The following is a 118248-nucleotide window of genomic DNA, read 5'->3' as shown; positions in this document are numbered from 1 at the left end:
AATTCGCTTAGGCTAAAGGTTTGCTGCGGCAATGGGTATTTTATTTAAATGATCGACTTTATATCTTCAGTAATGTTTGTAACAATCAACAAGACAAACAATGAAAATTATATAGAATATTGTGTTTTTAATTAAACATTTTTGACTCTAACAACACTGTAAATAAAGTGACCGGAGAGTAACTGCAACCAAATGACTGATAGTTTGACTGAGAATTGCGGCTGCAACTGTGACTGGACTGATATGTGTGAATCGACCGGAACGTAAAACTGTATGTCGTCACGTCATTTGAATGAAACAGACGCAGACAGAGGTTTTGGTGCGAATCCGAATCATGCTCTGTGATCCGAGCCCTGGATCCGAATAGCCTTATTAGCACAGACAATATAAAGTGCTCTTAGCCGCACGATTTTTATTTCAGCTGCAGTTTTTTAATACGGACAAAATGAGAGTTTAAAAATTATAAATAAAAAAAAAATATTATTTTAGGCTTGAAACTAAAAAAAATATATAGTTAATTTTTTAATTAAACTGTCATAACCTAACCTAACTAACCAAACTTGCTGATAATGACAAAATTGAATGAAGGTTTACTAATAGAAAAAATAATTCTGTTCATAAAATAAAACTATAAATGCCTCAAATTAAATTTTATATTTTTTAATTATAAAATTAAACTGTGATAACCTAACCAAACTAACCAAACTTGCTGATAATGAAAAAATTGAATGAAGGTTTACTCGAAAAAAAGTTCTTTTCATAAAATAAAACTATAAATAGCTCAAATTCAATTTTATAAGGTTTTAATTATAAAATTTAACTGTTATAACCTAACAAAACTAACCAAACTTGCTGATAATGCAAAAATCTTAGACAAAAAGTTAGTGCCCCCAATGGGTTTCGAACCTGGTACCATAAGTTTCGAAACCCGGCACGCTATCCACTAGACCACCGAGGCCGATAGCTTCACCCCATTTCATTGCGCTAATGGTGTTCCCTCAGCCAATAGAATGCTCTCATATGTTCTTATTAAAATAACTGGAGCTGAAATAAAAATTGTGCCTCTTAGCCTCTGTCCTCTGTCTTCATCTTCCCTTCAACTAGCACTCGACGTTCTGTACCCACGAGCACCTCAGCTTCCACAAGCACAAAGGCCTTGGAACAGTTCCTGGGATAACAGCTATTTGTGTAATAGCTTCACTGTATATCTTTATTGGACCTGTTTAGATAGTTGTTTCTTTCAACAGTTACAGTTGCGAACTGTGCATTGTGATTTTGTAAAGGTGTTTATTCTTACTAGCGTCTAGACTGCCAGTGCAACTCCGAGGAACGAGGATCAGAGGCGCTAAAATTGTTATCTCTATCACTGTTGCTGTCAAAACTTATCATTTGTAGGTTAAATTTAAATTAAATAAAATTAAACTGTCATAACCTAACCAAACTTGCTGATAATGAAAAACTCGGATAAAGGTTTACTAATCGAAAAAATAGTTCTGTTCTAAAAATAAAATTATAAAATAAATGTTATTGTTAGGTCGTCGGCTACTCATCACTAAAATAAATTAATCACAATTTACTAAAAAATGTGGTGTATTTCAAGTTTACATCAAAACTCATCTTCAGCCTCTAGACACAACATATTAACTAATTTATATTATATTTATTGCATATTTATTATAATTGATTCATGGCCATCAGTATTATTTTAGTTAGTATAAATTCTCTTGTTACTGTATATTTAAATGTTATATTGTCATTCTTATTTATATTCTTATTTATATTTTATATTCTTTTATTTATAGTTTGAGTGAAACTGTCACCATTGAAGACGGACATTTTTCCCTAGTTGTGTTTATTATTAATTGTAATACCATGTTAACATTCCTGTTATTTGATTAATGCTACAAAGTAATTGGCATGTGCTGTTTTGTAGCATTGAAAATAAAATAAATAAATAAATAAATATCAAGTAAATAAACTATCATTATGTTATGTTGTGTCTAGAGGCTGAAGATGAGTTTTGATGTAAACTTGAAATATACCACATTTTTTAGTAAATTGTGATTAATTTATTTTAGTGATGAGTAGCCGACAACCTAACAATAACATTAATAATGCCATCACGAAGAAAAAAATATACCGGAATGTGTAAAATAAATGTCTCAAATTCAATTTTATAATTTTTAAATTATAAAATTAAACTGTCATAACCTAACCAAACCAACCAGACTTGCTGATATGAAAACAAATTGTTGACAAAAAGTTAGTGCAATCAGTGGGATTCGAAGTAGTTAAAGGCGGCCGTGTTCAAACCCGGCACCTTCCGATTATCAGCCCGACACTCTATCCACTACACCACCAAGGCTCATGACTCAATTAATTCCGTATCGTTGCGGTAATGGTTGACGTTGACGTCACGCCATCGGCACGGAGCGGTGGTTTTCCGATCTGATCCTCGTTCCTCGGACTCGGAGTTGCACTGGCAGTCTAGACGTTCATTCTTTATCTTTACTGTTTGTTTACTTTTTTTGACTTGAGCTGCTTGAAAAGAAAAGGTGTTTTATGATTATGAAAATTTAAGTGTTGAAGTGTGCTGAAGCTGATTATTTGTGATTAGTTATTGACAATTAAATATTTTGCGTGCATGAATTATTTAAGTTATGAAGTTTTAAATGTTCACTTAACCTATATTTTTCGGATTCCTCAAGAAATAGTGATTGTTAGGTTAGGTTAGGTGTTTGTGTGTGAATTTGTTAGATTGCAGTTTTGGTAGTGGTAGTGGTAGGTCTTAGTTAGCCTCTAAGGTAAACTTAGGCCTACTCTTATAAATAGATAAGTTATTAATTTAACTTTTTAAAAGCAATAACTAATACCTTAACTCCACTGAAAGGCCCAACTAACAATCAAAATAAACCTAAGGTAAATCTAACAAATTCACACACAAACACAACTCAACCTAACCTATTAACAATCACGAGAGGGAGAAGAACCGATTCAAGGGAGAAGAATGGATGAAGAAATGAGATTAAAGATAGAATAAAATAAAGTGTAAAATATTTGTAAATTATTTTCAGCAATTTTTTTGTTAACTGCTAACTTAATAAGTGAACGTATAGGTAAATATATCTGCTATATACTTACATTATATTTGCACAATACTTAACTTGCGTGAACCTGGCAATAACTCCAGCAATAAGTAGTGAGCTCATTTTCAAGATGAGCTCGTTCGCATGGCCCAATCACGTCCTGGTTGAAGTTCGTTCGCTACGCTCACTCACCTTAAGGTTGGAGCGCGAGCACTACTTATTGCTGACTTAACACCCCCTAACTTACCCACCAAGTACATGATATTGATACTGTCGTGTCCGTAAAAGTGTCCTCTATCTGGTGACTTTCTCGGTAATAACCTACGCGGCCGTATTTTTCTTTAAAATGGCCAGCAATAGATTTTATCGACTTATTGCTGACTTTACCCCCCCTAACTTACCCCCCAGGTACATGATATTGATACTGTCTTGTCCGTTAATGTGTCCTCTATCAGCTGACACTCTCGGTACAGTAATAACCTACGCGGCCGTATTTTTCCGCTAAACGGCCAGCAATAGATTTTATCGACTTATTGCTGACTTTACCCCCCCTAACTTACCCCCCAGGTACATGATATTGATACTGTCGTGTCCGTTAATGTGTCCTCTATCAGCTGACACTCTCGGTAATAACCTATGCGGCCGTATTTTTCCGCTTAACGTCCAGCAAAAGATTTGATCAACTTACTGACTTTACCCCCCCCCCCCTAACTTACCCCCCAGGTACATGATATTGATACTGTCGTGTCCGTTAATGTGTCCTCTATCAGCTGATATTCTCGGTAATAACCTACGCGGCCGTATTTTTCCTCAAAACGGCCAGCAATAGATTTTATCGGGCGCGCGAATTACTTATTGCTGGAGTTATTGCCAGGTTCACACCAATCAATACTTAACAGAATAGAAGTGGGGATAACTTCGGCACCCTATGAATAGTGTTGTCATCATTTTAAGAACTGAACTTTGGGTACAGTTTCTTAACTGGGCTATGCTAATATCGATTCAAACTATCGATTTAATCAAATTGCGATTTAATTAAAAAATCCTGTAAAAATGTTTATCTTATTGACCACTATGTTTGTGCAAAATATGAATAAACACTCTTAAACCATTTAAAAATGGCAGCTTTCAAAAATATTTAATAAAAATTCCATGAAAACTGTTTTATATATGTTTTTATATTTTACAAAATATTTGCAAGACATTTGTAAAATTTTGTAAATGTTACAACCAAGGGCATGAAGTTGTTTGTATGATGAAGAAATATGATAATTTGCAGGTTGTAAACACATAACAAAAACAGCTCAACTCATAGTAGTGTAGTGAAAAATATGTTTAAACTTATGCAGCACATTAAAATTTATTCAAAATCATTATCTAAAAGAAATTAATAGAAATTTTTTTTAATACCACGTTTTTAAACGCTCTAAAAATTGAAAAAAAATGTATAAATATGTGGAGGGAGAGAATTGCTTGTAACATTTAAAACAAAAAACGTGGGGCGCATGCAATAGCTAATTTAAGGTTTTCTTCGCATATTGAATTATTTGCTAGTAGCAAGATGAGAGAGTTGGGGACCTTTTTGGAGCTAAGTTCATTGGAAAATATCGTCGTCGTTCTCATGATGAAATGCTGCAGTTACTTACTGTCATTAGAAGACAACGTCAAGGAAGAATATAGCCTATATTTAAAGTTAATATTTGATACATCCTTAATCGGTGCAAAAATGTTAAACAGTAGCCAATAACGTAATCAGCAAACAGCTCTTGGGACACACAGAGAAGTTCCAGAAGTAGTACCAACCCCATGAATCCAGACACAATAAAGTGTGTGATTATCTGAGAGACTAATGTGACATAAGAATAAGAATAGTATATTGCATGATTCTGTCTGAACTGACTTTGAAATGTGTTCTGCGCGTGTGCCAAACCAAGATGCATGCTGCATGCAGCGCCAACATACCGAACGATCGGTTCTTAGTGGTGCTGCAAGCTGCAAAATGCCGGTAGCTCTGTGCCAGTCGCATGTGTGTAAGCTTGACGTGATTAACACAGGTTGATTTTCAAGCTGCATGCTAGTAGCAAGAAAAATGCTAGACACACAGTGTGAGATGCATGTGTGTGTAACCCGTTTAACTTATATTAAACAAGTTCAAATAGGACATTGTGTTACTGTAAATGCATGTGTATGTATGTATGTATGACTAAGGGAGTATGTTTTATCTATGGTCCAACTGAAACATTTAGGCCTACCAGTACAACCTTTTATTTATTTACCGTCTTGTGAGTTAACAGTATAGGCCCTAAGTGTAGATATATTATTATAAGTGTTATTATTTACGGGTACAGTTTCTTAACTGGGCTATGTTAATATCGATTGAAACTATCGATTCGATTAGTAAACCTTCATGCGATTTTTTCACAATCAGCAAGTTTGGTTGGTTAGGTTAGGTTATGATAGTTTAATTTTATAATACTTGGATATATTTAAAAATATCGATTATTAATCAACTAGTGTACATGTTGCTCGAAATCGAGCAATTGCAAAGAAGTACAGGAGTTATTTACAAACAAATTACTTGGTTTAACACTTATAACAGTCATAATTTCCAATGATTTTAAAAGAGCAAAATAGCCAACTAAAAGATTATCAACCAACGGAAATAATTACAATTTACATAACAGTCCTTTTCCATTTTAAAGGGTGAATTTTTAACAATCAAACTACCCATGGACGTGAAAAGGTAAGCTTACAATTTAAGGTCAACGTAAAAAGGCTGTCAGCTTTTATTAAGTACCGTACCTAAGTTATTTAGCCAATTTGTAGACAATAAGGTGTATGCTACTCTACAGGACAGAGTTAGGCAAAAACTGGCAGAAATCTGAAATGCTGTTATTTATCATAGGCTTAGTCATATACCAAATCCTTAAAATAAAAATTTAATAACTAACTTATATCATTAAACACAAACCAACATCCAAAACTATACACATTTTTAATACAACTTTTCGATAATTTACACATTGACTGTTTACAACATATCTTTTTCTTCTCACTATTAATTTTTGCTTTGCAACGGGAACGATTTGTTTCATAATTATTGAAATAGATTTATAATAATCTATCATACAGTTTAAGATTAAATAAACCTACCACATAGTTCTTTTATTTTTTCTATCAGCTGTCTAAAATTGTGAAATAGGCATTTGACAGTTCTGGTTGTTTACATTTAAATGTCAAAGCAAATGTAAACATTGTGAATTTTCTCATGCTACCATGGAGACCAAATATTAATATTTAATTTCTGACAACAGCTGGAGTTTCAAAACAGTTTCTGTTTCCCATGTTAATCTTATGGAGAAATACGAAACTTTAAAGGACCCCAGGGCCTCACTCTCTAATTGTTTCCCTAAAAAGAAAGTTTCCTGCACAACTTCACGTTACGCTCTTTCCAATGACACCAAAAACATGTCAATCGGTTCAGTAGTTTCGGAGGAGTAATTGTCACAAAATTCCTGCTTGCGTATTAAATAAGTATAGATAGATATTTTCAATTTGATAGTTTCAATTGATATTAGCATAGGGTAGCCCAGTTAAGAAACTGTAGGCCTACCCCTGAACTACAACATAAGTTAGTTGGGTCGTAAGGCCCTTTTTCTGGTAAATTTGGGTACACTTCCATATCTGTTGGCACAAACAACCGAATGAAAATATCAATTGATTATTCGATATGTTAACCTAACTAACCAAATGATATGTCGAATTAAACAATCGAACTATCAATATTACTCATTCGGTTGTTTGTGCCAACAGATATGGAAGTGTACCCATAAATTTAATAAAAGGAATTATGCCCAATAGCTAGAGATGTAAAATACCCATGTAAATACAGATTTGGGTATTTCTGAACTTTATAACTTAGACTTTTCTTTTAAACGTTTCTAAACCATTCCTAACTTACGATACGATCTTAATAAACAGGAAAATACCTTGAATTTATTAAGGCGCGGAATTCACTGCAAATTGCGAAAATATACGGACCGGTGACTACTTACTCTTGGGCACCTATTTGTGTTGCCAGCTGATTAGAAATATAAGGATTTAATAAGCAATATATCGAACAGCATCGAAATCGATATTTAATCCGATACCTCACAGGTTATATGTTGAATGACATCTACGGTACAGTAAGTTATTACACTCAAAAACCTGGTCGCTTAAGGTGAATTAAGGCAAAACGTCGCGCCGTGCCGTGCCGCATCTGGTGTGCGCCTGGCCTTAATAAAACGCAGATTGAACACTCTAATTTAGGCATGTGGGGAAGGTAGGTCGGGGTTTATGAGTATTCGTGGCTCCATTAAGTGTTTTGAAGTAAGGATAGATTAGGAAGGTAAAGTTGTAGGTTATAGCGGACTACTATAACCCACATGCATCTGGTTTGCGCCTGGCCTTAATAAAACGCAGATTGAACACTCTAATTTAGGCATGTGGGGAAGGTAGGTCGGGGTTTATGAGTATTCGTGGCTCCATTAAGTGTTTTGAAGTAAGGATAGATTAGGAAGGTAAAGTTGTAGGTTATAGCACATAAAACGGACTACTATAACCCAGAATGCCAACCGCATGGTAAAAAGCATTAAGCGTTTTGAGAGAGCTTTGCCTGTCAATCCGTAGGCAGCGCCACCAGCGTTGCCATGCACTCAGCATAGCAACGCTGGTGGCGCTGCCTACGGATTGACAGGCAAAGCTCTCTCAAAACGCATAATGCTTTTTACCATGCGGTTGGCATTCTGGGTTATAGTAGTACGTTTTCTGTGGTTATAGGTAATCTAATCGGGTTGTTTATTTGTCTTGCACCATATTGTTTTTTATCTTTTGGAATAGTTGGTGAAACGGGGAAACAAATTTAAAAATGCTTGCAAATCATTGTAAATCATTTCAGATCTTATAGCCGAGCAATGTGATGAACAACAGCTGATCATCTTTAGCAGAAGCTACTTGATGTTTGGAAGAATGTCAGAGATGACTGACTGAGATGAGACACTGACTGAAATTCAGTCACGCAAAAACCACCCACTCGGCTCAGGGAGGTTGGGTTTTTGAACTTATAAAATGGATTGCAATGTATTGTATTAATGTATTAATAAATTAGTATTTGTCGTTCTATTTAAATAATCTAAAATGTGTTCACATTGATTAAATAGATGTTTTACATTAAAAGCTAATTAACTTGTCTAATAAATGTTTTAATATTCAATCTTAACAATGCTGGGTCTCCCGGTAATAATTATTTATAATAATAGGAATAGGTCTATTCATATGTTGTCTCAATTTAAAATTAAGTACAATTTTAAATGACAACTGCAATAAAGGGCATGTGGGCAAACCCATTTTATACATTAATCGACCTCAAGCCAGAAGTATTCTCACCAGTCTTCTCCAGTTAATTCAAATATCGTACCCATCGTATGTTATGGGTAAGATGGATTGCAGGGATCTTGTACATATAGCCTACATAAGGATGATTCTGGTGGCTTGAACAGTTTAGACATGGCTGATCAGTTGATGCAAATTATCCCTGGTGCTGAAATTGTTTTAATAAACTTTGTTTTCCTAGTGTAAAATGTCTGGTGCTCCAACCCGATCCCCACCTGCAGATCTGCTGACTTCCTCACACACAGTTCCTGAATTCCTCACGACTGATGATGATGACTCAAACCTTTGCCTTGATGATTTGCAACAGTATGTTAACAAAACCATCACCAAAATTAAACCAATGCTACAAACAGGTCCTAAGTAAGTCGTTTGGCTATTCCAATAGGCAGGAACTTATTATTCCCTTATTCAGCGGTTCCCAACCTATGAGTCGCGCAAGGGTCCTCATAATACCACAAAATTCTTTTGTGGTGGGTCGTGAGAAGCAATCAAAGATTCAAAAAGTTTTTCATCGGACTCACGGTAATTTTTACAACCCAAACCAACGGACATAAACATATTTTTAGGTAAAAAAACTGCCGCAGACTCCTGCTCTGCTGAAATAAAAATAATATAACAATAAATCCATAGGCATATCTCATGACATGTTACACTTCAACTTTAAACTAAAACGAGTATAAAACATTTATCTGGATGATTGCTACACGTTTCAAAGGGTGCATGGTGAGATGCACTATTAAAATGGATGTTCAAAACGAGAAAGAAAGTATGAATTCAGCAAGCTGGTATCGAAAAATCAATATGGGTTTATAACGTCGTGTATGTGTGAGGGTGCATCCCTAACTTGGGGTATTTGCAAAATAAATAACTACATTAATAGGCTATGTGGAAAAATATCAAGCTCATAAGATGTCAATATTCACATAAGTACCTCCTTTGACTAGTCAATGGTACCTCCTTGTAAGTAGAGAAGTTCAGTCCTCAATAAGTTTATGAAATAATATTATTTTGGGCTAAATAATGTGTCTTCAATTAACACCTCTTCAACATTTTTAATTAACTAGAGAACCTGTTGCTCGAATTCGAGCTATTGTAAAGTATTACAGGCGTTATTTCAAAACGAATAACAGTCATAACTTCCGATTATGACTCAAAAGAGTCAACTCAAAGATGTGCTCCACTCTAGTTATCAAAACTGCAAAATGAACTTACTCTGAAAACGAACACTATTGTGTGTATAATGTGTTTACTAATGAACAGCTGTAATTTATACAAATATCTGTTAAAGTAAACAAAATCTTTTCATCATAAGAAATACATTGCGATTTTGATGGCCTGTGGGGCAAAGCCCGAGGACTTTTATTACAGAAATTGGTGAAAGGGGGCGTCTACACAAAAAATACTTAATTTTGACACATCGTTGGTAAAAATCCGTCCATTATTTACGAAGGAGTAGTGTTTCATAGAAAACGCCTTAACGTATTATAAGGATTGTATGTTTATCAGAGGACCTTTCACATGCTAACAATTACAGTAAAATGATGATTTTTATATTATTATTATTTCGTGTTTGGGTCACAAAAAAATCGAAGATTTAGGCTGGTTGCCAGATCAAAAAGTTTGGGAACCGCTGCCTAATTATTTCACTTTGTAAGTTATATGTATAGGTAGCACATATTTAAGCCAGAAAACCTTAATCAGGTTATCTACACAAATCTGTCACAAATACATTTAACTGAACAAAATACAACTACTTAAAAAACTGTTTTTAAGTGATTTTATCAACTTTTATTTCAGAGTAAAAATTTAAATATATCTATGATTTGTGGAATACCTGAGTAATGACTGATCAACTACAATGCTTTGGAATAGTTTGGTTTAAATGATTAAGGTATAATATTCGTGATTTATTATTTGGTTTATAATTATGTTTGCATTATAATAGAAACTAAACGTTTAATGACTGATTACTTTTACAGTTGTGGACTGGCAGCTCTTGCCATGGTTGCAACACTAATACCAATTAAACAACCTATTTCAATAAACAATATTTTTCATGAAGCTGAACTAAGAGGCTTTACTTGTAAGGGGGAAATGTTTTCTGTATCAAATATGAAAATATTAGCCGAGACATTTTTGGCTCCTTGGTTTTGTGTTGAAGAATTTTCAGATGGGATGGAAGCTAAAAAATTGTCCATCATTGAAAAGCTGTATGCAGGAGCATTGATGATGGTTCCGTATCCTTTTAATTACAATGCAAGTTTAACTTAAAAAGTCTATTTTCAAAGGAATTCATGTGAACAAAAAAAAAAATCAAAAAGCGTCTGTTCAAGAGGTGCACGTGTGAGCATTTTATCTAATTGTCTTGTTTTCAGTTTCTTCAATGTCAGATTTACCTCTATACAATAAGGGGCAGTGTTTTGTAGAAAAACATGTTTTTCCAAATTGATATTTGGGCATGACGGGTGACCATGACTAATGACCCCTTGATTGCAAGAGATCACGTGGAAGTTCCACCTATTGGACAGGGGCCACCAAATGTTAATTTATCTGCATACTGTTAATATTAAGTACCTGAAATCCGGCACTAAGTTCAGACTTTGAGTTAAGCTAAAAACCAACTTAAAGTAAGCACAAGACCAAGAGTTCTCAAAGTAGTTACTATCACATTAGCAAGGGATGGTAAATGCTACCTCATTCTCATATGGTTACAATGATTAACTTTTCAATATTTGTACTATAGCGAATTTCCCTATAGGGAAGTAGCTATTGCCGTAGGTGGCACGTTAAGACCTAGGCCCGGTACCGATTTACATTTTCATTTTGATGTCTCTAGAGGCCAAAAACACCATTCGTTCAAATTTTTATATATGAATATATATATATGTCCGTGAACGCAATAACTTGAGTAATTTTTGCCCGATTTTGATGAAATTTGGTTTAAAGGTGTAAGGCAGGATAAACTTGAATGAGTTCGCGAACCAGCATGATCGGACCATGAGAACGGGGGATTTTATGGGGTAAACAATGGGTTTTCACCTTCAAAACATAAAATTTCCCAATTTCTCTCTAGACATTTTTCAAGAGCTTAAAAAAACAAAAAACCTAGTATATCAGAGTTTTTTTGTACGGTATTGGTAACGGAGAAAATTAAAGAAATTTTAAATTTAAAATTCTCATGTTATTTTTATGGAGAATATTCAAAAATTTTGTAGTTTGCTTGTTTATGGATATATTTTGATCCAACTTGTCAAATCTATTTATTTTATACTTTAAGCTATTAATATTTTACTAAAAAACACACTTTATTAGTTTCCTTGTAGCAGCAAACCTAGGTACTCGTGAAACCAAATGTTTTTTAAATAGATTTAATTTTAAATCAATTTAGACAAATGGAAATTCGCTTAGTCGGCAGGTTTGTTGCGGCGGGGGTATTTGGTTACATTTTTAATTATTTGTATTAATATATATAACAGGTTGAAAAACTTCACCCATTAGGCCTATATGGAGAAATTATTTTGTATAACATTACAAAATATGAATTCAATTGTTTCCAAAATGGCTGCCATTCTTAATATGGCGGCAAACTTAAAAAAGTCTAAAAGATCACCTAGTATTTTTATGATTGTTTTAGAATGTAAATGAAATTTAAAAACGTTTTTATTATTCACATTTTTTGATAAAATAAAAGGATTACCTTATCCAACCACAGTTGCTGGCATGACAACTAGTTTCGTTCCTTAGATATTCATCAGGTCATTGTATGCAACCACATCATCAATGTATAAATACTTTTAATGCATTAATCAGTTTTATTTAGTTAGTGACGTTGCTGGCCAGCCTTTACAGTTTTAATTAATAATTGTAACTTACGTCAATCAATCCAGTTGTGTATTGGAGGGACGTACGTTTCGACCTTTAGGCCATCTTCAGCCCCGCTGTTACACTAAGTTGTTCCATCCTTAGTTGCATTGTTGGTGTAGCAACCCGTCAAATATTTACAATGAAGCAGGGCACTTAGACAAGTCAGTGCCGCCGCAGTCCCAAGCCCGTTCAGCCGTGCGTACGGTAATAGTTTCATTAATATGTGTTCATATTCGTCAATGACATTTTGTGTTTTTTATGTTCTTCATTGTAAATATTTGACGCGGTTGCTACACCAACAATGCAACTAAGGATGGAACAACTTAGTGTAACAGCGGGGCTGAAGATGGCCTAAACGTCGAAACATACGTCCCTCCAATACACAACTGGATTGATTGACGTAAGTTACAATTATTAATTAAAACATCAATCCCAACAAATCAATCATGATTTTTACAGTTTTAACCAGTTTTTACTATTGTGATTTTGACAGTGTTTTAAAGAATCTTTTGACATACCACAATGTATTAATACATTGATGATGTGGTTGCATACAATGACCTGACAAAGTTCTAAGGAACGAAACTAGCTGTCATACCAGCAACTGTGGTTGGATAAGGTAATCATTTCATTTGATCAATAATTTATTCCAACCAAGGGCCACTATGAATAACAAACCACATTTTTTCTCTCAAGCTACTTCTTTACATGTGTTCTTTAGCTTGTTACACCTTGGAAAAGTGGCTTGCTGTGTACATTCTGCATTGTGTAGCTCCTAAACTAGTAAGTATCTATAGAAGTAATGCAAAGAATAAATAAGTATTAAAATTGCATCTAAATTCTAAAAAGCTAATTAAAATACTGAGTGTCAAATTGTTGAGTTAGCCACCATGTTGGAAAACGGTGGCCATTCGTAAAACATTGGAAATAATAGACTATGTTGTTAATGTATTCTAAGATGTAATTGCAATTTTAAGACATATTTATTATTTGCATTTCCTCTCCTAACTTGCCGGTTTAAAAGCTACAGAATGCAGAATGTACACAGCAAGCAACTTTTCCCAGGTGTAACACGCTGTAACTTCTTAACAAGTAACCTTAGAGGAAAAATGCCAAGAAACATCTTTTTTAATTTTTTGAATTTAAATTGATGATTTTTTTGGGCTCTGGGGACGTAAAAACAAAAAAGTAAATCAGTCCAGGTTCCAGGGTCTATTAGACCTATGGTAAAAGCTTATTCCTATATGGGTAGTTCGCAAAAATGCAATTAACAAGGATAGAAACTTTTGTGAAGTGTTCGTCAATGTGTTTTAACCTTACCTTTGAAGAGTTTGTATATGAGTGGGCTTAACATAGCCATAGAGTACATTTATGGAACAGAGCATGTGGTGTATTATGAACGTTTGCAGTGTGCTTCGAGTGTCTTTAGGGATTGCGGTGTTGCGAAATTGTGGGGCACGGCCTTGAAATAGAGAAGGCTATGCTATGATGCGTAAAAGAATTCTGATCAACAATTTTGATGAAGTTAAGGGAGTTTGATCCTGAAGGTATCTAACAATTTAATCACTTATATTAACTTTATTCCTATAAATTAATGATGTGTAACATAGAATTAGGTTGGAATTTTTCCTTAACTAGTTTAGTTATGATGCTGACAAAAACCATTCGCCGTGTTGTATGAACGGTCACAAGGCACACTGGGCTGTGGTGTGTGGTGTGATGGAAAGGTCGGATGGCCAAGTGCATGTGGCTGCTAGACACGGCAAGAGTCGCTACCTCGGAGTTTGGTCACTGGACAGTCTAGCCAAAAGTAACGCCAACCTAACTGAATTAGATCCAAGTAGGCGCAAAGATAATTGCCAGTATATCCTACCATCAGGTGGTGTGAGAGCTGGTCTTTCCAACAGATACATTTTGATAACAAAAAAATGATTTTACAACTCAGAACACTACGAAATATTTGCTTTAGAACTAAGGGTTTCTTAAAAAAAAATCTTTCTACTAAACTCCATTTTACAGTTTTGTCATTGACTTTTGTGCCAACTCGTCAGTCATAAAATTAAATCAAACCTACAGCTACAGTGGGATACGTTGAATTTGACCAAAATCATAACTGCTACAGCTTCTAGCTTAATTTAAAATTCATAAAATAAAACTATTTTGCAAATAAATGCCATACTGTTAAGAAATTGTCTTGGTAGTTGTTACATTAATAAACAATGATAAGAAAACTAGGATGCAAGTCCCACATACAGGCTTTTTGCCACATGGAGCCTGGTTTCCAGTGTAGCAATCTTTAATTGACACTAATACTCTTATTGTAAAGTATTTTTTATAGTTTGGTATATCACTCTGTTATTGCTTAGTAATGTCATTGAAAAGACTGTTATGTATGTAATGGTTTGTATATGTTATTCTACTAATCAATAAATAGTTTTAAATATTTTGTTTTTTCTTTCTTCAATTCATATTTGATTGTTACATAGCAGTAAGTAAGATACAGTACAACCCCGCTAATCCGTCGGAGCCATGGGCAGAACAGTGAAGAGGTCGGATTATCTAAGGAGCAGCTTGAAGTTCAGGAGCAAATTTTAGTTCAGGATTTTACTGCCATCTCTGAAGACAATAGCGATGTTTACGTGACCGCAACAGACACTCAATATTTTGACGCAATCACGGAAGACGATGGCAATGTTGCCATGATCGCGGAAACCGCTTAATATATGCTACAATCCAGGGAGATGATGTTTACGTTAAGCACATACGATATGTAAGGAGTTTGCCGCTATCGCTGATAACAACGATTAAGTTTCTATGATCGCGGGAGACGATGCTGATATTCTCATTACCGAAGAAGATATAACATTTTTGTTAACGATCGTAGAAAACGATGATGTTTCCGTGGCGGCGGGGGATAAAAGGATTTGTTATGCTACTGCGGGGAATGTGATGATGTCCACAGAACTAAGGGAAATTGTTACAATATTACCGGGGTAACATAGTTAGTGCGATAACCGAGAGGCAATGGCCTAAGGTTAAGCGAGGAGTAGGACTTAGCGAAGGTGGGATTAGCGGGGTTTTACGGTACTGTATCATCCTGACTGGCTATGAAAAGTCTAGCAGCTGACACTAACTTTTTAAGTTTGTTTCAGAGCAATATCTATATATTAATTTGAAACTGTTTTTCTTTGTCACAGCTATTTTGAGAGAACGGCTGGGCGTAAAAACTCGGTAGAGGTGTCTAAAGAAAGGTCTTGGTCTGTAGATGAGCCATCAAAAGAGAAACATGGTGAATTCTCTTAGGGCTCTGCCCCGGTGGCCTTTAAATTCCCATCCCATGTTATTCTTATGGAGGAAAACGGGGGTTTTGTCACAGCTAATTTGAGAGAACGGCTGGGCGTAGAAACTTGGTAGGGGTCTCTAAAGAAAGGTCTTGGTCTGTAGATGAGCCATCAAAAGAGGAAAGAGGTAAATTCCCTTGGGGCTCTGCCCCAGAAACCTTTAAAGTAGCCTCTTCAGATTTGTTTACATTACGACCATATGCTATTCTACACTACTTTCTACACTACTTTTTAATGCAACTGCTGTTAATATTTAAATTGTGATTTATTGAATTTGTCAAAATGAAGTACAGTATTTGCAATGGATTTTTCTGATTTTAAAATTGATTTTCTTCTGCATCGTGTCATGTTTTGCAATATAATGTTCTATTACCAAATCAGTGGAAAATCCTAATATCACAGTAACTTTTAAAATTATTTCTTATGGAGTTAACTTATATCTATTGTATGGGTTGTTGGTTTCTGCCTTTTTTACCACTTCTTGGAGATTGTACGTAGGTGATATTCTTTGGCATATTGCATCTGTAGACGAAACTTGGGTTGGTGTAATTATTACAATAGAAAAGATCGAGAAATACTGGACAATTTGAGATAGGCTAAAAATAAAACTGTATTAACACTGTGCTACATTTCTTGAGCAATCATTGAAATAACCGATTTGCAAACAAAGGAAACGTAGAAAAAGTCATAGAACACAACAAAGTAGAAGAAATAGAAAAACAGTTTTTTTATTACACTAAAAAAATAAGATCAGCTTTTTGAAAAAAGATAAGATATTTACAAAAGATTTTGATTATATTATGCAGATTATGTAGACTGTTATGTAGATTGTGAGTATTTCTATAATCTTTGAGTCGCCTGTAATGCTTCGCAATTGCTCGAATTCGAGCAACAGGTACACTAGTAATTAATTTAACAGACAGCTGGTTTTCTTTATACTAACTTTCACTGTCATTTTTACGTTACAAGCTGTTAACAAAATGTTGGTCGTTTGTAAATTCTGTATGATCGTACTAAGTTTTTTAATGTAGTTTTTCCTGCATTTGCGTTCTCAGGAAATGTGTAATTTTGAACCATACGGGGAGTCTCGCAGTCTAAAGTGTACCAATAGCTAACTTTTTATTATGAGAAGGACAGTTAACTTCTTATGGGTCCCTTTATTTTTAAGGATTTTTTTATGGTTTTGAAGTTTTTAAACATGACAGTCATTTTCCAATATGGTCGACAACTTAAACATTTTGTATGGAACACCCCATATTTTATGATCGTTTAAGAATGTAAATGCAATTTAAAAACGTTTTTGTTCTTGAAATTTTTTCTCTAATACAAATTACATCTAAGAAAAAAAGGCATACGGTGTACAAATGCATCCTGTAGCTCCTAAGCAAGCAAGTTTTAAAGAGAAAATGCAAAGAAAAAGTCATAAAATTGAATCTAGATTCTAAAAATACTTATAAAATACATAGTGTTTTAATTTTAAAGTTAGCTGCCATTTTTGAAACAATGAAATCCAATCTTAAGTGTATTTTACTTATTCATTCTTTGCATTATTATCTTACTACTTTTGTTTAACATTTACTCTACACTAACATGTTACAAATGAAACAAATTCCGAACCCGCTGTTCTAAATCATAAATAGTTTCACCAAATACTTATTTCCCGTGCGATGTACCATTGACTATTGGATACAGAAGAAGACATCCCATCTATATGGATCAGCTGTCGCCAATCTTTTACTAAAAAGGAATGTAGTTGTGTGAGCCAGTCACAGATTGCGCTAGTGTCTAAAATTCTATTTTTTACCTTATTTTTTTGTTACTGACATAGTTGCTGGGTTGCAACAGTTGCTATAGCTCATAATAAGTCATTCCATCAGTTTGACTTGGTAAAAACCATTGTGTAATAGGCAGAAATCAGTAATTTTGATCAGCGCAATCTGTAGGTGGCTCACATCAACTAAGACAAATTGTTGTATTAATAGTCAAAGGTAGTACATAGTTCCCACAAAGTTTTTATTTTTGCTGTGCCGCAATGAGCAAAAAGACACTTTATTAAAAGAGAACATGTTGATGCGTAAAACAAATTTTATTGATTATTAAAAGACAATTTATAATAAACTACACATTTTGGATTAGGCCTATAAACATTTTTTGGTATGTGAACTAAACAATAATTTTTTTTAACAACATTGATGTAATTATGTCATTTTTTAAATCAGTTGATAAACAATTAATTGTTACAACAATACACATGACAGCTCAAAGAGACAAAATCAATAAACAATGTCATTTCCAGTCTGAAAAAAAACTATGTTTAGAAAATGTTTGTTAAAAAACTGAAAAGTTTATAATATTTTATGTGTAAGAATTATTTTAATCTAGTTAGGCTACAGTTCATTTACTTTAGATAATACAGTAGATAAGTCAAGAAGTAAACTTAGTCTACATTTTAACCGTGGAATACTTAGGATAGCAGTAAGCTTACCTTAGAAGTGCAGGTTCTGGTTGGAGGTAAGAACAGACAGAAAACACTCAAAAACACTATATTTTGTCCCTGACAAATGGGTCAAGTGTAGACACTCTCTCCCTCTACACTTGGACAAAATACCAAGTCTGTTCAAGAAGTATTCGACCTTGTTCAGGAAAAGCATGATTTATTGATATATTTGTTTTAAAAAGGAACCTTGAAAATAGTCCTATCGGGACTTCATACACTTTTTCCAGCATTCCTGCCACTTTTGGAAACTAGCCTGGACCTATTCCTCCTTAATGGACTTCAGACGAGCTGTCACATTTTACATGACCTAATTTCTGCTCTGAAATAGGGTCTCTTTAAGCGACATCTTCATGGTAGGGAACAGCCAGAAGTCACTTGGTGCCGTAAGTGGTGAGCAGGGGGCCTGGCGTAGCACAAGAATGATGTTTTCCCAAGAAGCCTTGAACAAGATCGGAAGAATACGCTGGTGCATTGTCCTAATGAAGCCACCAAGAGTTCGTGGCCCACAAATTGGGAAGCTTGCGATGCACTACATTGCGCATGCGGCGTAGAACATTTAAGTAGTACTCTTTATTAATGTTTTGTCCCTCAGGTGTGTACTCATGATAAAATACTCCATTACAGAAGAAAAAAACAGCATGACTACGATTTTGCTTCAAATTTGGCGGGCTTTTTTGCCACGGCGACGTTGAGTGTTTCCATTGAGAAGACTGCGCCTTGGTTTTGGGATCATCCCCATACACTCACGTCTTATTATAAGTTAACCTTCTTGTTTGCGGTGCTGAAGATAACTGTTTTGAGAAAGTTTGGGCCATTCTGAATGCTTTTCAAACAGAACCGTGCTTTGTATGTTAGCATGTCTCGATCAACTTCAAGCAGCAATTCCTTTTTTTTCATCAGTCATGTTCTTTGGGACAAATTTTGCAGCAAACACGACTAACACTTCGTACACAGTTCCATGTCTGGCGGCCGACAACGAACTGACACCATGTTAAGGTCAAGTGACCAGTCACGTGACATGCTTTACAGTTGCCTTGATCTACGCGCCAAAGTGCAGCTCAATGCGGTTGTTGGATTACAAGATAAAAAATAAGGTCGGATACTCTTTAAACAGACCTTGAAATGTGTGTTTTTCGTGCCTCCTGTATGATCTAAGACCTATCTGTACTTCTAAAGTAATTTAGTTGCTATCCTCTTTATTCCACAATTAAAATCCTGGCCTAGAGCCTTTCCTTGAACAAAGTTAGAACAAAGTTAGTCTTCATTTTCTTTTGTTCAGTTTTAATTTGGACTTAGCAAAATAGAGGGCAAAGTAAAATGTTGATAAATCACCTGTTCTCCCCCTTAAAGTAAAAAAATAAACACACTTACACAAGATCTTTAATAAATGACATTGATTTACAAAAGCTTACACTTGCCATCACCTAGAGGAGGCTGCCTCTACTGCATGAGCCGCAGCCAACAGAGCGTCTATGTTGGACGGTGGAACCAGTAAGTCTTTGTTGCGTTCCAGGGCTTTGTCCAGGTCTGACTGAATATGAACTGTTCTCACATCAAAACTATGCAGACTCAACGAATCAAGCCACGTAAGCATACTGCTGTGGTTAAGGAAATAAATACCACTTATTGTAAATTGGATAATTTCAATCAAATTAAAACTTGCAATAAATAGTAGGGATGGTCAAGTCTCGAAATTTCGGGAAATTTTCGGGAAATTTTAAATCTCGTTACACGAGACGAGATTTCTTTTTGGCCGAGATTTTTATCGAGACGAGAATAAAAAAATACCCCCGCCGCAGCAAACCTGCCGACTAAGCGAATTTCCATTTGTCTGAATTGATTTTCAGTTAAATATATTTTAATAACATTAGGTTTAACGAGTACCTAGGTTTGCTGCTACAAGGAAACTAATAAAGTGTGTTTTTGAGTAAAATATTGATAGCTTAGTACAAAATAAATAAATTTGCCAAGTTTGATCAAAATATATTCATAAACAAGCAAACTACAACATTTGACAATATTCTCCATAAGAATAACATGGGAATTTTAAATTTACAATTTTTTTAATTTTCTCCGTTACTAATAATCGAACAAAAATACTTTTATATACTAAATTATTTGTTTTTTTAAGCTCTTTAAAAAGGTCTAAAGAGAAATTGGGAAATTTTGTGTTTTGAGGGTCAAAAGTGAGAAAAACCAATTTTTACCCCATAAAACCCCCCGTAAAGCCCCGTTCCCATGGTCCGATCGTGCTGGTTCGCGAACTCATTCAAGTTTATCCCGCTTTACACCTTTAAACCAAATTTCATCAAAATCGGACAAAAATTACTCTAGTTATCGCGTTCACGGACGTATATATATATAAGTCTATATATATATATATATATATATATACATATATAAAAATTTGAACGAATAGTGTTTTTGTCCTCTGGGGACATCAAAATGAAAAAGTAAATCGGTCCCGGGTCAAGGTCTTACCGTGCCACCTACGGTAATAGCTACTTCCCTATAGGGAAATTCGCTAAAAAAAAAAAATTAAAAACTCCTGCAGAAAGTTAATGCAATGCAATACAGGAGCGTGTTGTAGTTGCGTTTCCTTTGCGAAGGCGTTCTTATTTAATTAATTCTTTAAATGTAAATATTACTTTAATTATTTTAATAATATTACTTTAATAACATTTGAGAAGTTTTGTTAAGTGTAAGCAGTGTGAGGAATGTTTTATTACTGTACTATAAAAAGTCAAAACAAGTAACTATTTTATAAAAATTAATATTGCTTTTATTTTATGATTTATTTTATTTTAGGATAAGTTGAACTCTATCCTAACTGATATCACTATGTTTCCTAATCGTAGGCATTTTTAATAAGTTAGGCGTGATTAATAAAAAAATGTTATGCTGATGTTTTTTAATAAAAGATTGTAAATATTCTTGCCTATTATCATTATTTTTGTATTTAAACAGTCATCTAACAATGTTACAAAATCAGGTAAAAATTGTGAACGTGCATTTCCCGTTGTGTATGAGAAGGGAAATCCCGTCTCGATCTCGTCTCAAAATTTTATGAGAAATAAAAAATCTCGTCTCGAACTAAAAATCCAATCTCGTCCATAAATAGTAACAGATAAAAGAGTTGTTTGGTTATATGCATAATCTTAAAGTCAATTAAAAAATCCAGATCACATTTAACACTATGAGCGACATACGGAAGTACAGTACAACAAGATGTGTTTTTAAAAAGTTATTGAGATGTACCACCACAACAGCAAAAATAATTTTGTACAAAAAAACTCAAGAGATTTCTTGTACTAATCTTAAATAATGGAGAGACTTGTGACACGTGGAGCAATTGCTCGATGGGGCACTAGGCAGGACACCCTCCTCCACTTTCCAAAAGTTAATTTGGAAATAGGAAGGAGGCGGTTCTCCTATTTTGGCCCAACAATTTACTTTATTTTTACTTTCTCCCCCTATACATAGTATATGGAGAAAGTATTGTTTTCGTCAAAATTTTCGAGTTTGAGTTTTGAGTGGATATATTCGTTTTGGGTCCCCCTGGACCTAAAAAAGTGGTTTTCGAAGTGATGTCTGTGTGTGTGTGTGTGTGTGTGTGTGTCTGTGTGTCTGGATGTGTACAGAGCTAGAGACCACACCTGTGGTCCGATTTCGATGAAATTTGGTATGTAGGTTCTAATCCATGGTATCTCCAGGCGTTTTTTTCATTTTTTTGAAATTTTGATTTTTAATGGGAATTTCCCCATAAAAACCCATAAAAAACCGGAAAAAACAGATTTTCTCGAAAACGGCCCGAACGATTTTGATAAAAATTTAGTATGTTGTAGCCCTTTAAATTCTAAATAAAATAGTACAAACCCCATATCTGTAAAAATTACGGTTCAAAAGTTATGGTCAAATATTTTATTTTCCCATAAAACCCCCATAAAATAACAAAAAATAGGATTTTAGAAAAACATCCGGTTTTGATTTAACATAGTATGTTATACTCCTTACAGTTTTGATAGTTTTTTTATTTTTTTGGATATTTTTATTTTTAATGGGGATTTTCCCATAAAAACCCCATAAAATAACGAAAAAATATGATTTTCCCAAAAATGGCCCGAACGATTTTGATAAAAATTTAGTATGTTATAGTCCTTTATATTCTGAACAAAATGGTACAAATCACATTTATGTTAAAATTACGGTTCAAAAGTTATTGTAAATTATGTCATTTTACCATAAAACCCCCTTAAAATAACAGAAAAATCGGATTTCCTCAAAAATGGCCCGAACGATTTTGAAAAAAAATTTAGCATGTTATAATCCTTTAAATTCTGAACAAATTTTACAAATCTCATTTGCGTATACAGTTATTTACTCTCACCACTAACACATGATAAAGGTTTTTGACAATTTCATGATGTTTCATAAGTTTTTGACAAACTTATGGGAGAAAGTATGTGTCAGAATGCTGATACCGTTTATTTTAGTGTGTGTTGATTCCCATGCTACTCTCAAGGACTGAGAGCTTGCATAGTATGTAGTATTTTACACTTATACTAATATTGTAATTTTGTACACTAAAGCATAGCCTAATAAATCAACCATAAAAATGTGTAAAAGGATACGATTTTTCATTTTTTTCAGTTGTCACAATAGTTGGCATGATGAATTTGTCTTTGAACTCATCAATTTTAGGATTCCATTTGCTCCAGTCAATGGGTTCATGAACTCCATCACTTCCATATCTCTGGTTGTATCTGTCATAGTGTACCTAAAAGCTCAACTGAGATTATCAAACAGCCTAAATTATAACAGTATGTTAATGTTACATCACATCTCATCAACAACAACTATTGTCCATACACACAACGGCTCTGCTGTAAGTATTAATAATAAATAGGAGAACCTGTACATTTTTGCATAACAATTAATACCCTGCCGCAGCAAACCTAAGCATGTAATTATTTTAGTCCTAAGGAACTAAGGGAATTTCCATTTACCTAGTTGGATTTTTACTAAAATATTCCCTTAAAGATTGTCAGATTTACTTTCTATTGAAATATCATTAATGTTAATGAGTGCTTAGGTTTGGTGCTACAGGACAGGTAATAAGGGGAGTTATTGAAATGTTGATGTATAGTATGAAGCAAAAAAAATATCCCTAAACAAACTACAATTTCATTAATCCTCCATACATCTTGGAATTTTCTTCACAACCAGGCATACAACGCTTAAATATACAAAATAGGTTTGGAAAGTAAGTTCCATTTTGAAATAAAAGAATAATGAGTACAGATACAGGAAAGAAATTTATTTTTAAAAAATCTATAACTCTTACACTATTTTTGACATGGCTACTGTGATTTTTGAGGCATTGTCAGAGCGTGGTACAAGTTTGAGTATACTCTCCTCGTAGAATGTTGCTGCCCAATTCCAGGGTGAATTAGTAGTATCTCTTAGTAGTTAACCATGAGATGACACGTTTTTTTCAGCTCTTCAGTTAAACCGCTGACCGCCAAGAAATTACTTCAGATTGCGAAACAAATTAAATTTGCTCGGAGCGAGGTCAGGGCTGTACGGAGGATGGTCAAAAATGTCCCAGCCAAAGCCCTGAAGAAGGTGTCTTCGTCACATTTGCTGTGTGTGGTCAAGCATTGTCGTGAATGAAAACCACTCTTTTAGTTTGGCCTCTCATCAAAAAATCAATAAGCAAAATGCCTTTTCTGTCCTTATTTTAGTCTTCTCATTGACTACATTAACCAGTTCATCATTTTCCACAGATGGACGTCCACTTAGTTTTTCATCATGCACTGTATCTCGTTCTTTTTTTAACTGCCGAACCCATTTCTCACCATAGAATCCCTTATTACATTGTCTCCATAAATCTCACAGATTTGTCAGTGACTGTTAATTATTGCTTTAAGTTTTTAAGCATTAAGAAAACAAATCACAGATCAAATTTTACAATCAGTAGGATTCTAAATTACCACAGCTGTTACGAACAAGTGCTACGAGGTGTACGACAACAATAGCAAGTTCAAAATGGCGTAATTTCCTTCCGGTTGACAAAGAGTAACTATTGGACGTGTGCTAAACTGCGATTGCAGCGCTACCGCGGAGAGTAGGGGAAACGGAACTTACTTTCCGAACGTACCTTACTTAATTAGTTTTAAAAGCTCTACAAAATAGTTTGGGAAGAAATAACAATACTTAATGTTTTGGGAGACAAAAAAATTTGTAAAATCAACTATTACCCTATAAAACGCTGTTCCCATAGTCGAATCATGCTGCTTTGCAAACTCTTTTGAAAAAATGCACGTTTAAATGTTTGTACCAAATTTCGTCAAAATTAGATGATTTTTTACTTGAGTTATGGTGTTAACTCAACTCCCCATGGGGAAATGACTATAACCGTAGGTGGTACAGTAATACCTAGGCCCGGGACCGCTTTACTTTTTAATTATTATGTCCCCAGAGGCTAAAAACACTATTTGTTCAAATTGTTATAATAGTGTCAATAAATGTGATAACTAGGGTAATTTTGGTCCGATTTTCATGAAATTTGGGTTGAAGGTGGGGATAAACTTTTTCTTTTCTTTTTTAAAGAGGTTGGCAGCCTTTTTTAACCTTGCATTTGCCCGTCCACAAGGACTAACCGCCCGTGTGTGAATTGTATACAGCACATAACTGAGTAATTGAATGAGTTTGCAAACCAGCAAGATCGGACGTTGGGAACAGGGTAAAATATTTTGGACTAAAGTGCTACATAGGTAAACTACTCAACTATTTACAACATTATAAAAATTATCTGAGTATCTAAAAAGTATCTGAGAAATTTATTCTTAATGAAACTCTTGCCCACGTTTTTGGAAAATGCCCATATAGTAGTCTTCTACGGAATACCCGCCACCATACGATCAGAAAAATCATAGCTGATCAATTCAGAAAGAAAAGTTACGAGGTCTATGAAGAGGTCACAGCTATAGAAGAAGAGGGCTCTGTGAGGCGGAGTGACATCATTGTTATAGACAAGGGGAAAGATTTTGGTCTCAATATAGACCCAACAGTTCGTCTTGAGACAAATGAAAATCAGCCACAGGTAGTCCATGAAGATAAATTAAATATTTACAGTAGAACGTCGATTATCCGAAGCCCGGTCATCCGAAACGTCGGTTAACCAAAAGGAAGAAAGAAGCAAAAATCAATAAAATTGCGCGCCAATCACGACTCGCCGTAGCGCTACGCCACCGCACGGCTGCTAAGTGGTTAAAGTCTAGTCTAAATATAGCTCAAAGGTCTGACCCTCCCCCTTCCCCCCAAACCCCTACTTCATTCACTGTTGTTACGCCCGCTCACTTCAAGGTCATTGCACAACCCCTCCCTCCCTTCTATTGTTTTTCATTGCCGGTCAGTCGACGGCGACTGCTTTGAGTTGACCTATTCTGTCGTAACAGCTAAAGAAATAGGTTAGGACAACTACCTCTTGCTTATTTCTACACTGTAAAAATATTTGTATTACTGTAGAATCTACAGTAGTAAAAATTATCCAGTATTTCATGTAAACACAAGTTACATTTTAACAAATATTGATTTTTTACCAATTTAAAGCAAACTCGACTCGAAACTGCCGGGTTAAAAAATAAGCTCGAGTTTCAAGGCCGTACTCGACTCGAACTCGAAATCTCAAGTACTCGCACATCTCCATAATTAATAAAATTTATATTATTGTACAGTATCCACAGACGCGAAATCGGCAAATCGCCGCCGGCCGCTATCCTTTCCCGCCATTTCCCGTTCCCCGTATTTTTCCCGTCAATGACCAATTATCCGAAAAATCAGTTATCCGAACAACCCTAATCCCCAATTAATTCGGATAATCGACGTTCTACTGTATAAGAAAACTATCCCCTATTATTCAGAAAAATATAAAATATCTAAATTTGAAGTATATGGACTACTTATCGGAGCAAGAGGAACGATTCCTCAAACAAGTTGAGAAATTTTGGAAGAAATTCAATTTGGAAAATCAAGTGCTATATTTAATATCCTTAACAGCCATAAAATTTTCTATTAATATTATAAGAACCTACCTATATAACAATTATCATAATTAGGTTTAAACAAACTTGCAAAATTTAATGTCATATTCTTTGTTCTACAGCAGACTACAATGTGTAGTAAGATTTCAGTTTTTAAAATAAATTTGAATTTATAATATAAAAAATATTTTTTTTTAGCTTTTTTTCTAAAATAATTTTGCTGCCTGTATACATAGACCTACTATAGGACATCTGGAAAGGTTAAGTTATACTGTTGTTGTTTGCTTGTTTGTGGGTAAATGGATACATTTGATCAAATTTGGCAAATTTATTTATTTCACCTACTATACTATTAAAATGTGGTCAACAAATTTTGTACCTTCCCTATAGCAGTAAACCTAGGTACTCGACTCGTATTGGTAATTAATTAAAAATTTATACCTTCCAGCACCAAACAAAAATGTATTTTGGTTGAAAAATGTGGAATTCTCAATAGATCACATGCTAACTTTGTCATACATTTTCAATATTGTTTTTAACTTTAAACATTTGTGTTTGAGATATGATGGCAAGTTTTGGGAATCAAAAGTAAATTATCTTGATTACCTTATTATCATGATTTTTTTTAAACATTTATCAGGTAAGTGAAAAACTTTTGCATTTAGGTGTTGAGATTTGTGATACAATTTTTTAAGTCTTGGTTTCCGTTTTGAGATTTGAAATTTCTGGTTTCGACCATCGCTATTAAAGAGATTTAGTATTTGATAAAGTTTGACCTGAGCTTAACCGTACCTCCTCCAATAGCAGACCCAGGCCAGGCGCGATGGGTATATCTAGTTTCTCTCTCTCCCATGACCTGACCAGAGTCTCTGATGCGGTCATTCCTCTCACAATGGCAATCAGCAGACCCACCATTTTGCGGATCTGATGTAACATGAAACTCTGACCTGCCAAGCAAAAAATCCGTCATGGACTATGTGCTTAAGTCTAACATTGTATTTTCTTCCCTAGTTTATGTTTGCTGTCAAATTAACGATGCTGTAGGTTTCAATAAGTTGTCTTTTTAGTTTGGCTTTGTTGAAAAGTCGGCATATTTAATAAATCTGTAACTGATATAAGCACAATCAGTTGTTGCCTTATTTCAATTACATTTAATTTGATTCTAAAACTGGTTACAACTTTAACAGTAATTTGTGTTTTCAGAGACGTTTTAAAATTATGTATTTTATGATAAATGCTAACAGAGATAGTTTTTAAGATTTCAACCTGTGAACCTTAGTTATTAAAACATGTGGAGTTCAGTACATGTTGCGACTTACCATAAACCAAAATGAAATGAAATAAATCTTCATTCAAAACAAAACATACAAAGCGTACATGAATGTGTCATTTCATTGTTATTTTAATTTTTATAAGTCTTACAATAAATCTAACATATACAATAATATTTACTGCAATTTCTTATACACAATATTGTACTTTCTATTATTTACACAAAATTAAAAATAAACCATATCTTAAGTTATGTTTTTATAAATTCTTCTAAAGTAAAAAATCATGGTCAATCAGAAATCTTTTGAGTTGTTTTTTTTATTTGTAAAAATTGTCCTCATTTCTTATATACTGCAAGGGAGGGAATAAATGAGTTTAGTTCCAATATAATCTGGGCTCTTCTTAGTTTTTTCTTTTTAGCAAATTTCCCATATAGGGAATAAGCTAACCGTAGTACTCATGGTAAGACCACATTATCTTAATCTGTTGCGATTTACACAGAGATGTAGAGATCAAGAGGAAACATGCTTTTGGAACAACCGTACGCTTTTAGCTCTGGGGCGAAAATACATTAGTACCAAGCCAGGAAGAGACCGAACAGCTATGTTTATAACAGCAGTTGTAGCGCTCTTCCCACAGCATGAGCGCTGAGGTTCTTGAAGGTGAGGAGAGCGGAAGGGGACGACCAATAGAATTTGCTCTAGACAAAAGCGACTGGTGCTACAAGCTTGCAAGTTTTTTGGTAAACTCGACTCGCAAATTTACTACTTGCACACCCCTACTCTAAAACCATACACACCTTTTACTTTCAGAGTTACAAATTCCAAGTCTTCTTTTACAAAAGGATCGCCACAAGAGAAATTCATGATATACCTATTTGAACTCGGATCTGTTGGTAGCCTGTAAATGATAAATATATTTGTTACATTACCAACAACTATTGAATATTTTATTAAATCAATTCTTTAAACTTAAAATCTTTACAAAACTGATCAGACAAAGATGAATGTAAGTTATAAGTTATTAAATTATAATACTGTATTTGTATTTAGGTAATAATAATACTCAGTGGTTAAAAATGTAGCACAACTGTATAAGGATGTATCATAACTTTCCCTTGCTACAAAGCATACTTTTACAAATTCTGACTTCAAAGCTAAATCAGAAAAGTTGTGTTCTGTAGATGTCTAATTGTAATCTTCTAAGTTCTTAAACATAATTCCAAGCCCAACTTGCAAGTTAGCTAACAAATTTCACCTGTTCTGGCTTGCTTGGTGTTGTCGTATTTGCAAATGGGCACCTCTACAAATGACACATCTGCAGATGATTTTACTGTGAAACAATTTTTCAAAAATTCTAATGATATAGGCTATCATTAAAAACATACCTTTTAGAGGTGAAATTGTGGTAATTGTGAGTTCCCACATACATTTTGAGAACCTTTTCAATATGTTCTCTGGTCTCATTTGGGAGTCTAAAGTCCTGGTGGATCTCCTCACCTTGTTGGGAGAAAGCAAAAGTAGGAGTTGTATAGGAATATGTGCGGCCATCACAATTCCCCTTGCAATTGAATCCCTTAGTAACCCGTTGAATGGCAATAGCTCGTATTTGTTCAGGCAGATGCTTGTTGATTTCTTCTACAGAGGAGGTTTCGGCTAGAAATATTGCAAAAAATGTCATGGTATTTATTTTGAGTAATCGACTCAAGCCCATTTTAACTGAAACCTGTTATACTGGATCCCGAGTTAACCGAAACCATGATACAACATTCAAATCAATTGGGAAATTAGGTAGAAAACAGGAATTGTCTATTGTGGGCCTGTGGCACAAGTACTTGGCTCAGCTAACAGAATGTATTAGTGGGCATTTTGAGAATACAACAGTTGTAGATTTTAAAGTGGAAGTAGTTAAAGTGATTTTTTGAACCAAAAACCTTTAAATTCCAGTAATGACTAACAAAAACAATAGGTATCTGGATTGACCTTGTTCCCTTGTATTACAAACATCAACTTAACACGTTCGCTGCAGGCTACTACAATTGTTGTCCCCAGGTACTGGCGTGCTATGTGATCTACTATAAATGTACAGCAGAGCACTCCTGTCCCCAACATTGCCTTAATGTGTGCTCAGCATTTGACGGGGAACGTTTTCCCCGCAGCGTGTAGTGCCAGGTAATAGATCATTTCGGTTCAATTAATATTTAGGTCATCCATTTCTATCTCTTACTGTGTCTGTGCTTTGTAAGTAGTGTACTGTAGGATTTTCAGCTTGGATTTAGTGAAATGGAAGTGAATATCGACTAGGCCTAGTGAAATTGTTGAAAACCTTGTTTGGAAGGTTCTGATGAGAAGTAAGCATTTTTGTATTTAAGAGGGAATACTACTTTTTTCAGCAGCAAGTGTGTTAAAAATGTCAAATAACAATCGGTACATTATACATAGGCTACATGATAAATAATATGTGCCGCATAAGAACAACAATGATAAAATGTGAATACATAAAAAAATTAATAGCTATATATTCCTCCCAAAGTAAAAAAAATATAAGGCGACAATAAATATTAGGCTGAATAAATAACTTACGAAGTTTCAAAGAAAGAACTTGTCTGATTGCAGAGACTCCTTTATCTGTTCTGGCAGCTCTTTGGAAAGAAATCAGTTGAGGTTCGTTAAACACCTCTTCGTTAATGTAGCCGGCTTTAAGCAAAGCAGAAAGCAGATCCTCTTCAATAGTTTTTGTTCCAGGATTCCTTAACAAAAAATTTATCATCTTTATTTTAAAATGAAATGAACTCAGTTTTCATTCATCATAGTTGAATAGGGTCTAGGCTGTGGTATATGATTCTATCTGTTGATGACAAAATACCCAAAATATTGCAGAGTAAGTAAGTTTGATCGGTTACCTGTGTAAAATAGTATGTCTACAAGTTTCTTACCTTTGTAATCCTAAGTAGCCCTGTCCCAAATAAGAAATCAATAATGCAACTTTACGCCTTTTAATCTTGACAACATTTGACAGCAGCGGTTTCTTTTCACATGTTTCATTGTTGCTTTCACTTCCTATTTCTGACGCTTCACGTTTCAAATTGTTAGGTCTACTTTGTAAATTAGAGTCAGTAGTTGTAACTGACATGTCTTGTTTTGAAATCCTCCGAGGAAACTGACAAAATATATTCCTTTTGCCTAAAAACATAAGAACATAGCTTAGAGGGGGGTGACAACAATAAAAGTAGGCTTAAGCCACAACTCGGTTTATTTTTTCACGTTAATTATATTCAACCTATGAAGTAATTGATTTTAATTGGAGTATATGGCAATTATCTCACTACTCTCTCTCTATACAGGGTGTCTTGCAACATTATGAATAAACTTTTGTCACGTTATTCAGCTTGTCAAAAGAAACAAAAAATATAATATAACATGAGTCCTATCTCATTCCCTTTTCAGTCAATCTGTCTGAATGTGATTTGTACAAAATCATTCATAACTCCTTAACTGTTTGAGCTGCAGTGTTGAAATCCTGTAAAAATGTTTATCTTATTGACCACGATGTTTGTGCAAAATATGAATAAACACTCTTAAACCATTTAAAAATGGCAGCTTTCAAAAATATTTAATAAAAATTCCATGAAAACTGTTTTATCTATGTTTTTATATTTTACAAAATATTTGCAAGACATTTGTAAAATTTTGTAAATGTTACAATCAAGGGCATGAGGTTGTTTAGTATGATGAAGAAATATGATAATTTGCAGGTTGTAAACACATAACAAAAACAGCTCAACTCATAGTAGTGTAGTGAAAAATATGTTTAAACTTATGCAGCACATTAAAATTTATTCAAAATCATTATCTAAAAGAAATTAATAGACTTTTTTTTAATACCACGTTTTTAAACGCTCTAAAAATTGAAAAAAAATGTATAAATATGTGGAGGGAGAGAATTGCTTGTAACATTTAAAACAAAAAACGTGGGGCGCATCCATGCAATAGCTAATTTAAGATTTTCTTCGCATATTGAATTATTTGCTAGTAGCAAGATGAGAGAGGTGGGGACCTTTTTGGAGCTTAGTTCATTGGAAAATATCGTCGTCGTTCTCATGATGAAATGCTGCAGTTACTTACTGTCATTAGAAGACAACGTCAAAGAAGAATATAGCCTATATTTAAAGTTAATATTTGATACATCCTTAATCGGTGCAAAAATGTTAAACAGTAGCCAATAACGTAATCAGCAAACAGCTCTTGGGACACACAGAGAAGTTCCAGAAGTAATAGGCCTACCAACCCCACTATGAATCCAGACACAATAAAGTATGTGATTATCTGAGAGACTAATGTGACATAAGAGTAAGAATAGTATATTGCATGATTCTGTCTGAACTGACTTTGAAATGTGTTCTGCGCGTGTGCCAAACCAAGATGCATGCTGCATGCAGCGCCAACATACCGAACGATCGGTTCTTAGTGGTGCTGCAAGCTGCAAAATGCCGGTAGCTCTGTGCCAGTCGCATGTGTGTAAGCTTGACGTGATTAACACAGGTTGATTTTCAAGCTGCATGCTAGTGTAGCAAGAAAAATGCTAGACACACAGTGCGAGATGCATGTGTGTGTAACCCGTTTTACTTATAACTTATTAAGCAAGTTCAAATAGGACATTGTGTTACTGTAAATGCATATGTATGTATGTATGACTAAGGTAGTATGTTTTATCTATGGTCCAACCGAAACATTTAGGCCTACCAGTACAACCTTTTATTTATTTACCGTCTTGTGAGTTAACAGTATAGGCCCTAAGTGTAGATATATTATTATAAGTGTTATTATTTACTTTCAAATAAAATGACGGACCCATAACAGACCACATTCCGCATAGGCTAGCCATTCTATGCCTAGTCTAGGGTATCTTACATTTATAATTTTGAGGTTATGCTTACTTACAACTATTTGTGATGTTCAAAAAAGACAGCATTTAATTTAGAGTTGTACAGGATTGTTGTACGCACAATTTTACAGCAAATAATTAATATATATTATAATAACTGCTTTAATATAAAAGTTGACATAACATTTATTTATGTTAACTTAATAGAAAAAATAAAATATTTCTTCGCTTCGCCTATGGAGTCGGTCGTAAGTCGGACGGATTTCCTTCCAATCCAATCCAATCCAAATCCAATTTCAATTAGTGATGGCAAATGAATATCGATGTTTTCGAAACATCGATGTTTATCGTTTCAAACATCGATGTTTTAACATCGGTTTTTGCAGTACGATATATATCGAGCAAATATATGCATATATATCGAGCATCGATGTTTTTACCCAAAAACATCGATTATTGCTCTTAATAGGTTATCAGCGGTTATTTATGTAGTTTTTTGTCAAACCTGAACCAGAAAAGCATTGCTCGAGCTATAATATTTTTATTTTGAACGAAATTTTACATTAAAAGTATAATTTAACTGACTAGATACAGTATAAATAGTCTGAACACAGGCCAACGAGATGGACACGGACACGGCAGACGACAGCTCGCTACAAATTACTCGCTGGCGCTGCTGGCCTGCTTGCTACACACTGAGCTAAAATTATAACTGGAGGTAGCACTGCCATGGCAGAAGTCTGTCAAAAGTGAGTCGCTGATTTTGTTAGGTTGGTATAGCAGTAAGTTTTATTACCATAGCAATAACATGGCTTCTTATAACTAGGTTGGTATAGCAGTGAGTATTTTTGTCATACTTGAATACTTTTAATACTTTAATAATTTTCTTTGAAATGGCGAACATACAAAGTAGGTATTTTAAGCCAAGTATAATAATAGTTATAGCAATAATATGGCTTCTTATGGACACCCACCTCACGCAAACATGGCGGCTGGCGACACGCATCTTTGACATTCAGTGCTACCTCCAGTTAGAATTATAGCTCAGTGTTGCTACAGAACAGTTACCGATTTATTTGACTTATTTTGTGCTTATTTTGCAATTTTACACCAACGTTATATAATATTATGTAATATGAGGTTCCTTTATTTTATGTTAATTTAACAATTTATTTTCAGTTAAAACGTTTGTTAGACCAATAAAACATATCACTTAATATGGATTTATTTTTATTTAACATTCTTATACTTTTCTGTGGGGTTTTAAAATTTTTACAAAATCCAAATTTTTAAATATCAATGTTAAATAATCTAAAAAAAACAATAAATAATTGTTTTATTGTGTTCTTTTGTTGTTAGAATGTTGTTTACTTGCGCCACTAGCATTTCCCCCCTTCTTTTACATTATTTTTCTCGTCGATGTTAAAACATCGATGTATTAAAAACATCGATGTTTAGGACTCGATATTTTTATGCCATCGATTTCTTTTGATCGATACATCGATGTATCGAAACATCGATGTTTTGAGAAATTTTGCCATCACTAATTTCAATTCTTCCAATTCCAATGGTCCAATCTAACCATTACTGTACCATCATTCCAGTTTTCACGTTTTCAGTGTTTCACTCCAAAGGACCACTAGGACTCTGGACTCTGGACTAGTGTGACTACTGACTATTTTTTCCCAATCCCAACCCAACCCAACAGTAACAGTCAACACAACACTCAGACTCAACACTGCACTGCACTGCTTGCATTTTGCTTAGTGTGTGTGTGTAGTTTCTAGTTTGTTTATTTAACTTAATACATTATACACAGTAATACAATAATACAATTACAAAAGAGTTGCACAAAAAATTTTGAAAACTGAAGAAAGAAGAAAAGAAATGAAATGTGAAGCACAGACACAAGAATAGTTTCAAAATAAAAGATTAAAATAAACTTTTTCTAGGGACAAATTCTTATTGAGCACAAAAAAAACTAGTCTTCGAAATTGAAAGGGCGTATTTATTGAAGACTTAACATTTTCATGTAGATAAAGGTCTGTCGACTCCTTCTTGTTATCCTATGTAACTGTAACTCGAGTTTGTTGTGTTCTTGTGATTGCCGAATGCCGAACTAACTAGGGCCTTTTATATTATAACGTTTACGGTTATTTTTACAAAACCAGAATGACACTAGTGGCCAATTTTAGTGAAATTGATCCAAGTTCTTTTTCTAATCCTGGTAAGTTTTCGTCCTACATGATAGGCCTAACTTTAAGTATAGTAATCAATAATCAGTAGAGTTTGACATCGTGTGTTTCATCATTGACTAAGCGTTATATAGGCCCTAGTCAATGGTTTCATGTTGATTACTTACACAAGGCTAACTCTTATGCCTAGGCCAAACTTAACTTTTAACTTCTTTAATGTTTGTTTAAAAAGTGGAGGGTTTAAGTTGCTTGGAAATTTGCTCTCTAATTACAAAAACTAAGACTAGGGCTGCAGTTCCGTATAGGGCCTACGATATATTATCGGATGAATAACGATATTACCGGTAACTTAGGCTATCAAAACTTGTTTGGTTCGATATAAGTTACCGGTATCGATTAACTGATATAATTCTCTTCTTGAATAAACATCGATTTAAAAATAGTTTATTTACGTTTTTATTAATAACTTTTTTAACTTAATACTTAAATATAACCTAAAATAGGGTCATTTGTGGGAAAGACGTCAGGCAGCTGCCATCTTGAAGGCGGAGCCTTTGGTAGTTGGCTGTGCTTACGCAGCCATAAAGGATTGGCTGGTCAAGCAAGCTCAGGAGCTGAGTCCCTACTTCAGGGAAATCTCGCTACAGCTTGCCCCAGCCACAGACCTTGTGAAAGCTGTGAAGGTATATTTATGTGCCCAGCCCTACAAGGTCTGTGTATAAGATCCCTTGGCCTATTGACGGGAGATCAAAGGGAAGAACAGGTTACCATAGTCATAAGGTTCTCACGGTTCACTAAGGAACTGGGGTGAGGACCTGTGAATGAGGGTGCACAATAAGCTGTTCTAGCTGCGATGCAATCCCATGGTCACTTGTAAGCCTGGCCCTTTGATAAAAAAAGGGGGTAAAAATCCGGGAGGTAGGCCTAGATGGTAGTTACAAGAACAACATTTGTTCTTGTAACTACCATCTAGGCCTACAGTACTTCTGAAGAAGCCTCTGAAAGAGGCGAAATATCTAGTATTATTATGTGTGTGATTTTATGTGTTCTTTGACTCGTCTACAACCTTTCATCAGGTGAGTTAGCTGTGTCCTCTCCATCCTATATTATTTATTTAATCCAAGCTAAATGCTTTTTCCTAAAAACATAACCTTAAAATAAAATTGTCTATATTATTTAAGTTACCGGTATTTTAAAGGCCAATTTATTTTAACAGTAGGCTAAATGTTATTTCCATTTAATTTTTGTTATAGAAAATGCTGTGGTTTCATCAATTTCCCTACATTTGCTGGTGGATTTTACCAAGAAAACTCTGGTTGGAAAAGTTAAATTGCATGTAAAGAAAATTAAGGAAGGAACTAACTACATTGTAAGTACTGTAAAGAAAAAAGAAACTTTGACATCAATTTTTATATATTTAAATATGTATTCAAATATATTTTTCACTCTCCTTGTTATCACCTCAATTACTCTCTAACAATTTAATCTTTACAAATTTTGGTTGCCCCTGGGTTGGAAGAACTGAGAATAATATAAACAACAAAGCGTTGGCAGTGGAAGCTTGATGTTAAAATAATATTTGAGTGGGCCCTGTAGAATAAAATTATCCCCAGAAGTCCCTATGGGACGTCCCTGGCACTGTTTGGAGTTCTTCCAGACTGAAATACCCTCAATAAATCTTAAAGTACACTGAATTTACTCTGCACATTGCCACACTAAACCTAGTGTTGCACTAAATGTGAATCTTTTGCAGTGGCCCTTCTTACTCACTATATAATAATAATAATAATAATAATAATAAAAATCTTTATTTGTCATAAGGATACATTAGATCATCGACAAAGTCAAAATCATGATTATACATCAATTGTCAAACAAAACAAAATCAAAACACTTTCAATATTTTGAAAAAACAATAGAGGGCTTAATAACTAAAATATGTACAAATGACTAAACAAACAAACAACAATATAAGGACCTGATAAAGCAACAGGTTAGCAGCAGGGTTATACAATCAAAGATTTATTTGGCCAGATTTGAACAAATCGTCCAGGCTATAAGAAGGGTTGTCTAGTAGCCAATTATAAAACAAGGACTTAAATTTTTCTTGCGGATAAGCATCAATATTGTGTTTTAAAAGGTTATATACTTTAGTTGATAACACTATGTGGCTCTTGCTAGTCTTACTCAGACGATGTGATTCTAACAAGGCACTATTTTTAAATCTGGTGTTGTGATTATGATTATTGAATTTTAGGTAATGGGGTTTTTTTAAGATATAAAGGGCAAGATCATAAATAAACAAATTTATTACAGTTTGAATCTTAAAATCCTTAAAAAGAGGCTTGCAGTGCTCGTCTGGCTCTGATCCATTCATAGCTCTGATAGCCCCCTTCTGTAGGATTAAAATTTCATTAATTCGTCCACACCCACCCCAGAATATCAATCCATATCTCATTACAGACTGAAAATATGCAAAATAAGCCGATCTCAAATAGTTCTTTGGAATTACATCTTTGAGACGACCAAGAAGAAAAATTACTCGAGATAGTCTAGTAGACAAATAATTTATATGCTCATTCCAGGATAGTTTATGATCAATATGAAGACCCAAAAATTTTGTAGTGACAGCACTATTTTCATTATTTAAGGCAGAATCGTGTTTCAATGTAAATTTTATTTCTTGAGTTTTACTGTCATTCAATAGAAAGCCATTGGCATGAAACCATTTGGATGCGTTTAATTTTGTGACTTGGACTAAATTTTGAAGTACAAGTTGGTTATTGTTTTCATGAAAAAAAGTTGTATCATCCGCGTACAGAATAGTTTTAGTATTTATTGCCATTGGAAGGTCATTAATGTAAATTAAAAACAGAAGTGGGCCAAGGACTGATCCCTGTGGAACGCCCCAAGTTACTTCCCTTTCTTGTGACTTTTTCCCATTAGAATTTACTAGTTGTTTCCGGTTTTTTAAATAAGATGAAAGAAAATTTAGAGAAGATCCGTTAAACCCATACAGTTCTAACTTTTTAATAAGAATTTCAAAGTCAACACAATCAAATGCTTTGCTCAGGTCACAAAAGGTGCCCTGAGCAATGGTCTTGCTTTCAAAGGACTGATGAATTTGCCACCAGATTTCTATTAAATGACTGTTAATGATAAGAGAAATACCCAGGATACTGATAACTATGGAAATATGTAACAATTCAATTTATTTTACAGAATTGAAATAACTTTACACTTTAACATTTGTTTTTTGACAACTACTCATCGAATATTGTGTGTCTGTAATTTATTTTACAATGTTAGATAATATCTGAACCCCGGCTTCGAGTGCAACAATCAATTAAAACCTTTAATCAAAAAATGATGAATGACCCATGTTGAAAATGCCTGCCTTTTCTATTTATTTGTAATAGTTATACAGATGATATGAATGTTGTTTTTACTATCAGCTGTCTGTTTTGTTGTCCAATATTGTTCCTTGTCATGAAAACATTAATGAGAAATACATTTGATTATTTTATAGTTTAAATTCGTTTTTCGTCGTAGTTTTGCTTAGATTATCCCTAAACACCTCCACTTGGGAGAATAATTCAAGAGGTTATGGGCCCAGCATTGATTTAAGTACATAACAGTGTTGGGAAATCTAGTCTACTACGTACACTGTAAGAACAATTTATTCTGACGTAATTTTCTGTCTCAAGAGTATTAATTCTTTGGTATATCTTTCGATCGAGTTCGTCCAGCTCTACAAATGGAATACGTGAAAGGTATAAAACCATTGAAAGGAGCAGAAGATTGGCCGACGTGGAAAGATCGAGTGTTGGATGTTCTAGAGTTGTTCGACGCGGTTGATATCGTCGAGGGGAAAAGAGAAAAGCCTACCCTCTCTGAGCCTCCGACTAAAGCCGAAAAGGAAGAACTTCAGAAATTCAACAAATCCACGACTCAGGCAAAAATAGTTATTTCTCAGTGCGTTAGTGATGATCTACATCAACGTATTTCCGGAAGATTATCAGCTAAGGAAGCGTGGGACATTTTGATCGAGCAGTTCGATAACAAGGCAGAAGATCAGTTGTTTCGTCAGTGTTTGGATTTCTTCAGTATGGAATGGGATGATACCGATGATGCCCCGACCGTGCTTTCAAGATTGAAGAATCAAAACCGCGAATTTGCAGCTGGCCTCAAAACGCGTAACATCCAAACAGTCGAAGATTTTCTTGAGCTCCTGTTTGTGTCAAAAGTGTTACACATTTTGCCGAAGCGTTTTGAATCGTTCAAGTCTAGCTACTTACTTATGAAGGCAAACAAGAGCAAGAAACTTGAAGATGTTTCATCTGCATTGATCCTTCATGAGCGTAATGTTGCTCCTACGTCAAAAGCTGGTGACATTCTTAGTGACACAAACAGCGGTGGTCAGAAGAATAGGAAAGCAAAAGGTGACACTTCGTGCAAATACTGTTTGGGGAAAGGTCATTGGATTCGCCAGTGTTCTAAATGGAAAGCTGGCGGCAAGCCTGCGTATCCAGCTCGAGCTAATGGCATTAGCACTAGTTCAAAAACGAGTGACACTGATAAGAAGAGAACGAAGTGCTCGCAAGTTAACGTGACCGACAACCGAAGTGCGCTGATTTCCATCAGCAGTGACACGAATATCGTGACCACGAACGACCAGTGGTGGATCGACAATGGCGCTACGCGGCACATTACGTCAAATCTGAGTTGGTTCACGGAGTACAAACCTTTTCCTGCAAACTCGAACGCAACAGTAAAGGCGGCGGGAAAGGAAGTTATAAAAGCTCTTGGCTGTGGAGTCGTTGAAGTAGCGAACTATGAAAATGGAAAACTGGAAACGTTTACACTCAACGATGTCTGGTATGTTCCTGACGTTTCTCGGAACTTAGTGTCAATTCTCGCAGCTCATGATCGAAACCCTAATAGCAGGTTTGAATCGACTAATACCGAGTGTCGGTTCACTATTAACGAAAAAACTGTATTCAAAGGTACTCGAAACTGTGGTGGAACTTTGTATCGTGCCTCATTTCACACAGTTCAACCATCTGAGGTTTGCGCTAATGCAGCAGAAGACAATCGCATTCTGCAGTTATATCATGAGCGCTGGGGTCACATGGATAAACGCTACGTCCGATCGAAGCTCGAATCCGAAATGGGTATCAAAGTGCCAGCCAACTACGAGATCTGCGAACCGTGTCAGTTCGGAAAGGCGCACCATTTGGAACACGAGAACGCCCCTCAGCCCCCGGAGAGTTGTTATCCAGTGATGTTTGCGGCCCGTTTGACCCATCCTTCGGAGGTCGCCGATGCTTGATCGTCATAAAAGACCACTTTTCAAGGTACCGATACCATTGACTATATAACACTACTAGATTGAAGACTATGCGGGAGGACGCGTGAACAGGAAATTTCTACAATGTACTGTGTTGTGCACGGTGGATGCACGTAGTACTGACCCCTCTACTTAGATCGCAGCACCGTCACCACGAAGTTCATGGAACCGTCGCCTGGCGCGCTGCAGTTGCTGCCAACTGGACTGAAGAGCTTAGCGGCGGACTAGAATAGACTAAACTGTTGGACTAGACTCGGCGATGCGGAGTGAACGATTGCCCGCGCTCGCGATGTACTCGGCGGCGGCGGCGCAGCTGTGTGAATGCGATTGCGATGTAGGTCATTGCTCCTGATGTAGTAGGCTACTGCTGCGCGCGCGATACCGAGTTTTGTTTACTCATTTGCACGTACCGTCCGTATGCTTGGTACGGTACGAGTTTATGCAGGAGGGTATAGCAAATCTTTGACAACTTATTTTTAATTTCTCCCCATATTAGTCAGTACATGGATAAAGTATTGTTTACCCCGAACATTATTACTAACTCAGAACAAAATAGTATAACTCCAATTTCTGTAAAAATTACGGTTAAAATGCCATTGTAAATTATGGTATTTCAACAAAATATCCCTTAATACAAGAAAAAATGTTAATTTCTAAAGAAAACCCCTGTTTTGATTGAATTAAGTACTCGTATGTGATAATCCTTTTTATTCTTAACAACATCTAGTGCAGCCCCATATTCCGGTAAAAACTACGGTTCAAAAGTTCTTGAAACTTATGTTATTTTCCCATAAAACTATGACAAAACAGAGAAATGGATTTTTGAAAAAAAATCTATTCTGATTGAAATTCTTCTGTGATTGTCCTTATAATTCTAAAGCAAATATTGCAAAATGTATTCGTTCTAAAAATTATCATCGTAAAAATCTTTAACATTAACAACGCTTAGTGAAGGTTAGTAATTTCTTTACTCCAAACAAATAATCCATTTCACTATAGTATTGGCTCTTATAAGAAAGCTGTAAATGGCTGGTTAGTTAGTATTGATCAGAACGAGATTGAATCTTTAATCGCCTCTAACTACGTTCAATAACGTAAGTTAGCCGGGCAGATTGAAAGGAAATTTTGTAGTGACAAGGTATGAGTACGTTAGTACGTATGTGTGTGTGCTAGTATTACGGAATGCGCGCGGGTGTAATGCGCGAACGCCAGTTTCCTGCGCTGATTATTTCAATAGCATATATTCTACATACCTTCCCAAGGTCGAATTCTTTTCTTTGACGGGCAGTGTTGTTATTTTGTAGTAAAGTTTGAATACTGTTTCCTTTTATTAGGTACTATTTAGATTAAAGTTGTACATATTTTATTATGATAATGAATCTCGGATTTACATTACCTCACCTTTCTATTAAATAGATGTAGTAATTATTTATTAGAATTATAATAGTGAATATGCAAAAAATAATATAGTTAATAGTAATATTTTATTGTTACAATTTAATGTAATTGATATTCTATGTATTTGTTGTTATATAGTTATTTCACTTGATGTTTGCGACTCGGTCCCTGCACTCAAGCTTAGCTTTGCAGGGACCTAATTCAGATTATTTCATGTATAAAGTGAAATGTAATGTTTAATATTTTCTGAATAAATGAATTGAATTGAATTGAATTGAATCGAAAGATAAATTGAATTAACAGAAAAATGATTTCTTATTTGCTTATGTACAGTACAAAGAAAACTTGTTGAGTCCAAACTGTTGTTTAGATCTCCCAGACTGTAAAAACACCCCCGCTGCAAGTCAATGCCCACAGGGACGTGACCGCGAGGATATCTCGGCTTTTGTAAGCTGGGGTACGGTGAAAGTTTACGATCCCTCGTTTATGGCCCTATGATTTAGCAAATGAAGACCCCTTATCGGCAGCTACAGACAACCCAATGTATAACTAGGGTGGTCTGCCGTTACACTTTAGACGCATAAATGAGCGAAGCATTATTTAAAGATTGTCAATGGCTAAAGCAGCTAACACCCTTCAATATGTTCCCTTTCAACAAATTCACAGTTTGTTTGCCCGATATTATTTCAATTCTAAAGAATGACAAATTTATCTGATAGTTTATACTGCACCTTTGTAGTGAAACTGGCCATCCTGACCATTTGTTTGTACTTTGTAAATGGACATAGCAGGATGTACTCGTGCAATCAACATTTGTTCTACAATCGTCAGGTCAGTTAATTCGTTCGGGACACTTGACACATCCATATTATTTAACACCGTGAATTTAGTTGCATTTGAACGACAACGCGAACAAATCGGTGATTGGTTTGAAGCTGTTAGTTGTTAGCGATGACAGTTAGTGCAAGTGTAACATTTTTGTGCATCTAATTCATGTTGGAATTGATTAGCTAACTGCCTATCATTATCAGCTTCTTCCGCCACTGCTTCATCTGGTTCTTCTTGTTCACGACGCCACTCTCTTACAATATTTGCATTATCGGTGCGACGACCAATATTACGACGTGGCCTTTGAGGCATGCTCAAAACAAATATAGCAAAACTGTTACTTCCATTGATAAACTGTTACATTCCAACTTTAACCTATGATGAAAGTAAACATTGAAATGTAAACAAAACAGTTACAAACAATTATCATATGTTTATCTTATTTAAATGAAACGAGATAAACCCATATGTCATAAACCCAATATAATTTGTCTTTCAACTTACATTAAAATAACAAGCGAAATTGCGTGACCCGTAAAATAAAATCCAGAAAGAAATTTGCAAATATTTTTTACCAAAACATTGTGCTCAGTATTCTTTAGCTGTTGGCCAAATTTCATATCAATTGGTCAAGCCATTACATTCTGATGCCCTTACAAAGAAGTTACAAAGTGAGGGAAAGTGAGCTTCGCCCAAAAATATAAAACACCCTGGTCAAAAATTTGGTTCTGCTGTATTATACAAATAAATGTTTTTTTTAATGCGTTCCGTTAAAAGAAAATATACTCCTGCATACGCTGGGGTTCTCGTTATCTGGTTTGAAGAATAATGTGACAAATCTGCATTGCAAAATAATTCAGGCATTTAGCATTAGACTTTTTACAAAGTGATGTGATACTTAAATTAAAATAGTGGTAAATGAAATTAAAAAAAATTGTGTAAAAATAATATTGATTACGTATAACCATGAATTATACGTTAAGCATTGTAAATTTGATATCACAATATCAAAATCGTCCAAAACACAGAGACTTTGTACAGTTCCCTACTGGTTTCGTAAACAAATATTCACAAGACTATTGTTACACCATTATTATTATTTGAACTTCATCAATGTTTCTTGTGTTTTGGGATACTCAACGTTTCTGGAGTTGGATCAACTCCTACCGTTTAAAGTAATAATAATTAACATTTAGCTTGCAGTATTATTTTTTTTAAAGTCCATATAATAATAGTAACATGTTTTAGAACCAAATTAATTATGATATTTTCCCCACTACACAGTTTTAATAGACTTTCCACGTACGACATTTGTCCAAGTAAGGGTAGTTAATAAACCTAAAACGTCCATAGGTCTTCATATTGACTACATCGGTTTAACATTTTTAGCGGTTGCAAAAAGTGGATGTGATATAGTGGAGACAGACTGACTCTCACCACCATGTTTTATAATACTGTAGTGTAGATACATATTTTTTAATGAGAAAGGATGGAGTTCTGGTCTCTGGGGACATCGAAACGAAAAAGTAAATCGATCACAGGCTGAGCCCCTATGGCGATAGTTTATTATAAATATAAAATTGGCTGATAACGGAACTAAAGGACGTGTAACAGTTATATCACACTTCTAAATTAAAACTGAGGCTTACCATAGGCCTATTAAATATTTAACCCCGTTTTACAGCAGCAATGTCTCATATTACTGACACATCAACTGGTGCCTTTTTCCCTATAGCAGACAGATGTTGTAAATCATAGTGTAGCCTAAAGGTTGTCGGGTATTGTGTGAAGGCAATGCCCTTACCCGAACTGAACGAACGCTCTGCCACCCCCATGTTCTGTCATTTCACTTTCTCTTTTTCTCTGAGCACATTTTGCAGTTTTTATTTGCTTTGGGCTTTTTGTGTGGTTGTTATTTCAAGCTCGTTCACTAGTTTCAAAGTGTTAGGTGGATGTATTCTACTATACTTAATAGATTAAATTAATTGTGATATGTGGATAAATCAATTTATTTATTTATTGATAAAATATCACACTTTCTCAATTCCAATTAAATATTTGATTATAAATTCTTACAACAAAACATTTTTAGCATGACGCGTTTGATTACGCAAATTTGTATTTAAGTTATTCTCATCGGCGTTTTAAATTTGATTAGATAGGAAATTCATACATATCTACAGGACATCTTTTTTATCAATCAAATTCACTAACCACTAAAATATCACGATAAATATTAGGATACGAGTCCCTGTCTAATATCTCAGATTCTTAGCGAAGCAGTTAAATTAATGATCAGTCGCGCTTCACTTAACACGAATTCGAGGCGAGCGGGGAGCGGATGTGCAGTTCCGGCAAGTCACGTGGGCGCGGGTAGCATGGCTCAGCTGTCGGCTGTCTGTTCATTGCGTCGTAACAGCAGACAGCACTATGTTTTCATTGCCCGCCACATCGTGGCAGCACCTACTGGTCAGTGACGTCAGCGCTATGATCGCCCCTTCCCGCCAGAGTGTGCTGATTGCTTGTTCACAACCAAATGCATGGGGCTTTCAATCTAGTAGTGTTATATAGTCAATGCCGATACTGTTTTGTCGCAAGGGAAAAATCTGCTGTGAAGGAAGCGTTGCGTGAAGTGTTGGCTAAAGCACGCACAATTGGTCATCACGTCAAAGAGTTTCTCAGCGACAACGGTGGTGAGTTTGACAACGCTGAAGTTCGTCAAATTCTCAGAGTATATGGTGTTAACCAACATCTGACAGCACCGTATACACCCGAGCAAAATGGTGCTGTAGAGAGAGAGAACAGAACAATCGTCGAAATGGCCCGGACCTTCAAGTACGCCAATCCAAATGTAACATTTCCTGCAGCGATCTGGGCGGAACTTGTCATCACTGCTGGCTACGTTTTGAACCGAGTGGGAAAGTCAGCAGTTGCCAACAAATCACCCTTTGAGCTCTGGTTTGGTCAAAAGCCGAGGATCAAACATCTGCGAGTGGTCAGCTCGAAGTGCTACGTCCATGTTCCTGTTCAGAGGAGGCGAAAAATGGACAAGAAAGCTGTGGTTGGTTACCTGGTTGGATACGATGGCGATGAACGATATCGAATCTACGTCCCAGAGAGAAGAGATATCGTAGTTTCTCGTGACGTCGTTTTTCAAGAAATCGTTGGAGACTGTGGCAAGAAAGTTGAGTGGCCCATCAAGATTGAGAAAACCAATGACGTCGAAGAAGATTGGCAAGAAGTTGAAGAGACTATTGACGAGCCTAGTTCTCCAGTGAAGGGTAATAATGCGCCTATACCGACTGAAGACCCGTCAAGTAGCAGTGATAGTGAAGATGGAGAGTTATCCAACGATCCTGCAACTCGGCACTCGACTCGGGAAAGAAGGCAACCCGAGTGGCTAACCGATTACGTCTCGTCTAACTTTGCCGAAGTTCTTCTTGTTGACGATGAACCTAAGTCGTACACTGAAGCCATCAGTTCAGAAGATCGTGCTGAATGGAAAACAGCAATGGACAAAGAAATGGCGTCCATGCATAAACACGGTGCATGGGAATTGACCGAACTCCCTCCGGGAAAGAAGACTATCAACAACAAGTGGGTCTACCGAATAAAGCGCAATCCTGATGGAAGTGTTGACAAATATCGAGCGAGATTGGTCATCAAAGGATGTGCGCAGAGACCTGGTATTGATTATGCTGAAACCTTCAGCCCGGTTGCTCGTCTGGAGGTCGTTCGATCAATATTGTCCATCGCAGCTGTTGAGAAGATGGTTCTACGGCAGTTTGACGTCTCAACTGCGTTCTTGTACGGAGACGTTGAAGAAGAGATTTTTATGAAGCAGCCTGAAGGATATTCAGATGGGACAAATCGTGTTTGTTGTCTCAAACGCAGCTTGTACGGCCTGAAACAGGCACCTCGATGCTGGAATAAACGGTTTGACGACTTCATGAAAGGCTTAGGATTTCGACAGAGCCGTGAAGATCCCTGCGTCTACATTTGTCCTACCCCTGCTGGAAAAATCATCGTTGCACTCTATGTTGATGACGGATTAGTCGCAGCGACTAGTCAGACTGAAATGGACTTGTTTATTGGGCAACTTCGTTCACAATTTGAAATTGTTGCTAAAGAAGTGTCATACTTTCTCGGACTCGAAATTTTTCAAAGTGATGGTGATATATTGGTCTGCCAATCAGCGTATATCAAGAAGATCATTTCTCGATTTAACATGGAAGGATGCAAGCCAGTACTTACTCCCATAGAGAAGCTCACTGCTCAAACACCAGGGAAAGCCTCCGATTTTCCATACAGATCGGCAGTTGGAGCCCTACTTTATGTTGCTCGTGGTACTCGTTTTGACATTGCATTTAGTGTAAGTGTTCTATCACGTCACTTAGAAAATCCTACACAAGATGATGTCACAAGAGCAAAGCGTGTTATACGCTATTTGACCGGCACTGTGGACCAGAAGCTAGTGTACCAATCCAAACCTAAAACACGTCTACTGGAGTGCTATAGTGACGCGGACTTTGCTGGTTGTCCAACTACAATGCGTTCAACAAGTGGAGTTATTATTAAATACGCGGGTGCAGCTATAACTTGGCTTAGTCGTCGTCAGGAGTTAGTTGCGGACTCAACTTGTGAAGCTGAAATCATTGCAGCTAATCTTGGTTCAAAAGAAACAATCTGGATTGCTCGTTTGTTCAAAGAACTTATAGGATTGTCTGCTGTTCCTATCCTGAAAGTTGACAACGAATCGGCAAGAAAACTCTGTGAAAACCCCGAGTTTCACTTTTGTACAAAACATATTCAGCGGAAGTACCTGTTCATTCGAGACAGGATAAATATAGGTATGCTGACTGTAAAGCACATCGCTTCAGAATATCAACTAGCAGATATACTGACGAAGCCTATACCTCGACCAAGACTTCAAGTTCTGCGAGAAAATCTTGGACTATGCAAATAAGGGAAAGTGTTGAAAATGCCTGCCTTTTCTATTTATTTGTAATAGTTATACAGATGATATGAATGTTGTTTTTACTATCAGCTGTCTGTTTTGTTGTCCAATATTGTTCCTTGTCATGAAAACATTAATAAGAAATACATTTGATTATTTTATAGTTTAAATTCGTTTTTCGTCGTAGTTTTGCTTAGATTATCCCTAAACACCTCCACTTGGGAGAATAATTCAAGAACCCAACCCATCAAAAGGGAAGTTGTTGCGCGGTTACACACTGATCTCGAATATGTCAAATGAGGTGTGATATTTACTTTAAAATTTGAGATGACCAGTACCAGCAAATCCTTTTTGTTGGCCAACGAATTAAAAACGAAGGTCGAGTCTCGTAGTCCAACTGATTAAACAGTGTTCTGTTTAATCACAGTAATGTGTGCTAGAATATTGCTTGTTATTTTATGGCTAAAAAGGTAGTCTACTTTGGCAGTTCATCTATTCACAAACTCACTACCCCAATTAACCCCTCCGTATCTAGCCGAACCAGCTGCCTACCTCCACTTTCGATATTGTTTGAATTCCCCAAGTAAAATAATGACTGTGGCACTCTTAAATAATCTTTGATTTAATATCTCAGCAAAATTAAACAATGAATCTGTTGGTGAATTGGTGTCAGTAGAATAATTTACGAGTTACATTCAATACAAAAACAAAACCCTATACAATTTAATTAGTCCTATACAATGAGAAAATCACAGTTTACTAAACAATGCAGATTGATTTATCAGAAATGGATATTAAAAATACTAATGAGGACTTGAACCTGAAAACATGTGCTAATATAACAGGATATAACAAACTATGACAGGAAAATTGTACACATGTGCGACTCACTGAAAACTAATATATAACAATAAATAACAATAAACTACTTACAATTTCGGAAGTCCTACAAAGACACAAACACTTAGGTGAGGGAGGGGAATACGTAATTAGCTGAGCTTTTTTCCAAAATGCGCGATTGGACAAATTGGTCAAATGGAAGGTGAATTTTCAATGGCGGTTTGTGTTTGCCTGTAAAGTTACGTTAACACTTTCTTGTTCAAAAACTGATTTTATTTACACCACGCGCGGCAAATATATCCCTGCGGGATATAGGCTAGGCTTAACGATTGATGAAAATAATTTAGTCCGGACAAACACCACGGATTGAATTTAATTTGCACGATCGATTTTTGATAGCTCAACTAATTCACGTCGGAAGGGTAGAAGGAAACAAGAACGACTGTGACTCAGAACCTGACCATGGCTGCTGCCCGATTTACCCCCACTCCTCGTAGTGCATTGTGGGTGCTTGCCTATTGTCTCAATCAGCTGACTATCTGTTTCGTATTGCCTCATATTGATTTATTATAAGAACGCGTAAATCGGTACAGTTCGCTTTCATAGCCTCTTCTAATACAAAGCCGCAGCAAGACTAAAGTGGCAACGCCACAGTCCGGGCCTACCGAGACATCTAGAACTAATTCACATGGAGTGTCTGTGCAATGCTAATCTTTACACGTTTGTTATTACTGTTGTTTATTTATTTATCATTCCAACAGTAATATACCAATTCACATTTCAATACATTGACATATAGACTGCGAGTCCCATGCCTCACTTTAAGTTTAAGTTTCCTAAAATGATTCACTCGCTTAGCTTAGTCAAGAGGTGTTAGGTTAATGAGACATAAGACTGCTTAAGGGTGTTACTCAACGTGTAATGAACAAAAAATTTAAATTTAGAAAAACAACAAAAGTAACAAAGTTACAACAGCAAAAGAAAACTTAGAAAAGGCAAAAAACAACAATAATAAGATAAATTAATTTACAACGTTAAATTTACAAGAAAAGAAAATCAATTGAAAATATAAAAGAATTAGTTACTGACAAATTATATGACTTTTATGTTTGACAAAGTGTTAGTTAGATATTTTATTCTTTCTACATACTGTCTATTGTCCCAGAAGCACACACACCGATACACGCACTCCCAAACTCCCGATCTTCTTTCTCCGGTGGCCCGTGGTGATCTCCCCGATGTTTTCCTTCAGATCCTCCAGCTCCAAGACTCGTCACCCCTCCATCTTCTTCATTAGCCCTTCTCATTGGCTGATTACCGATAGGGTGTGTGGCTTATAGGTTAACGGTGTTTCTTGGAAGTCAGCCCTACCGGTCATCGCCTAGCTCACATCAGCTGGGAAAGGAATTTGTAAATCGATGCTCATGCTACTGTTCAACTCTGTTCACACCAACTGGTCGACTAAGTGTAATGTGGACAGAGTGTCTGCATAGATGAGCACCGTGGGTACGGGGTTAATCCCCTTTCTTACACCCCCCTGGTTAAAACGTCAACCTACCACCGGTTGACAATAAAAAAGAAAAAAAAACAACTTAAGGAGATACGCGGAAACATCAATCGCGAAGGTGGGAATCGAACGGATATCTTGATGTGCGTTCCGACTCTTCTTCCCCCCTTCCTGCGACGCGACGCGATCTTGAGGATCGGCGCATTTTCTTGTTTCGCGACCCTTCCAGCGACGCGGTAGAATGGGCTGGTGGTGTATAGCTCATAGTCGCTCACGTCTTCTTTCGCCCCATCGAGTCTCCTTAAGTTAATTGATTGTTTCATTAATTTTGAACTATTTATATATTAGCTGTTTGTTAAGATGTTTTTATTTTTTAAATTTATTATTATAAATTATTTTTTGATGTTGAGATTATTAATGGTTTATTCTGGGTAACACTTTGTTACATTAATAGTCTTTTTGAGGGGTTTGAGGTTTTGTGATTAGTTTAATTTTAATATTGAGTATGTGGATGAAATATGCTGAAATAATGAGTAAGATTGTTAATATTATTATCCAGACTAATAAAATGTTTGATGAGATTTAGGGATCGATTGGGTTATTTTAGTGGAACGACAGAATGATATGGAGTCACGATTTATGAGACTTCATTAAATTATTCCGGTCACGATATGCGTTGGAATTTCCGCGCCAGCTGATAGAGTAGGTTGCCATATGAGAAGGATAGCGGCGAGCACAGCTGGGACGGTGAAATGGGCAGCATCACGGCGTCGGGGTTGAATGGACGGCGAGTGCTGACTATGCGATGACGATGAAGTCATGTCGTGTTGCGGTGACCTTGTACTTGCTGTTGGCTTCAGGGACTCTTTTACTGCTGAAACTTACTTAACAGTGGAGTTAGTACATGTTTTAATAGATTTATTCACAAATGTTGGTACTTGGTAACATACAATTTTAATTGATTCATATGCTTTCCCTACTAACACTATTTATCTACTTATTGTAATGAATATTTAGTTGTTTGAAATTTATGTTACATGGAACTTAAAATATGACACTTGAATGATACCTGATGTTGTTAGACACATAAATACTATGTTCAAAATGGTATACACAATTACTTTATGACGACACTTTGTTATAGGAGTTTTGAACATAAATGTTTTATTTTAATTATTTATGAATTCTTGCGTGAAAGTCCTTTCTTTCCTTAATAATCTAGAGAGTTGTAAAGAAAATTTTTTGAGTGAATAATTAAGGGTGATCAATCCTTAATTACTTCTCGTTGAGTGGAGTTTGTCCTTGGGCTGTACACCAAACCAACTTGTATGTCACTGAATGTCACTAATTATCATTCATCTTACGCGCACTAGTAAAATCACTAAGTGTCCAACGTGTAAGTAAGTTGCTCGTTACAAGAACTGAAAATACAGTCACAATGGTATACTTGATTGCGATTGTCTGTGTGTGTCTGCATGGCCACGCGATATCTTTGTATTAAAAGTCGACTTAACACTTGAGTTTTGTGTAGCTACACATTATTTACATAATATTTACACGAGTTTGCGGGAGTGCGTGTGCTTTGGGAATAGACGTACTAATTGTTTCTTAGAATACACATTGCTTCCGTATGACTAACTAAACCTAAGTGAATACTAGGTAAGGTCAAAGCATATGAATCATATATGTATTGTGGTTAATCATTTTGTGTAGCAATAAATCAAAATCAGTTAAATAGCTAACTTGTGAAATATATTTAAGAATTATTGTATGTTACCAAAATTATCTTATAAAATAAACATAGTATCTATTGACCTAACGTAACTAAATATTTTTATTTTACAAGTCTTGTTTGAAAAACTTTCATTCGGGAGACATGAATTACTTCTTTGACAAGTTTTCCATTTTTTAAGATTTCCACTAGATAAGAGACTGGTGTAACTTGTTTTAATACAGTATAAGGACCTTTGTAGCGGTAAGAAAATTTTGTTTGATTTTCCCTCAAATTTTTAGGGTACCATATGAGAACTTGGTCTCCTGGGTGTAAGATTAAGTCTCTCCTATTCCTATCGTAATACATTTTTTGTTTCTTTTGTTCACTAGCTATGATAGAAGGTATTGTGTCCCTGATTTCATTTACAATTCTTAAGTTTTCTAACAGATCTTTTTCTACATTTGGATTTACAAACAAAGTATCACTTGGAAAACTTGGCTCAAAGCCTAAAAATAAGTACGAAGGTTTGTACTTGGTTGTCTGGTGTTTACTGTTATTGTAAGCAAAAAGTACATAGTCAATGTATTGTGACCATGCGTTTGGTTTTTCAGCTACATAATGAGAAATCATATTTATCAACGTGTTATTAAAGTTTTCTACTTGTCCATTTACTTGTGGTGTGAAAGCACTACTTAGAATTTGGCATGTACCTATTGCTGTGGTTAAGTCACGAATCAAATTGTTGTTAAATTCAGTACCTCTATCAGATTGTATAATAGAAGGTGTTCCATAAGTACAAATAAGTTTTAAGAGACATTTTACGATTGATTTACCATCTGCAACTACAAGTGGGAAAGCAAATGCAAATCGACTACAGGCATCAGTTACTGTTAAAATGTATTTATATCTATTGCTAGGATTTAATGGACCAATTATGTCAAGTTGGATTCGTTCAAATATTTTGTTAGTGGGAGGGATAGGATTAAGGAAGCCATACTTCTTCTTCGGAGAGTTCTTTCTTTTCTGACAACTTTCGCAGGTTTTCACGTAGTTTTCGACATCTGTTGACATACCAATCCAATGATATCTTTCTTTGATTTTTCCGAGAGTCTTGAATGTACTTAGATGTCCTCCTGATAACGGTGAATTGTGGTACTCCTGAAGGATGTTGTTGACGAGTTTTCGTGGTATTGCTATAACATGTCTGTGAGGATCAGAATCGTTGTACATTCGGTAGAGTACACCATTCTCTGTCTTGTAATACGTGGCCATTTTCCTGTACTTTTGTTCCACAAGATCAGGATTTTCCAAAGCAAGTAAGATGCATTTTAGGTCATCGTCCTGAGCTTGCAATTTCTTCAAGTCCACGAGATGAAGGGCATTTACTGAAGTAAGGTTGAAAGTGAAATCCTCTTCTATAGTCTTGTCAACCGGATTTCTGCTTAAGAAGTCAGGCAAGACTAAGGATTTACCTGCCTTGTGAGTAATTTCCAGGTCGTAGTCACATATTAAATTCGAGAGTCTGGTGAGTCTAGATGAAGCTCCTTTAAATGATTTATAATATTGCAATGCAGAATGATCAGTGAAAACCTTTACTTTTCTTCCAAATAAAAATTCTCTCCATTTTACCAATGCATAGACTAAGGATAAGAATTCTTTTTCTGAAACGCTGTAGTTAACTTCATTTGGTTTTAGTTTTCTACTTAAATACTGAATAGGATGTTCTGTAGATGTTTCTGGATCATACTGGGTCATTACTGCTCCTATAGCATAATTTGATGCGTCTGTGTACACTCTGGTCTCTCTGTGTTCTACGAAGTGGCTGAGAAGTGGCGGTGAGGTGAGAATCGTCTTGAGTTCCTGGAATGAAGTCTCACAGTCGTTTGTCCATTGAAACTTCTTCGTTGCGTTGAATTCCTTTATGAGTGTTGTTAAGGGCATGGATATTTTTGCAAAGTTTTTAACAAATCTACGGAAGTAATTTGCAGCTCCAAGAAACGATCTTACTTGTTTAATGGTAGTTGGGGTTTTAAATTTAATTATGGATTCTATATTTGTTTTTAATGGCAAACAGCCTTTAGAACTTACTTCATGTCCAAGTATGTTTATTTTATCGTACATGAATTGACACTTTTTTGAGTTTAGCTTTAGGTTAACATTGTTTAGCTCTTGTAAAATAATTTCTATGTTTTCCAACTGTTCGTCAAATGTTTTTCCTAACACGGTGATGTCATCAATGAATGGTATGCATCTGCTATACAAATGTTTTGATAAAATTCTAGTTATGGCTCTTTGGAAAGCTACTGTAGCAATGGATAGCCCTTGTGGCATTCTTCTAAACTGATACTTTCCCGTTTGTGTGATAACGGTTAAATATTTTCTGTCTTCTGGGGCTATCTCTAACTGAAAGAAAGCGTTTTTCAAATCTAAGTGGGTGAAATAAGTCATTTCAGATAAACAAGACAAGACCAAATCTACTGAGACTATGGGGAAATTTTGTTGTTCTAAACATTTGTTAACTGATCTCAAATCAGATATTACACGCGATGAGCTGTCAGAGTTGGTTATTACGAACATTGGGCTGGCGAACTCTGTGTATTCGGGCGATTCTTCGAGTATACCTGCCTTTGTTAGTTTTTCGATTTCTTCTTGAAGGATTTTGCGTTCTTTTAAGCTTTGCCTATAAGGAGGATGATATACTGGTTTAGCATCTGATTTTAGGTTAAGTTTAACTGGTGGTAGTTTAGCTGGACCTAAATCTTCTGTCTTGTTAGTAAACATGTGGCTAAATTTAGATAATATTTCTGCTAACTTATTATGCTGATTGACTGTCAATTTTGGATTTATGTCAAGTGGGTTGCCATTTCTGTCAAGTGCAATTGTTTTAGAAGGATGAAGTGGTTTTATTTTAGGTGGATGTGTGCATGTTCTTGTTTTTACTTCGGCATTTGGTTTTAAATAACCTAATATTACGTTTTGTTTTAACCATTTTGGAGATTTACTTGCATTGTAAGCGTAAATAAACTTTTGTGAATTTTCGTTTTCTGATGAGATATAAAAGTGGAGGTTCTTTTTGTCTCGGAAATTTAAATCTATATCAAGTTCATATTGATGATGTTCTGGCAAGATTTCCATTAATTTGTAGTGTTGTTGGGGAGCAATAACTGTGTCCGTAGAAACTTTAATTTCAATCATGTCATTACTAGACTCCGCTATAGTTGTTAGAACAAACGGTTTTAAATTAAGTAACCAAGATTTGTCCATTGTGATGCAATGAACTTTATCTTTATTCGTTAGTCTGATTTCCTGTTTCTTAAAATCCAATTCCATGCAGTTTTGGAATAAAAACCAATTTCCCAAGATTACGTCAGTTGCCAAATCTTCAATTACGTAAAAGTCGGTTGGATAAACACAGCCATTAATTGTTATTGGTAGTAAAAGTTTTCCTAATACTTTGACTGGTTGGTCGTTAGCAGCTACAATTAAGGGTAAGTTATCTGTTTGAAAGGATAGGTTATTTACAATTGATGATTTTATCAGGCAATAGTTGCAACCAGTATCTAAGGTAGCTGAATAAGTCTGTCCATTTTCTGGTATATCAATATTTAGTGTCAATGTAGGGAATGTTTTTGTTTGCTTGACATTAAAAATTAAGTCATAAATATCCGATAGTGTGCATTTAGATTGTCTTTTATCACATTTAATTAGGGTTCTCAAATTTAGGTGTTTAGAACTTTGTTGGAAAACTTCTTTGTCGATTTGATTCTGGAGGGTTGTTGCTTCGCTAGCAGTTAAACAAACTCCTGCAGTTGATGAATCCACGTGTCTATCCGTAGAGGTTCCTGGAAGTGATGTACTCGTACTGAAGCTGTTGTTGTCATCCGACGTTGAAGGTCGTGAAGAGTTAACAGATGTACGTGCCATATCTTGAGTCTTGGGCTGATCAGCTGTGCGGTGCTGTGACGTCAGTTGCTGAGACGGTGTTCCCATGCAACAGCGAGTCGACGCTTGTGACGTGGGCGTTTGTTGTGGTGCGTTATCCTCTCCATCAGCTGGCTGCAAGGTCGTCTTAGGTTCAGCCGTAGTTGTAGGAATGATGTTGGTCTGGTTCTCTAGTTGTGTGTGTTGAATATTTCTTGATGTTATTGTGGTTCTTGGAGGAAGTGATTTAGTTATTGGGGTTACTTTAACTTTATGTTTTACACGAAACGAATCCTCAATTGTTGGAAAGTTGTATTGGTATTGAGGGCTTAATGGTGAAAATATATTACATTTTGAATTATTGGATGCTTCTAAGATTGATGATTTGTTGAAATGTGGTAAACGTTTAGTTGTGTTCCAGAAATATCTCGTTTGTATTTGTTTATCTTGGGAAGCCAAATATCTATTTTGTGGTAGTTGACTTCCCTGCTTTAGAAGTTTTTTGGAAACTGTTCCCTTTTAGCAGGACGCCTAAAGCACTGGTCAATGGTGTGGTTATTTCTTTTGCAATATGCACAAAATTTGGAAGGTGTATTTGAGTATTTTGGATTCCTACGGTTAGCTCTAGCATTGTACCAACAATTTTCTGTGGCGTGATTGTTTATGTTACATATGTGACAAAAGAGTGGAGTGTTTTGTGATTGGTGAGGTGATCTATAATCTAGTCTGGTTCTTGGGATATGTTGTCTGTTGGAGTGATGTGAATTGTGAGGTGAAGAGCTTCTCGATAAATTTTGTGAGTTTCGAGAAGTGCTTCTGGGCCTATATTTTTCAGCTGACCTGTCATATCTGGGATGAGGGGAAATGTCTCTTCTTTGTGTGGATCTTGAACGATGATAAGTTTCTTTGTGTGGGTTGTCCCTAGGGTAGTTTGTTTCATCAGGTTTGACCTTGAGGCTTAATAATGTATCTTTTATGTCCCTAAGTTCTAATTTTAAGTTGTCTAATTCGTCAGTTTCATACGTTACCGATTTTGGTTTAGGTTTTATTAGGGTAACGCGTTCAGCTGAGGTTTGGTATTTTCTCTGATTTTTATTCCTAATAGCTCTTTGAGATTCAATTTTTAGCAGATTTTCGTTTAGCTGTTTAAGTGAGTTGTTTTCCATTCTCACTAGGTCATTACAAATCTCCGGTTTTATTCCCTGAATTACGAATTTTATTATTTTTGCATCATTCATATTGGGATCTATTCTGTGGGAAAGGTGAATGATTTCGTATAGGAATTGCATTGGAGATTCATTTTCTCCTTGTGTTCGATTTTCAAGGACCGTCTGTAAGTCATCAATTAATGCAACTGGGCTGAATGCTTTAATAAATTCAGACTCTAGGTTTGCCCAACTAGTTTCATTGTTTTCATGTTTGTAGAGTGCAAACCATTTATACGGGGTAGACGTTAAGTGTGTGGGGAAAAGTTCAATTTTAGTTTTTTCGGACCAATGGTTGCACCTTGATGCAATATTGAATTTTTGAATAAATTCATGTACATCTTCTGAAGGAAGACCTGAGTATGTGCCTGCTTTTATTAGGGGAAGTTTCTCTTTTGACTCATCAGCCATGTTTTTGTTGGTTATATATGATTTAGGGTGAGATGCTATTTGTGTTGATGTGTTAGGGGTTTCTGGTTGGTTGTGATTTTGATGGGTTTCTTGATTTAAGTTTAACGAATTAAAGCTATGTAACAATTGTTCGTGTTCTATTATTGACCTGTTTTCATAAAGGTTTTGTGAATGTTCAGGTTTAGGTTGTGTTAGGTCGTCAGAAGTGTTTATAGTATCATATGTTGGTTCTTGAAGGATTTTCTTGAATTTTAGCAAATCTCTAAACTGTTCTTTTGTTTTGTCTTCTAGTTTGTTGTTAAAGAACAAGTCTGTTAATGCCTCAGCAAAACTTGGATGTCTAAATGCAGTCTTGAAAACATCTTTGGTGAAAGCTAATTTTGTTCTTAGGTTGGCTAGGGTTTCGGTTTCAGGGATGGGTGGGAGTTGTATTTTATATTGACAAGCTAGTTGTAAAGCCTCAGTTTTGTTTAAGCTATATATGTCAATGTTAACAATTTCAAAATCTAGATCCATAAATTATCTTTTAAGTTTTAGTAATGTGACAAACCTACATACGCTATTGTTACATTTGGGGGTTTTATTAAGGTTATGGGCCTAACTAAGATACGTGTTTTTATTTGATTTTGTGGCCTATATTGTTTTGTTCATAGTCTTTAAGTTTTATCTTAAACTAACACCCTATACATTTAACGATTCGTGAGTCTGATATTAACTTAAGTGACTATAATTGACTATAAATAAACTAAAATAATTCACAAGTCATATAATTTGTTTCAAGATAATTTATTGAAATAAATGTAGGATCGTTACTGTTTAGTTAAAATGCAAAGACAGCCTTCGCCGTGCGGCTGCCTCCACCATGCGAGTCCCATGCCTCACTTTAAGTTTAAGTTTCCTAAAATGATTCACTCGCTTAGCTTAGTCAAGAGGTGTTAGGTTAATGAGACATAAGACTGCTTAAGGGTGTTACTCAACGTGTAATGAACAAAAAATTTAAATTTAGAAAAACAACAAAAGTAACAAAGTTACAACAGCAAAAGAAAACTTAGAAAAGGCAAAAAACAACAATAATAAGATAAATTAATTTACAACGTTAAATTTACAAGAAAAGAAAATCAATTGAAAATATAAAAGAATTAGTTACTGACAAATTATATGACTTTTATATTTGACAAAGTGTTAGTTAGATATTTTATTCTTTCTACATACTGTCTATTGTCCCAGAAGCACACACACCGATACACGCACTCCCAAACTCCCGATCTTCTTTCTCCGGTGGCCCGTGGTGATCTCTTCGATGTTTTCCTTCAGATCCTCCAGCTCCAAGACTCGTCACCCCTCCATCTTCTTCATTAGCCCTTCTCATTGGCTGATTACCGATAGGGTGTGTGGCTTATAGGTTAACGGTGTTTCTTGGAAGTCAGCCCTACCGGTCATCGCCTAGCTCACATCAGCTGGGAAAGGAATTTGTAAATCGATGCTCATGCTACTGTTCAACTCTGTTCACACCAACTGGTCGACTAAGTGTAATGTGAACAGAGTGTCTGCATAGATGAGCACCGTGGGTACGGGGTTAATCCCCTTTCTTACAAGACATATGTTTTTCATGAATAGAGTACAAATAGCCTACAGTGCACATCTCAAACCGTCAAAGACAGTTTAAAACTCAGTGCTTAAATCAAACAATTAATAAATTATCCTATTTATCCTATAAAAGATGTTAACAAATAAATTATAATGCTATGCTAATGAAATCAGGCAGACAGCAAGTCCTGGAATCTGGAGAATTCCCCTTCCGTTAGGAATGTTTTTAGCTGTTTCCCAAAACATTTAGTACGGTACCCAACTTAGAACTGCACTGCTTTACTTCTTTAGATTACATGTACATGGGTACAAAAATAGTGTCAAGTATAAAGTACTTTAAACTACCCTAGATATAAATACATTTTACAGTGGACTCCCTCTTAACCGGACTCCTCGGGTCCGAGGCCAGTCCGGATAACGGGTTTTACTGTTAAACCGACGTCCCCAAAAACTCGTTAAAACGGACTGTTTACTGTGATATTAAACTTAAATTTAGGAGAGCATTGTATTTAGACACGTGATCACTGGTCTCAAATCTTTCCCACGAGAACAGTCGTTTCAGTACTGCCCACTTCCTGCCAATCTAGTCCGGTTAAACCAATGTGCTGATAAAAATTGTCCGGTTAAAGAGATATCATTTCCGCCGAGTGTAGTCCGGTTAAACCGATGTCCGATTAAAAGGTGACCGCATTAGAGGGAGTCTACTGTAAGTATGAATATTTATTCAATGACTTTCTCCATTGTATAAGGCGCCTTTTAATGATTAAAAATCAATAGCTCCAGTATTGTTCATGTTTTTTTATATGTTTCAAACTAAAAATTTTCAGTAAATTATGGGCTTTAATTTGAGCTATATTAGCTATTCAAATCGGACAAGATTCTTTCTAAACTGTGAGCCTCCAAACAACGAAAAATAAAAAAAATATTTCAGGTTTTGTTTTTAATCAACGATACACAACTCCAGTTCTATTCCAGTTAGTTTATAGCATTTGGTATATTATTGTTTATTAAATTAGTGGCTTTCATTTGAGCCAATGATCATTTAAATCCGACAGGTCAACATGTATCATTTAAACTCCGAAGTCAATGCACAAGTCAGTAGTCAGTCTCCGGCGCTGCGTGGGTGATACCGGTACCCCACTTGTAGTGGGGAGAGCCTATTGAGGGCCGGCTCGTTTTCAGCGCTGTACTCTCATTGCACGGCGCGATCCAGTTAGGTTATATACATCGATGCTCACTGCTAACATAAGTGAAGCAAGTTGAGAAATGATGGGAAGATTTAAGAATAGCCTATCGTTGATTAAAATCATTGACTATAGAAACACGTCTTAAGTGATTCATTAGTTAATAATGTTTCCCTTAAAGAATTTGTTGTATCATTACAGGGATATAAATGGGCTGATTGACCACTTACACCAAGTCCTTTTTAGGCATGTTAGGATGGGAGGTCGTTCTTTATGTTGATTCGAGGCTGTATAAGGTGTTTTGAAGTTAGGTAAGATTATGAAGGTAAATTTTTGATTAAAATGAACCGAGTTGTTAGTTTATGTTATCTCCAGACATTTTTTGTCTAATTAAAACATTGGGAAAAACACTGCAAAATAATATTTCAAAAATGTAAGCATGATGATTTCACGGCAACGGTTGTGATCATTACTTGCTATCGCTAAAACGTCCGAATTACAGTTAGTAATTTTGTAAGCGTCTCATACGATCGCAGAAAAATTTGTGAAAGTCTGTCGTAATAACAGCAACATACTTGATTTTTTACGATTTCGGCGAAACTCGTGATGATTTACCGTGATCGCGGAAACGGCTGGTGATAATTTCTTGCGAGCATATTTCCCCCACAATTGATTTTCAATTTCCAAATATGCAAAAGGAGAAAATCTGTCAGATTTTTCGGCTGCTATTCAAACATTAAATTTCCTGATTCTTTAAAAAATTTCCAGATTTTTATAATATCAAAATTACGTACAATTATTGGTTACCAGGTCGGCTGGACACCCTGAGTAAACAAACCACAGCGCACCTAGTGGCAAGGCGTAGAAGTAACGTTGAAAAGCCCTCTTTGCGCATGCACAGCAGATAAGGTCTGCAGGAGGATTTTCAAAAATCGCCCGAGAGGCGATTCCAAAAAATCCGACTGCTGTTTCGTTGTCACATTTGACAACATGGGGAGTGAATTTTAGTCCACCGTCTGAGTTAGTCCGTGTGTCTCTATGTGCGCCAGCCTTTAATTGGTAACAAGATAACACAATTAATCCTACTCATTCTGTAAGCCTTATCAACCCTGCATTCATATCATATTCAGTTTAAAAATATACAGCCGCAAGTATATCGTTGTCTAAATTAATTTACTGAGGCATTTTAAAATAATAAATCTATTATAATTTAATTATCTTGTTATAAATGTGTGTATGAATGAAGTACTATTCTAATATTTTCCACAGTTTTGAATTTGATTACAGGTAGGCCTTCTCAATTTGATAAATAAGACGGTTTATTCTTTGTATAACATTTATCTTGTTTCTTAGGATCTTGACAGCAGCAATCTTCACATTACAGAGATAACTGATGATGCAACTGGCACTCCACTTGAGTACAATGTTACTGAGCCTATACAAATATTTGGAAGCAAATTGAGCATCAATCTCCCAAATAATCAAAATGAGTAAGTTCATCAAAATAAATATAATTTTAAAAAGTTAAGTTTTTGAGTTTCTTACATCTGTTGGGGATAAAGTGGGCCTGGTATGGGTACCCCCACGTTTATTAAAAATTTTATATTTCTTTTTTGTAGATTCATTACTAAAAAGATTGATTATTACTATTATTACTATTAACTAGGAAACCCATGCAGCTTAGGCCTATTAACTAGACACATATACAGTGAGCCTGGTACCACTATAAATGGTTGACACTCACACTCTCTGGCCATTCACTAGGCCCAAAGGTAATTTAATATTAAATCTGTGAGTATATCCAATGTAACTACAAAATGTGCACATACTTCAGCAGGTATCCCATTTAGAAACAAACTGTGACTGTAAGTCTAGAACACTTTAAGGTAAAATCTTGTGTCTTTATCATTGGACTTTAAATAAATGGTCATGGCTGAGAGACAGCTGGTCTTAGTCAGTAACAGATCATTTCACTTCATTCTACACCCACTCTTCATTCTTATTCAGCTAAAAATACATACCAAAGTGTATGTCACATAATTACAGAATTTATTTTAATTTATAGGATACAGTTTTTTCCTCAGTAAATAGGACGATTATTAAACTTAGGGCCAATGTTTATACAGTATGGTATAATCATGCAACATTTAATAAGCACTCTCTAGAGTATTTATACATAAGATTTTGTTGAGGTTATAGAAAAGGCTGAAATGTCAACTAAGTTGACAGTAGATGTCTCTGGTTGATGGCATCTAGTTGTTTGCTCTTGAGGAAGCGAACACACAAGGTCTTTGTATATTACAGTCTTGTTAATGGTCTGGTGAATATCATCCTCCCGTATGTCCAATTAGACTGTAGTAAAATTTAATTGGTTGGTAAGATAAATGGCTGGCACGTAAATATCTACCCATTTCAAAAACCTGCAACATGAAAGGAACCAACCTAAATTCTGCTATCTAAACTGGTACAAACACTACATTTTGGCTGATTGATTTATTTGACATGCATTACAAAAACAAATTTTTAATCTCAGATCCAACGTGTATTAGGTGGCATGCTAGTCTTCTGTAAGGAGTGACCTTTGTTTGCACTGGTTGGTGAGGAGACAGATCCCAGACCAGTCATCCACTGTGTGACTGTAGGGCTGAAGGCTCAAACTCAGACCAATGAGTCATATAGTAAACCAAAACCAATGCCTTTTATGGGCATTACCTGGTTGCAGTACCAACTTGGATTAGAGTGCTACATTTGGCTTAGTAAAGACAGGACCGATGCTTCTAAACAACATACAGTTGGAGTTTGTATTAGGAATTTTAAGGGAAGAATTTACACTTCCACGTGGCTACAGTATTTTATTGTAATCATTATTTATTATTTATTTCTTATTATTGATTGAAATAGAGCTTTGAGCTTTTTTTTGAGCAAAGATTTTTCATGTAATGAATTTGATGTAGGCTAATGCCATATTTTAGGTTAATTTGTCACAAACCTTTTCAAAATTAAATTATATGTTATAATGTAGAGTTATCTAATTTAAAGTAGGCATCATAAAAAACTAAACAGAAATTAAATGTCACCTAGTCTTTTTCAAAATACAATATTTTATTTAATTAACGGTGTCCTATTTAACAATAACAAGAAACAAATCAATAAGGGATGTGCGATGCATCGAAAATGCATTGATATATGGATACTGACTTAATAACGTATATGGATACTGTTTCAATAACGTATATAGATACTGATTCAATAACGTATATGGATACTGATTTAATAACGTATATTGATACTGATTCAATAACGTATATGGATACTGATTCAATAACGTATATGGATACGATTCAATAACGTATATGGATAATGATTCAATAACGTATACGGATACGATTCAATAACGTATATGGATACTGATTCAATAACGTATATGGATACGATTCAATAACGTATATTATGGATACTGATTCAATTATGTATATGGATACTGATTCAGTAACCTATATGGATACTGACTCAATAATGTATATGGTTAATGATTCAATAACGTATATGGATACTGATTCAATAATGTATATGGATACTGACTCAATAACGTATATGGATACTGAGTTAATAACTAATATGGATACTGATTCAATAAGGTGGATACTGATTCAAAAACGTATATGGATACTGATTCAATAACGTATATGGATATTGACTCAATAACGTATATGGATACTGATTTAATAACATATATGGATACTGATTCAATAACGTATAAGGATACAGATTTAATAACGTATAAGGATACAGATTTAATAACGTATAAGGTTACAGATTGAGTAACGTCATATATGATTTAAAATAAATATATTTTTTAAGTCATATATGTCATGTATGAATAGGCCTAATACAACACTTAAAAAAAATTTTCATTACACAAATGTCGTAAATTTAAATTTTAATTATTTTTACTTCACTCCATTGGCAAGTATGAACAGATAAATACCATGTTGCTTCAAATCAAGCTGCAGCGATTCAAATCAAAACTCTTTTGAATTAAATCGTCGCTTCGAATTGAATTTTTTTTGCTGCTTTGCACATCCCTCAAATCAACCTATTCCATGTATACTTAAATAGAATCCACAAGAGCTTACAATTTACACTTAAAATAGAAGAAGCAATTTTCTAGAAGTCACTATAACAAGAAGCAATGGTCAGTTGCATTTTAAAACCTACAGAAATCCAACTACCATAGATCAGACATTTCACTTAACCATAAAACTGCTAGGTACATTAGTTATGCTCACTGTTTTCTCTCCATCATACAGAGTCTGATTACAACTATGAAGTAAAAACTTTAAAACACATCATAGTGGCCAATGGTTACTATAGTTCGCTGATGAATAAACAACATCAGTTGACTACTTGTCCATAGAATGGGCTCACTGCTAGTTATTTATGAAGCTTCATGATTTTTAACTCATTCACTACTGAAAATAGTCAGCATTGTGGTTTCATAATGGTAGGAAATAGTATATTACGTTACTAGTCCTGAAAATAAGTGTTTGCCGGACGAGTGTATGGGATTACCATACGAGTCCGGTAAACACATTTTGGACGAGTGACGTACGATAGTTTACGCCATACTACTAAATCTGTACAAATCCTTATACATTACCACCAACTAAAAACCACTAGTCATAACCTCTAAGAGAGGTTATTTTTTTGTTTATAACTACTCATTGTCACCCAAATACAGTATAATCAGCTGATTGATGTCCGGTAAAACTCATTACAGTACAGTAGTACGCAATGAAACCCCATTTGATTAAGTTGGCGGCAAACAGCTGTTTTCTGGACTAAATTCTTGCGTTGGAAGTTCGTCAAAATAGTGTAGCGTGGCTTAAAATAAATGTTGTTATTAACATTGCATCACCTTAGACAAAACATTGTTTGGAGCTGTCCAGACTTTATTTTTTCACAGAAATTGTTTGTTATTTGCAAGGCTTAATACTTCATCCCCTCTCTCAGTCACTGGTTTCTTTATGATCAAGTGTAATGCATTAATAGTTTTTTTTTTACTTCCCGTGAAGTAATGAAAAGTGTGTTTATTTAAAGAGGTTCAGAATAAAATGTAATGGGTAGTATGGAGATCACAGAAGCATGTTGATAGTATAGCCAAGCTCGGGTCAATTTCAACCTATACTCTAGATTAGGGATGGACGGGTCCCGAAATTTCGGGAATTTTTCGGGAAAAAAATATTCCCGATTATCGGGACGGGATTACATTTGACTCGGGAATTTTTCGGGACGGGATTTGGTCCAATCATCGGCGATTTTTCAGCTTCGCGAGTGCCGATAACGCTATTATTGCGAGCGATAGGTCCGCGAACGCAGGAGAAAAGTCATACCGACGATCGCGCCGTGACCGCGGAGTCCTACCGACGATCGCGCCGTGACCGCGGAGTCCTACCGACGATCGCGCCGTGACCGCGGAGTCCTACCGACGATCGCGCCGTGACCGCGAGTCATACCGACGATCGCGCCGTGACCACGAGTCATGACGACAATCGCGCCGTGACCGCGAGTCATGACGACGATCGCGCCGTGACCACGAGTCATGACGACGATCGCGCTGTGACCGCGGAGTCATGCTGACGATCGAGCAGTGATCGCGAGTCATACCGACGATAATGCCGTGACCGCGAGTCATACCGACGATAACCCCGTGACCGCGGAGTCATACCGACGATCGCGCCGTGACCGCGAGTCATACCGACGATCGCACCGTGACCGCGAGTCATACCGATGATCGCGCCGTGACCGCGAGTCATACCGACGATCGCGCCGTGACCGCGAGTCATATTGACGATAACCCCGTGACCGCGGAGTCATACCGACGATCGCGCCGTGACCGCGGAGTCCTACCCGACGATCGTGCCGTGACCGCGAGTCATACCGACGATCATGCCGTGACCGCGAGTCATATTGACGATAACCCCGTGACCGCGGAGTCATACCGACGATCGAGCCGTGATCGCGAGTCCTACCCGACAATCGCGCCGTGACCGCGAGTCATGACGACGATCGCGCCGTGACCGCGAGTCATGACGACGATCACGCCGTGACCACGAGTCATGACGACGATCGCGCCGTGACCGCGGAGTCCTACCCGACGATCGCGCCGTGACCGCGGAGTCCTACCCGACGATCGCGCCGTGACCGCGAGTCACAAGTTACTATAGGTACCTGTAAATTGTTACCCATTTTTTGGTTTTTATAGATCAGACTGGGACGGGTGGCGTCGTCCTGTAATCCAGCTACTGGGAGGTCACGAATTGTGGATATTTATAGGGATGCACTGTGGATGCGATGCTCCCTGGTGTGGATTAACGTCCGCACTAGTGAGTACTACGACTATCCGCAGTATTATCCTGATAATTAGACCAATTCGTAAATTACAAGGAAAAATGTGGTTCGGATTCCACTATAAACTGTAGGTCCCTTAGTTGCCATTAGCTGTATGGGCTATTAATTAACAGCTGTGTCTAAGGAACATGTCGGCCTTAGTCACTAACAAGACTACAAGATCGCGCCACTCATCCTACACTCATCCTTCACTCATATTTGGGTTAAAATACGCACATAGTGGCGTCCCCATCTTAAATAATTGAATTGAATTAAAAAGTGCCACAAATGGTGAAAATTGATTTCGTATGTCTTTTTTTGGTAACTGCAATACAGTACTTTCTTTTTATGCATAGAAAAAAAATCCCGTCCCGAAAATTGGGAAGGAAATAAAAATCCCGTCCCGTCCCGAACTAAAAATTCAATCCCGTCCATCCCTACTCTAGATAATGCAAGGAGACAAATCTACCTGTGTTTTAGACCAGAAAACACTCAAAACAGTCTTGTATCAATATTCATTGCTTTTATATTATTTGTATCTTTTGTATTGTCTGTGTGTTTTGGTCACTCATGATCTTAGTATATATTTTTTTCAATTTAATAGTTTTCTCTTGTTAGTGAATTTCTCATATAGAGAATAAGCTATAACCGTAGGTCTCATGAAAAGACCTGGACCCAGGACTGATTTAATTTTTTGTTTTGAGGTCCCCAGAGGTCATAAATATCATCCGTTCAAATTCATATTTGTATATGAATACATATATACAATACATTTATATGTGTCCGTTAGCACGATAACTTGAGCATAAATGATCCAATTTTAATGAAATTTGGTATAAACGTTTAAACCTTTATTTATTCAAACGAGTTTGCAAACCAGCATGATCGAACTATGGGAACGGGGGTTTATGGGGGGCCGGTTTCCCCAGTTTTTACCCTAAAAACATAAAATTTTGCTATTTCTTTCCAAACCATTTTGTAGAGCTAAAATAAACAAATTTACTATATTGAAGTGTTGTTGATTGCACATTTGTAAAAAAGTTAGTATGTCTTTAGGATAAAAAATCACTTTTACGGCACACTACACTATTTTGACAAACTTCCCATGCAAGGATTTAGTCCAGAAAATAGATGTTTGCCTCCAGCCTAATCAAATGGGGTTTCATTGCGTACTACTGTACTGTAATGAGTTTTACCAGAAACCAATCAGCTGATTATACTGTATTTGGTGGTTATAACAAAAACATAACCTCTATAGAGGTTATGACTAGTGATTTTTTGTCCTTTAGTTGGTGGTAATATATAAAGATTTGAACGGATTTAGTAGTATGGCGTAAACTATCGTACGTCACTCGTCCAAAATGTATTTACCGGACTCGTATGGTAATCCCGTACCCGACTTCGTCTCGCACAGGAACGGCTACACTCGTCCGGTAAACACTTATTTTCAGGACGAGTAACGTAATATACTATTATCCATCCACTTTACCTAAAGGAAACCAAGATAAATAATTAAATATACAATTTATTTAGTTCAACTAATTTACTGACATTGTACGTCACAAACACAGATGCAGCCTTGGCAGACGACACACATAACACAATAGTTCTATGAATGCATACACGAGCCAAGTTCACAGCTGAATAAATCATTATATTGTTTTTTTTAATACGATCTCAAAAAATCAAAATGATATTCTTATTATTGTTGATTATATTCGATGTGTTAATTATGACAATTACATAAAAAATATCATACGTACAAAAACTTTGTTTTGGAGTCAATAACACTGATGCCGCGGAGGCAGCAACATACGAGTAGAACAGGCAGAACGGAATATTGCGGACACTGTGACATACAAGTGGAAAGGGCTTATATAACTTATTGATATCTTCATAAAACAAATTCTCTGAAATCAATCACACCAAATTCCTCCAAGGTTCTTGTAGCCTTTGTTGAATAAGTCCTCTTTAGGGATTTTGTACTGTAAATTGCTGGAAGTGGTAATTGCTTGGTGGGTGGCAATTGAGCACTGTTCTAACACATATTTAGTTTAAAAATAATTGTCTCTTGATATTATAAAGTATATATAAAATATATGAAGTCTTAAAAATTGGATGATTTTATTTGATGTTATAAAATAATACACATTTTTTTTGTGCCATACCACTTTGAACCGTAATTTGTTAAATTTTTGATAGAAAAACATTACATCATACTAACCAGTGACTAACACACACAATGAGCTACAAAACACACAAATTATTACTGACAATTCTCATCAATTTTCAATTCAACTTTAAAGAAATTTATCTATAAAATTATATATCTTATTCGGGCCAAAAATCAAATCTTATTAATGGAGTTGACCTCAGGAAATTTATTTGGCAGAAAACAGAAAAAGTAACATAGACTTTAAAGCATGCATGACAAAAACTGTGATTGTTATTCATAGTTTACGAGATTGTAAGTTCTAAGAAGTACCAGGTTACTGTTTCAAACAGGTGGTGAAGAAAGCAGCAAAGACAAAATGGACGGTTCACTGTCGCCAATAGACAATGGGGCGTCATCTCCAGGCCTGTCCAGGAGCAGATCTGAGAAGGAGAAGAAACTTGGACATCGAAGAGTGGGGATGGGTGGGGAAGTGACATATAAGAAGATTCACACCTCGCAGATTATGGGCTCTATTCAACTAGGGATACAGCATGCTGTGGGGGGTCTGGCTTCTACACCAGAAAGGGACTTGCTCATGCAAGACTTCATGACTGTGGAGGCCACTACTTTCCCCCCTGAAGGAAGCAACCTAACTCAAGCCCATCGCTACACAGAGTTTGTGTTCAAGACATACGCTCCAGTTGCATTCAGATACTTTCGTGATCTTTTTGGAATCCAAACAGAAGATTTTTTAATGTCTTTTTGTAGTGTTCCTTTGAGAGAACTATCAAATCCTGGTGCTAGTGGCTCTATTTTCTATTTGACTGAGGATGACGAATTTATAATAAAAACAGTACAACACAAAGAAGGTCAATTCTTACAAAAACTTCTTCCCGGATACTATCTAAATTTAAATCAAAATCCTCGTACTCTTTTACCTAAGTTTTTTGGTCTGTATTGTTATCACTATAATTCTAAGAATATCAGGATTGTCGCAATGAACAACTTGCTACCATCTGCTATTAAAATTCATCAAAAATATGACTTGAAAGGTTCGACGTTTAAAAGAAAAGCTTCAGAACCTGAAAGAAAGAAAAACTCTCCGACTTTTAAGGATTTAGATTTTATGGAACACCACCCTGAGGGGTTGTTTCTTGAAGCAGTAACTCACACTGCTCTTATCAAGACAATACAGCGGGATTGTAGGGTTTTAGAAAGTTTCCAAATAATGGATTACAGTCTACTAATTGGTATTCATAACTTGGACCAAGCCGCGAGAGAAAAAGCTGAGGCCTCAGTAGAAGAGCAAGCTTCAGGAGAAGTATCAGAATCTGGAGCTGGTGGCGATTTGAATGGCACAAGCTCATCCACTGCAACAAGATCCAAGTCAACTAACAGACAGCGTCTAATGGCACATTCCACTGCTATGGAGAGCATCCAGGCCAAAAGCAAACCAGGAGATGATGAGGAAGATGTTCCTGCTGGAGGGATACCAGCTAGGAACATGAAACGTGAAAGATTATTGTTGTTCATTGGCATCATTGACATTTTACAAAGTTACAGATTAAAGAAGAAATTAGAACATGCTTGGAAGTCACTTCTGCATGACGGAGATACAATTTCAGTTCACAGGCCAGGATTTTATTCCGAGAGGTTCCAGCACTTTATGGCTAACACAGTGTTTAAGAGAATTCCTTCATCAATGAAACATTCTCTTTCAAGGAGGAAAACAACATTGAGAATTAAACCACAAAATAGTGATGAAGGCAATAAGTCTATAGGTTCACATCCAGCAAATCCTACCATCCCTCCTTCAATCTTTGAAGCTTCTAAGGCCAATCAAAGCTCGCATGACCTTATTAACCCAATATCTCGTCAGGAAAAGTTTGTCAGGGTAAATGCCACTAGATGCAGTGAAGAACAACAAATAGACTCTATAAGTGTATCTGATTCCAAACTAGAAGAATGGTCTGAGAGCAAAATTTCACTTAGTCTAGAATCAAGTTCATCAACATCAGGAGTTGAATCATTACTGACTAGCACAAGTAGACAAGTAGTCTGGGAGTCAATAAATCGATCCAATTCCTCTTGGTCTGAAGGCACTCCTTCATTCACTGATTCATCCTGTTCTGGAAACATGACTTGTTCAACAACACCTGCACATAAAAAAAATCTGGAGAATATGGACAACATTTTCCTCAATCCTTGAAATCCTTTTCTATGTTCAATAATAACTTGTTATGTTCCTAAGTAGTTAGTTGTTTTAATAATTTGTATGATAACTTATTCCTTGTGGTTGTGATGTCTATTGTGATGTATTTATTAGATATTTTCTTTTACTCAGTCTGTATAAGGCAGGCTAGGTGGTTATGCCTCCTCATTGGCGACCCACTTAAAGTAACTCCTCGTCCTGTACATTCTGGCCATGGGATCACCTTTTAGTACCATGTCTGTGGCCATGGATAGGATACTAAACAAATTTTCCCAAAGGGAAGTTTTTAATACCTTAAACTTAATTGAAATATGTCTGTGTCCACTGTCCACTATAACTTTTGTAGTGTCCTTAGAAGCCTAAAGTGTTATTTGTTATGTGTGTCTAGGCTAGATAAAACAGACTGATATATCTAGTTAAAGTTAACTAAAATAGATTTATATGACTATGAAAATAAATTTGCTTCCAAGAAGTTAGTCTTTTGGAATTTGTCAAAACATTAAAAATTCCAAAATGTGTTTTTGAAATTAAATTTAAATAAAAAATTGTAATTGAAGTGAAAAAAGTAAATAAATAATTACATTTTTATTCTGTATTAGGTTATATTTTTGAAGAGTAAATTGATAAAGTTTTACTTTCTGCTATACCATAGTAAAAGGAGAAAGTATTGTTTTCGTCCAAATTTTTGAGTTGAGTTTTGAGTGGATGTATGCGTTTTGGGCCCCCATGAAGCCAAAAAAGTGGTTTTTAAAGTGATGTCTGTTTGTGTTAAGTTAAGCTTAGCAATCATTTTATCATTTTGTTCAATAACAGACCTCAATACATCAAATTCATTGGTAATGTTATTTAGCTTACACTTAACTAGACTAGAGGACATAATACATTTTCCTTTAAAGCATTGTCTTATATCACTGTAAAGGAGAAGTTTAGTCCTTTAAATCCTGAACAAAATGATACAAATCCTATTTCCGTCAAAATTAAGGTTAAAAAGTTATTGTAACTTGTGTTATTTTCCCATTAAAAAAACTATAAAATGAGAATATTGGATTTTAGTCAAAAAGATAGTTTTGTTTAAAATTGATGTTTTATGATCCTTATCATTCCTAACTAAATAGTGCAACCCATTGCTGTAAAAATTATGCTTAAGTTATATTGCAATTTTGGTGATTTTCCCCATAAAATATCATAGTTATTCCCACCGCTTATCCATGTCAATGATAAAGGTTGTTGACAAGCTTATGGGAGAAAGTATGTGTCAGATTGTTGATACCGTTTATTTTTTATTAATCCTCAAATTTGGAAGATTTTATTGTGTAGGTTTTAAGAAACAAAATATCAATTTTATTTCTTCTTTGCATCAGTCCAATCAAATTATCATTGTGCTAATAATATTTTGGGCCTGGAGGATTGAAGTGTAAATTTTGGCATATTATGATTGAATTTGTTTGTACGAAAATGTATTAAAATTTATTAAAACTGGAAATTTGCTTAGCCTATTGTACATATCTACTAACTATTGAGAACTGTCGCTTCTCTACCCCCTCCCTTAATGTTGTGAATTGGTGTAAGTTGAAACATAATGTATGTCTATTGAAAAGAGTGTACATAAAAAAACTCTACACTCTCAACTAGGGATGGACGGGATTGAATTTTTAGTTCGGGACGGGACGGGACGGGATTTTTATTTCCTTCCCGATTTTCGGGACGGGACGGGACGGGATTTTTTTCTGTGCATAAAAAGAAAGTACTGTATTGCAGTTACCAAAAAAAGACATACAAAATCAATTTTTACTATTTGTGGCACTGATCTATAAAAACCAAAAAATGGGTAACAATTTACAGGTACCTATAGTAACTTGTGACTCGCGGGTCACGGGGTGATCGTCTGTATGACTCACGGTCACGGCGAGATCGTCGTCATGATTCGCGATCACGGCGCGATCGTCGGTATGACTCGCGGTCACGACGCGATCGTCGTCATGACTCGCGGTCACGGCGCGATCGTTGGTAGGACTCCGCGGTCACGGCGCGATCGTCGGTATGACTCCGCGGTCACGGGGTTATCGTCGGTATGACTCGCGGTCACGGCATGATCGTCGGTATGACTCGCGAACACGGCTCGATCGTCAGCATGACTCCGCGGTTACGGCGCGATCGTCGTCATGACTCGCGGTCACGGCGCGATCGTCGGTATGACTCGCGGTCACAGCGCGATCGTCGGTTTGACTCGCGGTCACGGCGCGATCGTCGGTAGGACTCCGCGGTCACGGGGTTATCGTCGGTATGACTCGCGGTCACGGCGCGATCGTCGGTATGACTCGCGATCACGGCTCGATCGTCAGAATGACTCCGCGGTCACGGCGCGATCGTCGTCATGACTCGCGGTCACGGCATGATCGTCGGTATGACTTGCGGTCACGGCGCGATCGTCGGTATGACTCGCGATCACGGCTCGATCGTCAGCATGACTCCGCGGTCACGGCGCGATCGTCGTCATGACTCGCGGTCACGGCGCGATCGTCAGTATGACTCGCGGTCACGGCGCGATCGTCGGTAGGACTCCGCGGTCACGGCGCGATCGTCGGTATGACTTCGTCTCCTGCGTTCGCGGACCTATCGCTCGCAATAACGGCGATATCGGCACTCGCGAAGCGGAAAAATCGCCGACGATCGGACCAAATCCCGTCCCGAAAAATTCCCGAGTCAAATGTAATCCCGTCCCGATAATCGGGAATATTTTTTTCCCGAAAAATTCCCGAAATTTCGGGACCCGTCCATCCCTACTCTCAACACATTTCTTTTGCTTCCCTTTCTGTACTTATAATCTGTCATACCATTTAGATAATTTCTTTCCCTTAAAGCCGTACTGGTTTAGGACCAGCAGGTGTCCTTACAAGGCTTTTTCTCAATACTATATCTTTCCAGCTGTATCAAGTAGCCAGATTTAGCAGAAGGTCGACATATAACTGGTTTGGCTCCCTTTCCAGCGTTAAGTGCTTTAGGACCAGCAGGTGTCCTTACAAGGCTTTTTCTCAATACTATATCTTTCCAGCTGTATCAAGTAGCCAGATTTAGCAGAAGGTCGACATATAACTGGTTTGGCTCCCTTTCCAGCGTTAAGTGCTGTTTCATTCAATTGGAAATAAGCAAATTTGTATAAATTTAAGCAATAGTTATTTGTGTAACTAGTGAGCAAAGTGGCACTTTGCTGCACACGAGAGCAATGTTTACTCGCCTGTGGCTCGTGCGGAATGATCTCGAGTGCAGCAAAGGCCTTTTGCACTCGTGTTACACATTATATTTTTCCTACAGTCACTATAAAGCATATAAATAATTAGTCTTTCAAACACTATACAACACGTTTTTAGGTTCAGCTGGCAACATAAATAGGTGCCCTAGAGAAAGTAGTCCGTATCACTCCGCTATTTTTTCCTCGGCAAGCAATGTGGTTAGCGACTTGAAAAATTAGTTCCGTATGTTTTTGTAATTTGAAGTGGTTTCCGCGCCTAAAAAAAATGCTTTAAAGGTATTTTCTTGTTTATTAAGATCGTAGGAATGTTTTAAAAACGTTTAAAAGAAAAGTCCAGAAAGTTCAGAAATACCGAAACTATAAAAACAAAATGACAGGTTAAATAGTAGTTATAATAGTCAATCAGCTGCTCATAGTATTATTATCTTTAAGTGTTGCCAACCTATTTCTAAGCGTACACGGAGTACGTGCATAATAAAACCACGCTGTTTTGTGTTGTTTCGTTGGAATCCTGATGTGCGCCAAAGTATAAACCGTACGACAAAGTCTAAATATGCAGCAATTAGCAGCTTTCTGTGCTATAAACAGTACAAGGAAGCAAACTTTGTCGGGTGACTGTAGGAAAAATATTTTGTTTACTATACATAAATAATTAACATAAATAAGTCAACTGCTATCTGCTATCAGAGGATTTATTGTTTGCTATTGAAATTATTAGTATTGGTTCAAGTACCTTTCTTTGCTGGCTCCAAACCCAAAACCCAGCCAACTAATGCATTGTCTGCCCACTGGCCTTATTCTACAATCACCCAGCCGTTCTTTATTTTTTCTAGTTTCAAGAACTCCATGTTGCTGTTAGAGCTATACAATGGCTTACCTAAGCCCCTGTGCTGTGATAACTTTTCTTCCCAGGCCAATAATAAATAAGACATCCTACACCTTCCAGAGTTTTGCTTAGTTTTTCTCATGCTCTGTTTGCATCTGTTTCAAAAGATTTGTCTGGCTTTAATCCTTACATGTCTTACTGGTAACTTCTTAACCTCTCTGATAAGGTGTTTTCCTTCAAGATTCAAAGGAGGTCTGAGAATATTTCCCCCCTTTTGGTTTGTAATTGAAGGGTTTTAATTAAATATTCTATTTATGATATCCCTAGTTGACTCAGATGATCACCAATCTTGTTCACAATTGTATTCTTTCTCCTCTCCCTTATTTTGTTAGATGGTCCTCTTTTGTTTTTTTCTTCCTTAAGTGTATACTTACTCCATCCACATATTATTGTCTATTCTTTCTTTTTTTGATTGGTGTTAAATCCATAATTGGTTTCCTTTGCTTTTCTCCTTGTTCCTCAAGTTCCTCCTTGTTCCTCAAGTTCCTCCTTGTTCCTCAAGTTCCTTATTTAGCGTTGTAAGTGAAGTATTTCTTTGTTATCGTTGGTGTAAGTGGTATGTTTAGATGTGTAAAGTATACTGTCAGTTTTAAATTTACTGTCATGAACACACAAAATCTTTAATAACCTTTCTGTCTATGTTTTGCCAAACTCAAATATATTTTAAATAAATCGATGATCAGTATTGTGTTTAAAGGAAATATACTGTCATTATTTGTGCAAGACTAAGCTGAAATGTATTTTTTCTACCTTCCTATATTTTTTACTCTGGACTTGTTTTCCAAAAACTATTTATTCAAACAAAAAGAATGCAACATTAAAGAACAAATTAGAATGGAAAGCACAGAAACCTTACATTGTGGTAACATTTTATTGACTCTCATCAGATCATTTACTCTAGTAACTGCACAAAAATATCAGTGTTTATAACTAACTAAGCTAACTAAATGACCCCTAAGATGGACATTTGCTCACCAGGATGGTGTGTCATCTAGATATTCTTTTCCTTCCATTGCGCCTTTGTCTCTTGTGTGTATTAAATAATTTTATTTTCCAAGAAAAAGTGTTGTTTGTCATTGGTACTTCTCCTACTCCTTTAAAATTTTATTTTAATGCCAGTGTAACATAAAGTTGTTTGTTCCAAAATGTCAAAAAGGTTTACCCCTAAGAAAATAAGCACCACCTGCCCCTAAACTTACATATCGCATAAAAATTGACATTGGAATACAGTGTAGTGATGTGACCAGATACTTAAAATGATATAATTTAGTTGTCATTTAGGAGATTGGCGCACGCCTAGCGGCACCAGAACGAAACGTTCCATACTTTCTGAATAGCCCTCGTAGATACAGTAGTCTCTCCACAGTTGGACGGTCTAACAACGCATATACAGTACCTCAATAGTGACAGAGAGAGAGTGAGAGCATGATTACTAGACTATTTAAAGAGGAGCAAATAAGTTGCATCTTTCTTGTCGAAAGAGTGATTCTATCTTTACAATAACCAACTCATGTATTTATGAACCATTAACACACAGTGGTTATACATTATTACTGGAGTAGTACTCTGTAATTTTCTATAGGTAGAGTCTTGGTATGATAACCTAGATATCACAGTTTTAAATGTAGCCAGGGGATTTCAAATCTTATTAGTCGAGATTTCTTTTACTGTTTTAAACAGAGCCATTAGTGTCTCCTAAAAAGCAGACAAAGATTTATGGAACTACTCATGATATAATCTTGAATTTTTACGACGATTTTTCAGAGTTCTTCAACTAATCTTAAATCATATCAACAATATCTATCACATGTACACTTACAAATTATCAATTGTGTTCGTTTTCTTAATGTTTGCTCAGCCTAATATTTTTATAACTTATTTTTAGCTTATATTGTAGTTAAGTGAGGAACTGAAGATTATAAAATGATCTTAAATAAAATTGTGGAGGTGTTTTGTACAGTTTTGTTTCCCACAATTTTTCAAACAAAATTAAAACAAGTACCAAAACCTAGTAACAAAGTGTTTCCTTTAATGTAATTCAATCAAATTTTTATTATCGTCTGCTGAGAATAATTACTATGTTTTTTATACTTTCACTGTGAAAACAAAAAATACATTTCCTGTTGAGTTTGAGAAGTAATTATATTAAGAAACCATGTTAAATAATATTCTTTTTTTCAATAATGTGCCCAAATAAATTTGCATTATTTTGTAGGTTTGTTTTTAAAGATTTTTATTGATTTTAGTTAGTTTTTTTATTATTTATTCGAAGTAATGACCAATTTCAGAGTGGACATATTAGTGAAGTATGAGACTGACCCTGATGCCTTTGCTCTACAATGGCTATCTCCTGAGCAGACGGCTGGTCGCAAGCATCCTTACCTCTTCAGTCAGTGTCAGGTACATTACTTCGTCTTTACTGTTGTGCAAAAAACATCACTATCTGAAAAATTATGTGATCCGAAACTTAATTACAGTTGCAATAATAACGGTATTTATTATTGAATCAAAAGGCATAGAGATAAAAGAAATTTATCAATTTGTTATACAGTAGAGTCCCGTTAGTCCGAAATGGTTGGGACCGGGCCCATTTCGGATTACCGAATATTTCGGATTAAAAGTTTTTTTGTTTTTTTTTTATTTTGAAAAAAAAATTATATTTTTTTTATTTTTAGAAATTTTTTTTCGTCTTAGGACGCAGGCACGAGCCCAGGATTGTTTTTCACATTACTTAAGGCTAGACCTAGTGGCTGCAGCATTATCACTTACAGTAATAAAATCCATTTGTGATTTGGCGAACGAAAATGAAAAATGTTACAGTAATAACAAAAATGGTGAAATATTTAATAAAATACTCTACAAAAAAGTCTATCTCGCCCGGCCACTACAGAATACGTTGACAAGGTACAGCTAACTGTGTTAAAAGTTTAATCAAAAAAACTTTTAAAAAATTCAAAAAAGTTAAAAAAGTTTCAAACAATTTAAAAAAATTTCAAAAAAAATTTCAAAATTTTAATTTTTTTTATAAAAAAAATTTAAAAAATATATTTTTTTTGTTTCGGATTAAGCGGAGTTTTGGATTACTGAAGTTCGGATTATCGGGACTCCACTGTAACTAGTTTTGGTAATCATAATTTTTGAAACTGTGTTAGAATTATTGTCATATAAAGTAAACCACGGTAATATATAACATTGTTTAGTGAACAGAGTGGGGGTAAAGAAGTACTAAAATATTTTTGAGGGCTCATTCGAGGATAAGGAAACAGATTCTATCGTAGCAAAGCTTATATTCTAGTATCTAATCTATTCCGTAATTTAACCTTTAATGTAACCAATTGAAGAAAATATATTTTGTTGGGGCTAAACCCATTAAACCCTAATCTGGCAGCCAAATTTTGTTATACTGGCTTGTAACGTGCCGTTTTTCCCGCTCGGAATATATGCGCTATTACGTGGTTAAAGCGGGAAAGACGTCACCAACTCTCGCCAGCGGATCGCTCAAGTCGGCGTGCTGGGAAGTTTCCAGGGTTCAGATAAAAATAATTTATTTAATTAACTCAACAACCTAGCACAGGTACAGATTTGTATTTACGCAAAAATGTAGTGTGAATCAGGTGTGAACTCAGTACCGGTAACCAACAACGCTACTGTACCATCATCATCGTTCACACCTGGGAACAGCTAATTAAATTAAATTTAAAAATAATGAAAAACCATTCAACGAAATTTTGAAACAATTTAATGTTGAAGTTTCGTCAACCTCAACACTTAGAATATTTCTTCTGAATATACTTAGCGTGCTCCACCCGACCTCGTGTTTGCACGACCTGCAGAGACGGGTTCAACTTTGCCCGCTTTGCCGCAGCAGTTAAACACCTACTGAATATCCCGGCAAAATACTCGCTATAACCCCGACACCCTCAATATATATTGTAAACACAATATTAAACGAAATTTGTATCCCTAAAACTCTTTATTGCCACCCACGGGAGCCCTAGCATACGCTAAAGCGAACTTATACAAGTTCTAACACCCGACAAAGATCCTACCGTGAGTTTTATGTTTAAAAGGATAAAATGAGGGTTTATCGCTAAATAATAAAAAATAATAGTACACACTATTAAGATAAAGCCGGCGAATTACCTGTATACTCCAGGGATCTTCACTGACACACTAAAGCACACGTTTAGCAAAATCACTAAAGCAATCACTCTTTCAAAGCAAGACACGTCCTAACACTGGAAATCGCAGAATTAGAATCCCGTCGCATCCCTTGCCCACAAGGGATCTTCACTACTTCCCCCTCCCTAATCCTCTAGGGATGGGGAATCAGCTGATTCAATTACCAGCTGATCGGTGACGTCACGAGTTCAAACTTGGCGCTGTCACAACACAACGCCAAGACAGCCGACTAGTAGTACAGGTTATGTTGTTAATGTTGTTATTCACCTGCGCCGACTGTGAAATTATACGCGGAACTTAAATATCATTGCTGGTTTAAACAAAAAGTATAATTTCCACCCGTGACGTGTAGCTTAGTGTGCGACAAAGTGTATGCATGTTATGTAGTGATATTGTATTTGTGATCGCGGTTCACCACCCTAGCCTACAACAACTTTGACCGTACTTCCCAAAGGTGTATATTAGGCATGGGGGTTACACGGAAACGGTTTATCACTCGTTTTGTACACAACGATGCAATACTGTGACTTGTGAATCTAAAAAAATAGTGTCTTTAGTGATTTTGCCAAAAGTGAGGTTATCCCTACTTCAACCCTAGGATAGGCCTAGAACAGCCTATTTACCTTACCATGATAGGTTTACCACTATCACCAACCAGGTAAGAAATAGGCCTACTGATAATTAAATAATAAATACAAAAACTTAACCCCTCTATAATTTTGACCCATTACACCCCCCTCCTACTTCGGGGAGCAAAAAAAAACCAACAAAAAAAGATTCTACACCTAGGGTTAAAAAAAACCTAAGTCACCCTTTCCACAAAAGGCTTCAGATCCTTCACGTGAACCACATGAGGGGTTTTAGAGGTAACGTCTTCCACCTCGTAGACATTCACCCCCCGTTTACCGGTAATCACGCACGGACCGTGGAACTTTGGAGCCAGTTTACCTACCACGGCATCCGCCGCGGACGATAGTACGTGCGCTCTTCGCAAAACCCGGTCACCGATCCCGTACGTCACCTCACGCCGCCTCAGGTTATAATATTTGGCCTGGCGTTGGTACGCAGCTTTGAGGTTATGGTGGGTTTGGCTATAGAGTTCCCGGAAGGTTTTGCAACGACCTTCGTAGACCTCACCCACCGACGGTTCAGCCTCCTCCCCGGAGCTCTCAAAGGACGTCCCATAAATCGTTTTTGGGGGTTTTAACTCCCTCCCAAAACAGAGCATCCCCGGGGAGAATCCGGTTGAGTCATGTCTAGCGGTGTTCACCGCAAACTGAAACTCTTCCAACAGCCGGTCCCACCCCTTGTGATTGTCCTTCACAAATTGGGCAATCATGGTTTTCACAACCCGATTCGGACGCTCGACCGGATTTGACTGAGGGCTATACGGGGCAGTGGTTTGCAATTGCACGCCCCATTCAGCGGCCAGGCTGCGGACTATTCGAGAGACAAACTGCGTCCCATTGTCGCAGATCATCACCTCTGGAGCCCCATAACGCAGCAACACCGTCTTCAATTTCTGGGACACGTTCTGTGCGGTTGCGGCTCCTATTGGAGCTAGCTCCAGCCACTTACTGAACGTGTCTTGTATCACCACCAGAAACCGATGGTTATACCGTGTCCTTGGCAAAGGTCCGATGAGATCCACAGAAATTGTTGACCAGGGACCCTTTGGGCGTCGGAAATACATTTTACCGGCGGGTTTCGTTGTGCCACCTTGTAGGTTTGGCATTGAGGACAACTCCGGACATAGATTTTGACATCTCCCCTCCAACCCGGCCAGTAATACCGAACGGCCACCCGGGCCATTGACTTCTTTACACCCAGATGCCCTGCTGTCGGTAAATCGTGGTTCTCTTCTAAGACAGCTCGCACCCGGTCAGGGGGAACACACATCTTCCAGACTGGGTTTTCTGCATTGCCAAAGGAGCGGTATAACTGTCCAGCCCTAACACAGTAATTCTTAAACCTACCGGGCCGGTTAGTCACCAATGCGAACATACGTTCGTACCAACGATCTTTAATGAACTCCTCGTCCGGTTCGTTATCACCAGGAACGAGTGTAGACGCGCCAGTTTCATCACCTGACGGCATAGAGTCCACTGATGGCTTGTCACCCTCGACAGCCTCACTATCTTCCACGGCAGCCACCCCCGTTGGGTCAAGACAGGCTTCGTCACCCAAATCACTTGGCCCCAGGCCCACTGGATACCTGGATAAGGCGTCGGCTACCCTGTTTAACGTGCCTTTGCGGTACTTGATTTCAAAATCATGTTGCTGGAGCTCCATGACCCACCGAGCTAATCTACCGCTCGGTTCACGTAGTTTCATGAGCCAGCTGAGAGCAACATGATCTGTAATCGCCACAAAGTGGTAGCCTTCCAAGTAGGGTTTAAACTTCCTGACTGCCCAGACCAAGGCAAGACACTCCTTCTCTGTGGTAGAGTACTTGGATTCCTGGTCAGTCAGCAGACGGCTCGCATACGCGATCACCACCTCCTTACCCTCAACTTCCTGGGTTAAGGCGGCACCCAGCCCCACATTCGAGGCGTCAACCTGCACCGTGAAGGTTTTACTGAAGTCGGGGCAGGCCAATACGGGAGAAGAGCACAAAAGCTCCTTCAACTTCCGAAACGCAGACTCTTGCGCATCACCCCATTGCCACTTTGCGCTTTTCTTAAGCATATGTCGTAGAGGCGCCGACACCGTCGCAAAGCCTTCAATAAAGCGCCGATACCAGGACGCCAGACCCAAGAAACTACGCAGCTTCTTGATATTGGTAGGTATCGGGAACTCACTAATCGACTGGACCTTCTCAGGGTCAGTGGTTATCCCCTCAAAATTTACCACGTGTCCAAGATACTTTAACTGGCGTTTGCAGAAGTGGCATTTTTCGGGGTTCAACTTCAAGCCAGCAGCACAAAGTCGGTCAAATACTAGTTTCAGAAGTTCGAGGTGCTCCGCAAAGGTCGTCGACACCACTACCAAGTCGTCAAGGTATGCAAAGACCTTAGGTTCAAGTTAAACACCTATAACCATATCGAGCAACCTCTGAAACGTCGCACCGGCTGAGTGTAATCCAAAGGGCATAACGGTAAACTGGTACAGCCCTCGGCCGGGAACCGTAAACGCGGTTATCGCCCGGCTTTCAACTGCCAGAGGTACCTGCCAATACCCACTCTTGAGATCCAATGTGCTTATGTACTTGGCTTGGCGTAACTTTTCCAGGATTCCATTGATCCGGGGTAAAGGATACGCATCCTTAACTGACGAGTCATTTACCGATCGCATGTCAATACAAAATCGGTAGGTGCCGGATGTTTTCTTAATCAACACCACCGGTGAGCTCCAAGGACTCAGGGAAGGCTCTATCACCCCTTGCCGCAACATATCGTCAACCTCTTGGTCAATTATGGCTTGCATGGCGGGGTTACGCGGGTAATACCGCTGTTTAATGGGCACTGCACCCTCTTTGAGCCGAATTTTGTGCTCAACCAGCGAAGTCAGTCCCGGAACTGCCTCAAATTTTGGCAACTCGACTCTCAGGAACTCTGCCAGTTTCTGTTCCTCCTCTGGTGCAAGAGCGTCAATCGCGCTGAGGTTATTATCACCCGTCCCCATGACCTCAGTAGGCAAAATCACCCTTCGATCAACGCAGATCAGGTTAAGCTCCTCTAAACACCTCATGCCCAGAATCAGATCGCACGTCAAATTCGGGACATAATACGCCTCCCAGGTATGGGCTTGTTCGCCCACCCGGCCTGAAAGCTGGTACAAGGATCCCGCTTCACGGCTCGAACCATCCGCCATTCTCATTACTACACTGACGGTGGTGGGGTTCACACCCCTGTCGACAAGGAGTTTCTGTATTCGTGACCCTATAAGATTGACACTAGCCCCAGTGTCGACCAGTGCTCGGAAGGTTTCGCCAAACAATTCAACCTCCACAAAGGGTCTAACGTCACCCCGGTCGACACCTTCCACGGCTCCCGTGAAACCCTTCACATATTCGAGCCACCGATGCCATTCGTGGGAGGTCGTGTGTCGTATTGCTGCCCCGGACTCGGCTGACCTCTGGGGCTCTGAGTCCGGCCACCGTTTCCCGCACGACATCCGCACCGGTACGTGGTAACGCCCTCCGTCTTGCAAAAATAGCAGCGCACCCTCTTAGGTTTCGGGCAATGCCTAAAACGGTGGCCACGCTGATCGCAATTCCAGCACACTAACCCACTCCTTTCCGGGTTAAGCATGGGCCTCAGGTTCTCACCACTGGGCGCACACCTATTCACCTCTGGCATTGTTCTGGGTTGAACACCCCGCCGAGTTTCAAGACCAGCACAATCTACATTATTTACCGCAGGACCGGAAGTAGCCATCGTCTCCCCCTTAGCGCAAGCATCGACACCCTCGGTTAGCATGGGTTTAACCGCAGCGTGGTCAAACACCCTCTCCATCCTACGCTTTGACACATAAGCCGTTTCTGGAACAAGAGCTAGAGACGGAGGAGGGGGAGGCCGAAAAGTACTTCGATCCCTCAAGTAAGCCTCATATTCCTCGGCCCTCCGAGTCAACTCTGGTATTGTAGCAAAGTCACTACGCCGTACCATAAGTTTATAATCGGGCTTCATATTCGTGTAAACTAGGTTTAACTTCTGCTGAGCAGAGAATTCACCACTGCGCCGAATCAGGGTTGATATCGCAGTGAGATAACAGCGGAATGACTCGTTATCACCCTGCGTACGCTTGCGAATTTCCTCGTCAAGGTAGCGTCGGTATCCGGGAGGATAAAACTGGGTTTCAAAATCAGCCAGAAAATCAGCGAAACCAACCCAAAACTCCTCTGGTTCCGATACCATAACAGAGCTTCCCCTTGAAGCAGCTCTGGCATTGCTCTTAACACCTCCTCATCGCTCAAGGAGTAGGTTTCTATCAGTTCACCGAGCCGCTCAACAAACGAGACGGGATCTCTTCTCCCATCGAATCGCAAATTCCACTTCCGCACAGAATCACAAATCGAAGTAAACTCACGACTACGCTTGTCAAGCATCGGTTGATAATAGGTAGAAGTCGTAGGCAAGTGTAAATCTCTATTTCGCCTAACCGTCTCATCACTCGGCTGTCCAGAAAACCAAGACACAGTACTCGGCCTATCATGGAGGTTGCCACCTCCTACCCTCCTAGGTAGCCCATCTGTATAAGGCGTATAATTGCCCGGCTGTGGGTAAGGACGAGCATCTGACCGGGTTCTCAAAATTGAGTCACCCCACGAGGGCTGAGCCACGCCCCCAAGACAGGGTTGAAGACCTACTCTAGCCGAAGACACCCCGGTTGCAGAGGATACGGGTTCAGGCTGAATTTCGGTCGTTATAGGCCGCTGGAATCCGTCACTAAAGGTGACAAGGCTACCGGTCAAATTAAATGGGCCAGTCTCCTTACGTAAACCGTCTATGCTTGATGTCTTTGGTTCTGACGCGGTTCTCAGCACCACAGCCAAGGTCTGCCTAACTGTGCCCACGTCAGTGCCAGGCGGGAGCCCCAGCATTTCACAAACACTATCCGCAACAACATGTTTGGCGTCCGACCCCACATGCTCGCCTGGGAAGGAATGAGGATGTTGATCACCCCCAGAAGCACTCTCAGGCATGTAACCAGGTTCATGGCCCGTAGCCGTCACCCATGTAGGCTGTTGGGCTTGGTTAATCACCCCAGCCTGAGACAAGAAAGGCCACTGACTCTTAGGGTCCTTCCAGAACTGGCAAAACCTTCTCCTCAGATCTTCCACCTTCCCTCGAGTGTCTAGACCAAACCTCTCCATCTCACGTGTGAGGTCCTCTTTACGCAATTCGTGGATCCACCCCACGCGAGGATCATCGAACGGAGACCTCAAGCCTTCACCCAAAATTGTCGGGTTTGTCCTTGGGATCACCCCTAGAGTCGCAGGGGGTATTACATCCCGCGTGACATTGAGAGGGTTCACAGTACTACTGGTAGTCACCGTAAAGGTCCCAGCGCAAGTCGTCACTACCACCGGTACTGTGGTAGCGGTTTGAGCAACCGACGACTCCACTTCAGTAGTATTCGGCATGACCGTAACACGGGCTTAATCAGATAAAGTCAAAATAAAATAAAAAATTATTAAATTTTAAAAAATTAAATTCGCCCACGTCTTAGTATAGGTGTTATCACACTTAAACCCTTATCACCAGTTATAACAGTTAAATAAAATGCCTAAGTACCAACAAGCTATTTAAAACAATAATAAAGCAAGTACTAAATTATCATATCAACACCAAAATAAAAAAAAACTAAAATTATACTATACACCCCACAACAATAAATGCAGGTTCAATAAATAAAATATATACAACTGACAATAACTGGTTGCTAAGACTAGCACAAAAGTATCGGCCAAAATCGGCTATGCTACGTGGGCTAAATAAATTCACAACCACAATTAATTTTAAATAATAATTGGTCGTTAACTAGTTTTACTTGGTCGTTAGTTAGCCTAAAAACAAGCGCTAGTTCCCTCCAACTGATATAAACCAGCTCGAACTAGAGTTAGAATACACTAGGTATATGCTAACTAACTAAAATTAAAACACAACTCCAGTAAAACTAAGTCCAAATCAATCAAAAAATGTCTACTCGTTCGGGCGCCAATGTATCGTGCCGTTTTTCCCGCTCGGAATATATGCGCTATTACGTGGTTAAAGCGGGAAAGACGTCACCAACTCTCGCCAGCGGATCGCTCAAGTCGGCGTGCTGGGAAGTTTCCAGGGTTCAGATAAAAATAATTTATTTAATTAACTCAACAACCTAGCACAGGTACAGATTTGTATTTACGCAAAAATGTAGTGTGAATCAGGTGTGAACTCAGTACCGGTAACCAACAACGCTACTGTACCATCATCATCGTTCACACCTGGGAACAGCTAATTAAATTAAATTTAAAAATAATGAAAAACCATTCAACGAAATTTTGAAACAATTTAATGTTGAAGTTTCGTCAACCTCAACACTTAGAATATTTCTTCTGAATATACTTAGCGTGCTCCACCCGACCTCGTGTTTGCACGACCTGCAGAGACGGGTTCAACTTTGCCCGCTTTGCCGCAGCAGTTAAACACCTACTGAATATCCCGGCAAAATACCCGCTATAACCCCGACACCCTCAATATATATTGTAAACACAATATTAAACGAAATTTGTATCCCTAAAACTCTTTATTGCCACCCACGGGAGCCCTAGCATACGCTAAAGCGAACTTATACAAGTTCTAACACCCGACAAAGATCCTACCGTGAGTTTTATGTCTAAAAGGATAAAATGAGGGTTTATCGCTAAATAATAAAAAATAATAGTACACACTATTAAGATAAAGCCGGCGAATTACCTGTATACTCCAGGGATCTTCACTGACACACTAAAGCACACGTTTAGCAAAATCACTAAAGCAATCACTCTTTCAAAGCAAGACACGTCCTAACACTGGAAATCGCAGAATTAGAATCCCGTCGCATCCCTTGCCCACAAGGGATCTTCACTACTTCCCCCTCCCTAATCCTCTAGGGATGGGGAATCAGCTGATTCAATTACCAGCTGATCGGTGACGTCACGAGTTCAAACTTGGCGCTGTCACAACACAACGCCAAGACAGCCGACTAGTAGTACAGGTTATGTTGTTAATGTTGTTATTCACCTGCGCCGACTGTGAAATTATACGCGGAACTTAAATATCATTGCTGGTTTAAACAAAAAGTATAATTTCCACCCGTGACGTGTAGCTTAGTGTGCGACAAAGTGTATGCATGTTATGTAGTGATATTGTATTTGTGATCGCGGTTCACCACCCTAGCCTACAACAACTTTGACCGTACTTCCCAAAGGTGTATATTAGGCATGGGGGTTACACGGAAACGGTTTATCACTCGTTTTGTACACAACGATGCAATACTGTGACTTGTGAATCTAAAAAATAGTGTCTTTAGTGATTTTGCCAAAAGTGAGGTTATCCCTACTTCAACCCTAGGATAGGCCTAGAACAGCCTATTTACCTTACCATGATAGGTTTACCACTATCACCAACCAGGTAAGAAATAGGCCTACTGATAATTAAATAATAAATACAAAAACTTAACCCCTCTATAATTTTGACCCATTACAGGCTGCCTGGCCGGTGGTTTTATTAATGAAATAATACATTTCAAAACCTTTTATTACTGTGTAACTGTTCACATCAGCAAGATTATGAAGTGAACCATTCTTGTTCAAAATTTATTATAGATCATGTTTGTAAAAAACATATTTTACACTAAATCAAATATATTTTTACATATTTTATGAAACCCAAACAAAGCTGCCAATTTTTCAACTTCCATCTTCCCTAATCCTAATTCGCTCAAAACGGTGTAACTTTTTACTGAACATTATTAGGACTGTACTGAACAATATCCTACACTATAATACGAGCTATGTCTGTCTGTCTGTAATACATATATCTCAAAATCCAGCAGAAGGATTTTGACTAAATTTTCGAATTAGGGACTTATAGCCCTAAAAGCGTGATTGGTGACAGCCACTACCTCAGGAAAATTTGTATTTCGCTACACAAATCATTTGAAAATTTAAAAATTTGACATTTGCCTTATGGGCTGCCAAGTAACTATGTTGGTTGAACAAAATAACAAAGAAAAAGTAAACAAAAGAATTGTCACTACTCACATGTGTTTATAACAAGCCATCCACAGTTTATTAGCTAATTACAAAACACAGTAAAAAGGGAAAACATCAGTTGTAACTTTTGAGCAAAGATTACACTGAAGATTACTCGATATAGGGGAAAATATTTCCGATTAAATACTGATTATTTTACTTAGCCCTCTCCCACCAAAACTTAATCCCTGAAGTACTGAGGCATTCCAAGTAAACTAATTGCATCTGGAGGTTTTAATAAGCATAAAACTATTAAATATTTGATATTACCGTATGCTAAATCCCAATGAAAAAAACAGACAGAATCTCAATTTCTTTAGAAGTAGTATGGAAAAAGCGAAAAATCGTTTCCACAAGACATTTTGAAACTAATATGATTTTGTTTATATTATATTTTTATCTGCTGTCTTTAGTAGTAGTCAAAGTCGAACAACGGGTTTCAATGACTAGAGGGGAGAAGGATTCTGTGCGAGCTGTGTTTAAAACTTAAGCAAGATCATAAAAATGTATCTTATTTTTGTTTAATTGCATGCTTTTACATTTCAGTTTTTATTATTTCAGCGATCAAAAGTCTTTATATGGTTTGTAATAAAAATGTTTTTCGTAAATCATAAAATGTTTATTTACAATATTGTTTTATTTTAACTATTAAACCCAATTAACTACAACCGAGCAAGGCTCGGTCCCCTGTTACTGTAGTCTAAAGTTAGCTTTCACTTTGGAGTCTGAGATTTGAGTCTAATTGCACTGTACTAAAAAAAAGCACTTTGATATTTTTGGCCCTTGAATAGTTAAAATTTTAAATAATTTGAAATAATAATTCAAGATAACGTAAATATAGAAAACACTATAATTCTTGCCCAATAATCTTAATTTTTAAAAAAGAACAAAAATATATAAACTTTTTAACAGTACAGCAGAACCTCGATAACAAGTTACCCTTGTTTCAAAAAGGGTCATTTTCAAATACCCTTGAATTATTTTACCCTTAAACACATGTTATTGCAAACCTTGATAAGAAGTCAACCTTGATAACAAGTCTTATTTTATAATACCTAGCAGTGTACATGTTGCTTGAAATCGAGCAATTGCAAAGAAGTACAGGAGTTATTTATAAACAAATAACTTGTTTAAAAACTAATAACAGTCATAATTTCCGATGATTTTAAAAGAGACAACTAAAAGATTAATAACTAATGTAAATACTCACAATTTACATACCAGTCCTATTCCAGTTTAAAGAGTTAATTTATAACAATCAAACTGCCCATGAACGGGAAAAGGTAAGCTTACAATTTAAGTTAACGTAAAAAGGCTGTCAGCTTTTATAAAGTACCGTACCTAAGTTATTTAGCCAATTTGTAGACAATAAGGTGTAGGCTACTTTAAACTCTAGAGGACAGAGTTAAGCAAAAACTGGCAGAACTCTGAAATGGTGTTATTTATCATAGGCTTACTCATATGCCAAATCATAGACAAAAAGAATGAAATATACACTGTCAGCCGTGCTGCGGTTGCCATGGTTACCACAGGTTCCGGCGCACACCGCTGTAGTTTACATAGCGTGTACGCCGTAACTACCGTGGTGCTCCAAGCGGTGTGCACAAGAACCTATGGTAACCGCAGCGCAGCTGACGGTCTATAATTAATTCTTTTTGTCTATGGCCAAATCCTTAAAATAAAAATTCTATAATTAATAACTTATATCATTAAACACAAACCAACCTTTCAAAACTATACACATTTTTAATACAACATAGGCTAGATAATTTACACATTGACTGTTTACAATTAACATATGTTCTTCTTCTCACTATTAATTTTTGCTTCGCAACGGGAAAAATCTGTTTCGTAATCATTGAAATAGATTTATAATGAATAATCTATCATAAAGTTTAAGATTTTAATAAACCTACCACATAGTTGTTTTATTTTTTGTATCAGCTATCTGAAATTGTGAAATAGGCATTTGACTGTTCTGGTTGTTTACATGTAATTGTCAAAGCAAATCTAAACATTGTGAATTTTCTCATGCTTCCATGGAGACCAATTATTAATATTTAACCAGTGGCTTGTAGGGACATAAGTCCCTAAAAAGCTCAAATGGAAAAGAAATTATAGTAATATTCAAACGAACTCAGAATCAAATTGTCTATGTGTCAGGATAGATATCCCAGTAGCCTACAACATATCTTTTGTGTAAAAAAAAAATACCCCCGCCGCAGCAAACCTGCAGACTAAGCGAATTTCCATTTCTCTGAATGGATTTACACTAAAATGTCTCCTTAAAAATATCACATTTATTTATTCCCTATTTAAATAGAATCAGTTTAAAACATACTTAGGTTTGCTGCAACAGGGAGGGTAAAAGTGTTTTTTATGTAAAATGTTATTAGTTAGTAAGAAATAAAAACATTTTCCAAATTTGGGCAAAATATGTTTATAAACAAGCAAACTACAACAGTTTACTTATTCTCCATAAGAATAACATAGGAATTTTAAATTTACAATTTTTTGGAAGTTTCTCCGTAACCATTAGGCGCATTATAACGCTTCAATATAGGCCTACTAAATTATTTGTTGTTTTAAGCTCTACAAAATAGTTTCGAAAGAAATTGCAAAATTTTATGTTTTTTGGGTCAAAAATGGGAAAAACCCATTTTTACCCCATAAAAGCCCCCATAAACCCCCGTTCCCATGGTCCGATCATGCTGGTTCGCGAACTCGTTTGAATAAACGTAGGTTTACACGTTTGTACCAAATTTCATCAAAATCGGATCATTTTTGCTCGAGTTATCGCGCTAACGGACACATATATATATATATATATGAATTTGAACGGATGGTGTTTTTGACCTCTAGGGACCTCAAAACGAAAAAAAAAATCGGTCCCGGGTCCAGGTCTTACCGTGAGTACTACGGTAATAGCTTATTCCCTATATGGGAAATTCGCTAAAAACAGTTTGTCCTTGTTTGCTTTTGTTGATGTTATTTTCAATAAAGAATTTGAATGATTCCAGAGGTTTAGCTGCTAAAGGCAGCAAACATGTTTATGAATAAATATTAGTTTATCAAGGTAGCTTTGGTTTTTTGGTTAAAGTTGATAAAAAGGCTTCCCTGATTGAAATACAGTATTGGAAATTGTCTTCGTGAAATAGGAAAAGGTAAAAAATGGTGTGTTGAAATAAACTTAGTTCTTGGTCAAAACCGCTAAATTAGCATTCCTAACCCTACCCAGTTATTATTACTAAGTCTATGCTCATTTTGTAAAGGTTTAACAAAAGCTTAAGTAAAGGCATCCGATTGACAGAACTTAACCCTAAATTTGTTTCTGATCAGCATTTAAGAAAACCACTATTAGCCTAGTGTAAGTATATGTGGTGGTATCCTCCTAAAGGTGCGATTGATTTACACATTCTACCATAAAAGAGCCTATTCAACATCTAATTATTAACTATTTTGCGACTGGTTAGGGTTCCATTAGGTACCCAGTTATCGAAACTAATAACGACATTAATATTTTTGGTTAGTTTTAAGAAACGGAAATTACCTCTATGTTCTACTGTTAAATATATAGGTTCTCCCTTTACTGCCGTGCATGCTAGGCTATATTATTTGAACCTTTTTTTGCTTGGATCAACAAAGCACTTAAGTACTTAAGTACCTGTACGAACCTACTTCATCTTTATTCCCAAATTGTTTTCTAAGAGTAAACCTGGAGGTTATTCCACTTCATACAAAATATTGATTAAACACTACAATAAATGTCAATATAAATGCTAGTAAATTTACAAAAAAGTGTGGAATAAATCTTAAACATATGTTTTGAAATCAAAACAAAAAGAAGATCTTCATTTAATCTGGAATTGTTTCGTTAATCTTGAAAACAATTTATTTCGACTTTGACATAACTAAAATATCTTGATTATTATGGGTTACGTTATCCCTTTATATAGTTGGTTTTATATAGTATACATTACATTGCAGAATTGACTGGCAAATGAGTAATCCAAATGTAATATTGCTTAGTTTCTTAATGATAAATCACAATCAGCTGTATTATAGTAAACAAAAATCAGCAGTAAATGGCTTCTAATGCTATTCTTATGGAGAACATTTTACGTTATATCTCGTTTTCTGGTAACTTTATGTGAATTTCACTATTTTTCCCGCCGTCACGGGGTTGAGACCTTTAATTTGAGCCCTCTCCCGTCATTCTACGACTTCCCAGTCACCCACAATTTTGCCGCAAAGAATCGGCTTACGTAATTAATATATACATAGATTTCTGACAACAGCTGGAGTTTCAAAACAATGTTTGCTTCCCATGTTAATCTTATGGATAAATACGAAACTTTAAAGGGCCCCAGGGCCTCACTCTCTAATTATTTACCTAAAAAGAAAGTTTCCTGCACAACTTCACGTTACGCTCTTTCCAATGACACCAAAAACATGTCAATCGGTTCAGTAGTTTTGGAGGAGTAATTGTCACAAAAATCCTGCTTGCTTATTAAATAAGTATAGATGAGAATCTTGTTATCAAAGTTCTACTGTATTAACCCTTCCCAGACGGGCGAAATCGTGATATAGGACGGAAAAAAATTATAGGAAAAAATAAAAATTAATTTTCCTTATTTGTGTTTTGTTGTACAAGTACTGTAGGTACATAAAATAAACACAATAGAACACTTCATACTGTCAAAATAATTTTTTTTACTTGTTTCTAAATATGCGGATATATCCGCTACCCGTCCGCGGATGAGTAGAAAAGCAACGGATATATCCGCCACCCGTCTTTGAAGATATGACCATGACAACGTTAGGCAATAAATAAAGAACAATATGTAAACAATAAATAAAGGCAACGTAGTGTTGAGCGCGAAACGTCGAGGGGGTAGCGTAGGAGAGGTGGGTGGTGCGAGGGGAGAGGGTGAGGAGCGGGAGAGGGTAGGCGCGTGAGAGAGGGGGCAGCCATGGAGAGAGCAGGAAAGTGGCGCCTTGGTACCGCGAAACATCTGGTTACTGCTCAAGCACCTGCCAGTCTATCTGAAGAGAAGGCGGATATATCCGCTTCCCGTCCGGAACATCAAAAACCATAAGCGGATATATCCGTCACCCGTCCGGGAAGGGTTAAATGAGTTTGATTTGCCTGTGGCCTATATTTCAATCCTTATAGATTATGTTAAAAATAACAGGTTTTTATTTCTGTGGAGACTTGCTCAGGGGTGTTTTAATCCCCCCCCCCCCAAACATATTATATGTAGTAAGTATTGGTTTTGTCAAAATTTTTAAATTTGGGTGGAAATATCAAAAAGGTTTTCTTGAAGTTATGTCTGTTTGTGTGTGTATGGATGTGTGCAGAGCTACAGAACACACATGTGGTCCGATTCTGATTAAATTTGGTATGTGGGTACTAATCCATGGCATCTCTAGTATTTTTTCTCTTTATATTTTTAATGGCGATTTTCCTGTAAAATACCTAATAACAGAAAACCAGGATTGTCTAAAAAACTGTGTTACTAATTGAGATTAAAATTTAGTCCTTTTAACTTTAAACAAAATAGTACAACCCCCATTGCTGTAAAAAAAAATACCCCCGCCGCAGCAAACCTGCCGTCTAAGCGAATTTCCATTTGGCTGAATTAATTTTCAATCCATCTATTTAAATAACATTAGGTTTAACGAGTACCTAGGTTTGCTGCTACAAGGAAACTAATAAAGTGTGTGTTTTAAGTAAAATAATTATTGCTTAGTAGAAAATGAATATATTTGCCAAGTTTGATCAAAAGATATCCATAAACAAGCAAACTACAACATTTTACAATATTCTCCATAAGAATAACATGGGAATTTTAAATTTACAATTTTTTTAGTTTTCTCCGTAACTAATAACTGTACAAAAACACTTTGATATACTAAATTGTTTGTTTTTTTAAGCTCTTTAAGAAGGTTTAGAGAAAAATTGGGAAATTTTGTGTTTTGAGGGTCAAAAGTGAGAAAAACCAATTTTTACCCCATAAAACCCCCCATAAAACCCTGTTCCCATGGTCCGATCATGCTGGATCGCGAACTCATTCAAGTTTATCCCGCCTTACACCTTCAAACCAAATTTCATCAAAATCGGATAAAAATTACTCAAGTTATCGTGTTCACGGACACATATATATATAAATCTATATATATATATATATACATATATAAAAATTTGAACGAATGGTGTTTTTGTCCTCTGGGGACATCAAAATGAAAAAGTAAATCGGTCCCGGGCCTAAGTCTTACCATGAGACCTACGGTAATAGCTACTTCCCTATAGGGAAATTCGCTAAATAGCTACTTCCCTATAGGGAAATTCGCTAAAAACGATTCAAGGTTCAACAGTTATTACAAATTTTGTGATTTTAAGTGTAAAATTAAATGATGGGTCCATAAAATGCCATGTTCACTCCCACCGCTTGTTCATGATAAGGGTTGTTGACAAGGTAATGGGAGAAACCTCCACTTAAAACTATTTCTTTCAACATACCTCAAAAACAGTCGAGAAATATGCCTTTATATTGTATACATCATCACTATTAAAATATAATAATGGTATTTTTTTCGGATAGTATATTTTTCTATTGTGTATTGTTTACTGTCCACAGCCCATCCATGCAAGATCCATCGTACCATGTCAGGACAGCCCTTCAGTAAAGACTACATACACTGCTGAGGTATGTCTATCATTAGAATACACAATTTTGTAAATTTTTTCCAGTGAAACAAGGGTAAAATATTGTGTTGGGGATGCACAATTTAACTATTATGCTATTTGTTCTTTTATCATATCAGTTTAATAACATTTAGTCTTAACACCTTTTAATGCTTATTGGGTTTTTATGCTATAACTAAACAAGGGTTCCTCAATACCCAGAACCCAATGATGTGATTATACCTAGTATTGGTTACCATCTTGGGCTTACAAGAAGGGTAGCTTCAATTCCTGAAACTCGCACACATAAATTAATCCTATACTCTAATACGAGCTACGTCTGTCTTTCTGTCTGTAATATATATCACAAAATCCAACGGAAGGATTTTAACAACATTTTGGAATTAGGAACTTATAGCTCTAAAACATGATTGGTAACAGCCACTACCTCAGGAAAATTTGTATTTCGCTACTCAACTGGTTTAAAAATTTAACATTAGCCTTATGGGTCGCCAAGTAACCATGCTGGTTGAACACAATAAAAGGAAAAAGTAAACAAAAGATTTGTAACACCTGTTTATAACAAGCCATCCACAGTACACTAGCAAATTACAAAATACAGTGCACATTGAAAAACATCAGTTGTTACTATTAACACGTTCGCGTCACATATATGCGACACCGCAATTATTACCACGGACCGAGGTATAAAATTTAATGTTACACATAGACTGGCTGTCACTTGGTTAACAGTACACGCAGACCACGGGTAAAAACCTGTTAAACAGTGATCATTTACTTTGTAATACGCTGCAATCGTGTTTGTAAATAATATATTCTTGTTTTCTACATTTTTGATAACCTATAAATAATGTAATGTTGCATATTTGCAACACCTTGTCTATAGCGAAGATTATAGTGCAATTATTATATTTCTCTTGAAATAGCCCAAGCGCCGCATATATGCGACAGTTCATTTTTGTTTGTGTTTTTAGGTGAAAGTAATTTAAAAAAACAGATTTTTTCAAAACAGTTTATAATAGTGATGGGCGGATCCAAGAAAATGTCGGTACCGGATCCGGATCCAGATACACACTGTCATAAGGGCGGGTAAAAAAAACGTAATTAACAGAATGCCAATTTAAATCATACTGTTTAAAATTAAATTGGTAATGTTTAAAGGTTAATATATCTTATATATTATAGAGTAATCTCCAGTTGAGCACATAATCCCTCATTTTTGGGGACACTAAAACTTTTCAAAATCATAAAATGAAACTTTGTACCAAGTTTGCACGACCACCAAATTCAGTGCCTTCAAGTAGACCGTTACAAAGATATAAGCGTTTTGATAACATTGGAACACCGACGCAAATATGCGACATCAGTCTATTTTAATGTGACTAGCCGTCGCATATGTGCGACGCTGGTCTATATGAATGAAAAATATTGTACTATTGCAGTAGGGAATTTGTTAAGCAATGATTACACTGAAGAATACTCAATCTATAGTAAATTAAAATACTTTGCATCAAATACTGATTATTTTACTTAGCCCCCTCCCATCAAAATTTAATCCCTGATTTACTGAGGCAATTTATTGTTAGCCAACATTGGTTTTGCAGTGAAATAAATATTTTAAAATATTTAATTTATTTTATGTAAATTCAAATTTAAACAAACAACTAGTAATTTTAGCATTGAATTTAAATACAGTAGACTCCCGGACTTATCCGGACTCCTCGGGACCGAGGCCAGTCCGGATAACGGTTTTTCCGGTTAAACCAACGTCCCCAAAATCTCGTTAAAACGGACCGTTTAAATGCCTACTCTATTCAGTATTTGACTTAAAATTAGAGGAGCATTGTATTTAGAGAAGTAATCACTAGTCTCAAATCTTTCCCACGAGAACAGTCGTTTCAGTACCGCCCACTTCCTGCCAATCTAGTCCGGTAAACCGATGTGCTGATGAAAATTATCCGGATAAAGAGATGTCACTTTGGGCATCACTCACCTTATTGAAATCAGGAGAACACAGTCCTTGTCATATCACAGTTCATTGCATATACACACTGATAAAAATGCAAAAATAAAACTTAATATAAAATCACAGACTAAAGTTCTCAACTCCGACGTTTCGCCGCACCAATAAAAACGTGCGGCGTTTTCAAGGTTATTTTGTCTTCTCACGAAAACGTTGTGAGCGTCAGTCGCGGTCGGGTCAGACGTGAGAAGACAAAATAACCTTGAAAACACAGCACGTTTTTATTGGTGCGGCGAAACGTCGGAGTTGAGAACTTAAGTCTGTGATTTTATATTTAGTTTTATTTTTGCATTTTTATCAGTGTGTATATGCAATGAACTGTGATATGACAAGGACTGTGTTCTCCTGATTTAAATAAGGTGAGTGATGCCCAAAAATATTTTTCATACTAAAGTATTGACCTCACCTAAAATACCATGACGTTTAGAAATAGAAAAAAAGTGTTGATGAGTGTTTCATGTCAGTGACGTTTAAGTGCACTGGCGTCAACTCAAATGTTTCACTCTCGTTCATGGGTAGATTTTAAAATTTGTATGCACTCTTTTTTATAGTTAACTAACGAAATACCCGTGCTTCCTACGGAAACTTTCAGATTGGTTGACATTTTTAATAAATTAGTGTTTAAGTTTCAACAACCTTCAGTCAACATCTTATTACCGAGTAGGTTGAGAGAATAAGCAAAAATGTTTAATCAATCCTATCCTTTTAAATAATACAAAAGTGTGGTTAAAACTTGGTCTGGATGGTGTAGATAACAGCGCCGGCCGAGCTGACAGTGTTGATGAGTGCTTTGAGGAAGGATGTGAGTGAGCCTAGAGACGGTCTACGTACTCACAGTTTCCATCAGCCCGTCCCTGTACCCTCCTATCTCCTGGCACTGGTGGTGGGAGACTTGGCCAGTAAACAGATCGGCCCTCGCTCCCATGTCTGGTCCGAACCTCAACTAGTCGACAAAGCTGCTTTTGAGTTCTCAGAGGTAATCATTCCTGTACAATCAGGGAGTGAAATATAAGTGGTAACTTCTTGACATATCTATTGTCAAGGCCAATTACTGTACCACAAAATATCCAAAGCAAAAATTAGTTTAGAGCGGCTGATCTACTTGGTATTACCATAGACTAACCAACACAAGTAGACTTCTCATCCCATTGTAAATTTTGAAGCTCGTTTTTCATGTCTAGTTCATGTACGGTGACACTGGGCGCTAGTGTCGACGAAATTTTGTTTCTATTATTTTAGGGTTAGTTTCTTGATTTGTGCTTTACTGTTTTGGTTATATAACTAGGGGTCAATTAATTGTTTATGATTAGATCGTATTATTTGGTTAAACGAGGTTTTAAATGACTGTAATAACGGGAAACAAATTGTAAACAAAAAACGACCTCTACATAAACCGTACAGAACTAATAATAAAATTGTCTTCAGCTGTTCCATAACGATGAGAAATCTACTAAGGGAGTATGTTTTATACATGGTATTACCTATAGTTGCCAGGATTCAGTTGAATACAGCCATTGTCAGGGTTTGCTCTTGCTGCTCTCAGGTACTGATTTCTGTTGTAAACGATAGCATCTTTTAATTCTTTTGTGACATATAATTATCAAAGGATCACAAACTAAGAGAAAAAATGAGAAAACAAGTTGTGCTATAAATATGGAAATGACTACTTCAGTATTTAAAGTCAATGGTGTTACTCAGCTTTTTTTAATGTTTATTTTTAATATCAGGCTGAATTTATAAATATTTTTCGTTGTAGTTTAGCCCTATTGAGATCTCGGTCATATGAAAAGATGTATACAACCCAAGGATGCTAGTTTTGGGAAGTCTATCTGGTTTTGGAATTTAATATTATTCTAAATCAATTAATTACTACCTTTTGTATAATGAATACTTAACCACAAGGAAACCCATACGGCTCAATGAGCCGCTTAGTAAGAAACACAACGTCGAAGAAAACTTGCTGCTTCAATTCAAGTTAATTGCAGTAAGATTATCAGAGTTGTCTGAAAATATATAGAAATTGAGTTTAAATATCTCAATTGTGTTGATAGTATAAAACTCTTGATAGTCTTAAATAATTTTTCATAGGATTGACTTTTATTTTAGCTATGGATTACTTATTGGGACCTATTAAGAATTGGTAATATATGTCTTTAACTAAAGACAATTTCCAAAGTAAAAATAATGTAATTTTAAATAATGGTCCATGACTCATTTTAATTTTGTCATATTTTATTTGGTGATTATTAAAGTTAAAGCTAAACATTTACTGAGTAATTTGAGACCAGAAACAAACTCTGTGACGTATTAATAACCCGAGATATAAATCTTTTAATAAAAACTGACTTCTAAAACTTTAAATTTAATATTGTGTTGGGTTTGTAGCTTATCTCTTACTCGTCTGATTTTAATGATCTATAGTTCAAATGAAAGCCCTTACATCACTGAATATTTTAAAGCTAGAACAAACTGCAAGGGTAATAAGTGTTGGACTTTCACTCATGATCTGTATACAGGGTGTCTCAGACCACCCGGCCGGCTTGTATAGCTCCAATATGAAAGCAAATGGAAACCTAATTGCAACTGGAACCCCCTATTTTGACCCCAAGAAATTCAGCTAAATTATTTTCAACCCCAAAAAAGCACCCCAAAGGGCAGATTTTGGGGGGTGGGGGTTGTTTTTGGGAAATTTTCAAATGTAAAGGGGGGTCGTGTTATACCTCTTTTTAAAGGTCCTTTAGTCCTGAGTATTTTAGTGGAAAAAGATTTAAATTATCTTCATCCCTATTTACAGGGTGTTCAAAAACGTACAAAAAATAGACCTTTGAACTACTTTTCACTGTAAAGAGGTGGAATTTTGTGGGGGGTTCAAATTTTGACAACACTTTAATTAATAAATGAGCTTTCAAAAAACTCTGGTTTTAACCCTTTTGCTATCTTTTTACTTATGTTACGCATTTTCATACTTTTTGAAGTTTCAAAAGCTGTTATCTCAAAAATTTCAAATGGCAACATGGGTTTCATTACAAACCACATTGTAGCCCTTAAAATTTGCTATAATTTTTGTATTTAATGTTTTTTGGTATCTTCATTGGTTAAAGAGATATAGCGAAATTAGTGTATTTTAATGTTTTATTAAATGGTATTCAAAGTATTTGCTGTTGTAGTTGTACACGTCTAGGTCTCAATTAAAACTAAATATGTTAAAAAATTAAAATACTACCCAGATTGTTAAACTTGGAGGATTAATAAAGGAAAAAACACAACTGCAAATATTCTTAGTTATTTAATAATTTACAAAAGTCTAATAGTGCTTTGAATGAATACTGTCTATAAATGCTACTGGTAAATAAAATAAAAAATCATCATGCAATCAATGAGCGTGTGCGTGAAACTGGTCATGTTTGATCAGATAAAACAAATTATAAGGAACTTACTGGATCTGTACGAGAGGTGAATGCACCTGCGGTAGTAAAATAGCAATACAGTACCATAATAGTGGAGAAGAAGTACTACGTGCATAAACAGAGTTGGGGTTTGCATGGAACAAAATGGAAGGCAATTTAAGCATTTGTAGAAGTCCATCGGTATGTAGGCTATTAATGCTGATTCAAACAAATTATTCATTCAAAGCACTATTAGATCCATGCAATTGTAAAATAACTAAGAATATTTGTAGTTGTGTTCTTACCTTTATCAATCTTCCAAGATCAACAATCTGAATACTATTTTATTTTTTTAGACAAGATTTGTTTTAATTGAGACCTAGAGGTGTACATTTACAACAGCAAACACTTTGAATACCATTTAATAAAACATTAAAATACACTAATTTTGTTATATCTCTTTAACCAATGAAGATACCAAAAAACATTAAATACAAAAATTATAGCAAATTTTAAGGGCTACAATGTGGTTTGTAATGAAACCCATGTTGCCATTTGAAATTTTTGAGATAACAGCTTTTGAAACTTCAAAAAGTTTGAAAATGCGTAACATAAGTAAAAAGATAGCAAAAGGGTTAAAACCAGAGTTTTTTGAAAGCTCATTTATTAATTAAAGTGTTGTCAAAATTTGAACCCCCCACAAAATTCCACCTCTTTACAGTGAAAAGTAGTTCAAAGGTCTATTTTTTGTACGTTTTTGAACACCCTGTAAATAGGGATGAAGATAATTTAAATCTTTTTCCACTAAAATACTCAGGACTAAAGGACCTTTAAAAAGAGGTATAACACGACCCCCCTTTACATTTGAAAATTTCCCAAAAACAACCCCCACCCCCCAAAATCTGCCCTTTGGGGTGCTTTTTTGGGGTTGAAAATAATTTAGCTGAATTCCTTGGGGTCAAAATAGGGGGTTCCAGTTGCAATTAGGTTTCCATTTGCTTTCATATTGGAGCTATACAAGCCGGCCGGGTGGTCTGAGACACCCTGTATAAGCTAGCATGTGACTTTTACTTTTAATATTATTTAAGTCATATGTTTATGTTTTTATATTTGATTATTGCCTTTGTGTTTTTCCTTGATTCAATTAAACACTAGTTTTCTGAAATCACTTAGATGAATTTACTGATGCTGTTGATAAGTTAGAATTAGACATTGTCATAAACGATGATCTTTTGTCCATAATGATGTTGTACAGTCTTAATTCATCATTTGAGAACTTTCGAGTCGCAATAGAGTCACGAGATTCTCTTCCTAAAGCTGATCAGTTATAAATTAAAATACTTGAAGATTTTGAAGCTAGGCAAAAAGTAGTAGTAGGCCTAAATTCACACTCTAAAGATAGAGTTGAAAAACAAAGCACTGACGGACGGTGCATTTTTCTCTAAAAGTTTTAACAGCAAGCACAAACACTTTAGTCAAAATTCAAAGGTTTTCTGTAAAAAATGTGGGCGAAATAATCATTCAACAGAAAAATGTTGGGCAAAAACTAAATACAATCACAAATCTTTTAAAACAGAAGAACTTTGTCTTTTATCCGGAGAATGTAAACCCAAAGACAACATTTGGTGTCTTGACTCTGGTAGTACTTCTCATATGTGTAAAAATAGGGAATACTTTGTTGAACTTTCAAAAACTTCTCCTAATCACACACTCAAACTTGCATCAAAAAATCAAACTACATCAATTGAAGGTAAGGAAGGGACTTGTAAAACTTACTAAGGATGGTTCAGTTGTTAAAATTTTAGACACACCGCTTGTCCCAGATCTAACAACAAACCTTCTATCTGTAAACAAAATCACTGAAAAAGGATGTAGTGTAACCTTTGATCAATATAAAGCTGTAATTAGAAACTCAAAAAACAAAGAGTGTTTGCAAGCAACCAAAATAAATGGTCTTTACTATGTTGAATTTGATGATTTTGAAAATGCCAATCTTGTTACAAACAGCTGTAAAATTAATGAATGGTATTTAAAACTAGGACACACAAATGAAAGCGCTTTAAAACATGCTCTTAAAAATGGAACGATTAAGGGACTTGACTTCAATCCAAATGAAAAACTCGGTGATTGTGAAGTATGTATTCAGTCGAAAATGACAAAATTGCCTTTCCCAGTACGAAATGATTTAAAGGAATTAGATTATTTGGAAATAGTACACTCTGATGTTTGTAGACCAATGAAAGTCACATCGCCAGGTGGTTCTAAATACTTTGTAACTTTTACTGACGAGAAATCTCGTTATAGTAAAGTTTATTTCCTCAAACACAAGAATGAAGTTCTAAAATATTTCAAAATATACATAAATGAAATGGAAAACTTCAAAGACAAGAAGATTAAGTTTCTACAAACGGACAATGGTGGTGAATACTGCAGCGATGCATTTAAGAAATATCTACAAGACAATGGCATTCAAAGACGAATTTCAGCTCCTTATACACCAGAGCAAAACGGTCTTGCCGAAAGACTTAACAGCACACCACTTAACAAATCAAGATGTCTCATGACAGAGTTGAAACTTGCTCCAATGTTCTGGGCTGAAGCATTGAACACAGCAAACTACTTGCGGAATCGATGTCCGTCAAGAGCAATCGATCACAAAACACCTTTTGAAATTTGGGTTAGAAGAATACCATCTGTAAATCATCTTTATGTATTTGGAAGCAAAGCCCTTTTTCTGAACAAGAAACAAACTAAAAGTAAATTTGCTCCTCGAGCTATACAGGGAATTTTTTTTGGATATTCAGACATCTCCAAAGCATACAGAATATGGGTTCCTGATTTTCGAAATGTAATTGAAAGTCGAGATGTCAAAATTCTTTGGCAATTTCTTAATTCAAATGTACATTTTTATTATGATTTAATAAATCAAGAAGAAAACAATGACTTGGCAGAGAACACAAAAGTTCCCCTACAAAAACTTGGATCCAAAACAGTGAGTTTCAAGAAAACAAATGAAAAGCACCAAGAAGCTCTACACCAAGATGATCTTTCAAATGGAGATGTCCAAAATGAGGTACCTGAAAGTGATGAAGACACAATTGAGAATGAAGCTCTACACCAACATGATCACTCAAACGAAGATATTCATAACGAGACAAATGAAGATACAATTGAGAGTCACAACAAGAATCACAAAGATGATCCGAGCACCAATGTATCTACATCTACGACTTCCCGTCCTCATCGTGATACAAATCCTCCCAAATGGCTTGATGATTATGCATCATATTATTCTGCTCTTGAAAATCCAGATGATGATAGCTCTGAAACAAAAAATGTTCCCTCATATTGGTATGAAGCTATTAAAGAGAGATAATATCTCACCTGAAAAATAAAACTTGGGACATAACTAACAAAAAGAAAGATATAAATGTTGTAGATTGCAAACTAATACTGAAAGAAAAGTTCAATGCAGATGGCTCATTAGAAAGAAAAAAGGCTCGTCTCGTAGCACGAGGATTTTCTCAACGACCTCATATTGATCACGAAGAAACATTTGCTCCTGTAGTAAAATTGAGTTCAGTACGTCTACTGCTTGGTATTGCAGTGGAGAGAGATATGACATTGAATCAATTGGATGTATCTACTGCTTTCCTAAATGGCAATATTAAAGAAAATATTTACATTAAAGTACCCCCAAATTTGAAGAGCTACCTCAAAGAAATAATAGATGATAACAAAGAAAACAACGAAGTAAAACTGCAAGCAAAGAAAATGTTAACTGATTTAAACAAAATTCCAGAAGATCGACAAATATGTCATCTCAACAAGGAACTATATGGTCTGAAACAAGCTGGAAGACAATGGTTTTTCAAACTGGATGCTAAATTAAAAGACGGCCCTTGGACCGGCCGTTCTACTCTGAGGATGAATTCTTAAACAATAAGCTACCATGAAAAAAAGAAGAAAAAAATTCTAATTGTAATTGCAAATTACTGTAATAGTTTACGTACATACTGTACATTTTATGTACCTGACGCATGAATGTTCTCTAGGAATATTTCAATAAAGATTTTGTCTATTGTCTATTGTCTATTGGGTTTCAAGGCTTCACTTGCTGATCCATGTATTTATGTATCTGAATCAGAAGATGAAATAATAGCAGTATACGTTGATGACCTGATCATTGCATCTAAGAATGAAGAATTATTTCAAAAATTAAGAAACAAACTGATGAAATCATTTGAAATGCGAGATCTAGGTAAGTTGAACCATTGCTTAGGAATAAAATTTGAACAAAAAGAAGGAAAACTGATAGCAAATCAATCAAATTACATTGATGACGTCTTAAAGAAGTTTTATATGACTGATTGTAAACCAATTGGAACTCCCATGGATCCTAAAGTGAAATTATATGAACCGACACTAAATGAAACAGTCAACAAACATTATCAAAGTCTGATAGGAAGTCTGATGTTTTTATCAGTTGCAACGAGACCCGACATAGCATATAGCGTCAGTTATTTGAGTCAATTTAACAATAGCCATTCTGAAGAGCACTGGAAAGCTGCTAAGCGTGTTCTAAGATGCCTTCAAGGAACAAAAGATAAGTCACTGGTATTTAAAAAATCAAACAAACCACTTGCAGGACTTGCTGATGCTGACTGGGGATCTTCGTCAACAAACAGAAAATCATTCACAGGATATTGTTTCATGTATGCAAATGGAAGTGTTAGTTGGGCATCTCGAAAACAGAAGAGTACATCCATCTCTTTCAACTGCTGAAGCAGAATTTTACTCTATCACAGAAGCTACTAAAGAAGCACTTCACTTAAGAAGATTAATTCATGATATGGGAGATTCTCATGAGAAGATAACAATTTACAATGACAATCAAGCAGCGCAACACATAGCCTCAAATCCTGTCGTCAGTGCAAAATCAAAACATATAGACATAAGATTACACTTTGTTTGAGAAAAAATTGAAGAAGGATCTATTGAACTGAAGTATCTTCCTACAGAATCAATGACGGCTGATGTTCTTACCAAAGCTCTTGCAAACCCTGACACAACTTGGACTTAAATAACTTCACCAAGATCATTCGTGAGGGGAAGTGTTGGACTTTCACTCATGATCTATATATAAGCTAGCATTTGACTTTTAATATTATTTAAGTCATATGTTTACATTTTTATATTTGATTATTGCCTTTGTGTTTTTCCTTGATTCAATTAAACACTAGTTTTCTATTCTGTCTAAATTTAATTTGATATTCATGAGTTTTAGAGCCAATTCCACATTTAATATGCTCTCCCCTTTAATAAGAACTGGAGATATGTAGGAAAAATAATTACTGTACAAAAGTTTTTCAAAGTATGAAACATTCAATAGAAATGTATGGGGGAGAGTTTTTGTTTTACTTCAAAACAAAAAAGGATATTTTAAACCGGATTTCGGCATTGAAATCAGCGTGAAAATCTAGTTTATAATGATGTGTTACAACACTACCATTGCATTTAATCAGTTTTATTTATATCCACTATGGCGGATCCAAGATGGTGGCCAAAAAAGCGTTCTCTATCGTAATGAAGTACTAACCACCCTTAATATACTGGGTGGTAATAAAGTCCGAAGACAGTTAAATATTTTCTAAACGACAACAGATAAATCAATAAGATTTGGTTAATCAACACCACGCACCTAAAAATCTACTTTTTTAGGAAATGTCAATTTTCTGTCATCTCATGGGGACGTCCCACAAGTAGTCAGTCAGAAGGAAATCTTAAATAGAAGCATTGGTTGACATGTACATCAAATTAAAGGTCTTTACTAGCAGAATATAATGCCGCAAATTTGAACTCAAACTAACAACTGAGCCAAGAATGACAGTTGTTCAAAGATTCATTTAATTTGCATTGCTATTATATGCTCACTCCTCAAGGGGCACAGACCTAGGAATCGGAAGAAAATTGTTAACGGAAGCATAGGTCGATATGCACATCAAATTAAAGGTCTTCACTAGTATATTACAATGCCGTAAATTCAAGCTCAAAAGAACGCCTGAATAAAAAATGGCAGTTGTTCAAAGATTCAATATGGCAGATTCAAGAAATCTTTGCACGGCTGCCATTTTGCGCAGGATCAACCTTTTGAAGTGAGGTTTGCGGCATTGTATTCTACTAAAAAAGACCTTTCATTTGATGTACATATTGACCTATGCTTCCATTTAAGATTTTCTTCTGACTCCTTGTGGGGCGTCCCCCTGAAGAGTTATTGGATCACTGAATATGTGTTAAAATAAAGTTTTATGCTCTGTAACTTTGTGCCAAGTATTGTAGCTCTAGCTACATTATTTTTTTTAATATTTAACTGTCTTCGGACTTTATTACCACCCTGTATATTTGTGGCGGTCCCAAGTCAATTTCTTAAAAAATGTACAGTGGAGTCCCGATAATCCGAACTTCAGTAATCCGAAAGTCTGCTTAATCCAAAACAAAAAAATATATTTTTTTATACAAAAAATTAAAATTATTTTGAAAAATTTCTGAAATTTTTTTTATTAAACTTTTACCACAGTTAGCTGTACCTTGTCAAAGTATTCTGTAGCGGCCAGGCGAGATAGACTTTTTTTGTAGAGTATTTTTTGTAAATATTTTACCATTTTTGTTATTAACATTTTTCATTTTCGTCCGCCAAATCACAAATAATGGATTTTATTAAGTGATAATGCTGCAGCCAATAGGTCTATTCTTAAGTAATGTGAAAAACAATCCCGGGCTCGTGCCTGCGTCCTAAGACAAAAAAGAAATATTAAAAAAAACTTTTAATCCGAAATATTCGGTAATCCGAAATGGGCCCGGTCCCAACCACTTCGGACTAACGGGACTCTACTGTATATAAAAAATCCGCCATGTTTAATCGTGATTATAGGGGGTTTCATGTGGAGCGATTTTTGGCAACTTTTAGCATGTCACTCTGCACACCCAACACTACAAAATAAAAAACATAAAACTTTTTCATGAAATTTTTTTAACGATCCCTGTGTTGGTTTTTTTTTAAATTTGCTTGGACTAATAGATAGTCATCAATAAGACTTAAATGTAATTAACACTTGTTACTTTCCACAGACAGAGCAGTTCTTGCAAGCTGCTGAATCACTCTGTGGTCCGTATGTTTGGGGTGTTTACGACCTGTTGCTACTTCCCCCGTCTTTTCCCTTCGGTGGCATGGAGAACCCTTGCCTCACATTTGTCACGCCTACACTCCTGGTAATGTAATCGTATTAGAATTCAAATTTTCAGTATAAATTTGGTCTTTATTAGATTTGAGAGAGAATTCAATTTAATTTTTTTTCTGACAAAGTTACTTAAAGCTTCCAATATTTTAATAAGAGAAGCAGTGCGATTTATCACATGAGTTATATTGCAAATTTGTGTCATAAATAAATGTAGCTATTCAGTTTGAAAACAAATCAACAGAAGATGTGCAGTGACCAATATCTTTATAATCAAATTTAAACAAACTATATGATTTTAAATACTAAATTGTTTGTATGGATTACAATTTTGCTGACAAACTAATTGTTTCTACTTTTCAGTTTATGTATTTTCAGCAAATTCCTTTGGAAAATATCCATCTCATTGCCTGGGTATTATGGTTTCTTTGAAAATCAGCAGAAAAGTGTAGGGGAGTATACTGATCTTTGCAAGTTTTACAATTTGGTTTGTATTTGATGGTAGGCAGGAGACAGATCTCTGGCGTGTGTGGTGGCTCACGAAATTGCTCACAGCTGGACTGGCAACCTTGTGACCAACTGCAACTTCAACCACTTCTGGCTCAACGAAGGGTTCACCATGTATGTGGAGCGAAAAATCATCGGTCGTCTCTACGGGGAACAGATGCGAGAGTTTGCTGCTATAAATGGGCTCAAGGATCTAAAGGATGCGGTCAGTTCAATTCTGCATTATAATATTTTTACATTAATTCATTGAGTCTGAATAATGATTATAATAAAGCATACTTTTAATATGTTAATTTTATAGGATTTTGACTCTTAGGCCAGGCCTATACTGTTAATACTGTTCAATGAAATGGCGACTATACATAGTAGGTATTTTAAGCCAAGTATGAATGGAGATGAGTGTAGGATGAGTGGTAATGATGATGTCTACACGGCCACGGACGATTTTTGTGATTTTGCCACGATTGCAGAAGACGACGATCTCGTTTCAGTGACCGTGAAAGACGAGGAGGATGTCTACACCGCCTGGGTACATGTTCATGATATTACCTCGAGTATGGCTTGACTGAAAATGTCAGGCCAGCACACCTCCATAACATAAATTTTGTTGTTGTTAGATCTTCATTTATCTTTAATAAGATTGTTTTCATTGTGTTTAGAAGGGTTTTAACTTAATTTTGCTAGTTGCAATGTATCATCTCCTTGCTGCATAATTTTATTCTTTACTTGAAAAACACCCCATTAGGCCTAACTCAAAAATACTTGATGGAATGTCATAAACACAGGGGTTGGTGTAGTATAACCAATCCATTTAGAAACTTTTGGTAAAAAAAATGTTAAAATTGTATCGTGTTACATATATATAATGTATTATATATAGTATATGTGATCATTGGTGGTCATGTGATCTAGGCGAGGAGGGAGGCATCGTCACAGCTGATTTATTTGTATGAAGACATTTAACTAGGCCTACTGGATCACAAGATCACCAATGATCACATATACTATATATAATACATTATATATATGTAACATATCAGTATCGAGAATTGATTTTTCAGGTATTGTTTTCTTGATAAATTTTGGCATGGACACATCACTAGTATCTATAATATGTTATTGAATCCGTATCCACAATACGTTATTAAATCAGTATACATATACAGTTTTGAATCAGTATCCATATGTCATTGAATCAGTATCCAATCCATAAACATTATGGAATCAGTATCCATATACGTTTTTTAATCAATATCCATATACGTTATTGAATTAGTATCCATAACATGTTATTTAATCAGTATCCATACAATGTTATTGAATCAGTATCCATTTACTGTACATTATTGAATTATTCAGTATCTACATACGTTATTGAATCAGTATCCATAAGCGGTATTGAATCAGTATACATATACGGTTTTGAATCAATATCCATACGTTATTGATTCAGTATCTATTTACAGTTTTGAATCAGTATCCAAACGTTATTGATTCAGTATCTATTTACAGTTTTGAATCAGTATCCAATCCATATCCATATACATTATTGAATCAGTATCCATATACATTTTTGAATCAGTATCCATATGACAATTGTTTTTGGTTTGCGTCACCTGCGTCTCAGAAGACGCCCGGCCTTATTAATGGTTTTTCAAAGTTTTTCCAAAATACATAACATGCAAATTAATTTGTAGTAATCACTTTAGAGCTTCAATACAGACTTAATGCCAGCCAATCCCAACAAGCCATCTGTCAATTAGTTAGCTCACGATATTTTGTTTGGATGCAGGTCTATAGATCTAAGTTGTGAACTCCACACAAGTAGATAATTTTTTTTTTTACTGATTTGAACATTATTATACCATTAATTGAAGTTATGTCATTCAGTTAGAAAAGCCAATGTTGTTGAATGTATCATTTCCAGGTAAAGACACTTGGAGATCAGAACCCTCTGACCAAATTGGTAGTGGACCTGAGTGGAGGTATTGGACCTGATGATGCATTCTCAAACTGTCCTTACGAGAAAGGCCACACATTCCTGTTTTATTTAGAACAGCTTATGGGAGGTCCAGGTACACTTAAGTGACAACATATTTTTTTCTTAATACTTGTTTTAATATAGGAAGATTTGAATTAAGATGTACTCTTGACTCAGTGTGAGCCCAGCATTCGGAGGGGAACGTTGCTATTTTTGCCGCTGGTATTGCCGGTTTTGTACGTCATCTTGTTGCAATTTGTTTTCGGATTGGTCATTTTTGTATCCTACTGAGTCAGTGCTTTTTGAACATTGTAGTGTGGGGTTTTGGCTTAGATTTAGTGACATGGAATAGGATAACGATAATGACTGTAGTCTAGCATCGTAGAAGGAACCTAAACTTAAAATGGTGCTTGACTCCTTTTTTACAGTATTTTTAGATGGTGTATCAGGGTAATTCACCCCTGCTTAACCTTCATTTGATAATACTGAGAGCCTGTTAGCACTTTAATTAGTGCTGCAATCTTTTGGGCTTTTGTCAAACTATGTCTACAAAGACTGGAACGCACTAATGCTGTACATGCTATAATATGCCTCTCCTATTTGATGAAACTAAATTTAAACTTTTTCGTGGACTCATCCACGCAGCGCATTGGCTGTTCCCGCACCCAGCCTGACTGGCCATCACACAACCGCATCTTATATCTTATAGTTCCGCATCTGTATCTTATAGTTTTGTTTGACATAAATAAAGGAGGTTGTTTCGCAGAGATATGCAATGAGTATTTTTGTAGATGAGTGTACAGACTGCATTTGTATTGCATTTACCTGTCTGTGCATATGGAAATAGAACTAAAATCTGATTTGGAGGGATGTGAATTGATGACCTGATGTTTATAAAAGAAAATACAGACTTTAATATGATGCCTGAGAGATCATGTTTTTAATTTGCCGTGATTTGGTTGTAGCATCAGTACACGATTTTTAGTAAACCTTCTAACTTAGCACTTACTGGTTTTGATGTGTTTATGCCAAAATAGTTAAAATTTTAAATGGTGTATCTGTTGATATAAATAAATAAATATATCCTCTTCCGTTCCGGATATCTCCAGGACTGAGTGTTCACTAGGCCTCTCCATCTTCTTCTGTCTCTCCGCAATATCTCTTCCACCACAAACTGCCACTGCACTCCTCTTGCTTCCACATCTCGTCAATCAACCCTCCTCTAGATCTTCCTCTTGATCTTTCGTTCATTTTTTGGGGATTCTATAATTTTCCATTCTTCTTAAGTGGACGTTTAAATATAATAATAAGGTTTAAAAATAATTTGTTTTAATACATTTATTTTTCCTTTATAGCTGTATTTGAGCCATTCTTCAAAGCATACTTGGATAAGTACAAATATCAGTCCATTAAAACAGAGGATTTCAAGAAATTCTTTGAAAGTTACTTTGCCAGCAATCCTGAACTGAAGAAAGTGGAGTGGGACTCTTGGCTGTTCACTACGGGAATGCCATATAAGATACCCAAGTAAGTTCTGGTAATATGACACCAACATACAACAGTAGAGGCCAAAATAAAATAAATGACATGATAGATTTTTAAATTGACTATACTATAATGCTTTTACTTTTAATTAATGTTATCAGACTAACTTTACCTGTCTTTTGTAGTGCAGATAATGTGCAGTTTTTTTTCTCCTTTCGTTCCAGAAAATATTCTTTATGCTTCTAGATAATTAGCAGTTTACAGAGTATAAAAACATTTTCAGTACAAATAAATAACATATGAGTAAAAAAAAACAAACAAAAAACACTTAATCATAGTTTTTTATCAGTGACCATCGAAACAATGAAGTGAAATAAAATAAAATGTGTTTATTGTCCTTTGAATTTTTACAAATTATTGACAATGTCATAAAACAGCTAAAGCTATAGCTACTCTACTCTACTACTACTCCCATGCCCATGGATATCCTAGGTGGTATTTGGCCTCGCCAACAAGTTGCCTCCATCGCTCCCCGTTCTCTGAATCTTCTTTCCTTGCTCTCAATCTTTGCAAATCTTTCTCCAACCGGTCCTTCCATCGATTCATGGGTCTTCCTCGGGGTCTTCTTCCTGCTGGGTTTTGTCTCCAAACTTATTTTATTAGTCTACCATCTTCCCTCCTCCATACATAGCCAGCCCACCTTAGTCTTCTGCTCTTTGCTTCTCCTAATATGTCTGGGGAATGGTAAATGTCCCTTATTTCTTGATTGTGCCTTATTATCCATCCTTCTCCCTCTCTAACTGGTCCAAATATTTTTTCTCAAAACTCTGTTTTCAAAATGTAATCAACTTCTTTTCTGTTGTTTGTCCATAATCAATGTCTCTGTTGGTTTTGTCTCCAAACTTATTTTATTAGTCTACCATCTTCCCTCCTCCATACATAGCCAGCCCACCTTAGTCTTCTGCTCTTTGCTTCTCCTAATATGTCTGGGGAATGGTAAATGTCCCTTATTTCTTGATTGTGCCTTATTATCCATCCTTCTCCCTCTCTAACTGGTCCAAATATTTTTTCTCAAAACTCTGTTTTCAAAATGTAATCAACTTCTTTTCTGTTGTTTGTCCATAATCAATGTCTCTGTTCCATAAAGCAAGATTGGTCTTATAATAGTCTTGTATACTCTTAATTTTGTTTTATGTGACAATAATTTTGATTTTAAAATATTGTTTAATGCATGTACATGCTTCTATTTGCCAAATTTATTCCATTTTGAATTTTTATTAATTCATAAATTTTTTAATTTACTATTGAACCCAGGTATTTGAACTCTTCAACTTGTTCAAATTTTCGGTTTGACACTTCAAAAGTTTCTCTACCATTGTTTCCCCGGCCAAAATATGCCAACTTAGTCTTTTCATCGTTTATTTCTAATCCTATTGATCGAGTTTTGTCTATTAGAATATGTGTCATCTCCATCAGTTCATCTCTCTCTTCTGATACTAACACAACGTCATCTGCAAATCCTATTTTAGTTCCAATGCTTATACCTAGATTTCTATTTCTTATTTCTTTTAACGCTCCTTCCAGAGCTAGATTAAAGAGCAATGGGGAGAGATTGTCTCCTTGTCTCACATGGAAGATAGGCTAATAAAGTTATAGCATAGTTAATAATTACATTATAGCTAACCAGACAAAATGAGACATGTTACAATACATATTTTAAATTTTACAATTGAATAATCTTATCCTTATGAAAAATTTGTGGCTTGTAGAATAATGGAAGTGATTAATGGTTGACTTAAGGGATTGTTCTCATGACCACAGATATGACACTACCCTAGCAGACGTGTGTACAGCCCTGGTGGTGAAGTGGAAGGAATGGGACTGCTCTGGGACAGGGCCCTTCTCTCCCCAGGATCTTACATCACTTAAGCCTCTTCAAGTTCAAGAAGTGCTTGCCCAGATGCTTGAACTTCAGGAATTCCCACTTCACAAAGTGCAAACCATGCAAACTGTCTATAACCTTGATGCCTCTAACAACTCTGAAATAAAATTCAGGTTTGTTATATTTCTTTATATAAAATTATAGTACAGTACACAGACTGAAAATAAAGTAACACTGTTGCGTAGAAAACATTATATCAAATCAAATTCTTTTTTATAAAACCCCGTTTCCATGGTCCGATCATGCTGGATCACGCTCGTTAGAATAATTGTAGGTTTACACGTTTATACCAAATTTCATCAAAATCGGATCATTTTTGTTCGAGTTATCGTGCTAACAGACACACGCATATATATATATACTAGCTGTACCCACGGGCTTTGCCCCGTTTAACTTCATAAGTATTAATAATAAATTAAAAATGACTATCTCCACTAAGCCTGTGGTTATATTGGCTCTATTCATGAAAAAAATCTGCTCAATTGGTCATGTCATCGTCCTGTCCTAATGTGGTTTTATGTCAATGCTCGTTCATTTTCAAGATGAGCTCGTTCGCATGGCTCAATCACATCCTGATTGAAGTTCGTTTGCTACGCTTACTCACCTTTAGGTTGGAGCTCGTTTGCTGTGCTCACTTGCCTTCAGGTTAGCTCGTTCGCTACGCTAATTTGCCTCATAGAACATCATAGAACAGAACCAACTTGTTTAATTGAAATAGCTGTTAAGATTCATTCATTCCATTTAAATATGAATATAAGTACTCATAAGGTTAACATGGGAAACTCCAGAGCCACTGGGGAGGAGCCCAAAAGCCCGATCAGAATAAAAACTACTTAGTTTTCCTTTTTAATGCCCAAAGAATCAGTGTACCGAATTTCAGCCTCCTAGGTAAATGGGAAGTGGGAGAATTAGTGATGAGTGAGTGAGGCCTTTGCCTTTTACAAGTATAGATATATATACAAATATATGAATTTGAACGGATGGTGTTTTTGGCCTCTAGGGACCTCAAAAGGAAAAAGTAAATAGGTCCCGGGTCCAGGTCTTACTTCGAGGCCTACGGTAATAGCTTATTCAATATATGGGAAATTCGATAAAACAAAGTAAATCTCTGTCTTTTTGTTCTATTCCAAAATATTACAGAAACCAAGTTGTACATTCATCAAAAGAAGTTTTAGTTTTACCTTTGACTATCAATCTAGGCTACTTGCTCAATTTTATAAATACCTGGGTAATTTTGAATTTAGGTCAGTACCCGGGTAAATACCCAGGCTATTAACACCAAGTTTTAAATACCTGGGTATTTTACATCTCTACTAATTTTATATTCCTTATCAAAGATTTAGATTATTTTAATACACATAGATTAAGTCATCACCTTCATTGTTTCACTTAACTTTTGATTTCAGGTGGTTAAGGCTGTGCTTAAAGTCTCATTGGGAAGACAAGGTAGCTAATGCTTTACAATTTGTGAATGAGCAAGGCAGAATGAAGTTTGTGAGGCCAATATACAGGTAAGCTGATCCTGGTCTTGGTATCCAGTTTAAGTTGTGAGTAAAGTATCAAGTTTATGAGACCATAATATCAAGGAAAGGGAATGAACAGATGCTGGGTTTTCTATTATACAAAATTTAATCGAAAAGTGTCCAGTTTGTATTTCAATGGTTAGATAAAACTTTTGTCATACTGTGTAATGTATCTTCAGGGCTGGATTTAGAATTTTGGCGCCTCTAGTCCCAAATAATTTTTCCGCCCCCTAGTCTGGTCACAGTTACTTTCCTACACTATATCATGCCTATAAGCCTATGTTAATTGCTTGAACACCACTCATTGTCGGAATTTTATCATTGCAATTTTTTTTTAGAATTGTCTTGGTTAGCAAAAGTCTTAAAACACTTTTGGCAATTTTATGCTTTCAGCAAATTGGAGGGGATTTAATTTTTCTAAAACCTGTTGCAAACTCAGATAAATATTTTTTCTGTGATTGAATTTTAAAGATAAACTTCTAGTATTTTTAATATTCAACAAAATGTATTATATATTTTGACTTGACCCTGCAGGTTGTTGTAAACTGATCAAAATATTAGTTGATAAATTTCGTTTTTGTGAGGTTAGGGTGGTAACAGTGTCTAACACGCATGTGTCCCTAACCACTCCGATCAGTAGCGCCTAGCCAGCATAGTGGCAGTGCAAAAAGTAGTCAATACGATGCGTACCGCTCGCAGGGTGTCTAGTTTATTTCAATTTTAAAATTCAAGACTAATTCCAGATTTTTCAAGACTAATTCTAGATTTTTCAAGACTAATTCCAGATTTTTCAAGATTAATTCCAAATTTTTCAAGACTAGTTCTTTTCAACAAATAGTGAGGGTTGATACCAAAACGTATTAATTCTCGTTTCTTGATACTGATACCAATTTTTATTTTATTTATAGTTCAAACCAAATTTTCTAAATAATTTGGTTGTACTACACACACCCTGTCTTTATGTCATAAAGTATTACTAAGATAATGGTTTTAAAGTAAAGACAAAATGCAGCAATGACAAATTCTAACTAGCTAATTACGATTTATTCTATCATAAATAAAATATTCCACGGACATGTAGACATCATCATTTACTGCCGTGGTCACGGAAACATCATCGTCGTTGTCCACGATCGCAGCAAGATCAGGAACATTTTTGCAGCGGTTTGGACATCGTCGTCGTTTCCCGCTGTCACGGAAATGTCATTGACGTCGTCCGCGATTGCGGCAAAATCATGAACATTTCCCGCAGCAGTTTAGATATCGTTTTCGTTTCCCGCAGTTACAGGTCATCATGGTCGTCCGCGATCGCGGCAAAAGCATAAGCAATTCCCGCGGCCGTGTAGATATCACCGACATCTCCCGTGCGTGAACGCGGTAAAATCGTGAACATTTCTCACGTCCTCTCCTCTGTAATGTATAGACGGAATACAAATTTCCTGTAATGTGTAGACATTATCGTCCTCTCCCGCGGTCACCGAAATGTTATCGTCGTCTTCCGCGATTTCGACAAAATCATTAACATTTTCCGCGGCCGTGTAGACATAATCGTCGTGTCCCGCGGTCACAAAAACATCATCGTCGTCATCCGCGATCGTGGCTTAATTATGATCATTTCCCGCGACCTTAGGTAGACCACCACCATTGGCTCCCGCGATCACGGAAATGTAATCAATCGTAGTCTCCCTCGGTCACGGAAGCGTAATCGTCGACGTCCGCGATCACGGCAAAATCATGAACAATTCCCGCAGCCATGAAGACATCATTGTCGTGATACGCGGTCACAGAAACGTCATCGTTGTCGTCCGTGATTGCGGCAAAATTCTGATAATTTCCCGCGACCTACACGGCACCACCATTGGCTCCAGCAGTCACGGAAACGTCATTGTCGTCTCTCGCGGTCACGAAAAAAACGTCAACGTCCGCGATCGCTGTAAAATCATGAACATTTCCCGCGGCTGTGAAAAAATCATCATCATCATTGTCTTTTGCGGTCACGTGATCGTCGTCTTGCGCGATCACAGCAAAATCATGTAAATTCCTGACTTTGATATCAAAATAAAGACGAAATCCCGACTTTTCATGACCATTTTGAAATTCAATACTAGTTCCCAACTGTCCCGAATACCCTGCGCGCGACAACATCCCTACAGCCTACTCCCGTAAAACTAATGTTCGTTACTAAAGTTGTAACGAAATTGAAGCATAATGTTGAACAATTGTTTAAATTTTCTAACAGTAATTTCTTTCAATGAACTTGGAAAATCCGGCCCTGTATATCTTGTTACTCTGACTTTCTTACACTTGATGTGTATTGATACGATTTTGCCAATTCCTGGATTGGTCTTTTGCCATAAAGCATTTTGTTGTATTCTTATCAGCAGTTTTGGTAAATTGTGGCAGTAGATCTGGTGAAATTGAGGTAACTACCTGACCAGAGGGGTAGAAGAGGACAATAGCTGGGCCGGCACTGCGAGTAGATCTTGTTAGTCCCTGCTCTCACTTAATTTACCACTTAAAAGTAAAATTGTTATAAATAATGAAAACTCAATTAATTCGTTGACTGATTATAAAAAAATTTTGTAATCAAATTTATAGTTGTGTGTCTGTCTTGGCTGATTTTAAAAGTTGGAATTGGAAAGATGTGCAGTTAGTTTCAACACTTAAAGTCAGCTCATTATACACAAACACAACCTAACAAAAACTAGATTGTAACTATCTCCCTGCATCACTTGTGTGTATAGTATATATCACATACTAAGGTATGTCATGTTTTGATATTTTATTTAAAGGGACCTGTATGCTTGGGAAGCAATGCGGCAGAAAGCCATCGACAACTTTAAGGTCCATCGAGCCAACATGATGGCAGTCACTGCTCACAATGTGGCCAGAGATTTACACTTGGAATGAACCTTATGTAATCAACAAAAATATATATGCTGTATTTTCAATTCCAGATGTATTACTTTCCCCATGGAATAATCCATTTCTTGATTTATACTTTTCTTTTAGGCTTTTATTTTCGTGTTTTTTTTTAAACGTGTGTCCGTTCCGTGTTATCGTGTTTCGTATATGTTTTATTTATTGAACTCTATTTGTCAAAGACCTTCGAATGAAGTGATTACCTGAAACCTTGAGGCCTGATTATGGTTCAGAAGAATTGAAACTAGTTGCCAAAACAGCAACAAAGGATTACTATATGCAGGTATTGTTAACCATTTTTAGTATAATACAGTGATCCGGAGGCTAAACAACTATTTGAAAATGAACTTTTATTAAAGATCTTTTATAAAACATTTTACAGTGCAATACAGGCCTCAGTGTTATCACTTCTATCCTTAGAGTTTGTAACAGTTCAAATTTCTAAAATGCAGAAATAATAACTTTATTATACTTTTTGTTTATAATTATTTTACGATTCCCAGCATAAGTTTTACTATTCCATTGAGTATGTTTGAGTTTTGGGGCATAATATAAAAACTTACCATGTAGTCCATGTAGCGTATTACAAGGTCTAAGGTTAGCTGCTACAGGGTAGGTGACAGACTGTGTTCTTTTAGTAGCTTGGTAATAAATTAATACATTTGCACAATTTGGTTGAATAAAATATATCAATTTATAAGCCAAACACATCAGTTTAATTATTTTCCATAAGAAAAACATTGGCATTTTAATTTTAACAATTTTTGTCCTATCTGTAACTGTAGCATACAGCAATGATTTTATACGCTAAATTGTTTGTTTTTAACCTACACACACAACATGGGTTTTTACATCATGATTTTCTACAACATGGTTTAGAAAGCGATAACCACATATTATGTTTTAAGGGTAAAAAATGTGAAACATCCATTTTAACTCCATAAAACCCCACTCCCTAAAAAGATTAATAGGGGATTTTGGGTTTGCCTAAAAACAGATTTTCAAAACAAATTGGATAGGTTGTTGGGATTTTAAAAATATATTTATTACAGTAGGCTATAACAGATCAGTAAACCAAAACAAAGTAGTAAATTTTAAAATAGAGTGATGTATACAGTGTGTTAAGTCCCGGAACGGCTTAATATATTTTTAACCAACATAGATATGGTGGTACAGTTAGGTATCTTTTTAATAAAAAGGTTAAATACCTGTTGTCAGTGAT

At 36.3% G+C, this 118248-nt stretch overlaps 3 protein-coding genes across 8 annotated transcripts; 2 read left to right on the top strand and 1 right to left on the bottom strand.

Moving 5' to 3' along the window:
• The first annotated feature begins 2536 nt into the window (after window positions 1-2536).
• Window positions 2537-14826, top strand: LOC128986269 (actin maturation protease). Of its 5 annotated transcripts, none has more exons than XM_054406543.1 (6): window positions 2639-2781; window positions 2920-3116; window positions 8026-8173; window positions 8701-8879; window positions 10499-10756; window positions 14027-14826. In XM_054406543.1, the coding sequence occupies exons 4-6, from the start codon at window positions 8707-8709 to the stop codon at window positions 14313-14315; spliced, it is 720 nt and encodes a 239-aa protein (XP_054262518.1). In that variant the 5' UTR covers window positions 2639-2781; window positions 2920-3116; window positions 8026-8173; window positions 8701-8706; the 3' UTR covers window positions 14316-14826. The 5 variants fall into 5 exon arrangements, with proteins under 5 accessions (XP_054262554.1, XP_054262518.1, XP_054262526.1 ...); XM_054406551.1 differs by having other exon boundaries at window positions 2640-2781; window positions 2981-3116; XM_054406559.1 differs by having other exon boundaries at window positions 2640-2804; window positions 2981-3116.
• A 3578-nt stretch (window positions 14827-18404) lies between these two features.
• LOC128986262 (pseudouridylate synthase 1 homolog) lies at window positions 18405-32683 on the bottom strand. The gene is made up of 8 exons (XM_054406530.1): window positions 32479-32683; window positions 30474-30720; window positions 30121-30287; window positions 28926-29193; window positions 28338-28438; window positions 27059-27213; window positions 22853-22998; window positions 18405-19816 (listed from the first exon to the last, which is right to left on the bottom strand). The coding sequence occupies exons 1-8, from the start codon at window positions 32507-32509 to the stop codon at window positions 19642-19644; spliced, it is 1290 nt and encodes a 429-aa protein (XP_054262505.1). The 5' UTR covers window positions 32510-32683; the 3' UTR covers window positions 18405-19641.
• Window positions 32684-34210: 1527 nt separating this feature from the next.
• Window positions 34211-117055, top strand: LOC128986249 (leukotriene A-4 hydrolase-like). 2 transcript variants are annotated; one of them, XM_054406518.1, is made up of 13 exons: window positions 34211-34649; window positions 35871-35986; window positions 60873-61009; window positions 76701-76812; window positions 93955-94023; window positions 96797-97021; window positions 106560-106700; window positions 107172-107378; window positions 109101-109248; window positions 110510-110681; window positions 112461-112694; window positions 113988-114092; window positions 116897-117055. In XM_054406518.1, exons 1-13 carry the CDS (start codon window positions 34595-34597, stop codon window positions 117012-117014), a joined length of 1839 nt encoding a protein of 612 aa, XP_054262493.1. In that variant the 5' UTR covers window positions 34211-34594; the 3' UTR covers window positions 117015-117055. The 2 variants fall into 2 exon arrangements, with proteins under 2 accessions (XP_054262493.1, XP_054262484.1); XM_054406509.1 differs by lacking the exons at window positions 34211-34649; window positions 35871-35986; window positions 76701-76812; ... (7 more) ...; window positions 113988-114092; window positions 116897-117055 and adding an exon at window positions 68415-71899 and having other exon boundaries at window positions 60901-61009.
• The last annotated feature ends 1193 nt before the right edge of the window (window positions 117056-118248 follow it).

Source organism: Macrosteles quadrilineatus, unplaced genomic scaffold (genome assembly GCF_028750875.1).
Source record: "Macrosteles quadrilineatus isolate MER2022 unplaced genomic scaffold, UCM_ALF_1.0 Scaffold_1__1_contigs__length_201487025, whole genome shotgun sequence".
In the NCBI taxonomy this organism is placed as follows: Eukaryota; Metazoa; Arthropoda; class Insecta; order Hemiptera; family Cicadellidae; genus Macrosteles; species Macrosteles quadrilineatus.
The sequence above is the reverse complement of the archived record's forward strand: the minus strand, read 5'-3'. Positions and strand labels throughout refer to the sequence as shown.

Bases quoted from the DNA above. Each gene is read 5' to 3' on its own strand.
- LOC128986269 (XM_054406579.1), top strand. From the start codon at position 8,707: ATGTCTGGTGCTCCAACCCGATCCCCACCTGCAGATCTGCTGACTTCC. The intron at 8,880-10,498 runs GTAAGTCGTTTG...TTACTTTTACAG, and splicing joins ATGCTACAAACAGGTCCTAA to TTGTGGACTGGCAGCTCTTG. The intron at 10,757-14,026 runs GTATCCTTTTAA...TAACTAGTTTAG, and splicing joins GGAGCATTGATGATGGTTCC to TTATGATGCTGACAAAAACC.
- LOC128986262 (XM_054406530.1), bottom strand. From the start codon at position 32,509: ATGCTGTCTTTTTTGAACATCACAAATAGTT. The intron at 30,721-32,478 runs GTAAGTAAGCAT...TTATGTTTTTAG, and splicing joins TTTGAACATCACAAATAGTT to GCAAAAGGAATATATTTTGT. The intron at 29,194-30,120 runs GTAAGTTATTTA...CAATATTTCTAG, and splicing joins AGTTCTTTCTTTGAAACTTC to CCGAAACCTCCTCTGTAGAA.